This window comes from Antechinus flavipes, chromosome 3 (genome assembly GCF_016432865.1).
Source record: "Antechinus flavipes isolate AdamAnt ecotype Samford, QLD, Australia chromosome 3, AdamAnt_v2, whole genome shotgun sequence".
In the NCBI taxonomy this organism is placed as follows: domain Eukaryota; kingdom Metazoa; phylum Chordata; class Mammalia; order Dasyuromorphia; family Dasyuridae; genus Antechinus; species Antechinus flavipes.
Window position 1 is genome coordinate 620,709,593 of NC_067400.1, and position 144,179 is coordinate 620,853,771.

The following is a 144,179-nucleotide window of genomic DNA, read 5'->3' on the forward strand; positions in this document are numbered from 1 at the left end:
CACACAGTCCCCCACCCAGTTCATCTTGCCATCTTCCTGTTGTGATGTACATGCTTTCTCCCTGTCTATTTCTTGTTTTGGCTACAGTCATCACATCAAAATTAATATTTCATCTGGAAAGGCAATTGACTGATTTACTAGTCAACTCATTATTCCTGTTATTACCCAGACCAAAATTTCTTTCCCGAAATTGCTCCCCTATTTGTGTCATTTTTTTCTTGTTAGAATGGAAGCTGTGTTGTTTTCTCTTATTAGAATGGAAACTTCCTGACTTTTGTTTTGGGATGACAAGATTTTTGTTCAGTTCTTGTATGTGGCAAGCATTTAAAAATACATTTTCATTCATTCATTTATACATCTGCTCTCCACAAAGTCGCTGCCTATCTTGTTTTGCTTTCCCCTGCCTCACATTCACTCAGGCAGGCAGTCCCTTATGCCTCTGAGTACTCTCAGTGTTAACTTCTTGATTGAAATCTGTCTGTTTTCAAGTTTCTGCCGAAGGTACTCTACCTTATTGACCTTAATCCTCATTCTCTGCTGGAAGTGATCTCTCCCACATTCAATTTTCACATTAAATTTTAATTAATTAATTTAATTTAATTTAAATTTTTACCTTTGTCTTTAACGTGTTTTAATGGCATTTAAGGTTGACAGAGTTTTCCTCCCAATAGTTCTGGGAAATAGATAGTTCAAATGTTATTATTCCCATTTTCCAGATGAAGAAACAAAGTGAGGAAGAAAAAGTACTTCTCTAAGATCATTGAGATGGTAAGAATCAAGGCTATGACTTTGGCTCAATTCTCCTAATTGCAAATCCAGGTCTTTGCCCATTCCCCCACACCACTTCTTGTCTCCTTACCTTAATGTTGAGAGGATTGGTTTGTCCCTGGACCTCTTTTGTACTTCAGAGACTTGAGTCCAGTAGTCTGATCAGGAGATATTCTGGGAAATTGGCATTTAGTTCATTACTGGTACCTCCAGTGTGTTGAGCTGGACTTGAGAAAATAGCTATTAAGTTAATGAAAGGAAAAGGCTTTGCCCAAGAGAAGTGCGGCTACTTCCAATCTCATTAGCTTTGCCCCAGCCACTAGAGGGGTCTTGGGCAACCTTTTCTCTGTTCAGCTGCCTACGATGTGGGCAGTACCTCTGGAACTCCTGGACTCAGACTAGACTCAAGAGCTGAAAGCATTCCAAGAAATTATCTATACAATGAAGGCTTTTTACAATTGAAGAAACTGAAAGTAGAGAGAGGAAGTCATGGGCTCCAAGGATAAGTGGTGAACTAATCATAAGACGGGGTTGGAAGGGATCTGAGATATAATTTTTGTCCACCACTTTCCACTCAATTGATAGGGGAACCATCAAAGGCACAGATTAGTGAAAGAACTCATTCAAACTCTAGAACTCTTCCTCAGAAGAGCCAGAATTTGAACCCAGCCCATAAGATTTTAAGACCCATGAGCTTTCCATGATGGTTGGCTTCTGGAGGCTCATGGCTTCCCCAGTTAACAGAGAGATGTAGAGGGCAGCTTAAACTTGAATCTGCAACCCCAGAGGCTTCAAGTGAAGCCCTGGAGGATTGGCAGAGAGAGCTGGGGGCAAAGACTGCTTCAGAAGCTCCTGGGGTGTGTGCATCTGGAAAGAGAACAAGAAGCAGGGAGGAGAATACATACCAAGGTGGGCAGGTGGCTCCCAAAGGGCCCGAAGTCAGCGAGATCTAGCAGCAGGATGATGGTGCTACAGCATTTCAAGGATCCAGGATGCCATGAAATTGACATGATCTAGGAGTCAGGATACTTAAAGGCACATCAGGTTCCAACACTCATTGCTTATGTGGCCTCAGACAAATCCTTTGGGTGCAGGTTCCCCTTTTAAGATGGATAATACTTGCACTATGTACCTTGCAGGACTGCTTTAAGAAGGAGATGGTTTATGATGCCAGGTATAGTGGATAGAATGCAGGGAGCTGGCATCAGAAAGACTCATCTTCATGAATTCAAATCTAACCTCAGACACTTTCTGGCAATATGACCCTGGGCAAGTCACTCACCTTTGTTATCTTAGTTTCTTCACCAGTAAAATGGGTATAAAGTAGAATCTATCTCCCAAGGTGGTTGGGGAGATAATATTATAGATGTGTAAATAATTCTCATTATATACATACTATGGTCTTTCAGTTATTTCCCTAGTGTCCTACTGTTTAGGATCTCTTTTTTTCCTTTGCTTTCTTTTTTTTTTAAATTATTAAAGTTTTTTAATTTTCAAAATATATGCATGGATAATTTTTTCAACATTAACCATTGCAAAACCTGGTGTTCCAATTTTTCCCTGACTTCCCTGCACCACCTCCCGTAAATGGCAAGTAATCCAATATGTGTTAAACATGGCAAAAATATATGTTAAATCCAATATATGCAGACATATTTATGCAATTATCTTGCTGCACAAGAAAAATCAAATCAAAAAGGAAAAAAATGAAAAAAAAATAAAATGTAAGCAAACAACAATAAGAAGAGTGAAAATGGTAGTTGTGATCCACACTCAGTTCCCACAGTCCTCTCTCTGGATGTAGATGGCTCTCTTCATCACAAGATCTTTGGAACTAGCCTGGAACATCTCATTATTGAAAAGAGCCACATCTATTGGAATTGATCATTGTATAATCTTGTTGTTGCCGTGTGCAATGATCTCCTGGTTCTGATCATTTTACTTAGCATCAGTTCATGTAGGTTTCTCCAGGCCTCTCTGAAATCATCCTGCTGATTTTTTTTAATAGAACAATAATATTCCACAACATTCATATACCATAACTTATTCAACCATTCTCCATTTAATAAGCATCCATTCAGTTTCAGTTCCTTGTCACCACAGAAAGGGCTGCCACAAACATTTTTGCACACGTGGGCCTCTTTCCCTCCTTTACGATTTATTTGGGATATAAACCCAGTAGAAACACTGCTGGATCAAACGGTGTGTACAGTGTGATAACCCTTTGGGCATAGCTCCAAATTGCTCTCCAGAATGGTTAGATCAGTTCACAACTCCACCAAAAATGTATTAGTGTCCCAGTCTTCCCACATTCCCTCCAACATTTTTTAATTGTCATTTCCTGTCATCTTAGCCAGTCTTCTTTTTGCTTATTAATTCAATAGTTTTCCCATTTTTAATTTTATTAATCTTTTATTTTCAGAATTTCAAATTGAGGTTTTTAATTTGTTCTTTTTCTAGCTTGTTTAGTTGCAAGTCCAATTCATTGATCTTTCTCTATTTTATACAAGTAAGCATCTAGCGATATAAAATTTCTTCTAATAATTGCTTTGTCAGCAACCCACAAATTTTGGTATGTTGACTCATTATTGTCATTCTCCTGAATAAAATTATTGATTGTGTCTATGATATATTGTTTTACCCACTCATTCTTCAGGATTAGATTATTTAGTTTCCAATTAATTTTTGGTATATTTTCCCCTGGCCTTTTATTGCATGTAATTTTTATTATATCATGATATGAGAAAAATGCATTTATTATTTCTGCCTTTCTGCAGTTGATTTTGAGTTTTTTATGCCTGAATTCATGGTCAGTTTTTGTATAGGTTCCATCTACTGCTGAGAAAAAAGTCCTTTCTGTCTCCATTCAATTTTCTCCAAAGGTCCATCATCCCTAACTTTTCTCAGATTCTATTTACCTCCTTAACTTCTTTTAAAATTTATTTTGTGGTTAGATTTATCTAGTTCTGAGACAGCTAAGTTGAGATCCCCCACTGGTACAGTTTTGCTGTCTAGTTCTTCTTGTAGCTCTCTTAATTTCTCCTCTAAAAATTTGGATGCTGTATCACTTGGTGCATATATGTTTAATATTGATATTACTTCATTATCTAAAGTACCTTTAAGTAGGATGTAGTTTCCTTTCTTATCTCTTTTAATGAGATCTCTTTTTGTTTTTGTTTGATCTGATATCAGGATCGCTACCCTAGCTTTTTTTTTTTTTTTTTTACTTCAGATGAAGCATAATAGATTCTACTCTTTACTCTTTTTTTTTTTATCTTTAACTGTATCAGCCTTCTTTTAAAGAGTTTCTTGTAAACAACAAATTGTAAGATTCTGGCTTTTAATCCAGTGTGCTATCCCCTTCCTTTTTAATGGGAGTGTTCATCCCATTCACATTCGTAGATAAAGTTACTAACTCTGTATTTCTTGTTTACCCCTATTTATATTTTTCTGTTCCTCTCTTTCTTTATAAAAGGGGTATGTGGTCAGAGTTATTTTTGCTTTTTTGCTCATTTGTTTTTAAAAATTGAAGTCAGTTATTAAGGCAAAGGAGTGACAGCTGCTTTAGTTTTCCCTGGGGCAAGTATGCTGACTGACTTCTGGTGTTGGGTAAGCAGAGTCAGGTCCCATTTTTCTGGGGTTCTAAGGCTCAGAGGCTCACAATTTGCCTTTTGTATTTGCTTTGGATGTCTCAGAGCAAATCTGCTGAACTAGTGGTTTGTAACCAGGATAGAATAGCCTAAGAGCCTTGCAGTAGATTCCCTGGTGCAGGCACTCCATCACAGCTTGGGTCCCTGCCCTGGGTTTTTGCCCAGGGCTTCCTGTGCTGTGGTATGAACTCGACAGTTTCTCCTCCTGTCTGATTGAAACAGACTTTTTTCTGAAGTTTTTCCAAAGTAACTTCTGGAAATTTGTTGGACTCCAAATATTTGTGGGTTCTGTCACTCCAAAATCAGTTTAGAGGCTTAATCTGCTGTTGACTCGAGGGAAGTTTGGAGGAGGTCAGATAGAGCCATGTCTACTCTCTGCCATCTATGCTTCATCCTTCTGCCCCCCTGCCCCACTTTGATTTCTGGGCAAAGATATTGGAGTGGTGCCATTTCCTTCTCCTTCTTCCTCTCATTTTAGAGATAAGGAAACTGAGGCTCAAGGTCACACAGATAGTAAGTATCTGAGGTTTGATTTGAGCTCAGTCTTCCTGAGTGTAAGTCTGGCACTTTAATTACTGAGTCATTTGTCAAGGGAATAATATCAGCCTCTACATTTTGGGGTTGTTGTGAAGTTTAAATGGGATAATTGTAGAAAATACTTTACAGATCTTAAAAAGCTGTAGAAATACTTTTACTAATACTGCTGCTTCTGCTGCTCCTGCCCTGATCAACTATCTCATAGACTAGTCATGAAAATCAAAAATAAATGATCCTTTTAAAATCTTCAAGGCCTGCACAAATGTCTATTGTTAGACCTTTTTATAGGCTTCAATTTCTTCATCTATAAAATGAGAGGATTGTATTAATGACCCTTTCAGTCCCTCCCCGATTTAATCTCTATAGTCTATGATCTTGGCAGCTCTCTTCACTTCTTCCAATTTTTTAATGTCATTCCTAAGCTAAGGTGTAAACAATTATAATAAGACATGAAGAAAACTTCTAAAATCTGAGCCTTTCAGAGTTCAATGAAACTCTCACCTCCTTAACGTCCTTTAATACAGTTTAGTATAGCTCTGAGCATTCAGGCTCCCAAAACATATTGTTAACTGATATTAAACATTTCACTCAATTTGTCAGGTCTTTTCTAGATGACTTATAGTCAACTCTTCCTCATTTTGTATGTACAATGTGAGTTATTTAATCTAAATATATCTTTATCTCTATTAAATTCAATTTAATTAGATTTTAACACTTCGGATTAGGGGATCATGGTCTGACTGAGTTCTAACTGTGCCATCCTATGCGTGGCCATTCCCTTCTAATTCATATCATCTGATAGCCCTGCCATTTTGTCAAAGACTGTGATGGAAATGTGGGCAGCCATTCAGCTTTCTCTCTAAAGTGGCACTGACCCACTAATACCTATAAATAACTGCTCTTTGAGTTTGATCATTGAATATGTTCCCAAATCACTTAAATGTTTTACAATCTAATCCATATCATGCCATGTTGTTCCTCCTACTCCATAGCAACAGCTTAAAAGATTTTTCTTCCAAATATGTTACTGAAGCCTGGGGAAATGATATTTATATATTAGAATAAACTTCTAAATCAAGATGATATAGTCACTGAGATAAAATCTGTCTCTTTAAAATATTATTCTTCATAAAGATAAAATAGTCATTTTCATATGTAGTAGAACAGAAAAAATAATTATATATGAAACTGTATATACTTTATTATATACAGCTTAGATTTCTTTATAAGTTCAACTTGAACCTTTCAAAGCTGTCTTCCTTGTCTATGCTTCTTTCTGGCCTTCCTTCTGTTTTCTTTTATGAATTTTAGAAAAGATATCTTAATGATCAATCACCTTTCCTTTATTCTTCCTTGAGAGCTTAATGTATGCTTTCTGAAACACTGCTGACTTTTGGGGAGCAACATTTAATACATGTCTATTATTAATGATATATCATAATTAGCATATCATTATTAATAGTAAAGTATATCATATTGTTTTAAGATTTGAAAAATGATCTACAAACATTATTTCATTAATTCACATAACTCTGTGAAGTAGGTATTACAGGTATTATCTTATTTTTTTTGATAGATGAAACAAACTGAATTTCAGGACATGCCATTTGCCCAGGGATATATATCAATGAAAGACAGACTCATCTCCTCATGCACATCTCAACTTTACTTCTTCCAAAAAAGAAAAAAAAAACCTCATAATTTCTTTCATACAAATTGAGACTTCTTTCTACTATGAAAACAAATTATGTTTGTAGAGGAATCAATTCAATCCCTAATTGTTCCCCTCTCCATTGAGTCCCCTTTCAGATTAAAGGATAATTTGTTCCTCTCTGAACATCCCTTCCCCCAATCTTAGATGGATTTTGTATTTCCCTGAAACAACTACATCACTTAGTAGATAAGCACTAGTGATTTTTCAGATGTCCTCAAAGTGTGAAGAGTGCAATAGAAAATCAATTAGTGTGAAAGCATTGCTTTTTATAATATAAATGACTTGCCCAATGTTAAACTGCTGCTGTCAAAAGAGTTTGGAAGACACTTCTTCCTGATTCCTCTTACTATTTGCTTCAGTTAAAAGCAAGCTTGAAGTCTCTCCCCTAATTTTGACATTGCTCTTTGCAAAAGTTTCCTGATAAAATGTAGAAAATTCTGTCTATCCATGATCATGATTGAAACTTCCCTTTAGAAAAGAAAATTGCCCCTCATTCCTCTCTTCTCAAAATCATCAGTGGCTCAGCTGAGATCTCCATGTCTTTCTCAGTAAAGCTGCACAATTACAAAATCTATATTTTATGATTTATTCTACAGTGTGGTTTTTTTTTTTTTTTACCACCAAGACAAGTTTGAGCTCCACATGAACTTTTTCCCTCATTAATTACATCTTAGGTATTAAATATGTCATGCATAAGAAGCTGGGATTTCTTATGTAAGACTTTCTCACATATTACATTTGTAGACTCTCTCTCTAAATGTGAGGTAAATCATACTATTTCTTCATCAGAGAAGTCAAAGACACCCCCCCCCCGCAAAAACAAACAAACAAACAAAAAAACCTTGTAAGTATAACATTTGTAAAAATGTTAAGTAGGCCTTAGGCTTTGTTCAATGTTGAAGAAGCCACACTGAGCAGAAATAATGATGAAGGTAATGAGCAAAAGAGAATTTTCATCATGGATTTGACCTTTAACAAGTTTTAGGGAAAGTTTTCATATTATCATTTTCATAGGTTTCTCCCCCATATGTATTTTCCACTGTAAGCAGAAGACCAAGGCTCAAATTTGGAACTATGCTCAAAAGGTTATCAAACTGGGCATACCTTTTGATCCAGCAGTGACTCTTCTGGGCTTATGTCCCAAAGAGAACTTAAAAGAGGGAAAGGACCCACATGTGCAAAAATGTTTGTGGCAGCCCTCTTTGTAGTAGCTAGAAACTAGAAACTGAGTGGATGCCCATCAGTTGGGCTGAATAAGTGATGGTAAATGAATGTAATAGAATATTATTGTTCTATAAGAAGCGATCAGCAGATGATTTTTGAGAGGCCTGGAGAGACTTACATGAACTGATGCTGAGTAAAATGAGCAGAACCAGGATTTCATTGTACATGGCAATAAGAAGACTATATAACAATCAATTCTGATATATGTGGCTCTTTTTAAGAATGAGATGATTCAGACCAGTTCCAATGATCTTGTGATGAAGAGAATCATCTGCACCCAGAGAGAGGACTGTGGGAAATGAGTATGGATCACAACATAGCATTCTCACTTCTTTTGTTGTTTGCTTGAATTTTATTTTTTTCTGATTTTTTTTCCTTTTTGATCTGATTCTTTTTGTGCAGCAAGATAATTGTATAAATGCATATGCCTATATTGGATTTACATAAATTTTACTATGCTTAATATATATTGGATTACTTGCCATCTAGAAGAGTGGGTAGGGGAAGGAGGGACATTGGAACACAAGGTTTTGCAGAAATAAAAAGCTTTAATAAAAAAGACCAAGGCTCAGCTGAAGGACTACTCACATTTATTACATTTATAACATTTTTCTCAATTATGACTTTGTTGATAATAGATGTCTGGTATTCCTATCAAAAGTTTTGCCACCTTGCTGGTCTTAAGAGTTTCTCTCCACTCTGAATCTGGTGATCTGATCTGAATCTGATGATTGATTAGTCTGTCTTTTCTGCTGAAGACTTTGTCACATTCTTGACATTTATGTTTCATCCCATTGTGACTTCTCTGATGTTGAGTAAACTTTGACTTCCACCTGAGGGCTCTCCCACTGACTCTATGATCATAAGGCTATTTTCAGTGTGAAATTTCTAATATTTAATAAGTAATGACTTTTGAGAAAAATGTTTCCACATTGATTATATTCATAGTAATTCTTTGTCATGTAATTTTTTTCTGATGAACTTTAAAGTTATAAGTCCTTTCATGTACCCAAAGATATGGCTTACAACTGAAGGCTTTCTCATATTGACTGGACAATGAGGGTTCTACTCGTGAATTCTCTGATGATCAAAATAAATTCTCTTTGGAATGAAAGCTTTGCCACATTCATGACATGCGTAAGATTTCTTTTCAGTGTGGATTTTCTGGTGACAAATATTAAGTCTGTGATGAAAAATTCTGTTTTGTTCCTTATCTTTATTTTACTTCTCTTCAGCATGAGATGAACAATATTAAACAAATTCTAACCTCCACCTAAAGACTTTTCCATGAATGTTACATTTATAAAGTTTGCTTTGGTTATCAAAGAAGAAAAAGGTATTGACATGATTAAAGGCTTTATTTGCCATTTCCTACTCTGGCCTATTTTACAGATGTGGAAACTGAGGCAAACAGAATTAAGTGATTTGCCCTGGGTCAGTCAACTAGTAAATGTCCAAACTAGATTTGAACTCAGATCCTCCTAATTCCAGCTAAGTACATTATTTACTGAGCATCTAGCTGTCCAGTTTATTATATAACTCTGTGTTAACATTTATGCTTCAAGTATGTTTCTTACAAACAACATACTGGAATCTGCTTCCTAATTGCCTGGCATGCTTTTCATTTTAGGAAAGAGTTTATTTTATTCAAATTCATTATTATGACCATTAATTCTGTATTACTGTTATTCCTATTTTTAAAAATATGTTTCTTCTCTTTGCTTGATCATCTCTTTATAAGGAAGAGGGTAGTAGTAGGAAAATAATGTTCATCATTTGTGCTATATGCTTAATGTAGTCTCTTTCAGTTTCCCTATCCCCTCTATCCCCTTTATCCAGATTCATATCTCATATTCTTTCTCTTTCTGTCTTTTCTTTTAAATTGTTCTTCACAGTCTGTCTTATTAGGTTGGAATTTATTTGTTCATGATTACTACTTCTCTGAATCTACTCTCCCCTTCCTCCACCTCCTTGCAAGAGAAGGGCTCTGTCATATGTTTAGCTTGATTACTCTGTGATCTATCTTTTGTTTGTTCTGATGCAAAATTCATATGGTATAGCATTCTATCCACTATTGCAACTTAGATGTTTCATTTAAATTGTGTTCAGAAATGGCATAATATCAATAACAACAATTAACATGATTCATTCAGCATGAAAGAGAGATTGTAATGGATGATAATGAAACTTTACATTAAAAAAATTCACTTTGCTTAAAGGGAAGGAAACATATCTTAATTTTAACTATTTATTATAAAATTTGACCATTTAATTGGACCTATATTTTGCTTTTTAAAAATATAGTCTTCATTCTTCCCTTTAGTTATTACAAATGGTTTTCCAAAATAGTCATATCAACTTAAATTTTAACTGCATATTAATTTTATGAGTATTTGTCACCTCCTCACCAAAAAGTCAGATGACAATGTGATATGCATATTATATATATATATAAAGAATTTATAAATGTGAGTTATTTATAATGGCTGATTTTATTTCTTCACTGAAAAATACTATGATAATGACTCAGAATTACATCATCACACAGTGAGGATTAGAAGATATTATCAATATCCTTTCAAGAACATGATGTCCAGATTAAAATATAACTCATCCTGGCATCAAAGCAACCTTAGGCTCTTCAATGCCTCTAGAAGTCAAACTCTGGTAATTTGTAAGAAGCTGGAAAGGTTTTGAGTCTATTACTTGAGAAGAGCTGGCTATCTGTGGTTGAGGGCAAGCTTAACTAAGGATGGGTAATTTGGTTATCTAGAGATTTCTTCTTGTAACTTTTAACTTGAGACCTCTTCTAAGGTGAAGAAGATCTATTAATGAAGAGACATTTTAGACACAACATGAAATTCTAAATTTTTGAAATATGTTTGTGGCAAAGAACTATATGTTTTTCTTTGAAATCCTATGTTTCTTATTTTAAAACAATATTCTAAAAAGGGATATACATGCTTTACCAGACTTATTGCTAAATGTGTCCATGATACAAAAAAAAATTAAGAATAATTGATTTGGTATAACTTTAACTGTAGTTTTTTATTTTATATTATTTCAGAGATCATAAGTTCTTGAAATTATTTAGTTCAATTCCCTCATTTGATACACACAAAATAAGACACAGAAGGAAATATGAGTAGCATAAAATAACCCATCAATTAATCAATCAGCAATCCTTTATCTAGTACCTACTATGTGCCAGGCACTAGAAACAGAAAGATTAAAATGGGGGTCCCTGATCTCAAGGAGATGTTTTCTATAATGTAGTTATAGGAACACAAATGTCGATATGTAATTTAATTTATGTAAGGAACTTTTAGATAGGAAGAGTTACTTTCATAGCAGATCTACTTATTCTCTTCAATTATAAGTTTGGTGAATTGCCTAGGATCATACAGTTAGAATGGGTTAAAAATGAAACCTGAACCCAGATCCTCCTGGTTTCAAGACTAAATCTCTACCCTCTGAAGCTGGGTACCTGTCACACACACACACACACACACACACACACACACACACACACACACACACACACACGAGTCTATTAAATATATGCTAAGTAAGTAATAGGTAATTTGGGCTAAGGGCTAGAGGATCAAGAAAAATGTCATGGAGGAAGTGATGGACAAGTTTTGTTTTGAAGAAAATAAGGAATTCTAAGAAGTCAAATGAAATGCATTATTTTCATGGAAATAGGATATGGGACATTGAGTTTAAGGAAAGGAAAGTCAATATAATGAATTTTGTACAACCAAAGAGAGTGTGGAGAGAAATAATGTGTAATGAGGTTCAAAAGCTAAGTTGAAGCCCATTTGCAAAGGGCATTACATGCTAAACTGTTTGTGTTTGACTCCAGAGGCAGAAGGGAGCTCTTAGAATTTGTGAAGAAGACAGAGCAGTGGTCAGACTTGTGTTTTGGGAATATCATGTATTAGTATGAGTATTCGTATGAGATGTGACTCCTTGCTCTCACCCACCAGGTCCAGTAAGTTGCTAAGTCTTGCATGCGTCATTTTCTCTCCCTCTACACAGTCCCTCCATCATTTCAGGCAGTCATCACTTCTCACCTAGACTCTTGAAATGTCCTCTTAATTGATCTCCCTGCTTCAAATCTCCCTCTAATCCAATTCATCCTTTGCACAGCTGCCAAAGTGATTTACTTCAAGCATAGATCTGTTACTCTAATTTTAACATATAAATCACTATAGTTGACATTTAAGACCCTTTCAAATATGACCCCCACTACTTATCCAATCACATTATTTTCCTCCATGGATTGTAGCCAGATTAAAGTCTTCTTGCTATTCCTCATATAAGGTACTACATCTTCTATCTATAAGAAAATGTCTTTGCATTTTCTTTGCACGATCCTTAAAATTTACTTCCATCTCTGTTATTCTGCTCAAATCCCTACTTTCCTTCCAGTATCAGTGCAAATGCTACCTTCTTACATGAATACCTGCTGCTACAGGAATGATTTTGTTTCCCCCTTTTTCTTTTCGTCTTTCTTCAATTATTCACAAATAGCTTCCATATGATGGGAAGTATGAATTTCATTCTTTCCCATGAGATCCAGAAAGTCCTTACCATCAACCCTGTCACTGCCTCCTAATGTCCACCAGACATTACCATTCACACTGCCTTTACACTATTCAGGTCCATAGTACTGTCATTACCTTCTGATTTATTCTGACTAGCCTTCTGCCGATCACTATACCATTGGGGCTTCTGAGCCTTTCCATTCATCCTAGGTGAACTCTTTTTTTAATTAAAGTTTTTTATTTACAAGACATATGCATGGGTAATTTTTCAACATAGAACCTTGCAAAACTTTTTGTTCCAAATTTCCCCCTCCTTATCAATCATTCAATCCACAAATATTTATTAAAAGCCTATTATAAAACAGGTAGTTTTATATTTGGCACATGCACATCTATACACACATATGTATACATATGTGTGTGCATGAAGGACACATATGTCAATGTGTGTATGTAGAAAGATATGCATGTGTTTATATATATATACACACACACATACACACATACATATATGTATATATATTCCCAGTGCATGACACATAGCAGATACTTAATAATGAATTCATTGACAGATCTTACACTAATCATTTCTACGTGGACCTTGTTTTCTTCATATCAAATGAGAAAACTGAAGATGAAGAATTTATTTGAGCTTTTAAATGCCATATGAATGCACACATATAAACAAATATTTATTAAAAGCTTCCTACATGATAGTTACTTTATGTATGATATTAATTACTATGTAATTATAGTAAATTATAAAATTATATTATATATTATATGCTTATATGTGTATTATATTTATATAGGTATATATAATAAAATTATAATGAAATACTATATAATAAAATTATTATATAATACAATTACTATATGTATAATATGTGCACAAATATAATATATAACAAAGTAACTATTATATAGTAGGCTTTTAATAAATAGTTGTTGATTAAATTATTGATTGATAATCCAAATGAGAGGTGATAAGGGCCTGAATTTAGATGGTGGTCATTATGAGTGAAGTATGAGGATCTCACACTTTAAAAGAAAGAAGTGAGCAGAAATGAATGAATCTTAGTTGTCCATCTTCCTACACTGTCTTCACTTGGGAACTAAAGAGAGGGAAGGGTAATGATCTCATTTTCCCTCTTGGTTGGGTCCTATGGGGAGAACCTCTGGCATCTCAGTCCTAATGGCCACAGCCAAACATTGAAATTCCTTTCTCTTATGCATCCAGGCAGTTCCAAGTCTGGGTGAAACTTAAGGTAGGTCTGTTTCTTCCTCCTTTGGTGGGATAATTAGAATGAAAACATTTCTTTTCAAGCAGTGTAGTGCAGAGAAAGATCACTAGAACTAGTCTCAGGAAACCTGCATTCACATCATGAATCTGACATGGTTACATGGCCATGGGCCAATCATTTAACTCCAAGTGTCTTTCTTTCTACTTGAACAAATTAGAAATAATAATTACTATACTACCTAGTTCGTGGACTTGTGAAGAGACCCATATCTTTTGAACTTTTGAGTATTAATTGGGTATGGGGAATATATGAGTTACTATTCAGGAAGACAGGAAAATGAAATAGACTGATTGTCATTTTGCACCTATATGTATATGTCTCCTACTCCTACCTCACTGTTAGAGCTTGGAAAAAGTTTAGACCAATTTGTCCATTGGAAAGCTATATCTTGCCATCAATTGAGTATGAATGGGACTTCAGGAATAAGTCCTGAATCCTTACTGTTTGTCAGAACTTGGGGAAAATCATCTGATTTCCTCTGAACCTCAGTTTCTTATTTGTCAATTGGGAATAAATCCATCTCACCTTACTCTTTTGAGGAAAAGACTTGGTAAAACTTTAAAAGCCTTAGAAATGTTAGTTATTTTAATATTTTCTCATTGGTTGGAAGTAGAAATGGCACATGCTATTATCATTTGAGAGATGGATTCAAAATGATAGATGGAGGGATGGATGGGTAAGCAGATAGATGGATAAATAGATGAATAGCTGATAAGTGCACGTATGAAGAGATAGATGAAGAAAGATCAGTAGAACATTTACTGTATTAAGGATTTAGAATGTTTTGGATTCTATGCTAAGTGTTGGGGGATGTGTATAAAAAAGAAAACTAAACATTTCTTGTTGAGGTGATGAGAAAAGGAAGAGCAATGAATACTTACATAGAATTTTATGGTTTGCAAAGAGTTTTACATGTTTTATCTTATTTAATCATCACAACGACCTTGTAAGGTATGTACTTTCTCTTCATTTTACAGATCAGGAAATCAAGAGTAGGAATGATTTGTGGGTCCCATAGATACTAAGTGTCTAAGGTATGATTTGAACCCAGATCTTGCTAATTCTAAGTCTCATGTTCTAACCACTGCTCCACCAAGTGGCAACCTGCATCGAGAGTAAGGAGATTGATGATGGGGAGAAAGCTAGAAGTGGGATGGAATACTGGTTCCTAGTCAGGGAAGACAAAAGACTTCCCTTTTACAGGTGGGGGAAGCCAGGAGCAGAGCAACTCTTGTTCCATGGTGCCTGTAGATAAGGGTTATGCTTTTTCTCTTCATTATAAGGGTCAGGAACTGTGGCTCTGCCATTCACCAAGTGCCTTACTAACTGTATTTTGGTCACAAGTGGTAAGTGTGTAGAAAGGGTGTGGTGAGTGTATATAAAAGGTATGGTGAGTATGTAAGGAAGAGTGTGCTGAATATGTAAGAAAGTGTGTAGCTCAGAGCAATGGCACACATTTGGCCAAAAAAAAAAAAAAAGAGAGAGAAGTCTTGGGGGACCATGATCACTGTTTCTGAAATCTGGTGAATTGATCATCACTTAGAAGATGGATTAGGTTCATTCTGCATGGCCTCTTGTGGTGGTCGGGGGAAAAATAGTAAGGATGGTAGCAGTGGATTAAATGGAAAGAGCCACAGAGCTAGAGGCAGATACTGGGTGGTCAAATCTTAGTTGTGCTTTCTCTGACATCTCTAATGATTCTTTATCCTTATGAAGAGACTAGAAGAGAAAGTTTCTATCATTCTTTCCTGATTTATATTATACAGTTCTATATGATAAAGAAGCATATTTTCATTTTGTGTAAGGGAAAGGTTCCTAAAATTAGAGTTTTCCATCAATGGAAAGGATTCCAATGGGGAGTGAGTTCCATGTTATTGAAAATATTCAAGCAGCAAGGGATGAAGCATGTATTTATAAAGTGCCTATGAGGCAGCTAGGTGGTATGGTGGATAGAGCATTGATACTGAAATCAGAAAGCTCTTAATTCAAATTTGGCCTCGGACACTTACTGGCTCTATGACACTGGGCAAGTCATTTACTGTTTGCCTCAGTTTCCTCATCTGTAAAATGAGCTGGAGAAGGATATGGAAAGTCACTTTAATATCTTTGCCAAGAAAACCCCAAATGAGATTATAAAGATTTGAAGAGAAAGAAAATAATTCAATGGCAAATGTTCCAGGCACTGTGCTAAATACTTTACAAGTATTATCATCTCATTTGATCCTCATATCAAATATAAGGCAGGTATAATTATAAATTTCCATTTTACTGTTGAGGAAACTGAGGCAGATAAAAGTTAAATAGGAAGCAGTACAGACAGGCAAGCATGAAAGAAGGCAAGAAAGAAAGAAGGCATTTAGGCATTTATTAAGCACCTACTATATTCTGGGCACTGTGCTAAATGCTTTGCAAATATATTACTTAACAACAGTAATAGCTAAGATTTATATAGCTGAACTTTACAATTATTATTTCATTTGATTTTCACAGCAACATTGGTAAGAAGAAGCTATTATTATTCCCATTTTTATAGTTAAGGAAAGACTTTGTGATGTGCCTTAGATCATACAGCCAGCAAATGTCTAAGGTTGGATTTGAACTAAGGTATTCTTGACTCCATGTCAATTCTTTTATATTAAGTTATTATTATTAATATTCCCACTTTAGAATTGAGGAAACCGAGGCAGACAAAGTTTAAATGATTTTCTCAGGGTCACATAGTTGGTCATGGTCTGAGATAGATTTGAACTCAGATCTTTCTTCCTAATCTAGTCTTCTAGGTCATAGCACTTTCAGTCATCCCCTAATGGATAACAATAGAGAGGACTCTTGCTTCAAAGTAGAGGTTGAATTAGATGACCTCTGAGCACTCCTTCAGGTTCCAAGATTTATGAGATTTTTCAGAAAGTGTATATTGTTCCTTCGTGACCCCTGGGGAAACTGAGACAGACTGCACAAGACTCAGAGCTGCTAGATGAATCTTCATCTGCTTCCATCTTCCCTGTTTACATTTCATCATATGCTGTAAAAACCATTCCTTTGAACTTAGCTAAGATTCTTGTGACAGGATTGATATGTCAATGATGTTGAATTTACATCAATGAAGAAAGGAGTGATACTGAAGAAATCAGAGCTCTTGAGGATCAAAGTATGATGAGATTAGAAAATTCCCATGGTGAAAGCCATGCAATAATCCAGAGGTAGAGATACATAGAACATGGACAAGAGAGAACTTTTAGATGTTGGAATCAAGAAGATCACTAGGAATGGGAGAAAGCTATGAAAAATATTAATAATTTCATGCTGCTCCACAAGGGTGTCTTGAGATATTTCATGTATAAGGCACTGTGCTTGTGACTGGAGTTACAAAAAATGGCCATGAAATAATAATCCCCTCAAAAAGCTTATATTCTATTGGGATTGGGGATGTGTATATCGTTGTTACTGTCCAGTCATGTCTGATTCTTCTTAACTCCATGTGGATTTTTCTTGGCAAAAGTACTGGAGCAGTTTTCCATTTCCTTTTCTAGTGCGTTTTACAAATGAGGAAATAAAGGCAGAGTGAAGTGATTTGCCCAAGGGTATATAACTACTAAGTACCTCAGGCCAGTTTTGACTCCATTTTGCCAATTAGCTGCCTCTACATATTGAATGATTTCTGAGAAGGATATGTAGTAAATAGTATCATTAGATGACATTTGTACAGGTCTCTAAGATTTGCAAAGTACTTTAAATTCAACATGTCAAAAAAATTCAACATGTCATTTGATCTTTATGATAACCCTGTGAAGTAAGACATAATTGGTTCTTAGAATTAGGGTTAGAAGGAATCCTAGAGGTCATTAAATTCAATCCCCTCATTTTAAAAAAGAGTAAACTGAGGTGCAGGGAGGTTAAATGACTGGTTTAGAGTTAGCCTGTGTATGATGTGGTATTTGAACCCAGCACTGACTTCCTGACTCCATTGCTTGATTCTCCCTACCACACTGCCTATTTTACAAATGAGGAAACTGAGTCTTGGAAAGATTATGTAATTTTACCCTGATCGTCCACATAACAGCTTTCAGAAGCAGGATTGAAACTCTTTTTTCTGCTTTGGATTGTCAATATTGAAGGGCAAATATCTGATTCTTTCTTTCCACTGGTTTTTCTAATGTGCAGATACACACGCACATGCATGTATGCATATGTGCATATATGTATGTAGTTTTTTGCTTTTAGGCTCCTTTTGTATTCTTGAGCTCATTATTTCCCTTTCAGGTGGTGACTCCTCAAACATGTCTGGACTCTGGACATCGGTGCATCCCAAGGACCCCACTGAGAGTATGACTGGGAGGAATCAGACGTCTGTCATTGAATTTGTCCTCCTCGGTTTTTCCCATGTTCCCAGGTTGCAACCACTTCTCTTTGTGCTGTTTCTAGGGATGTTTCTAATCACGATGCTGGGAAATGGCCTCATTGTACTCTTGACTGTGGTTGACGCTGCCCTCCACACACCCATGTATTTTTTCCTCCGGAGCCTGGCTCTGGTGGAGATCTGTTTCTCATTGGACATTGTGCCCAGAATGCTAGAAATCTAGTGGCTGGAAGAGGCATCTCTTTGTTGGGCTGTGCCCTCCAGCTCTTTCTCATTCTGTCCTGTGTCACATCAGAGTGCTTCCTCCTGACAGTCATGGCCTATGACCGCTATGTGGCCATCTGCCACCCCTTGCACTATGGGATGCTCATGAACCAGAGGCTTTGTCTGCTTCTGGCAGTAGCATGCTGGGTGGCAGGCATCCCGGTCTCTCTGCTGTTCACTATTTGGCTCTTCCGCTTCCCATTTTGTGGGCCCCGAGGAGTTCGCCACTTCCTCTGTGACGTAGCCCCACTCCTGAGGCTGGTGTGTGCTGACACATCTGTCTTTGAGGCTTACATCCGGGTAGCCACAGTGCTTGTGCTCATGGTCCCCTTCTTTCTCATCACCGTATCCTATGGCCGTGTGCTGGTTGCTGTTGTGCGAATGCCCTCAGCCACTGGGCGCCAGAAGGCCCTCTCCACCTGCGCCTCCCATTTTGTGGTTGTGACCCTATTCTATGGCACAGCTTGTGTCATCCACCTCCAGCCCAAGTCCAGCTACTCTCCCGAGAGCAAGCAAGTTGTGTCCTTGTCCTATACCCTCGTCACTCCCATGCTCAACCCCATCATCTACAGTCTGCGGAACAAAGAGGTAAAAGCTGCCCTATGGAGAGTGTTGGGTAGGAAAAAAGGGCTGCCCAGATGACTTGAAATCCCTGTCTGTTATTGATTATAAGTAAGATGAAGGGAAGTGGAACTACCAATAATCAACATCAAAAGACCATCGGCAATGGGATTTCTTTCCAGGATTATCATTGAATCAGAGACTTCTAGAGCAAGGTGGAACCAAGGAGAATCTAGTCCAACCCCAGCCTGAAATAAGAATAGGTCACATATTTCCCAGTGGAAGATTTCTTGTGATTTGGAGCTCATTATTCCTTGAGTACAATATTAGACCCAACCCTAGTATCAGAAACCTTCCCAACATGAAGGGTCCAGAGTCACCTTGAAAGACATTTCATTTCAAACCTAGAAAGTTTGCAGAACTCATTATTTGAAAGCTCTCATCAAAGTAATTTCTAGTGGAAGTATAATTGCCGACTATGGAGAATATGCTTGTGCAGATTTCCACTAACCTTGAAAGCACATAGGCCACAAAAATTAGCACAGAAAACTTTTATTGAAAGGTTAATATTGGTAGCCAGGTGGCACCTTAATGGATAAATACCAGTTCTGGAGTCAGGAGGATCTCAGTTCAAATTTAGTCTCACTTGAAGCTTACTAGCTGACTCTTAACAAGTCAATTTCCTCATCCCCCCAAAAAAGAAAGGTTAATGAGCAAAAATTCACATCAGATCTTCCATATGAGCATTCATTCTAACAAAACATTTTATATAGTCACATTGGCCCAGTTGCTTTCTTTCCTTCTCAGATTTTTCTCCTATAATACATGTTGCTTCACACAGTTTGCCCACTAAGCAAGATTCCCACTACTCTCAAAAAAGACCCATTTACTCACATTAAGTTCAGATATAGTAGTCAAAAAAATTAATATTGTTTCTCTCTCAAGCTCCCAGAAGATCTGTGCTCCATGCCTCATTTGGGTTTGAATCGACAAAACACTTATTAATTATCTCTCAGATTCCAAGGACTTTCTGAAGCATATAGTTGAGATCTTTTTAATAAAAATAGAATGTATTCAGTTACATATAAAGAGGGAATGAGTCAGGGAAACTGGGTGTTCTCTTTCTCTGGAACTGGGATGGAAGAGAGAAGAAAGAATATTCTTGGTATTGGATACACATGAAATTCTAGAATTTCAAAATTTGAAATGAATGCAACAACCATTGAACTACATAAATTTTAAGTAGTCACACACTGTTTTAATAAACTGGTGAATTCTATGGACCCTTTCCTTAAAATAACTTTACTGAGATGAGCAGGCTGATTTCAGAAAAGCCTGGAAAGATTTATATGAACTGATGCTAAGTGAAATGAGCAGAACCATTGTATACAGTAACAACAAGATTATGTGATGTTCAACTGTGATGGACTTACTCTTTTCAACAACAAAGAGATATAAAACAATTCCAATAGACTTGTGAGGGAAAGCATTATCCACATTCAGAGAAAGAACTATGGTGACTGGATGTGGATCAAAATATAGTATTTTCACCTTTTTTGTTGTTTGCTTGTTTTTTCTCCTTTCTCATATTTTCCCTCGTGATCTGACTTTTCTTGTGCAGCATGATGAATATGGAAATATATTTCCAAGAATTGTACTTGTTTAAACTATATCAGTTTGTTTGCTGCCTTGGGGAGGCAAGAGAGGGGAGGAGAGAGAGAAAAATTTGAAACAGGTTTTGCAAAAGTGAATGAATACTTTGCACGTATTTATAAAAAAAGATACTATTACAAGTTTTTTTTTAATTAAAGTACTTAGCAAACCTTCAAGTACTATAGATAGATAGATAAATGTATAGAGAGAAATAGAGAGAGAGAGCGAGAGAGAGAATAATTGTAAAATGCTTAAAATCAAATATATAAGATTGCAATAGAAATCAAGAATGTTGAAATATGATTGTCAAATAATAAGAAAAAGCCCAAGTTTGATTAATCATTTCACATGACCACTACTCTGGCTCATCACCTATTACTTACACTATTATATCACCTTATTATTGGTGTTCTTGAATCCAGACTTCCCTTTATTGAATTCATTCTTCATACACCTGCAAAATTGATGTTCCAGGAGTATTATTCTGATCATTCTCTGGTCAGTCAGCTAATTAATCAATAAATATTTATTAAGGACCAGTAATGTAGGCACTGAGCTAAGCACTGGGGATACAAAAAGAGGCAAAAGACAGGTCCTGCTTTTAAGGAGCTCACAGACTAATGGGGATACAGCAAGCAAACATATATGTACAAACATGCTATGTACAGGATAAATAGGAAATAATTAACAGAGGAAAAGCACTAGAATTAAGAGGGGCTAGAATAGGCTTCCTATAAAAGACAAGATTTCAGTTGAGACTTAAAGGAACCCAAGGAAGTCAGTAGTTATAAGTGAGGAGGAGTATCCAGACTTAGGAGACATAGAAATGCCCAGATCTGAGAAATGATATGTCTTGTGCTTGGAACAGCCAGGAGGACAAAGTCACTAGATCAAAGAGTGTGGTGGAGATTAAGATACAAGAAGATGGAAAGGTGGGAAAAAAGGGCTGGGTGATGAGGTATTTGAATGACAAACAGCATTTTGAGTTTGAATTTGAATTTATTGAATATATGTCATTTTGCTCCAATAGACTGAAAGCTTCTTAAGAGTGAAGATCTATTTCACTTCTGGTACATGATCTAAGGGATAGAGAAATGGCCTAAAAACCAGATCTAGGTTCAAGGTTCATCTCAAACACATACTGATTGGGTGATCCTGATCAAGTCACTTAGAAACCTCTTTAAGATTTCAGTTTGCAGAATCTGTAAAAGTTCCTCTCTTGGAAAATCAAGAATTATTGATCTAGTGTAGATGCTGAAAAATGAAGTGATTGAAAAAAACAAAGATTTGAGCTTTTGAGTATTTTTGTTTATTAAGTAATTCATGTCAATTGATCCAGAAACACTGGATCCCACATATCAGAAGAGATAGACTTTTATACATTAAAAACAATCAAATAAGACCAATTGATTAAAAGGCAACAAAACAATGTTAGGTAATCTGGTTTCTAGTTAGATTAAAGATTAGGGACTTTTCAAGGCAGGAGGGAGAGAGTGAACAGGTACAATTCCCTGACTTCAGAAAATAAGTTGTTCCACTCCCCTAAAATGTCTGTACATGAAATCAATAACTGATTACCAGTATGGGGCCAGTTTTCAAATAAAACATATAGGTTGCTTGTGATGTACACTTGTGAGAAAAGTCCTTTCATCAATCTTTGGATCCGATAAAGTTTTTGATCAGCATAACCTATATCCATAATTAAGCATCTCTAAGCCATTGGTAGAGGTGGCCTAGCTTCCCATACATACAGGACTAGATTCATCTAAGGCAACAAAGTTGTTTCTCAGTGTTTATAATTGAATAATATTTTCCCAAGGGCAGAATTTGAACTAGATCCATAATTGAGTAAAAAGTACTGAATTTGCTCCAGAACTGAGTTACAAGTTAGTGGGATTCACTCAATTCCCACAATTAACTACTTGTTGTCCTAATCCTCTTAATTCCCTCAGTCCTGCTAGTATCTATGCTATTATACGTCTATAAAATCCTATTCCTACTCCTACCCCCAAACCTAGCACAGTAACTGGCACACCATAGTTATTTAATGAATGCTTATTAAGTGTTGTTAACTATGCCCTAAGAGCAGACACATGGCTAATCATCTAAGAAGCTGAGATTCACCCCTAATTCCAACTATTTTCCCACTTCACCACACTGTTTGAAGGGCAACTTTTTATTTATAGAGAACATGGGACTTAGAGTCTATACTTGCACTTGACTCTTTTTCATTTGCTCTGAATGTCACTTATCCACAACTGAACTTTTTTTCTCCTGCTCCCCAATATGAAATGGGGACTCATAGACTCATACATTTAGTGATATAAGGAACTTTAGGGGTTAGATACACATTTTGTAGATGAGAAAAATAAGACGTTGAGAAACTAAGATATTTCCAAACACTTAGCAAAGGACAAATCTAGCATTTGAAACCAATCATTGTTGAGTGAAGGGAACTTTGTAGACACTATTATGATCTAAAAATATAGATGATGATGATGATGATCTGGTTGAAATATAGAATATTCATGAGAATTGTTCTAATCAAGCCAAGGGGTTAACCTAAAAAATAAAGAAATTGGTTGAGAGATGTATAGGGCTGAAACTGAAAAAAAAGTGTGTTTAAATCAGACAACCGAGCACTTAAGGCTAATGATCTATTCGATGTGAGACAATGACTCTACTAGCATATGTTCTGGATAAATGGCTCTTCTCACTGTTTGGTGCTTATTGAATCGTTGGTGTTAAGATAATAGTAGACAAGGATTAGAGGGTGCGATAAGAGAGGGGTGAGAGAGTGACTTTGCGGCAGGATGAGGAGGAGAGAAGTTGGTGTCTTTGGACTCCAGAATCCAGGCTACATCTTTGGTGAGCCTTGTGCCAGTTTCCTGCTTCTTTCCCTTCTCCCCCTAAAGATCAAGGACTTTTACTTATCCTGACTCTGGCTGATCCTGAGGCCTCCAGGGAGCTAGCCGGGACTTCACAGAAATACATGATATATGTAGAAATAGGGATATAAAGATATATAGAGAGATACATACATACATACATAAATGCATTTGTATTATGAGTAATATATGCATTCACATATCTGTACACATGCATATGCATATACATATATTCACAAATGACCATTTTTCTTTACTTCCTAATAAATTATTTTTTGATTCTCTGCTGTTCACCTTATTTACTTTATTCTTCCCTTCCTACTCCCCAGCAACCTATATTTAAGAAAAGATATATTTATGTATACAAATATAGATATATAGATATGTACAAACACACACATTCACACCCACCCCACATACACACACGTCTTTCCTATCCTTGCTGACTCTTTAATTAAATTATCTCCATAACTTGCCTTGCTATTACTTAACTTCCTCCACCCAAGGATCCCTCCCTTGTCTTCTCCTCTCATCCTTTGCTTCCTCATTTGCTTATTCTTTCACCTATTTCTTTAGAGATTTTTGAGGGTGCTATATTCTTCAATGTATATATGTAGTGTTATCCTCAAACATAAAAAAATGTCAGCTGTTATTGTGTCTTAAAACCCATTCCTGATGTGAGTAGATTTTCAGAACTATAAGCCCTTCTTCCCCCTCTAATGCCTCTGTGTCTATTCTTCTTCTGCACCTCATTTGTATAACACGATTGTTATTTTTACCTTAACTCTGCCAAACTTTCTTTTGAGCTATCCTCCTATTGATGTGAATCATTTATACACACACACACACACACACACACACACACACACATACATACATATATACACACACACACACATGTAAAATAAATAATTTGTCCATGTTTAAACAATTTGTCCATGTTAAGTTTCTTAAAACTAATCATTGATATTGGCTCTTTTATGTTAAAATTTCTGTTAAGTTTAGATTTGGTTGATAGAAAGTCCTGAAAATTTGCAAGTTCATTGAATGACCATTTTTTTCTCATTCAGAATTATAGATAATTTTGCTGGATATGATATTTTTGGCCACAGGCCTAGTTCTTTTCATTGTCAGTAGATATGATTCCTGTGATCTTTTATTGTAGCTGCTGATAAGTCTTGTACAATTCTAATTGCAGCTCCACCATATGGAATTGGTTTTTTTCCCTTATTTCTTGCAAAATTTTCTTTCTGATCTGGGGGTTTTGAAATTTGGCAATAATATTCCTATGTGTTTTTCATATAGAATTCTTTGATGTGATGATCAGTGGATTTTGTTCTATTTCTACTTTACTCTCATGTTCTATCTTTCTAGGACAATTTTTTTTAGATTATTTCCTGCCTTATTATGTCAAGCTTCTCTTTTTGGTCAGAATTTTCTGGCCATGTAATTATTCTTATATTTTCTCTCCTTCATCTGTTCTCCAGATCTGTCATTTTTCTTATAAGATATTTCACATCTATTCTATTTTCTTATTTTTTACAATCTGTTTTGTTATTTCTTGGTCTCTCATAGTTTCACTGAATTCCTCTTACCCAATTGTAATTTTCAAAGAGTTATTTTCACCATCAAGCTCTAAAGTTTGATCTGATTTTGAAAATGTACTGGACTATCAGCAATTGTCCTTACTTTTATCTTGCCACCGAATTTCATGGACTTTGGAAGAGGGAGTGAGATTGATGACAGTTTCATGCAGTTCTGCCTCATTTAATTAATTCATTCACCAATCAAGATATTACCCCAACATGTCACTGGCTCTCTTTGAAAAAGGACAGGAAAGGACTCTGGGAAGATGGCAGATTAGGTTAGTAAATTTCAAGCTCTCCTAATTTCTCCACAAATAAAACAAATTTGTATCTGATGGCAGGAACACAGACTCTTGAAAAATCATGATACAACCTGAGAAGATCTGAAGAAAGGCCTTGGCCTGGGGATTAATCTGTCTGAAGAACAAATACTTCCAATCTAGCTCTACAGAAACATCTTGAAAAGACCCCTCAGGCTAGCTAAGTATAGCTGAAAGCCCAGAAGGAACCACAGAGACTTTCATTTCTCAGACTGACTGTGGAGTCCGGGTTTGAGTCCTAGAAGTCTGTGCAAAGCTTAACTGATTGGGAGCAATGGTCCAGCTGTACTGCTGAGACATAACCCTGGGTGAGAAGGAAACATCATCTGGTGAGTGCAGAAGCTGTAGGGAATGGGCAGTGCTGACTGTGGACACTTGTAGAAGGGTAGAGCTCTTGGTTTACAGTTTTTGGTCAGAGTGGAGAGCTGATTCAAAGCTTGAGGCACCTCCCCGCACACACACACACTCCACCATTAGAAGTACTTTCTTCTAAGCTTTCAAATAGCAAAATAATAATTCAAAAAGGAATCCCTAAGATGGGGTGACAATGCCTGGAGTAATTATTACCAAAAGTTATTTTGACAAGACATGGAAAGCCCCTTCTGTCAAATCCTTCAAACACAGAAAAATGTCAGCTGTTATTGTGCCTTAAAACACTCACTCAATGTCCTCTATTCTCTTAAAAGTTGCATGCATAAAACCATAACTTCAAGATGTTTTCATCACACATTTTATCTTTTTATTAAATTTTCTTTCCCCTTCACTTCTTCAATGGAAAAATAAAAATAAATGGAAAGAAGTCCCTTGTAAAAAATATTGTTAGTCAAAGCAAATTCCCACATTGATTATCCATGTACTAGGTAGCTACGAAGACTAAGAGTCTTCATAAAAATAAGTCAGATAGAAAGAAGGGAGAAATAAAGAGAGAAAAAGAGGGAGAGTGGGGACAGAGAAAGAAACAAAGAGGGAGAGTGGAGAGAGAGAGAGACAGAGACAGAGACATTCACACACACACACATAGAGGTTGCATCTTTTAGAATAGATGGTCATACACAGTTTAGTCCTATTTATTATCTTCAGTGTTGAGGATGTTGAGACCATAGTAAGAATATAACAGATGGGTCCTGATTTTCAGCCCACGATGGCCACAAGCAGCCACAAAATTCCTGAGCTACAGACAGTAGTAATTGGGAAATATTAAAAAAAAAGAAAAATACAATAAAACATAAGTGATGTTAATTTGTGTTTTTCTAAGACACTCTGTGTTCTGTAGGGATCTATTTCTATTTACGTTTCACAGTCCTGGAACTGAACATATAAAAACAAAAAGACAACTGGACAACAATGTGAAAGAAAGAGAGCATGTAATAATTTTATTTTGTGCAGGGAGAGAGAATCTATGTATTGAAGAACACATAGGATCACAGCTATAAAGCTGAAAGATCTTCTAGTTTTGCCTCTTTATTTTATAAATGAGGATAATGAAGTCCTCAAAAAATAAGTAACTTACCTAAATATGATGTGGCAGAACCAGGACTAGAAGATACATTTTTTTTTTTGACCTCACAACTAGAGTTCTTTTTTCTACAGTGAAATCATGTCTCATTTTTAGGATCAAGGAACTGAGAAGGCTTAACCAATGGCTGGGTGTGGGAAGCAAGAGAGATAGAGGTATCCAACATGCTAGTGTTGTCCTGAGCCTGGATGACTATATGAACAGAATGGGAAAGTCAGGAAGGAGGGGATGACTACTGAAATAAGCTTAGGGGACACTGTGATTAGCTGCACCTCTAGCTGGCAGAATTCTGACTGATCCTAATTTTGTAAAGTGTCTTGTGAAGAGCCCCTTGGACCTCCTTGTTCCTCAGGCAGTAGATGATTGGGTTGCACATGGGTGTGAGTACAGTGTAGATGACAGACAGAAGTTTGCTGAGGTTCATGTTTTCCATGCGCTTGGGCCGGGCATAGATGAAGATGGCGGCTGAGTAGAAGATGCCCACCACAATGAGGTGAGAAGCACAGGTAGAGAAGGCCTTGAGCCGGGCAGCAGCCGAGGGCATTCGTGCCACAGCTGCCCCAATGGCCACATAGGAGACCAGGGCAACCATCAGGGAGCCATAGAAAATGACAATGGCTGAAATGAAGTCCACCAGCTCAGTTAGTTCTACATGGGTACAGGAGAGATTAAGCAGAGGGGAAACATCACAAAAGAAGTGGTTAAGGACATTGGGACCACAATAGGAAAGTCCAGCAATAAAGGATGTCTTGATCACAGAGACAGTAAGGCTGCCCATCCAGGAGGCCATGGCCAATGTGAGGCAGACCTGGGGCCTCATGAGTATTGAATAGTGGAGAGGGCGACAGATGGCCACGTAGCGGTCGTAGGCCATGGAGGCCAGGAGAGTGCACTCAACACAGATAAGGGTGACGAAGAAGAAGAGCTGAGTCATACAGGATGTGAATGGGACTTGGCAAGGCCCTGACCACAGCCCGAGCAGCAGGGTGGGCACCGTGACTGAGACGTAGCACATCTCCAAGCAGCTCAGGTTCCCCAAGAAGAAGTACATGGGCTTGTGGAGTTCTGTGTGGCTCCAGATGAGCAAGATAATGATGGTGTTCTCCAAAAGAGTCAGCAGGTAGAGGGTGAGGAACACTGCAAAGAGGACTGCACGTAGACCTGGCCTTGTGGACAAGCCCAGAAGGATGAACTCCTGGACCCGGGTCACATTGGTCTCCCCCCAGAGTCTTCCAGGCTAGAGACAAAGAGCAAAGTCTTCATGACATTACATATCATCACAATGCTACATGGCTCATTTGGAGGAAGATTGGAATAGGACTAATCAAGCCTTTATTAAGTACATCCTGTGCATCAAAAACTATACTAAGGTCTGGGAATACAAAGAAAAAGTAAAACTATGTCCTTGCTCTCCAGGAAATTACATTCTAAAGGGGGAGATCCCTTGCTGCATAAACAGGAACCTTCAAAATACATACAAAGGGAATGTGGGGCTGGTGAGATGGGGGATGCTCTTTGCCAAAAATAGTATTTGAGTTGAGTCTTGAAAAAAGGTTTTAAAGAACTGGAGATGAAGAGTTAGTATATCCCAAACATAGCAGACCTATTCAAAGGCAGAGATTTGGGACATGGGTCAGTGTGTGAAATGAATGGAAAGTGCAAAAATGCAGCTGAACTCTAGAGTGCATGGGATGGAATAGGAAGGAAGGAGTCTAGAAACTTAGGTAGATATTGGCCAGCTGGGGAAGAGCTTTACATACTTAGAGGAGGTTATATTAGAAGCAGGCAATAAAAGGGACCCATTGGAGTTTATTGAGTAGGAAAAACAACATGCATTTTGAATTCTATAGAAATAGCATTAGCTACCATTTTTATAGCCCTATTAGATTAGGAAAATTTTATTGACAGGATCCTTACAGGTTGTGAGTGTAAATATGATTGTTTCTATTTCACTGGAGTGAAGTTAAAGTTTAAATTGGGCTAGATTTTTGTAATTTTGAAGTGCTGGAGCCGAGGATTTAAATTTAAGTAATGTAAATCTGAGTTCAGTTGCCTTTTATTATTTTATATATTAGAATATTATGTGCAATATTAATCTTTTATATATTATAAATTCTTTTTCTGCAACAATAAACTTAATATATTATTTTTACTATGGTTATTACTACTGAAAGACAATGATAATTCACATTTATATGGCAATATGAATATAAATATTAGAGGAAAGTATGAACAGACTGAATGAGCATATAGGAGCCTTATGAGAATGGGAGCAGACCCATTAGAATGGGTCTTTGTGGTGAAGACACGCCTCATCACTGGATTCTCCCCTTGTGGCCTCAGATGGCTATTAATTAAAAAAAAAAAGCTGGTGATAATTAACCTAAAGAATAAGGCACTTGAGTAGGTGAGTTGCTGGGTGCAAAACATGGTAGCTCTCTTCAAATATCTGAAGAACCGTCATATGGAAGAGGCTCAGATAGCTAAGGGACAAGGAATCTGGCATTAACCTGGCATTAGGAAGACTTGAGTTCAAATACTACCTCAGAAACATACTAGTCCTGTGAACCTGAGCAAATTCATTGAAATTGAACTAACTTTCTTCATCTATCGAATATCAAAACATCTACCTCCCGTAGTTGTTCTGAAGATAAAATTAGGTTATATTTGCTAAGTGTTTTGCCAGATCTAAAACATTACATTAATGTCAGCTACCCAAGATTATTATTATTAATTCCCTTCAGTTATGGAAAACAGAGCTAATATCATAACATCCATACACAGAGTTTATAGAGAGGGAAATTCTAGCTGCACATGTGGGAAAATTGTCCTCCAATACTTAAAAATGTAATAATCTGCCCAAGGAGAAAGTTCTCCATCAATAGAAGTCATTAGAGGTTCAATTGTAAATTGAGTGGATGCCTATCCTTTGGGATACGGCTGCATAAGTTATGGTTTATAAATGTAGTGGAATACTATTGTTCAATAAAAAAAATGATGAGCAGGATGATTTCAGAAAAGCCTGGAATTATTTATACACTGATGCTGAGTGAAGTGAGCAGAACCAAGGGAATATTGCACAAGGTTATGTGATGACATACTGTGATGGACGTCTCATCTCAATAAGGCAGTGAATCAAAGAAATTGTAATGGAATTGGGATGGAAAATATTATTTTCATCGAGAGAGAGAATTATAGAGACTGAATATGAATAAATTAATAGTTTTCGCTTTTTAAAATTTATTTTCTTTCTCATGTTTTTTCCCCTTTTGGTCAGATTTTTATTGCACTGCATGAAAGATATGGAATTATATTTAAAAGAATTACACACATTTAACCAATATCAGATTACTTGCTATCTAAGGGAAGAGGGAGATAGTGGAGACAGGGAGAAAAATTTGGAACAAAATGTCTTACAAAAGTTTATGTTGAAAACATTTACATGTATTTGGAAATTAAAATACTATTGAGAGGTAATTTCAAGGCAGTTGCAATAGACTTGTGATAGAAAGAGCTGTCCACATTCAGAGGGAGGACTATGGAAATTAAATGTGATTCACAATGTAGTATTTTCACCTTTGTTGTTGTTGTCATTGTTTGCTTGCTTTTTTCTCTTTCAAGATTTTTTCCTTTTAATCTGATTTTTCTTGCAAGTATAACATATGTCAAAATATATAGAAAAATTTGGAACCCAAGGTTTTGCAAGAGTGGATATTGAAGATTATTTTTGCATGCATTTTGAAAACTAAATAGCTATCATTATTAAAAATAAAATATGATTTAAAATTTGTTAAAAGATGTAATAGACAGAAAATTGGTCTGGGGGTCTGGAATACCTGTGTTCAAGTTTCACTTCTTTCTAACAGATGACTCAGAAATTTGCCCAATTAGAGGCATGCCAGTGGTTTGGTACACGGAATCTGAGTTTGGAGTTAGAAATTCCAGAATTGAAATCCAGCCTCAGACATTTCCTAGTTGGCTGTGACACTTCACTTTTTATTTTACCTCAGTTTCCTCATCTGTGAAAAGAGAATAAAACATCTGCCTCATGGGTTATTGAATTTCATGAGGTTCAAATGAGATTTCCTATAAATAAAATGAATTATAAACCTTAAAGTACAGTGTAAATGCTATTATTATTTTCAATTTTTTCTTCCTCCTGTGAATGTTAAGATTTTTTTCTGTTCTGTCCTTTACTATAGAAGTGTTGAAGAAGAAAGGGGAAATTCTAATCAATTTGGGAAGCATCATAGTTCACTGGAAAAAGTAATAGATTTCAAATCTGGGGTCCTAGGTACTAATCCTAATTCTACTACTTGTTGTTCATGTGACCTTGGGAAGTTACCACCTCAGTGTGGATCTCAGTTTTCCCATCTGTAAAGGGATTTGGACTAAATGGCTTCAAAATCCTTTTTAGTTCTGGGTCTATGATCTTATGATATATGAGCAATTGAGAAAGTATTTATTAAGCATTAACTATGTGCCAGTCATGGTGCTAGGTTGTGAGGCTGTGAAAGCAACAACAAAAATAAACTCAAGTAGTTCGTGGCTTGATAAGTGTATATCTGCTGTGATAGAAGAATGGAGTTAAGGATGAGAACACTGGGATAAACACAAATATAGGAGGCAGAAAGAAAAAAATTAATCAGTGAATAAGACTGAGAAGGATCAATCAGGAAGAAGACCAGGAGAGGAGACTATATTTTATTTCTTATACTACTTAAGAACTTCTAAGGAAATTATCTGGAGATAAAGATTGAACCTGTGATTACACTGGCGCAGGAAATACCCATATATCTCTGACAATGAATGTGCTATTTTCTCTACAACTTGTAAACTTAGAGAACAGCCCTGAGGTGTAAAGTTAAGTGGACAGCCAGAATGACACAGATGATAAGTGTCAGAGGTGAAATCAGAACCCAGGTGATCTTGATTCTGAGGTAAACTCTCAAATCACTGAAATCCTGCTTTTTATACTGACTGGAATCCCCTAGTCAGAGCTGGGCAAAGGCTGGTAGTATGAATTAGTCTTCATTAAACCAGTCCGAGCCAGTCTAGCCAGTCTTAAGACCCTGACAGTGTTATTACTGGCTTATATATTTGTGTGAGCATATATGTGTGCATGTGTATTTTATCAAGCAAGTAAAGTTTTAAATTTAAACCAAGAGGAAAATAGATATCTCAAATATTGCTACTGGGAGGGATAAAAATCCCCTTTATAAGAGATAGTTATCAAAACTCTGCTTCTAGACTGGCCCTAAGGGTCAGTACCTTGTACTTTTGGACTGATCTCATATCCCTTTACAGCCAAAAAATTTATTGAGGTTAATTAATCAAAAAATGATTAGGGGAATGAGAATTCCAAGAAAGGTTGTCCCAATATCATATTCAATATCATGTGTTTGTTGAAATACAATGATGCTAGTTCCTGGGGACAGTGGATAGGAAGTGGACAGATGGAATAGAATAACAAAGGGAAGTTCAGAGACAGGAAAATATCATTACAATGCAAGTGATTGTTCCTGTTGGGAGATTTTCATTACGGGGTCATTCTAAGCTCCTTTTATATAAACATTTACACGCACACACAATATATATATATACATATATATTGTGTGTGCGTGTAAATGTTTATATATATATATACATATATATATAAATATATATACATATATATATATATACATACACACACATACCTATATGTATATATGTACACACATATACACATATATACATACATATGAAAAAGCCCACAGAAGTGTCAGTGGTGCAACTTCTGTTCCTTCTAAGCTTCTTTTCTCACTAAAATGATTCTCAGGTGACCTCACACAGAGAGTTGGTGAGAACAGTATTTTGTAATCCCCATCTACCACAATAAAAGGGCAAAGTATTTTTATGATATTATTCAGTCCTTCCTATCTATTTCTCTCTCCTGCTTCAGCCCTTTCTTTATCCTGTCCTATTGTTCATGAGAAGCAAGAAATTATGTCCCTGCCAGGATGGTTCAATCACCTCTTCCTTCACAGCCTTTATGAGACTTACCTCCTCCATAGAGTGTTCTGTGATCAGCATTGCAAAGTCCAGTTACCCCAGGTCTTTCTGGGAATCTTATAGATTTTATTTTCCTTAGGTTGGCTCTATTCTCTCACTGAAAGAACAAAAGGACACATTAAAGTCATCACGACTTGACATCTCCTTGCTCTCCTAAGAGAATTCTTCCCATTCCTTCCAAAATCATTAGTCAGCTTTTTCCATAAACCTCCACCTGGATACCATCTTTTCCTGTGTCTTTCATAACACTGATCTCTGGTCATTTATCTACCTCTTGAATTGTTCCTTCTCTATCATTTTCTTAGATTTCTTTTCCTCATTCTGCTTCTTAAATGGGGGTATAAATAAGTTTCTCATTCTAAAATCTTTATCCATCTGTTTCTGGAGTTTCTCTTTGAGTAACATAGCTCCACGTGATCACTTGGTAGTGATTCTCCATCACTGAAGTTCTTAAATCAAATATGGGATAACCATATTTTTATTATTTTGTAGTTGGGCTTTCTAATTTTTTTTTTTAGAATAGAGGATTATTTTATTTTTTTTCCAAGTCTGGGCTTATATAATGTTTTTCAGGTGACTCTTAAATCTCTCCATCCAGTCCCAAACGCCTGATTTTCCTAAAGGATAGAGGGCTGATCCAAAGTTGGAATGACATGGATTCAAGTACTCTGATTCACATCAACGACAGACAAGTAACTTTATCTCAGTGAAGGCAATTACAAGACACAGATGGATTGTCAGTTTATATGAGTTAAAAAGCTTTCAAACATGGCCATTCTTTATACTTATAAAGTCATAGATCTATGACCATCCACCACCTCAAAAAATTCTTTGTAATGCTTTAATTGGGATTTTGCAGTTGTGTGCTGAAACTAACTGCCCCGGTTATGGTTCCATTAGCAATTAAAAGGCAACATCATCCCATTATTATCATCCTCCCCAAACTTACCTGTGCTCTGAGTTTTTCCATATACTTTGCAACATTACCCTTCTCCCAGGCTTGCTGCTTCAGGTTTTTTTTTTAAATATGCTCTCTCCCTCCCCACCTTAGTCCAGGCAGTTGATAAATTTTGTTGAGTCTACGTTTCCCATGTTGTACAATTAGTAAAATGTATTAAACTTGATATCAGGTCACTCAGATCCAAGTCCAACTGCTTCCCAAACTGGCTGACTTACCTTGATGTGGTAAGTCTAAATTAAGCTTAAGTCTCCTTTGTCTCTTCTGGATCACGTCTCAGTATCTTACTCTTAAGGAAAATCAGGCAAACAGATATAGTCCTGGATGGACAACCAGGTTGTAGAATCTTAAGAATTGAAAAGCAGGAGAGCCACAATGAGCTCTCAGGTCACAAAATCCAAATGAAAATCAGAGCCATCATCTCCAGATTCCTTGTTAAGTGGCACTGAAGAAGTCAGTGCCAGCCTTCCCTTGAATACTCATTTCTTATTAGAAATTTCTGACATTCCTAATGGTCTGAAAAGATCACAGACTCTAGGATGTGAGAGCTGGAAGGGCTCTGAGCAATGATCAAGTTTTAATCTTTTTACAGGGAAAATAAGTCTCAAAGAAATAAAGTCAGAGGAAACATGGTGGGCAGATAACAAGCTCAGAGGATTTAGAGCAGGGAAGGACTTCAAAGGTCATCTAGTTCAGGCTCCTAATTTACAGGCAAGAAAACTGAAGTCTACTTATGTTAAGTCTCATGTCACAGAACTAGGAAATTGCACTGGAGCTCCAACCTAGGTCTGCTGACTTGAAGGAACTGATTACTCTCTTCACTCTGACAAAATGCTGAAATATGACAGTTTCCATATCCAACAGGGAGATGAACAAGGAACCTCAAATTTGAGCTGTCAACCTCAGAGCTACTGTCAAACCCTTGGGGACTGGCAAGCTTATAGTTACCAAAACCTTTTTTTCCCTTTGCTTATTCTGAGATTTGAAAAGAGACAACTTATTTAATTCGAAAAGCACTTATTTGTCATAATCAGTAGATGAATTTAATTTCCAATTCACTGTCAATAATTTTAGAAAAATTGTGTAGAATGGGAAATGTACTGCATGATTGGAGAAGGGAATGTGTGGGAATTTTTTTTCCTAGAAAGAGAATGGATTTTTCAAGCTTTATGAAGCAGGGAGATGAGAGATTCATTGTTGTTGTTTGTTGTAGTTGTTGATTCTTCATTCTTGTTATTCTAATCCTCTTAATTCCCTCAATCCCTGCTAGTATCTATGATATTATATATCTATACAAATCTATTCCTACCCCCACCCCCAAACCTAGCACAGTGAATGGCACACCATAGTTATTTAATGAATGCTTGTTAAGTGTTGTTGACTATGCCCTAAGATCAGACATATGGCTAATCATCTAAGGAGCTGAGACTCAACCCCTAATACCAACTCTTTCCCCATTTCACCATGCTTTTTGAAGGTCAACTTTTTATTTATAAAGAACATGGGACTTAGAGTCTGTGCTTGCACCTTGACTCTTTTTCATTTGCTTTGAATGTCACTTATCCACAACTGAACTTTTTTCCTCCTGCTTCTCAATATGAAATGGGAATGTGGACTCATAGACTCATACATTTAGTGATACAAGGAACTTTAGGGGTTAGATACACATTTTGTAGATGAGAAAAATAAGACGTTGAGAAACTAAGATATTTCCAAACACTTAGCAAAGGACAAATCTAGGATTTGAAAACATTGTTGAATGAAGGGGACTTTGTAGACACTATTATGATATAAAAATATGGATGATGATGATGATGATGATCTGGTTGAAATATAGAATGTTCACTACAATTTTCTTAATATAGCCAAGGAGTTAATCTAAAATATAAAGAAATTGGTTGAGATATGTAAAGAGCTAAAACTCTGAAAAAAAGTGTGCTTGAATCAGACAACTGAGCACTTAAGGCTAATTATCTATTCGATATGAGACAATGACTCTATTAAACTATGTTTTGGATAAATGGCTCTTCTCACTGTTTGGTGCTTACTGAATAGTTGGTGTTAAGATTATAGTAGACAAGGATTTGAGGACGGGATGAGAGAAGGGTGAGAGAGTGACTTTGTGGCAGGACGAGGAGGAGAGAACTTGGTGACTTTGGACTCCAGAATCCAGGCTACATCTTTGGTGAGTCTCATGCCAGTTTGCCTGCTTCTTTCCCTTCCTCCCCTAAAGATCAAGGACTTTTACTTATCCTGACTGGCTGATCCTGAGGCCTCCAGGGAGCTAGCCTGGGCTTCACAGAAATACATGATATATATATATAGATATATATATATATAGATATAGATATAGATATAGATATATATATATAAATAGGGATATAAAGATATATAGAGATATATATATATATAAACCCATTTGTATTATGAGTAATAAATGCATTCACATGTCTGTATACATGCATATGCATATACATATATTCACAAATGACTATTTTTTCTTTACTTCCTAATACATTATTTTTTGGTTCTCTGCTGTTCACCTTATTTACTTTATTCTCCCCCCCACTCCCCATATTTATATTTAAGAAAAGATATATTTATGTATACAGATATAGATATATAGATGTGTACAAACACACACACTTACACCCACTCCATATACACACACGTCTTTCCTATCCTTGCTGACTCTTTAATTAAATAATGCCCTATAACTTGCCTTGCTATTACTTAACTTCTCTCCACCCAAGGATCTCTCCCTTGTCTTCTCCTCTCATCCTTTGCTTCCTCATTTGCTTATTCTTTCACCTCCTATTTCTTGAGAGATTTTGGAGGGTGCTGTATCCTTCAATGTATATATGTGGTGTTATCCTCAAACATAGAAAAATGTCAGCTGTTATTGTGTCTTAAAACCCATTCCTGATGTGAGTAGATTTTTCAGAACTATAAGCCCTCCTTTCCCCTCTAATGCCTCTATGTCTATTCTTCTTCTGCACTTCATTTGTATAACAAGATCGTTATTTTTACCTTAACTCTGCCAAACTTTCTTTTGAGCTATCCTCCTATTGATGTGAATCATTTATACACACACACACACACACACACACACACACACACACATATATATATATATATATATATATATATATATATATACACACACATATAAAATAAATAATTTGTCCATTTTTAAACAATTTGTCCATGTTAAGTTTCTTAAAACTAATCATTGATATTGGCTCTTTTATGTTAAAATTTCTGTTAAGTTTAGATTTGGTTGATAGAAAGTCCTGAAAATTTGCAAGTTCATTGAATGACCATTTTTTTCTCATTCAGAATTATAGATAATTTTGCTGGATATGATATTTTTGGCCACAGGCCTAGTTCTTTTCATTGTCAGTAGATATGATTCCAGGACTTGTGGTCTTTTATTGTAGCTGCTGATAAGTCTTGTACAATTCTAATTGCAGCTCCACCATATGGAATTGGTTTTTTTCCCTTATTTTCTGCAAAATTTTCTTTTTGATCTGGGGTTTTTGAAATTTGGCAATAATATTCCTGTGTGTTTTCCATATAGAATTCTTTGATGTGATGATCAGTGGATTTTTTTCTATTTCTACTTTACCCTCATGTTCTATCATTCCAGGACAATTTTCTTAGATTATTTCCTGCCTTATTATATCAAGCTTCTCTTTTTGGTCAGAATTTTCTGACCATCTAATTATTCTTATATTTTCTCTTCTTCATCTGTTCTCCAGACCTGTCATTTTTCTTATAAGATGTTTCACATCTGTTCTATTTTCTTATTTTTTATAATCTATTTTTTTATTTCTTGGTCTCTCATAGTTTCACTGGATTCCTCTTGCCCAATTCTAATTTTCAAAGAGTTATTTTCACCATTAAGCTCTAAACCTTGGTCTGATTTTGAAGATATACTGGACCATCAGCAATTGAACTTATTTTTGTCTTGCCACTGGATTTCATGGACTTTGGAAGAGGGAGTGAGATTGATGATAGTTTCATGCAGTTCTGCCTCATTTAATTTAATTCATTTACCAATCAAGATATTACCCCAAGATGTCACTGGCTCTCTTTGAAAAAGCATAGGGAAGGATCTGGGAAGATGGCAGAGTAGGTTGTAAATTTCAAGCTCTCCTAATTTCCCCCACAAATAAAACAAATTTGTATCTGATGGCAGGAATACAGACTCATCAAAAATCTGGATACAACCTGAGAAAATCTGATGAAAGGCCTTGGCCTGGGGATTACCCTGTCTGAAGAACAAATACTTCCAGTCTAGCTCACAGAAACACCTCAAGCTAGCTGGGTGTGGCTGAAACCCTAGCAGGAACCACAGAGACTTTCACCTCCCATACTGTCTTTGGAGTTGGGATTGAGTCCTGGAAGTCTGTGCAAACCTTAATTGATTGGGAGCAATGATCCAGCTGTACTGCTGAGATACAAGTCTGGGTGAGAAGGAACCAGCAACTGGTGAGTGCAGAAGCTGTAGGGAATGGGCATTGCTGACTATGGGCACTTGTAGAAGGTAGAGCTCTTGGTTTACAGTTTCTGGTCAGAGTGGAGAGCTGAATCAAAGCTTGAGGTCCTCCCCGCCCCACTCCACCATTAGAAGTACTTTCTCCCAAGCTTTCAAATAGCAAAATAATAATTCAAAATGGAATCTCTAAGATGGGGATGATAATGCCTGCAGTAATTATTTCCAAAAGTTGTTCTGACAAGACATGGAAAGCCCCTTCTGCCAAATACTTCAAACATAGAAAACTGTCAGCTGTTATTGTGTCTTAAAACCACTCACTCAATATCCTCTATTCTCTTAAAAGTTGCATGCATAAACCATAATTTCAAGATGTTTTCATCACACAGTTTATCTTTTTATTAAATTTTATTTCTTTTCAATTAATAGGTATTTGGTTTCTTTCCCCTTCACTTCTTCAATGGAAAAATAAAACTAAATGGAAAGAACTCCCTTGTCACAAATATAGTTAGTCAAAGCAAATTCCCACATTGGTTCTCCATGTACTAGGTAGCCATGAAGACTAAGTGTCTTCATAAAAGTAAGTCAGATAGAAGGAAAGGAGAAGTAAAGAGAGAAAAAGAGGGAGAATGGGGACAGAGAGAGATAGAGACAGAGACAGAGACATTGACACACACAGAGAGGCTGCATCTTTTAGAATAGATGGTCATACACAGTTTAGTCCTATTTAGTATCTTCAGTGTTGAGGATGCTGAGACCATAGTAAGAATATAGCAGATGGGTCCTGATTTGCAGCCTGCAATGTACACAAGCAGCCACAAAATTCCTGAGCCAGGGCAGAAGTAATTGGGAAACATTAAAAAAAAATAAAAATGCAATAAAACATAAGTGATTTAATTTGTGTTTTTCTTTTCTTTTTCTTTTTTCTTTTTTCTTTTCTTTTCTTTTCTTTCTTTTTTTAATTGTATCTTTTTATTGATAGAGCCCATGCCTGGGTATTTTTTTTTACAACATTATCCCTTGCACTCACTTCTGTTTCGACTTTTTCCCTCCCTCCTTTCACCCATTCCCCCAGATGGCAAGCAGTCCTATACAAGTAAAATATGTTACAGTGTGTCCTAGATACAATATATGTGTGCAGAACCAAACAGTTCTCTTGTTGCACAGGAAGAATTGGATTCAGAAGGTAAAAAATAACCTGGGAATAAAAACAAAAATGCAAGCAGTTCCCATTCATTTCCTGGTGTTCTTTCTTTGGGTGTAACTGCTTCTGTCCATCCTTGATCAACTGAAACTGAGTTAGATCTCTTTGTCGAAGAAATCCACTTCCATCAGAATACATCCTCATACAGTATCATTGTTGAGGTATATAATCTCCTGGTTCTGCTTATTTCACTTAGCATCAGTTCATGTAAATCTCGCCAATCCTCTCTGTATTCATCTTGCTGGTCATTTCTTACAGAACAATAATATTCTATAACGTTCATATATCACAGTTTGCTTAACCATTCTCCATTTGATGGGCATCCATTCATTTTCCAGGTTCTAACCACTACAAACAGGGCTGCCACAAACATTTTGGCACATACAGATACCTTTCCCTTCTTTAGTATCTCTTTGAGGTATAAGCCCAGTAGAAACACTGCTGGATCAAGGGGTATGCACAGTTTGATAACTTTTTGAGCATAGTTCCAAATTGCTCTCCAGAATAATCATTGTCCCTGTTTTCAAACATCCCCTCCAACATTCTGCATTATCTTTCCCTGTCATTCTTGCCAATCTGACAGGTGTGTAGTGGTATTTCAGAGTTGTCTTAATTTGCATTTCTCTGATCAATAGTGATTTGGAGCACTCTTTCATATGAGTGAAAATAGTTTCATCATCTGAAAACTGTCTGTTCATATCCTTTGACCATTTATCAATTGCAGAATGGCTTGATTTCTTATAAATTAGAGTCAATTCTCTATATATTTTGGAAATGAGGCCTTTATCAGAACCTTTGACTGTAAAAATGTTTTCCCAGTTTATTATTTCCCTTCTAATCTTGTCTGCATTAGTTTTGTTTGTACAAAAACTTTTCAATTTGATATAATAAAAAATTTGCTATTTTGTAGTCAATAGTGATCTCTAGTTCTTCTTTGGTCATAAATTCCTTCCTCTTCCACAGATCTGAGAGGTAAACTATCCTATGCTCTTCCAATTTATTTATAATCTCATTCTTTATATTAGGTCATGAACCCATTTTGACCTTATCTTGGTGTATGGTGGTAAGTATGGGTCAATGCCTAGTTTCTGCCATACTAATTTCCAATTTTCCCAGCAATTTTTGTCAAATAATGTGTTCTTATCCCAAAAACTGGGGTCTTTGGGTTTGTCAAACACTAGATTATTAAAGTTATTGGCTGTTTTGTCCTTTGAACCTAACCTATTCCATTGATCAACTAGTTTGTTTCTTAGCCAATACCAGATGGTTTTGGTAACCGCTGCTTTATAATATAATTTTAGATCTGGTACAGCTAGGCCCCCTTCATTTGATTTTTTTCATTAATTCCCTTGAAATTTTTGATCTTTTGTTTTTTCTATATGAACTTTGTTGTTATTTTTTCTAGGTCATTAAAATAGTTTTTTAGGAGTCTGATTGGTATAGCACTAAATATATAGATTAGTTTAGGTAGTATGGTCATCTTTATTATATTTGCTCGCCCAATCCAAGAGCATTTAATATTTTTCCAGTTGATTAGATCAGACTTAATTTGTGTGGAAAGTGTTTTGTAGTTTTGCTCGTAAAGTTTCTGATTTTCCCTTGGCAGATAGATTCCTAAATATTTTATACAATCAATAGTTACTTTAAGTGGAATTTCTCTTTGTAACTCTAAGTGTTGGGTTTTGTTAGTGATATATAAGAATGCTGATGACTTATGTGTGTTTATTTTGTATCCTGCAACTTTGCTGAAGGTATGGATTGTTTCTAATAACTTTTTAGTAGAATCTCTGGGGTTCTTTAAGTATACCATCATATCATCAGCAAAGAATGATAATTTGGTATCCTCATTGCCTATTCTTTTTCCTTTAATCTCTTTCTCAACTCTTATTGCCAAAGCTAGCATTTCTAATACAATATTAAATAGTAACAGTGATAGTGGGCAACCTTGTTTCACTTCTGATCTTATTGAGAATGGTTGCAGTTTGTCCCCATTACATATGATGTTTACTGATGGTTTTAAATAGATACTACTGTTTATTTTAAGGAAAAGTCCATTTATTGCTATACTCTCAAGTGTTTTTTAATAGGAATGGATGTTGGATTTTATCAAATCCTTTTTCTGCATTTACTGAGATGATCATATGGTTTTTGTTAATTTGGTTATTAATATGGCCAATTATACTGATAGTTTTCCTAATATTGAATCAGCCCTGCATTCCTGGTATAAATCCTACTTGATCATGGTGTATTATCCTGGGGATGATTTTCTGTAGTCTTTTTGTTTATATCTTGTTTGAGATTTTAGCATCAATATTCATTAGGGAGATTGGTCTATAATTTTCTTTCTCTGTTTTTAACCTATCTGGTTTAGGTATCAATACCATGTCTGTGTCATAAAAGGAATTTGGTAGGACTCCTTCATTCCCTATTTTTTCAAATAGTTTATAAAGCATTGGGGTTAATTGTTCTTTGAATGTTTGGTAGAATTCACATGTAAATCCATCTGGTCCTGGGGATTTTTTTTAGGGAGCTGATTAAGTTTGTTCTATTTCTTTTTCTGAAATGGGATTATTTAAGCAATTTATTTCCTCCTCTGTTTATCTGAGAAGCCTATATTTTTGGAGGTAGTCATCTATTTCGCTTAGGTTATCAAATTTATTGGCATAAAGTTGGGCAAAGTAACCCCTTATTATTTCTTTAATTTCCTCTTCATTGGTGGAACGTTCTCCCTTTTCATTTTTAAGACTACTAATTTTATTTTCCTCTCTCCTTTTTCTAATCAGATTTACCAAAAGTTTATCAATTTTATTGGTTTTTCATAAAACCAACTCTTAGTTTTATTTATTCGTTCAATAGTTTTTTTTTACTTTCAATATTATTAATTTCTCCTTTTAATTTTAGAATTTCAAGTTTAGTAATTGATTGGGAGTTTTTAATTTGGTCTTTTTCTAGCTTTTTAAGTTGCAAGCCCAATTCATTGATCTTCTCTTTTTCTATTTTATTCAAGTAAGCTGCTAAGGATATAATAATTTGTGTTTTTCTAAGATACTATGTGTTCTGTAGGGATCTATTTCTATTTATGTTTGACAATCCTGAAACTGAACATATAAAAACAAAAAGACAACTGGACAAGAATGTGAAAGAAAGCATGTAATAATTTTATTTTGTGCAGGGATAGAGAATCTATGTATTGAAGAACACATAGGAGCACAGCTATAAAGCTGAAAGATCTTCTAGTTTTACCTCCTTATTTTATAAATGAGGGATAATGAAGCCCTCAAAAAAAAAAACTTACCCAAATATGATGTGGCAGAACCAGGAATATAAGATACATTTTTTTGACCTCACAACTAGAGTTCTTTTTGCTACAGTGAAATCATATCTCATTTTTAGGATCAAGGAACTGAGAAGGCTTAACCAATGGCTGGGTGTGGGAAGCAAGAGAGATAGAGGTATCCAACATGCTAGTGTTGTCCTGAGCCTGGATGACTATATGAACAGAATGGGAAAGTCAGGAAGGAGGGATGGCTACTGAAATATGCTTAGGGGACACTGTGATTAGCTGCATCTCTAGCTGGCAGAACTCTGACTGATCCTAATTTTGTAAAGTGTCTTGTGAAGAGCCCCTTGAACCTCCTTGTTCCTTAGGCAGTAGATGATTGGGTTGCACATGGGTGTGAGCACGGTGTAGATGACAGACAACAATTTGCTGAGGTCCATGTTTTCCATGCGCTTGGGCCGGGCATAGATGAAGATGGCGGCTGAGTAGAAGATGCCCACCACAATGAGATGAGAAGCACAGGTAGAGAAGGCCTTGAGCCGGGCAGCAGCCGAGGGCATTCGTGCCACAGCTGCCCCAATGGCCACATAGGAGACCAGGGCAACCATCAGGGAACCATAGAAAATGACAATAGCTGAAATGAAGTCCACCAGCTCAGTTAGTGCTACATGGGTACAGGAGAGATTAAGCAGAGGGGAAACATCACAAAAGAAGTGGTTAAGGACATTGGGACCACAATAGGAAAGTCCAGCAATAAAGGATGTTTTGATCACAGAGACACTGAGGCTGCCCATCCAGGAGGCCATGGCCAACATGAGACAGACCTGGGGCCTCATGAGTATTGAATAGTGGAGAGGGCGACAGATGGCCACGTAGCGGTCATAGGCCATGGAGGCCAGGAGAGTGCACTCAGCACAGATAAGGGTGATGAAGAAGAAGAGCTGAGTCATACAGGATGTGAATGGGACATGGCAAGGGCCTGACCACAGCCCGAGCAGCAGGGTGGGCACTGTGACTGAGACATAGCACATCTCCAAGCAGCTCAGGTTCCCCAAGAAGAAGTACATGGGCTTGTGGAGTTCTGTGTGGCTCCAGATGAGCAAGATAATGATGGTGTTCTCCAAGAGAGTCAGCAGGTAGAGGGTGAGGAACACTGCAAAGAGGACTCCACGTAGACCTGGCCTTGTGGACAAGCCCAGAAGGATGAACTCTTGGACCCGGGTCATGTTGGTCTCCCCCCAGAGTCTTCCAGGCTAGAGACAAAGAACAAAGTCTTCATGACATTACATATGGTCACAATGCTACATGGCTCATTTGGAGGAATATTGGAATGGGACTTATCAAGCCTTTATTAAGTGCATCCTGTGCATCAAGAACTATACTAAGGTATGGGAATACAAAGAAAAAGTAAAAATATGTCCTTGATCTCCAGGAGATTACATTCTAAAGGGGGTGATCCCTTGGTCCATAAACAGGAATCTTCAAAATACAAAGGGAAAGGTGTGGGGTGGGGTGGGGGATGCTCTTTGCAAAAAAATAGTATTTGAGTTGTCTTGAAAAAAACAGGGTTTAAAGAATTGGAGATGAAGAGTTAGTATATCCCAAACACAGCAGACCAATTCAAAGGCAGAGACTTGGGACATGGGTCAGTGTGTGAAATGAATGGAAAGTACAAAAATGCAGCTGAACCCTAGAGTGCATGGGATGGAATAAGAAGTAAGGAGTCTAGAAAGATAGGTAGTTATTGGCCAGTTGGGGAAGAGCTTTACATATTTAGACGCGGTTATATTAGAAGCAGGCAATAAGAAGTACCCATTGGAGTTTTGAATGCTACCGAAATAGCAATAGCTACCATTTTTATAGTCCTATTAGATTGAGAAAATTTTAATGAGAAGATCCTTACAGGGTGTGAGTGTAAATATGATTGTTTCTATTTTACTGGAGGGAAGTTAAAGCATAAATTTGGCTAGATTTTTGTAATTTTGAAGTACTGGAGCCAAGGATTTAAATTTAAATCCTGTAAATCTGAGTTCAGTGACCTTTTATTATTTTATATATTAGTATATTATGTGCAACATTAATATTTTATGTTATATATTACTGATTTTTCTGTAACAATAAACTTAATATGTTATTTTTACTATGGTTATTACCACTGGAAGACAATGATACTTCACATTTGTATGGCAATATGAATAGAAATATTAGAGGAATGTATGAAGAGACTGAATGAGCATATAGGAGCCTTATGAGCATGGGAGCAGACCCATTAGAATGGTCTTTGTGGTGAAGACACGCCTCATCATTGGATTCTCCCCTTGTGGCCTCAGATGGCTATTAATTTAAAAAAAAAAGCTGGTGATAATTAACCTAGAGATAATTAACCTTGAGTAGGTGAGTTTCTGGGTGCAGAACATGGTAGCTCTCTTCAAATATCTGAAGAGCCGTCATATGGAAGAGGCTCAGATAGCTAAAGGACAAGGAACCTGGCATTCATCTAGCATTAGGAAGACGAGTTCAAATAGTACCTCAGAAACATACTTAGTCCTGTGAACCTGAGCAAGTTCATTGAAATTGATCTAATTTTCTTCATCTATCGAATATCAAAACATCTACCTCCCGTAGTTGTTCTGAAGATAAATTTAGGTTATATTTGCTAAGTGTTTTGCAAGATCTAAAACATTACATTAATGTCAGCTATCCAAGATTATTATCATTAGTTCCCTTCAGTTATGGAAAACAGAGCTAATATCATAAATCCATACAGAGTTTATAGGGAGGGAAATTCCAGCTGCACATGTGGGAAAATTGTCCTCCACTACTTAAAAAATGTAATAATCTGCCCAAGGAGAAAGTTCTCCATCAATAGAAGTCATTAGAGGTTGAATTGGAAATTGAGTGGATGCCCATCCATTAGGATACAGCTGTACAAGTTATGGTATATAAATGTAGTGGAATATTATTGTTCAATAAAAAAAATGATGAGCAGGATGATTTCAGAAAATTCTGGAACTTATTTATATGAACTGATGCTGAGTGAATTGAGCAGAAGCAAGAGAATATTGCACAAAGTAACAAGATTATGTGATGACATACTATGATGGATGTGACGTGTTGCAATAAGTCAGTGAATCAAGGAAATTCTAGTGGAATTAGGATGGAAAATATTATCTTCATCCAGAGAGAGAGAGAACTATAGAGATTGAATATGAATAGAATAATAGTTTTTGCTTTTTACTTGTTTGTTTCCTTTCTCATGTTTTTTCCCCTTTTGGTCAGATTTTTTTTGCCTTGCATGAAAAATATGGAATTATATTTAAAAGAATTACAGATATTTAACCAATATCAGATTACTTGCTATCTAGGAGAGGAGGGAGATAGTGGAGAAAGGGAGAAAAATTTGGAACAAAATGTCTTACAAAAGTTTATGTTAAAAACATTTACATGTATTTGGAAATTAAAATATGATTGAGAGGTAATTTCAAGGCAGTTGCAATAGACTTGTGATAGAAAGAGCTACCCACATTCAGAGGGAAGACTATGGAAATTAAATGTGGTTCATAGTATTTTCACCTTTGTTTGTGTTGTCATTGTTTGCTTGCTTTTTTCTCTTCCACAATTTTTTCTTTTAATCTGATTTTTCTTGCAAGCATAATATATGTCGAAATATATTTAAAAGAACTGCACATGTTTAACCTATATTGAATTACTTGCTGTCTAGGAGAGAGAGGAAGTGGAGAGGGAGGGAGAAAAATTTGGAACCCAAGGTTTTGCAAGAATGGATATTGAAAACTATCTTTGCATATATTTTGAAAACTTAAAAGCTATTATTATTAAAAATAAAATATGATTTAAAATTTGTTAAAAGATGTAAGACAGAAAATTGGTCTGGGGGTCTGGAATACCTGTGTTCAAGTTTCACTTCTTTCTAACAGATCACTCATGCCAGTGGTATAGTACACAGAGTCTGAGTTTGGAGTTAGAAAGACCAGAGTTGAAATCCAGCCTCAGACATTTCCTAACTGGCTGTGACATTTCACCTGTTATTTTACTTCAGTTTCCTCATCTGCAAAAAGAAAATGTAGCATCTGCCTTATGGTTTATTGAATCTCATGAGGTTTAAATGAGATATCCTATGAATAAAATGCATTATAAACTTCACAGTGTAAAAGCCATTATTACTTTCAAATATTTCTTCCTCCTGGGAATGTTAAGAAGACTTTTTTTCTGTTCTGTCCTTTACTATAGAAGTGGTGAAGAAGAAAAGGGAAATTCTAATCAATTGGGAAGCATCCTAGTTCACTGGAAAAAGGAATAGATTTCAAATCTGGGATCCTAGGTACTAATCCTAATTCTATCACTTGTTGTTCATGTGACCTTGGGAAGTTACCACCTCTGTGTGGATCTCATTTTTCCCATCTGTAAAGGGACTTGGACTAAATGGCCTCAGAATCCTTTTCATTTCTGGGTCTATGATCTTATGATATACGAGCAATTTAGAAAGTATTTATTAAGCACTAATGCCAGTCATGGTGCTAGGTTGTGAGGCTGTGAAAGCAACAGCAACAATAAACTCAAGCAGTTCATGGCTTGATAAGTTTATATCTGCTGTGATAGAAGAATGGAGTTAAAGATGAGAACATTGGGATAAACACAAATATAGGAGGCAGAAAGAAAAAAAATTAATCAGTGAATAAGACTGAGAAAGATCAATCAGGAAGAAGATAGGAGAGGAGACTATATTTTATTTCTTATAAATATTTAAGAATTTAAATTCTTCTAAGGAAATTATCTGAAGATAAAGATTGAACCTGCGATTTCACTGGTGCAGGAAACACCCATATAACTCTGACAATGAGGGTACTACTTTCTCTACAACTTATAAACTTAGAGAACTGTTTTGAGGTATAAAGTTAAGTGGACAGCCAGAATGACACAGATGGTAAGTGTCAGAGGTGAAACCAGAACCCAGGTGATCTTGATTCTGAGGTAAGCTCTCAAATCACTGAAATCCTGCTTTTTATACTGACTGGAATTCCCCAGTCAGAGCTGAGGCAAGGGCTGGTAGTATGAACTAGTCATCATTAAACCAGTCCGAGCCAGTCTAGCCAGTCTTAAGACCCTGATAGTTGTTATTACTGGCTTATATATTTGCATGTAAATATATGTCTACATGTATATTTTACTAAGCAAGTAAAGTTTCAAATTTAAACCAAGGGGAAAATAGATATCTCAAATCTTGCTATTGGGAGGAACCAAAATCCCCTTTACAAGAGATAGTTATCCAAACTCTGCTCCTAGTGGCCCTAAGGGCCAGTATCTTGTACTTTTGGACTGATCTCATATCCCTTTACAACCAAAAATATTTATTCAGGTTAATTAGTCAAAGAATGATTAGAGAAATGAGAATTTCAAGAAAGCTAGTCCCAATATAATATTCAATGTCATATGTTTGTTGAAATACAATGATGCTAGGTCCTGGGCACAGTGGATAGGATAGGAAGTGGAAAGATGGAATAGAATGACAAAGGGAAGTTCAGAGACAGGAAAATATCATTATAATGCAAGTGATCTTTCCTATTGGGAGATTTTCATTACAGGGTCATTCTAAGCTCCTTTTATATAAACATTTACATACACACTATATACATACATACATATATATATATACCTTTATGTATATATATATTTACACACATATACACATACATACATACGAAAAAGCCTACAGAAGATACTGCTCCTGTGTTAAGACTTCTCTCAATCTACCAAGTGTCAATGGTGCAACTTCTGCTCCTTCTCAGCTTGTTTTCTCACTAAAATAATCTCATGTGACACACAGAGAGTAGGGGAGAGCAGTATTTTGTAATCCCCATCTACCACAATAAAAGGGCAAAGTATTCTTTATAATATTATTCAGTCCTTCCTATGTATTTCCCACTCCTGCTTCAGCCCTTTCTTCATCCTGTCCTATTGTCCATGAGAAGAAACAAACTATGTCCCTGCCAGGATGGTTCAATCACCTCTTCCTTCACAGCTCCTTTATGAGACTTACCTCCTCCATAGAGTGTTCTGTGATCAGCTTTGCAAAGTCCGGTTACCCCAGGTCTTTCTGGGAGTCTTATAGATTTTATCCTCCTTAGGTTGGTTCTATTCTGTCACTGAAAGAACAAAAGGACACATTAAAGTCATCACAACTTGACATCTCCTTGATCTCCTCAGAGTATTCTTCCCATTCCTTCCAAAATCATTAGTGAACTTATTCCACAAATCTCCTCCTGGATACCATAGCTTCCAATGTCTTTCATAACACTGATATCTCCTGGTCATTTAGCTACCTCTTGAATTCTCTATCATTTTCTTAGATGTCTTTTCCTCATTCTGCTTCTTAAATGGGGGTATAAATAAGTTTCTCATTCTAAAATCTTTATCCATCTGTTTCTGGAGTTTCTCTTTGAGCAACATAGCTCCACGTGATTACTTTGTAATGATTCTCCATCACTGAAGTTCTTAAATCAAATATGGGATAACTATATTTTGACTATTTTGTAGTTGGGCTTTCTGTTCCTTTTAGAATAGAGGATTATTGGACTTTTTTCCAAGTCTGGGTTTATATAATGTTTTTCAGGTGACTCTTAAATCTCTCCATCCAGCCCCAATTGCCTGATTTTCCTAAAGGATAGAGGGCTGATCCAAAGTTGGAATGACCTGGATTCAAATACTCTGAGTCACACCAATGACAGATAAGCAACTTCATCTCAGTGAAGGCAATTACAAGACATAGATGGATTGTCAATTTATATGAGTTAAAATGCTTTCAAACATGGGCATTCTTTATATTTATAAAGTCATAGAACTATGACCATCCACCATCTCAAAAACTTCTTTGTAATACTTTGGTTGGGATTTTGCAGTTGTGTGCTGAAACGAACTGCCCCGTTATGGTTCCATCAGCAATTAAAAGGCAACATCATCCCATTATTATCATCCTCCCCAAACTTACCTGTGTTCTGAGTTTTTCCATATAGTTTGCAGCATTATACCCTTCTCCTAGGCTTGCTGCTTCAGGTTTTTTTTTAATATGCTCTCTCCCTCCCCAGCCTAATCTAGGCAGTTGATAAATTTTGTTGAGTCTACATTTCCCATGTTGTACAATTAGTAAAATGTATTAAACTTGATATCAGGTCACTCAGATTCAAGTCCAACTGCTTCCCAATCTGGCTTACTTACTGTGGTATGGTAAATCTGAATTAAGCCCAAGTCTCCTTTGTCTCTTCTGGATCACTTCTCAGTATCTTACCCTTAAGCAAAACCAGGCAAACAGTTATAGTCCTGGATGGACAACCAGGTTTGTAGAATCTTAAGAATTGAAAAGCAGGAGAGCCACAATGAGCTCTCAGGTCACAAAATCCAAGTGAAAATCAGAGCCATCATCTCCAGTTTCCTTGTTAAGTGGCACTGGAGAAGTCAGTGCCAGCCTTCCTTTGCATACTCATTTATTAGAAATTCCTAATGGTCTGAAAAGATCACAGACTCTAGTATGTTAGAGCTGGAAGGGCTCTTAGCAATGATCAAGTTTTGTTCTTTTTACAGGGAAAATAAGTCTCAAAGAAATAAAGTCAGAGGAAACATGATGAGCGGATAAAAAGCTCAGAGGATTTAGAACAGGGAAGAACTTCAAAGATCATCTAGCTCAGGCTCCTAATTTACAGGCAAGAAAACTGAATTCCATCTATGTTAATTCTCATTCCCAATGTTACAGAACTAGGAAATTGCACTGGAGCTCCAACCTAGGTCTGCTGACTTGAAGGAACTGATTGCTCTCTTCTCTCTGACAAAATGCTGAAATTTCACATCTTCCATATCCAACAGGTGGATGAACAAGGAACCTTAAATTTGCCAATCTCAGAGGCTACTGTGAAACCCTTGGGGATTAGCAAACGTATGGTTACCAAAACCTTTTTTTCCATTACTTATTCTGAGATTTGAAAAGAGAAAACTTAATACTTAGACCATGATTTAATTGGAAAAGCACTTATTTGTCATAATCAGTAGACAAATTTAATTTCCAATTCACTGTCAATAATTTTAGAAAAAATTGTGTAGAATGGGAAATGTACTACATGATTGGAGAAGGGAATGTGTGGGAATTTTTTTCCCTAGAAAGAGAATGGATTTTTCAAGCTTTATGAAGCAGGGAGATGAGAAATTCATTGTTGTTGTTTGTTGTAGTGTTGTTGTTTCTTCATTCTTGAATAGGAATAACGGCATCATGAAGGCTATGTCTTGATTTGTAAGTGTATTGGATTCAATGTAGAGGTGTGCAAAATAATCATTCTCACTCTCTTCTCCAGAGTCACTTGAGTGATAGACATAATTCAAGATGACTGAGAATGACCTTAGAAATTCTTGGTGAAGACCAATAAAAATAATTTGATACCATGAAGATTAAATATGACTCCTTCAATAATGGATCATGCAAATGAGCTTAAGCCTTCATTTCCTCTTACCTAGACTATTATAGCAACATTTTTTACATAAAAAGTAAAATTTTATTGCTGTCTTTGATTTTTTGCATGAACGTAGTTTCCCCCATTATTCTTCTTCCTACCTTCTCCAGAGATTATTGTTGTTCAGTTGTATTCAATCCTATCTGATTCTTTGTGACCCTATTTTTTGCACTTAATAATAATTTTTTTCCAATTACATGTAATTTCAACTTTCACTTTTATAAAATTTTGTGTTCCAAATTTACCTTAGTCCCTTTCTTTCTTTTACCCTCCCCCAAACAGCAATCAATCTGATATAGGTTACATTAGTACAATCATGCTAAACAGATATCCACGAATCATTTTCTGAAAAAAGAATTTAAAAAACACAAAAAAGAAAACAAACGAAAAAGTGAAAATAGCATTCTTTGATTATATTCAGACTCGAGTTGCTTTTCTGAATGTAGATAGCATTTTCCATCATGAGTCTTTTGAAATTGACTTGAATCATTGTACTGATAATAAGAGCTAAGTGTATCAATTATGATATCATAATTGATCATCACACAATGTTTCTGTTAGTGTGTAGAATGTTCTCCTAATTCTGTTAAGTTCACTCAGTTCATATAAGTCCATGCTTTTCTGAAATTGGCCTACTCATAGTTTCTTAATGAACAATATTATTCCCTTACATTCATATACCACTGTAATGGGCTGAGGTTTGAGTTGATGCACTGAGGTCCCAAGCACATGAGGCTAAATAGTAATTGGACCATACTCTATTTATATATAAGCTTGGAGAAAGAATGGCCCCCACCCACTCTTTGTACAAGTCCTGATGTGTTGTATAGGAAATGATGATTTTGGTGGGTGGAGGCAGGGGAGTGAAAAAGGAAGGGGAAGGAGAGGCTGCTAGCATTTGCGATTGACTGCGATGGTTTTTCAGCTCAGATCTCCCTCTGTTAGCTGGCTTCCTGTCGCAGCTGCCTATATTGCTATCACAATCCTTATTCACCTCTTCACTTCAATAAAAATTGAAGATTTTTCCCTTAACCTGAATTCCTGACTCCAGCTGATTTTAAATACGCCATCATTACATACCACAACTTGTTCAGTCATTCCTTAATTGATGGACATTCCCTCAGTTTCCAAATCTTTGCCACCACAAAAGAGTTACCATATATATTTTTGAACATGTCAGTTCTTTGGACATAAGGCTATAAAACTGTGCATACCTTTTGATCCAGCAATACAGTACCAGATTTGTAACCCAAAGTTATAAAAAAGAAGAAAAGGACAGATAGCTTTAATTTCTTCATCTGAAAACTACCTATTTGTAGTCTTTGATCATTTATCCATTGGGGAATGATTTGTATTCTTATAAGTTTGACTCAGTTCTCTACATATTTGAGACATGCGGTCATTATCAGAAACACTGGCTGTAAAATTTGTTTCCAAGCTTTCTGCTTTCCCTTTAATTCTGGTTGTATTAGTTTTGTTTGTGCAAAACATTTTTGATTTAATGTAATCAAAATTATCCATTCTGTATTTCATAATGTTCTCTATCTCTTAATTGGTCATAAATTCTTATCTTCTCCATAGATCTGCTCTCCTTGTTCTCCTAATTTGCTTATGATATCACCTTTAATGTATAAATCATGTATCCATTTCAATTTATCTTGAGATAGGGTATGAGATATTGATCTATGTCTAGTGTCTGCCATATTTGCCCATTTTCCGAGCAGTTTTTGTGAAATAGTGAGTTCTTTTCCCAGAAACTGGAGTCTTTGGGTTTATCAAACAGTAGATTATTATAGTCATTGATTATTGTGTTTTGTGTACCCCACCTATTCCACTGATCCACCATTCTATTCCTTAGCCAGTAACAAATAGTTGCTACTTACGACTATAGTTTTAGATCCAGTATGGCTCGACCTTTTTTTTTTCCATTAATATCTTTGATATTCTTGACTTTTGTTCTTTCAGATAAATTGTATTATTATCTTTTCCAGCTAATATAATATATATATATATAATATATGTGTGTGTGTGTGATATAGATATAGATAGATAGATATTAATTTGATATGGTACTGAATAAGTAAATTAATTTAGTTAGAATTGTCATTTTGATTATATTAGCTCAGCCTACCTGTGAGCAATTTATCTTTTTCCAATTCTTTAGATCTCACTTTATTTGTGTGAAAAACGTTTTATACTTGTGCTCATGTAGTTCCTGGGTTTGTCTTGGCAGGCAGTCTCATAAATATTTTATATTGTCTATAATTATTTTTAAGGGAATTACCTTTTCTATTTCTTGCTGCTGGATTTTGTGGGTAATATACAGAAATGCTGATGATTTATGTGAGCTTGTTTTATATCCTGCAACTTTGTTAAAATTGTTAATTGTTTCAAAGAGTATTTTAGTTGATTCTCTAAAATTTTCTAAGAACATCATCATATCCTCTGCAAAGGATATTAATTTTATTTCCTTCATGCCTATTCAAATTTCTTTAATTTCATTTTCTTCTCTTATTGCTATAGCTAAAATTTCTAGTACAATATTGAATAATAGTGGTGATAATGGGTATGCTCCCCCCTTTTTTTTATTCCTAATCTTATTGGAAAACCTTCTAGCTTATCCCCTTTACATATACTGCTTATTTATGGTTTTGAATAAATACAGAATGTCATTTTAAGAAAAAATCCATTCATCCTCTGCTCTCTAGTGTTTTTAATAGGAATGGTACTGTATTTTGTCAAAAGGTTTTTCAGCATTTATTGAGATGATCATATGGTTTCTATTAGTTTTGTTATTGATGTTGTTTGTTATGTTAATAGTTTTCATACTGATATTGAACTAGTCATGGATTCCAATCTTACCTGATCATAGTGTATTATCCTCGTCATAAATCAATACAATCTCTTTGTTAATATTTTATTTAAAGTTTAAGTATCAATATTGATTAGGGAAATTGATCTATAAATTTTCTTCTTTTAACTCTTCTTAGTTTATGTATCACCATCATTTTTTAATCATAAAAAGAATTTGGTAGAACTCCACTTACTTTTTTCCAATGGTTTAAATAGTTTTGGAATTTTGGAAATATTTGGTGAACTCACTTGTAAATCCATCTGGCCCTGGAGACTTTTTCTTAGAGAATTCCTTGTTCAATTTCTTTTTTCTAAAATTGGGTTATTTAAATATTTTATTTTGCTATCTGTTAATTGGGCCAATTTATGTTTTTGTAAATATTCATCCATTTCACTTAGATTGTCAGATTAGTTGTCATACAATTGGGAAAATGACTATTGTTTTAATTTTCTTTTCATTGATGATAAATTCACCTTTTTTATATTGGTAATTTGGTTTTCTTTCTTTAAAAAAAATAAATCAAATTTACCAAGGTTTACCTTTCTCATTTTTTAAAAAATAAAACTAGTTTTATTTATTAGCTGAATAGTTTTCTTACTTTCAGTTTTATTAATGTCTGAAAATTCAGAATGGTACTTAATTGAGGATTTTTAATTTGTTCTTTTTCTAGCTTTTTTAGTTGTATGTCCAATTTATTGATCTCCTCTTTTTCTATTTTATCCCTGTAATTATTTAGAGATATAAAATTTCCCCTGATGACTGCTTTGGTTGTATCCCATAAAATTTGGTATGCTGTGTCACTATTGTCATTTTCTCTGAAGAAATTGTGGATCAATTCTATGATATGTTGTTGGATCAAAATATTCTTTAGAATTAAACTATTTAGTTTTCTATTAATTTTTAGCTTATATTTCTATGCTACCGTGATTATGATCACTTCATTATCCAAAAAATATGTTTAAAAATTTCCCTTTTTGCATTTGATTGTGAGGTTTTATGCCTTAGTACATGGTCAATTCCTTTGTAGGTGCCAAGTACCATTGAGAAAATAGATATTCTTTTCAGTTTTCTCCAGAGGTCTTTCTTATCTAATTTTTCTAATATTTTATTTATTTCCTTAACTTTTTTCTTCTTTAATTTGTGATTTGATTTTTCTAGTTTTGAGAAGAGAATGTTGAAATTCCCCACTTGTAGTTTTTCTATTTCTTCCAATAATTCTCTTAACTTCTTCTCTAAGAACCTGGATCTTATACCACTTGGTATATATATGTTTAGTATAGATATGATTTCATTATCTATGGTACCTTTTTCATGATTTTGTTTCCTTGTCTATTTTAAACACATTGATTTTTATTTTGTTTTGTCTGAGATCATATTTGCTATATCTAGTTTTTATTACTTCAGCTAAACTATAATACATTCTACTCCAGCCTTTAACCTTTAGTTTGTATGTATTTCTCTGCTTCAAATGCTTTTTTTTTTTTTTTTTTTTTTTGGTAAACAACATATCGTAAGATTCTGGTTTTTAATCTACTCTACTATCTGCTTTTGTTTTATGGGAGAGTTATTCCATTCACATTCACAGTTATGATTAATAATTGCTTATTTCCTTCTGTCCTATTATCTATACTCCCATTTAATATTTTTCTTTCTTCTTCCACCCTGTTCCTTACCAATATTTTGCTTCTCACCCCTACTGTCCTCTTCCCTCCATTTTATATCCTTCTCTCCTATTTCCCCTTCTATTTCCCTATAATGTAAGATAAATTTCTATACCCAACTAAGTGCGTATGCTATTTCTTCTTTGAGCCATATCTAATGAGATTAAGGTTCAAACACTTCTTACCCCTTTCTTTCTTTGTAATATATCTGTTATGCCTTTTCATTTGCTCTGATTTACCCTATTCTGTCTCCTCTTTCTTCTTTTCATCCTTTCTGTGTTGGAGTTGGAGGCCTCACAGATGAGTAGCTTGCTGAACTAGCACTAAGGAACTTTGGCTGTTGAACTTTCTTATCACTAACACCTCTCATTGACTTGTCAGGACATCATCTATCCAGGGCTACAATTTTCTTTTACCCAAATGAGACAGAATTTTTCTGAAATCTTTCTAAGTTGTCTTAAGCTGGAAAATTGTTTCATTCCATTTTTGGGGAGTTTCTGTTGCCCCAGAATCTGTTTAGAGACTTTAATGTAGCTACTGAGGGAAACTAGGAAGAACTCATGTAACTTTGGCACCTCTCCACTATCTTTGGACCCCTGTGACCCTGATCTCTTTCTAAATCTCTTCTTTTAAACCATATTTGTTCTAAACAATTTTATATTTACTTTTAATCATGTTTGTGTTCTTTCTATTGTTGCCATCATTTTGTTTAGCTTTCTTGATCCTATTTATTCCAGTCTGTATGTTCAAGTGGATCCTTTTATTAATCAGACTTATGATTTCTTACAGCACAATAATTATTTATTATATTAACATAGCACAATTTGTTTAGTCATTCCTTAACTGATTGACATCTGCTTTTCTTTAATACATAATTAAGAGAGTTGTACCTTGTTAAAGGTTTTTTAAACAGATATTGAGCATAGAGTTTTTAAATGGTGTTTTCATTTTTAATATGATTAATGATGCTGATTGTTTTCCTAAAACCATACTTATAGCTCTTTTATAAATCCAATTTAGTCATGATGAAGGCTTTCTTGAAGAAATCACTATAGTATTGACAGGATTTATTTTCAATTTGTTGATTTATTATTCATTAATGCTATTTCTATAGCTTTCCCATTTGTCTTTCCTGATTTAGGATGACATTTGTCTCATAAAAAAATTGTGGTAGAGTCCTTTCTTTTTCATTTTTTGAAAGTAATTTTTAATGTTCAAATATTGCTTATTCTTTTAAAGTTTGGAAAAAAATACTTTGAATCCATCAGATTGGAAGTTTCCCATTCCCTTTTCTCCACTTAGATATTTCTTTTACAGGTAGTTCTATTTTCTTTTCTGAAAGTAGTTATTGAAGAGCTTTCTCTTTTCTTCTGACAACTTGGGTATTTTGTATTTTTAAAGATATTATCTCTCTTTTTAAAGATATTTCTCAGTTTTCTTAGTATATAACTATATAAAATAGACTAAGATCATATTTTTATATTATTTCTGATATTGTTGGGATTTCATTTTCCTGTTTGCTACTTTTTGTTTGATTTTTCTGAACTCTTTCTTTCAAAACTATTTTAAAAATGTTTTATTTTAATTTATGAAATAAAACAAACATTTCCACAACAGTACAATAAAAAATGATTGCACATGTAACTGCAAATCTACTATGTAGAACTTGCTATTTCTTTCAAATATGCAATACAACTATCATGCAATTTTCTTTTTGTCTTCTATCTCCCCTCCATCCCAGAGCTGGCTACTATTAGACATATGCACACACAGATGTGTGTGTGCACGTATATGTATGTATCTTTTTTCTCTAGATACAAATAATGTCTTTCATCATATGTTCTTTATAGTTAATCTGTATATTTATAATAAATATAGCTTATTCACTCAAAGTCATTCCCAAAACAATATTCTGAACAGATTTTCTGAGAGAATAGAATAAACAGGGAAATCTAGTTAGCAATAGTAATTGTGGAAACAATTTTTGAAGCAAGTGTCTCTGATGAAGGCCTCATTTCTCAAATGTATAGGGAACTGAATCAACTTTACAAAACATACGAGCCATTCCCTAATTGATAGATGATTAAAAGATATGAACTGTTCCGAAAGAGGTATAAAAATCATGCATATCCTTATACCTAACAATACCAATGTTTCCAGGAATTATTTGGGTCTGACTTATAACAAAGCATTCCAAGTTTGTATTGGTTTGATCAGCCACAGTTGGACACAATAACTTGACTTTAACATAGGATTGTCATTTGGTCTTCTTCAAGAATGCACAATAGAACCAAACCACTGCTGGGCAAAAATCCCAAAAGAAATTTTTTTAAAAAGGGAAAGGATCAAATATACAAAAATGTTCTGTACAGAAAAATGTAAAAAAAAAAAAACAAAACTACAAAATTCTTTTCTTAGGGAAAGAATTCAGGCAAAAAAATTGGAAATTGAGAGGATGCCTACTTATTGTGGAATGGCTGAATGAATTGTGGTATTTGATTATGATGGGATATTATTGTTCTATAAAAATGATGAATAGGATGCTCTCAGAAAAACGTGGAAAGTTTTCCATGAACTCAAACAATTTGCACTATATTGTGTACAATGGAATGGCAATATTGTGAGATAATAAACTATAAATATTTTTGCTATTATCAGAAATATAATGATCTAAGACTACTCTGAAGGACTTATGATGAAAAATATTATCCATACCCAGAAAAAGAATGATTCTCTCTGAATACAGAGTAAATCATACTTTTTTAAACTTTATTTTTCTTGAAGGTTTTTTTTTTTGGGGGGGGATTTATGTTTTCTTTTGCAACATGAATTTTCTGGAAATGATTTGCTTAACTTCACTTGTAAGTTCACTTTCTCAATGGGGAGGAGGGAGGGTAGAAGGGAGAGAATCCAGAACTCAATTTTTTTTAATGTAAACAAATGTTTTACATGAATCTGGGGAATCTAAAAATATTTTTAAAAACATAAAAATAAAATGCTGTTTGCTAAAAGTTTATCAATTTGGAAGTGGACCTCTTCGATAAAGAGAGCCTTAATTGATCAAAGATGGACAGAAGCAGCTACACCCAGAGAAAGAACACTGGGAAATGAATATAAACTGCTTGCATTTTTGTTTTTCTTCCCGGGTTATTTTTACCTTCTGAATTCAATTCTCCCTGTGCAACAAGAAAACTGTTCGGTTCTGCACACATATATTGTATCTAGGATATACTGCAACCCATTCAACATGTAAAGGACTCTTGCCATCTGGGGGAAGGGGTAGAGGGAGGGAGGGGAAAAATCGAAACAGAAGTGAATGCAAGGGATAATGCTGTAAAAAATTACCCTGGCATGCGTTCTATCAATAAAAAGTTATTTTAAAAAATTAAATTAAATTTAAAAAAAGAAAAGAAAAAGAAGCAAGAATCATATTGTGAAATAATACATTGAAAAAAAAATAAAAGTTTATCAATTGCTTTAGTCTTTTCAAGCAACCATTTTTTATTTTAATTATTTCTATTTTTTGACTTTCAAGTAATCTATTTCTTTCCTAATTTGTAGTAATTCCTCTTTGGTTATTATTTTAGATTTACTTGTTATTTTTTAAATATTTTCACTTCATTAATTCTCTCTCTTTTTAAAAATTTTTGTTAAGGAATGTAGGAAAGATTCCTCTAAGGAGTCTTTTAGCTGCAACCTAGGAATTTTAGCATATTGCTATTCTTTTTTTTTTCATCTATTTACTATTATTTTTATGATTTGTTCTTTGAATCCATAATTATTTAGGATTCTATTGTTGTTTCCACTTGGGTCTATATCTTTTGTTTGCAATCAACTGATGCAATAATTATTTTTGTTACATTATAATTTGTAAGGGAGGTATTTGCAATTTTTGACTTTATTTCTTTTCAATTTCATTGTGCCCTAATATATATCATTTTGGGTAAAAATTCTCAATATTGCTGAACTATATGGATATTATTGTGTTGTGCCACTTAGAAGATGCCATAAGCCTCAGTTCTAGTTTCTCCAAAAATTTGCTCAATTTTATATTTTCCTCTTTGTTTATCTGTCAGATAGACAGACAGACAAACAGATACACAAAACTTGGAGGGAAGCATTGGAATCATCTATCAATATTATTATTATTATTATTATTGTCTAAATCTTCTTGTAATTATACTATTGTATGCTTTATGAATTTAGAAACTGGGGCCTTTAGAAAATTATTATTTTTTGTCTATAGTTGCTTTCTGATCAATATAGTTTCCTTGTTTATCCCTTTTTATGTTTTGCTTTATTTTTGCTTTGTGATTTTAGCTCTTGCTTTCATGTACTATTTGATGTGTAATAATTTATGTCTACCTTCTTCCTTTTATCCTATATATGTCTTTTTAAAGAATGTCTTTCTTTCTTCCTTCATTCCTTCCTTCATCTTTCTTTCTTTCTTTCTTTCTTTCTTTCTTTCTTTCTTTCTTTCTTTCTTTCTTTCTTTCTTTCTTTCTTTCTACTGAGGCAATTGGGGTTAAGTGACTTACCGAGGGTAACGCAAATAGGAAATGTTAAGTGTCTGAGACCAGATTTGAACTTAGGTCCTCCTTACTTCAGGGCTGGGGCTGTATCCACTGTGCCACCTAACTGCCCCCAAATGTGTTTCTTATAAGCAAAACAAAAAACACATGAGATTGATTTTACTTTCTTATCCAATCTACCACTCTTTTTCATTTTATAGGATTATTTAAGCCACTTTTATTTAATATCATGAGAGTTAGGCTTCCATTTTTCTCTATTTGTCTCTATTTTCCCCAAATTAGGACTGATTCTTTCCTCTGAATATACAATACATTGCCCGTTCAGCTGTTTCAGCATAATCTGTTTTAATTCATCTCTATTACCATTGGCTCTTTCCTTCTTATCCTCAAGCCATCCTCCTGTTTTCTAAATCTTTCTTGGTTTTGAAATTTTGGCAATTAGTTCCTTTTTCTTTCTTGCTTTTACAAAATTATCTAATTTTCCTTCCCTTTCCAATTAAATAGTTGAATCAAATTCCTCTTTCTTTCCATCTCTTCAACTTCTTTTGTTTATTTTTTTTAAAATCACTTTTCTGGACTTTTTAAAAAATTGGATTTTATTTCCTAAATCCCTTTAATATTTGTCTTCCCTTTCTGTTGTACTTTTATTCTTTAATTGATGATCTTTATATATTTTTTATTTCTTTTTAATCTTTTATTATTTTTGTCCTTTATTCTCTGCATTGCTCATGAACTTAAAAATTCCAAAACACTTATGTTGGGTTTCCTCTTCTAAAGAGTTTCTGTTATTACTTTTTACATCTCAATCCCTTCCTTTTCTCTTTTTCTGTGTGCCTTATTCCTAAAAATGTCAATTCCTAGAGGTGGGAGTGAGGATAACACTCTATGGTAGGAATCTTCCTATGTCTCAGATTTTACAATGCATTATTACCTTTTCCTTTCCTTTGGTCACTCCTCTTCCCCCACTTCCCTAGGTCCACATCCTTCTGGGTGTCAATTGGTTGCAGGAATTTTGATTCTTTTTCTCCTGAAGCTGGAAGAATGGGCTTTCCAAGTATCAAATTCCAAAAGATCATGCTCATTGTAAGGTGCTCATCTCCCTTTATATTCTATATTCCATGATATGAACATTCATTATTGGTATCTAATTCTACCATTAAAGTTCCATTGTCAATTCCTCACTTTGTCTCTTCATCTATTTTATAAACTCTCTTCTTAGAAGACTACAAAAATTATTTTCCCCTTCATTGTTAACTTTTGTCTTTATTTGTGTACATTATCAATTCCTTTTTTCTTTCTCTCTTCCTACCACTTAAGTATACTTTTTTTGTACTTAATTTATCCACCCCCCAAAAAAAATAGATGATTCACCTTAAGTAAGCATTGTACAGTTGTTGTTGTTGTTGTTTCTGTTATGTTTGGGTCTTCATGATCTTTTTGAGGGGTTTTCTTGGCCGAAGTATTAGAGGGGTTTATCAGTTTAGTCCATTATTTCTCATCACCATCAAATTCTATTTGAATTTTTCTTTCACTTTTATCTTCCCACTTGGATTTAGATAGGAATTTTTTAACAGTTTTTTGGGGGGTATTTTAATTTTTTTCTTCTGAATTTGTTTACCTTTTTTTGTATTTCTGTTGGCTGAAGAATTTAAGAAGCACATATTTCTTTGGTCTAGTTTTCTTCTTAGAAATATTTCAAGAGTCTATTGATTTTTTTAAATGGACATTTACCTTTTAAATTTATGCTTAGGCTCAGATTTGCAAAATAAGTCACCTTAGGTTGCATATTAATTACTTTACGGTTTGGAAGATATTAGTCCATTCCCTTCTATGGATTCTTGTCAGTGCAGAATAATCTTTTCTTATGAGAATTTCCATCCTGCAGACAAGATTTGAAGAGAAGCAATAAACTTGGGAAAACATTTTTACATTCAAAGATTCTGATAAAGGCCTCATTTCTAAAATATATAGAGAATTGACTCAAATTTATAAGAATTCAAGCCATTCTCCAATTGATAAATGGTTAAAGGATATGAACAGACAATTTTCAGATGAAGAAATTGAAACTATTTCTACCCCTATGAAAAGGTGCTCCAAATCTTTATTAATGAGAGAAATGCGCTACAAACCTGTCAGATTGGCTAAAATGATAGGAAAAGATAATGACGAATGTTGGAGGGGATGTGGGAAAACTGGGACACTGATACATTGTTGGTGGAACTGTGAATGGATCCAACCATTCTAGAGAGCAATTTGGAACTATGCTCAAAAAGATACCAAACTGTGCATACCCTTTGATCCAGCAGTGTTTCTACTGAGCTTATAACCCAAAGAGATCTTAAAGGAGGGAAAGGGACCCACATGTGCCAAAATGTTTGTGGCAGCCCTTTTTCTAGTGGCTAGAAACTAGAAATTGAATGAATGCCCATCAATTGGAGAATGGCTGAATAAATTATGGTATAAGGATGCTATGGAATATTATTGTTCTGTAAAAAATGACCAACAGGATGATTTCAGAAAGGCCTGGAGAGACTCATATGAACTGATGCTAAATGAAATGAGTAGAACCAGGAGATCATTGTACATGGCAACAGCAGTATTATATGATGATCAATTCTGATGGTGGCTCTCTCCAACAATGAGATCATTCAAATCAATTCCAATTGTTTAGTGATGAAGAGAGCCATCTACACACAAAGAGAGGTATGGGAACTGAGTATGGACCACAGCATAGAATTCTCACTCTTTGTGTTGTTTACTTGCATTTTGTTTTCTTTCCCATTTTTATTTTATCTTCTTGATCCGATTTTTCTTGTGAAAGATAATTGTATAAATATGTATACATATATTGGATTTAACATATATTTTAACATTTTTTAAAAAGAGAATTTCCATCCTTCCATATTTGAAAATCTTTTTGTCTGGCCACTTGCAGAATTTATTGTTTATTAATGGGATTGTTAAATTTAATAACTATGGATTTTCAAAATTGCAATATTGTTGTTGTTTTGAAGCTAATATGTAGTTTCTTTATCTACTGGGTTCAGATATTTTGATCACTTTTCTTGTATTAAGTGAAAATAGAAGGAAAATGGGTCATCTAGGTGACTCATGAGAGAGTGCCAGACTTTATGTGAGAAAGTTTCATCTTCCTGAATTCAAATCTGATCTTAGACACTTACTAACCATGAGATAGTGAACAAGTCACACTTTGAATTTTACCCAAAATGGTCAAAAGAGGATAGTATATATATACTTCCACAAACAATTTGGTGCATGAATACATTAAACTCAATCTAGATACAAATAGAAAAAATGAGAGCGGAAGGAAAATATAAAAGGGCAAAATAAATCCTAAACTTAGGGAAAAAAAGAGTGAAACTAAGGTGACCAAAAAAGAAATAAGGAGTAATAGCTTGAAATAAATAGAAATTGTAGACTTTGGAGAAGAAATATGTAAGAGAATATGATGAAGAAAAATTAAATTAAAATGATGAAAAATGTAAATGTGAATGGGACAAATTCACTGATAAAACAGGAATGATTAGCAAGTTGGATTATAAAACTATAATATGTCTGTTTAATGGGCAGATAGGTGGTGCAGTGGATAGAACATCAGCCCTGAAGTCAGGAGGACCTGAGTTCAAGTTTGACCTCAGACACTTAATACTTCCTAGCTGTGGGACGCTGGGCAAGTCACTTAACCCCAACTGCCTCAGCAAATTTTATATATATATGTGTGTGTGTGTGTGTGTGTGTGTGTGTGTGTGTGTGTGTGTATGTGTTTAAAGAATATAAAACTTAACATTCTATTGAAATATAGAAAGAGAATGACGTTAAGGTTACTAGTAGACTAGTATAACAACTCTAATTACCACATATTATGCTAATTGGGATAAAAATAATACTAATTGGAATGAAATGATTGGGATAAAATAGGGTTTCAATTAATAATTTTTCACAGGTAATAAAGGTCTGTATCATAATGAAAAAAGTGCTGGTGGACACAAGTTCTAAGAAAAGCTCATTAGATTTGGTAGGGTGTTCTTTTATTTTTCTTTTTTGTTGTTGTTGTTTCTTCTCCACCCTCCAATGTGAGAAAGAAAAAAATAGATTTTTTTTGGTTGAAAAAAAATGCAGATATCAAAGGATATGAAAAATCAATTCTTTAATGAAGAATTTCAAACTATAATAACCATAGAAAAGACTGTGATAATGAGAAAACAAAATCAAAACAACTTTATGGTTTCATCTCACAACCATCAAACTAATCAAGAGGAAAAAAGAAAAAATCATATAAAATATTCAATGCATAGGGGATGGTGGAAGGATAGGCACTGTAATTAATTTGCTGGTGTACTTGCTTTCATCAAGATGAAGGCATTCTGGAAACCATTTGGAATTGTACAAAAAATGACTTATATGTCTGTGTCTTTTGTCCCACAGAAACTATCATGAGGCATATTTCCATAAGAGGTCATTGATTTAAAAAAAATAAAGGTTGCATGAGTTTCAAAATATTTATAGCAGCATCTTTAATGGTAGCAAAGCACTGGGAATAAGATATAGAGCTGTTGAATGGGAAAAGGCTAAACAAACTGTGGCATAAGAACATAATGAATATTAATGTGTTGTAAAAAATAATGAATGTGATGAAAATAGAGGAGTATGAAAAGACTAATGAATGGATGCAAAGTGAAGTCAGCAGAACCAGGACAACAGTTCATCAAAATTAATCTTCACATAATCTTATTGTTGCTGTGTATAATGTTTTCTTGGTTCTACTCACTTCACTTAGCATCACTTCATGTAAGTTTCTCCAGCACCCTCTGAAATCATCCTGCTGATAATTTCTTATAGAACAATAATATTCCATAACAATCTTAACCCATAACTTATTTATTCATTCCCAAACTGATGTGCATCCACTCAGTTTCCATGCTTAAGCATGATCCTCAAGGAGGATCCAAGGAGAGGTCCAAACACACCAGGTGAGCAGAAGCAGACAAAGCCCTTTCACTTCCCCAGTATTGTGTGCCTGGTGGTGAGCCAGAAATGTTGAATTGGTTAAATGGCAAAAGACTTGGGTTCATTGGATGGACTGAAAAGGAAGTAACCATTGACCAATGGTTAGCAATGCTGTCTACTTCCTGTGGGACATGTAACTTCCTAAAGCTTAGACCTAGAGTCTGGCCTTTTCTGCCCTACAGCCTTCTGAGAATAGGGATGATGGGACTTCCTGAAACTTAGACCTAGGGTCTGACCCATTCCATTTCATAAAATTTTTGAGAAATCTTTACCTGGTCCCATTCACTGACATCATAACTATTCTTGTACATATGAGCCCTCTTTCTCTTATTTTGATCTCTTTTTCTGAGGGATGAGTGGAGGGAAGGAAAAAGAGAAATACCTACTTCTTCCTATCACCAATCTTAACCCATTCTGTTTGGCATTAAAAGACCTAACTACTTTCTATCTTTCTAGTCTTCCTATATTGTAGACCTCCCCTTATTTTGAGAGATAATTGCTGCCTTGCCGATACTCAGAGAAGAACCTCTATCTCCAACTCTGGACATTTATATTGAATGTCTTCCATGTTTACTTCCTGGATATCCTGAATTCCTTCAAGTCTCAGATAAAATCCTACATTCTACAAGAAGTCTTTCTGAGTTCTTATTACTTCTTTTACCCCTCTGTTGATTACTTACAATTCATCCTGCATTGGCCTATATCCTTATCTGCCCATAGTGTTTTTTTAAATGCATCTCTTCCATTAACTCCTAAGTTCCTTGAAATAGACTATCTTTTGTCTTTCTTTGTAGCCTAGAATTTTACATGACTAGTAAACAGTGCTTAACAAATATTTGTTGACTACTGGCTAAATGTCAACTTTGATATTTTCTTCTAAATACTGTGTGCATGTGTTAGATTGAGATTGTTAGTAAAGAAACTTGTTGACAATATTTTCCCCAGTTTCCTGATTTCCTTTTGATTTTAGTTGCATTGATTTTGTTTCTGTAAAAACTTTTAAATTTGTATTTAATTAAAATTGTCCATTTTCTTCCATTATTATGATAAGATTGATGACAATGACTGAACATTTTTCTTGATATTTCCAGAGCTACAACTTCAAAACCAATTTAAATAAGGCAGAGTCTTGTATATAGTTGGTAGTCAATACATACTTATTGATTGGATCATGTTTGACTTTATGGTCTTGAATCCTGGCAGAGAAAATTGAAATTTATTCCACAGGAAACAGTGAGACATTGAAGGATTTTGAACAGAAGATGATTGATGTACTGGATCTCTGGGCAAGAAATAATTCTGGTAGTGGTTGTTCAGATGTGTTCAACTCTTTGTGACCCCATTTGGGCATTTTTCTCTTTGCAAGGATGGTAGAGTGAGTTTTCATTCCTTCTCCAGCCTATTTTACAGATGAAGAAACCCAGACAAATAGTGTTAGATGACTTGCCTAAGGTCACACAAATAATAAGTGTGTGAAACATTATATAAACTCAGAAAGATAAATCATCCTGACTCCAGACCCAGTGCTCTATTTGCTATATAACCTGATTGACTCTTGAACAATAACAAAAAGGATTAATTGGAGTGATATGAGTAGAAATGTAAATTATAGAATCAAAGATCAAAGAATATTCAAATCTATATGTGATTTCTGAGGTCATCCATCTCACCATGTCATCAAATGAAGTAATACTCCTAAAGTACTTGTCGCAATGCTTGGTGCATAATGTTAAATAAATACTTCTCTCATTCTATTTTCCTCCATCTATTTTATACTACACTTGAAAAAGAATCTCTTCCCTATCAAAATAATTAATATTTACATAGCATGTTGGAGTTTATAAAGCACTTTACTTCTATTATCAAATTTAGTCTTCATAACAATCTTGTGAATGAGGGAAATTGAGTCAAGAAGTAAACTGCTCTGTGTCAAGATAAGTTTTGGATTTCTGAATTATGGCATAAGTATTTTTCTTTTTTTGTAAGTATTTTTCAAAAGGAGACACTGGAATATGGTTATCCTATACTCCTAGTGGCAGTTATGATACTTCTCTAGAATTTGACTTACAGGATGAGCTCAGAAATCATAATTCTGGTCCTTTTGATTCATTATGAACAGGTTGTTGGCCTGCAGCACTGCCTTCTGATTAAATATCAGGACTCCATCCCAATGCAAAAAAATGCTGGGGGAGTATCAAACGCCCTCATTCTCCCAGATCATGAATAACTTGATATTCCCAAGTTCCAATTCTCTTTAGGGAACTGCATTTACTTTCCTTTTTTTTTTTTTTAAAGGTCATGCATTGCTGAAGTGAATATTTAATATCAAAGTTCATTTCTCTTCTTATCTTAAAGATATCTTACAGGTTTTTGTTTACTTAGTTAAGCTTGTAAGGGTATTCTTTTTTTAAATAACTTTTTATTGACAGAACCCATGCCATAATAATTTTTTACAACATTATCTCTTGCACTCACTTCTGTTCCAATTTTTCCCTTCCCTCTCTCCACCCCCTCCCCCAGATGGCAAGTGCATTTATTTTCTACACAAAGTAATATCTTTAAAGTGGATTTTACTTCTCCTAAATCAGCTGATCTATTGGAAGAACTCTTGCTTCTTTCCTAAGTGTGTAGTATTTCATTAAGTCATTATCTAACCATCTGCTTTACTGAAGGTCTAAATCCAATTTCAATTAGTTCCTGGATTATAATTCCTTTGCTCATTTATAGGAAGAACAGCTATGGAAAACTAAATGAAACAAGTTGTAAACTAAGTCTTCCCTCTGATTGGTAAGTCAAGTCTAAAGTAGACATGGTGAATATTTTATAACACAACATTTTATCACTTTTGCTCTTACTTTGTCAAATATAAAATAATTTTTACAGTTAATGTTCTGTGGAAAACAAAACTTGAGATTAAAATAATTCAGAAGGAAGTCTATTAAGTCTTTTAATAGAGGGAGAGAGTTGAAAAGAGTGGTGTCTGTAAGTTACACATTATAGCGTATTTGTCCTTTGTTTTTCAAAGAGCATCAATGACATCAGGGGTTAATGTCTTCACTTGTGCATTCACGATGGGGTAAAGAGAGGGAGTGCTGCACAAAGTCATCAGTTTCATTCTTGTCATGAGTTATTGAAGTCCTCTGGCAAGACAAAAGTCCTCTTTTGTGATGGTAGGGGATGGTAGGGAATGCAGTAAATGAACTGGTGTCTTCAAGCTCCAGTTTCTAATATTTTAAAGAGCATGTTTTAGCCACTCTTGTGGTGTGTGGGATAGTAGAGACCACTAATGCAATCAGGATTCAGAGTATGAATACAAGAGACAGCTGATTTTTTTCTCATGAGAAAAAGTGCATAGTCTCTGACACACAAAACATGGTTCTCATTTACCCATTCTTATGGGAAATATTTTCATACACTTTGGGTAGACATCTTGATGGGAGAGACCTGTACATTATATAAGATTCAAACCTTTGTTTGGGCAAGGATCAGTAACTGATTGAGCAGCACAGAGATAGTTTCTGTATAAGATATATAATTTGTTTAAGATGCAAAATGGGAGAAAACTTTCATACTTTTTATATTGATGAGGGGAGCCCCAAAACTCTCTTACTCTTTCTCTTGGACTTTGGGGGGAATGCTTGAGAAACTCCCTCAAAGAAACTCTCCCTTGAGAGACCCGCCCCAGAGAATCAAGATAAAGTGATTTCATTCTGATATCTGGGTGGGACTAGTTGAGTCCAGGACCACTCCTACTTAGCTCAAGCTGAAGATTTCTATCCAACTTTATTGAGTTGGAGATTAGTCCAAGGACATTCATTTAATTCAAAGATTCTCTATTCTGATTTCAACTCAAACTGCTCCCAGCCCTCACCAAGAGCTACCCATAAAACAAGCTTCCTTCAGTTCAATTCCTTGCGGAGAGGGCAAAAACAGGAATCATGCCAGATCAAGGGACCTCCCTTGGCATAGCTGCCTGTATTGGACTTCCTGCCCTCTGAAAAGAAATTCTCTTCTCAGCGTTAACCTCTCTTTGTCTCTCTCATGCATTTCCCTAACAGGACCTCACCCACCTTACCTCTCTTTACCTCTCTTTTGGGATTTCTCTGCTAGAAATTTTCTCTTTCTCTGCTAGACCTTTACTTCTCTGTCGGGGTCTTGCCACTTGGAAGTCAGTCTCCCTAGCAAAGGCTAACTTCCCATTGCCAAGTGCCAATAAACTTTTTTTGCCAGTCCAATTTTTCAGGTTTGTAAGTACATTGACAAAGGACCTGTGCCAACTAGAAGGGGGTTCCCACAACTCCCTGCCCTGCCCTGAACCTCATTAGTATCAGTCTTTAAACCTGACTGGGTTTCTGGTCATTGTAATGTAGGTCTTGAGTTAAACATTAAACAAATTTGAACTCTAAGTAATAGGTCTGTTTTCTCAGATACACAAAACTAATGCAATAAGTTTTCTCATATTAATCTTTTTTTAAAAAATTGGCTCTGCTTTGCCAAGGTTTTGTGATTGGATCTTAGTGAAATGGAATCACTATGTGGTATAGTGAATAGAGCACCAGTTCTAGAGTTAGGAAGATTCATGTTTCTGAGTTCAAATCTGGCCTCAGATATTTATTAACTGGATTATCCTGGGCAAGAAACAATTTTGTTTTTTCCCAGTTTCCTCATCTGTAAAATAATCTAGAAAAGGAAATTGAAACCACCCCAATATCTTTGCTAAGAAAGCTCCATATGGGATCATGAAAAGTCAGACACTACAAAACAACAGTATATTTCAGGCACTATACTAAGCCTTGGCAAAGAAAGATAAAAGATGATCAGAGCCATAGTTTAACAGGAGACAACATACAAACAACTATATACAAATAAGTTATCAACAGGATAGGTTATGGCTAGTCTCAGGGAAGGCACCGGCATTTTTTTAAATAATAGCTTTTTATTTTAAAAAATATGCAGATAGTTTTCAACATTCACTCTCATAAAACCTTGTGTTCCAAATTGTTCGCCTTCCCTTCACCTCACCCTCTATCCCAGAGAGTAAGTAATTTGATAAATGTTATTCTTTTATACATATTTCCACATTTCTCATGCTACACAAGAAAAATAAAATAAAAAAGAAGAAAAAATGAGACAGAAAAAAAGCAAGCAAACAACAACAACAAAAATGTAAAAATACTATATTGTGATCCATGTTCACTCCCATATCACTCTTTCTGGATGCAGATGGCTTTCTCCATCATAACTGTATTAGAATTGGCCCGAATCATCTTGAGGTAATATGAAATCCTAAAACTTTTGGTTTTGGAGTTTGCCTTAGGAAATCCAGTCTTTCTGATTCTGAATAGACTACTTTTCAGTTCATTGCTGACTGATCATCTGGTCAATGATAATCAAATTTTGGAGACTACCCACAAATCATCTGGAGATTACTCTTAGTCTTACCCTTGAGCAATAGAATTAGCATATCTATGGTAGAAGCTGGATAAAAGTATCTCCTTTGCTTATGTTTCTTTACTGAATTCCCTTACAATTCAGTCTGCTTTGTAATGGTATATCATTACTTTCTATAAAACTTTGAATCTTGACTAGGTTCAAGCCTGAAAATTCTTTTGAGATATTTCATGACACTAATCTAGAATTTTTTGGGTCCTCCCTTTCCAACCTCAAGTTTATTGTTGAAAAGAGCTACATCCATCAAAATTGATCATCACATAATCTTGTTGCTCTGTGTATTATTTTCTTGGTTCTACTCACTTCACTTAGCATCACTTCATGTAGGTCTCTCCAAGCCACTATGAAATCATTCTGCTGATAATTTCTTTCAGAACAATAATATTCCATAACAATCATAACCCATAATTTATTCTTCCATTCTCTGACTGATGGGCATCCTCAGTTTCCAGTTCTTTGCCACTATAAAAAGGATTGATTTTTGCACACATGGGTTCCTTTCCCTTTTTTATGATCTCTTTGGGATACACACCCAGTTAGAACCATTGCTAGAACAAAGGATTTGTATAGTTTGCTAGTCCTTTGAGCATAGGTCCAAATTTGTCTCCAGAATGGTTGGATCAATTCACAACTTCACCAACAATATAGTAGTGCTCCAATTTTCCCACATCCCCTCCAACATGTATCATTACCTTCCCCTGTCATCTTAGTTAATCTGAGAGGAGTATAGTGATACCCCAGGGTTGTCTTAATTTTCATTTATCTGATCAATAGTGATTTAGAGTATTTTTTCACATGACCATAAATGGTTTTAATTTCTTTGTCTGAAAATTGTCTATTCATATCCTTTGATCATTTAACAATTGGAGAATGGCTTGCATTCTTATAAATTTGAGTCAATTCTCTATAATATTTTAGAAATGAGGTCTTTATCAGAACTCTTGGATATAAATTTTTTCCCCAGTTTTCTGCTTTCCTCCTAATCTTGTCTTCATTGTTTTCTGGGTGCCAAAACCTTTTAATTTAATGTAATCAAAATTATCCATTTTGTATTTCATAACGTACTCTAGTTCTTCTTCAGCCATAAATTCCTTCCTTCTTCACAGATCTGAGAGGTAGACTATCCTTTGTTCTTCTGATTTGCTTAAAGTGTCACTCTTTATGTCTAAATTGTGAATCCATATCAAACTTATCTTGGCATAGTGTGGAGGGCTGGAACTTTGGATAAATATACCTTAATGAAGTATACTTGAAACAAGGTATTAACTCAGTGGAATTGATGAGATAATGGTTCTCTAGTATATATTTAGTATGATATAATGATATAATCACTAGTTTGATATAATGATATAATCACTCTAGATTGGCTTATACTCAGTATACTGTAATGATGTAATTGTAATAGGGTATTTAAGGGCTAAGAGAACTGGGGACAAAGTCAGACTCAGACTAAAATTGGTTGAGACTGGCAGACTGGCAGACTGCTAGAGGAGACTATGACAGACACAGACTGTGAAGGAGACAATAAAGACATTAGACTCTGTTCTTTTCCATCCCCATGGTGACTATCCTGCTGAGACTCGTCTGGAGGACCTCCAGAACGCTAGCTCAGACATTACATTATAGGGTATTAGGAATTGGTCAGTGTGAAGACTTTAACATTAAGGAAGATCAGAATAAACTTTTTGAAGAAGGCAAGACTTTAGGAAAGACTCATATATTACCCAAGGATCCAAGAAGCAGAAGGGAAGAGGAAGAGGTCAGAGATGAAATGCATTGTGCCACTGTTATAATAAAGGGAAATAGGATGGAAGAATACAGGAAATCTCAGAAGGGGTCAGATGAAGAAGTTTTCAAGCCCAAACAGAGAATTGTTAGAGTCAAGATTGCTGAAGTTATAATCAGAAGAATACAGACGCCATCACTGACTATGTGACTTTGTGCAAATCAATCAGTTGTGTCCATGAACTTCAGTTTTTTCATCAGTAAAATGCCACTAAAATACTTTGATGATTTTCCTTACACATTCATTAGTAGGGAAGTCCTTTGAAGATGTAAAGTCTAAAGGACATCTGCTGGGTCAGCTTATACTTAAATGATGTTTCCCAACGTATTTTTCAGTTATTTCTGAGTCATGTCTGACTCTTTAGTACCCCTTTTGGGGTTTCCTTGTCAAAGATACTGGGGTGGTTTGCCATTTCCTTCCCCAGCTCATTTTACAGATGAGGAAACTGAGGAAAATGGGGTTAAATGAATTGCTTATGGCCAGCTAGTAAGTGTTTGTGGCTGGATTTCAGCTCAGATCTTTCCAACTCCAGGCTTAGTGTACCATCTAGTTAGTCTTCCTAAATCAATACACACTTACACACACCCCATCTCATCTGCTGCTCACAACTCTCCTGACACATTCATATTCAGGCATTATCATCAATTGTTTTTCTTTTCTCTATCTCTCTCTCTTTTTTAAACAGATGAGGCAACTAAGGTCTGATAAGATTAAGTGAACATCTAGCAAGTATCAGAGTTGGGAATCAAACACCAATGTCCTGGTTTCAAATCTATCATAATCATTAGTATTTATTACTAATCTTTAAATGTCCAGAAGACTAATACTGAGAGGCCTAGATTGGGTATCACAGAATGTGCTGGGTTTTTTTTTCTCCTAGTTCTGTAACCTTGGAAAATTCATTTAATTTCTATGAAGTAGTTTCCTCAGCACTAAAAATGAGTGGAAGATACTTGCTCCCTGATGCCATTTTCTTCTACATCCAATATTCTAATGAGAAGTTGTAGTTAATAATTCCTATTTACTCAGAATCATAAGTTTGTGTAAACCCTTTCCTTACAGTAATGCTATAAAGTTAGTGATATAAAGAGTATTAACCTCATTAGGTGTTTGAGGAACATGCAGTCTATAAAGGGGAAATATATGGCACTGATGGTATTAAAACTCAGGTCTCCTCGCCATTCCCATTATACCACCCCAAATATGTCAAACATCACCTAGATATTTTTGAGTGAATTGAGACATTGAGAAGGACCATGTAACTGCCACTATTGCTTCCATTTTTCTAGGTATAGAATTCTTGGCTCACTGGACTGGGGGCTAAAATACCTGGTTTTGAATTATGATTCTATTATGAACTACTTGTATAATCTATGATGTCATAAATACTTTTTGCTGCTAGAAAAAATGGCCTAATCTATAAAATGGGCATCATAATATGCAGACTACCTATCTCATAGTGATGTATTATGAACAGGAGTATTAGTATTTCCATTTTTTGATGAAGGAACTTAAACTGAAAGTGACTAGTTAGGGGCAGATTATCAGTAAGTTTCTGAGGTAAGATTCACTCCTGATTCTTAGGCTGGCATTCCTGTTACTATATCATCTAGCTGCCTCAGATGCACCATGGATAGTGTTCCATAGCAATGTTTGGAATCAGGAAGATAAGTTCAAATTTTCTTAGTTTTTTGGTCCTGAGCAGGTTACTTAACTCCCAATTGTCTCAGTCTCCCCATCTGTAAAATGGGAATTATAGTATCATTTACTATGTAGAATTGTTATAAAGATTAAATGAAATAATAATTGTAAAGAATTTAGCATAGTGCCTGGCACATAGCAGGTGCTATGAAAATGTTAATTATTATTATTTTATAACACTTAAGGTGGCTTCCATCTCAAAATCCTGTAATTCCAATCATTTGTCATGATGACTGTTTTTATATCCTCTTCAAATTGTCAAAGTCTAGGAGGCAGTACAAAAGAGAGCATGGACTGACTGAATTTGATATCAGAAGTTGGTTTTGAAATCCAGATCAGAAATTATTATCTTTGTGAAAATATATAACTCATTTTATTTTTTGACTCAGTTTCCTTCTTAGTCAAATGAAGAGGATTATAGTTGCACTATTTTTCTTGAAGGTTATTGAGAAGGAAGCAATCTAGAAATGTGAGTAAGAATAAATGTAAAAAAATAGTTTGCCTGGTTAGGCCAAGGCAGCCATGGAGGCTGATCAATCATCCTGGTAAATAATACAGCTTTGTTTGGTCTGTTTTTGCCTCATCTGGCTTCTGAAAGGGTGTTTTCCCAGCTGGAAGTCACTTGCTTTACCAGAGGAGATAATAAGGGTTCCCAATGGAACTTCTCATTTAGTGACTTAGAGTAATTTAAATGCTTGTTGACTGGGCCAGAAAGTTCCTGCCCAATTCCCATTCTAATTTACCAACTTCTACTTTTAATAAGCACTTGGTCCCTAAAGGTACCCTTCCTTGTCAGAGGTAAAAGTAAGCAAAGATGAAGGCTAATTACTTAGTCACCTGCCTCCTCTCTACAATTTGTTTCCTCCTCTGACTTTTGCTCCAGGCTTTCAATTACCTGGGCATCATATTGGACTCATATGAGGGAATGGGGGAGATTATGGCCCTGGGGAATCCGATAATAAACTGAACTTTTTATTTTCTTCTTGACATTTCTGGAGATGAACTTCAAGATCAAAACCCTCTGGGTATTTCTAAAGTGAAATCTGCATACTAGTTGCAAGCAAATGGATATGGAGGCTTTCTCAGCTACTGGGGTATATTATGTGTATTGAGGTGCACAGAGTCCAGCTAAAGCTGGTGAGATGGGAGGGTTAGGTCATCAAATGATTTGTTTTGCTTTTAAGATGTCATTACCAATGTTGTTTGCTTGCCAAACTACTACCCATTTCTCCAAGCAGTTCTGGTTAATTACGTAAACCATTCCTTTCTCTGGAAGTTTATGTTCTCCTCAAACTTTTAAAATAGGGGGCCAATTCACTATACCTCAGACTGTTGGAGAGCCGGACTATAGTAAAAACAAAAACTTTGTTTTGTGGGCCTTTAAATAAAGAAACTTCATAGCACTGGGTGAGGGGGATAATCGTCATCAGGTGCTGCATCTGGCCTGCGGGCTGTAGTTTGAGGACCCCTGTTGGTTTTCAGACATTAGAAGACCACTATTCACATTTGTATCTAAGTTTAACCTATTTAATATATCCCATTGGTGAGTTAAAATCATTTATTTGCAATAATAGGTAGGTTTAATAATTATTACTTTGTAATATAATTGAAGATTTGGTTGCACTCTTTCCTTCATATTTCCTTTCTTTTTGGTTCCTTTGACATAATTTTTATCCCTCCACACGAATTTGTTTTTATTTATTTAATTATGCAGAGTACCTTCAGGAATTGTATTCATATAGCACTACATCTATAAATTAATTTAGGAATTAACTCACTTTTTGTAATAATTGATTTATTAGATGAAATCTTCTCTATCTTAGCCCAAGCCAATCATGGACACTGAATATACTTCCAATAATTTAGAACTTTATTTTCAGAATATTACATAGGCTATATAACTTTTGTGTATAAGAAGATTAACATATGTGTATATGTATATACATATGTATATGCACATATGTGCATGCATTTGTATATAAAAGTATAAATAAGTGTTAGATTTATTTTACATGTATAAATATTTATTTTTATTAGTAAATTTTTAATTTTGTCATACTCTACAAAATCTCAAAACAATCAATCTTCATATAGCACAGTCCCTCACAGGAATCAAGTAAAACAGTAAGAAAGAATGACTGTGACTAACAGTATGTAAACATTTATACTTCAATAAGTTTCCATTTTTAAAAAAAGATTTGTATTTTATAAATTAATATTAACTTTTTCTGTATTTTCACTCTGAGTTTTGTTGGAACCAAATACTGCATTTAGTTGAATGGTTGTAGTAATAATGCATATTTTTCTTTTGGTTCTTCTTTGTTTACTTCGCATCACTTCTTATAGTTTCCATAATTCTTTTGAATTCTTACCATTTGTAGTGTGATATTCCACTCATCCCATAATTTGTTGATGAATTCTTTTATTATAATTCCAAATTATTTAAGGCATTCTGTTATCATTTAAATCAACATTTCTCCTTCTTGCTCTCTTATTTTTCTTTTTGCTTTTGTAAAGAATATGCAGAAAAATATTTGGGAAATAAAAACAATTTCTGTGAATATATATCTTGGGGATCTGTGGAAGCTATTTGCTATTTCATTGTGTTTGTTGTTGATTCCATATGGTTTTCTAATAAAACTACCTTATCATTTACAAATAGATAATTTTTTTTCTTCTTGCTTGCCAATCAATATTTATTCTTTCATTTAATTTTTTTCTTATTTCTCTATTTGCTACATTTCTGGGACTATATTAAATTATAATAAATATAAAATAAATCATAAAATATAAATTATAATAAATAAATATATTAAATATTAAGGGAAACTTCAGTTCACCTCTCTTCCTACTTGGAGTTTCCATTATTTATTCATAACAAATTTTGTTAGCTTTTTATTGTAGATAAATGTCTTCAATTATAGAGAGCCTATTCACTCATGTTATTTGTGATTTTAGAATAATTCTAATTTATGTTATGTTAGAATGAACCAGCATTTTATTCCACTTTTTTTTGTTTTAATCTGCGTTGAAACCAGAAAACCTAATTCATCTCAAGTCTATTCTGGGACATACAGGGATGTAGAAGAAACTATCCATAATCTGATAAGAAAAATGTTTTGAAAACAGTGTAGCTTTCCTAGCCCTGACTTGTACTATACATGCAATGCATTTTAATAGAGGCTTTTTTTTTCTGAATGTGTTCATAGAATCATAGCTTTATTGTTTTTGCTATTACATTGATAATCAAGAATCAGTGATTTCATCAGTTTAACAATCGCCAATGGATAGACATTATTCAATGTTCCAAATTCTGAACTGAGGATAATCTGCCCATGATCCCATATTAGGTGTCAGAAGTGAAAATTAAACCAGATATTCTTTATTCCCATTCTTTCACACCATTCTGGCACCTGTTTTATTGGTATTATTTATTCTGCTATCTTTTCCTAATTTTGTACTATCCTTGCATTCCTAGTATTACTCAAATGAATTTACAATGAATATAATTTTGCATATATTATTATAGTAAGTTGGTCAGTATTTTATTTAGCATTGACACATATTTATGGTGTTTTACACATTAGCTAATGATTTATCAACTATAATTAACTTTTCTATCTGGTTTACTTTTGTGTGAATTTTTTGATATTTAAATTTTGTCCTTTTACCTTGGACTTCTAAAATTTTTTTCTGTTACCTTTTTAAAAAATTATTAATATGTTAACTTTATTATTTCAAGATTATTTTTTAAGTGTTGTCATTAATATGTTATGAATGTTTAATTAGCAACAATAATATAAGTATATAGCAATAATACAATAATTATGCTATTAATTAATAATGATGTTAAGATGTTCAAGGAAATAAACTTTATTGGATTTTTATAGGTATTTCACAAATTTTAGCATTTTGTCTATTGCCATTCTATTTATTAAAATAACAATATACTGATGACAAACAAGACAACAAGATACTGATGAAAGAGATGTGTTCATTTATGAAAGAGAAAATAACAGAGTGCCTTAATTTCTATGACTTTTTGCATTTTGTTTAATCATTTATTTAAGTACTAAGTTATAATTCTGCTCAGTACATATTTGCCAAATACTGGTTATTTATAAATCTGTTTCTCTTGATATTTTTATTGTTTCCTTTTTCAAAATCATGTTTGTAATGATGACTTTGGAAAAAATTCTGTTAAAGCATAATAAACTTGATTCCAATCCATTTCACCCCACTTTACATCTGTCCTCCAGATTTAGAGAGAGATATCTGTTAGAGATATCTAATAGAATATATATTGGATTCGAAGGGTCCTCAAACCGCTGGAAGCAGCATCTGAGGATGTTTATCCCCCTCACCCAGAACTATGAAGTTTCTTTATTTAAAGGCCCACAAAACAAAGTTTTTGTTTTTATTATAGTCTGACCCTCCAACTGTCTGAGGGACAGTGAACTGGCCTCCTATTTAAAAAGTTTGAGAACCCTCTATTATACTTCAATTCATTTCTTTTTTTTTTTAGATGAATTCAGTTCCTTGACATTCAATGTTACTGTTAATATGTTTTTACCTTCATCATAACTTGTTTATAATCCTTCAAAGATATTTGAAATATAGTAAAGTATTTCTTCTTGTTATTTTTTGTTAAAGTTTTTTATTTTCAAAACATATGCATTGAAAAGTATATCTTGATAACAGTATGGATTAAACAATTACCTTCAATCTCTACCCCTAACTTAAAAGCTTGAAATGGGTAAGTAGAAAATAATGCTTTATAATGGAAAGGGTGATAGGCTTAGAGTCAGGAAAACCTGTATTTAAATATCGTATCAGCTATTTATTGGTTACAAGACCGTGGTCAAGAAACATTATGCTTGACTGTTAATTTTCTCATTTGTAAAATAAAACAATAGGACACAGTGAACTCTACATTCCCTGTGAAATTATAATGACAAGCTTTAACAAAAATACAAATTGTCATATTTCTGAGGTACCAATTTTTATTATAGTCATGGAGAATAACAGTGGACTACAGATTGAGGATTGTTGTTGTTTATCCTTCCTTCTCAAAGAGGACCAATGATATCATGAAGGTGATGTCTTTACTTGTGCATGAATTGAATTTAATTTAGGCAGAAGTGTACAATCATAAGTGAAGGTGATAGGGTACCAGGTTACAGAAATGCTGAACCCTCCAAAGCATATTGAAGTTTCAGAACTCAGCCTGTACAATCTAGCAAATGTTAGAAGAGGCAGTTTTTGAACCTCAAAAGTATGTTGAGGTGTCGGGCTGATGTTGCAGGTTGTCTCAAAAGAATGTGTAGGTTTAGACATTCTTCAAATTAAGGAGCAAAGATTTTATTATTATGCAATTGATTGGCAGGCTTAAGTTCCAAAAGGAATTTTAAGCTATTAATAAGGGGAAAGACTAACTTCCCTAGCAGAACTCACAATTAGCCAGGGGTAGATACCATAAAGTAGGTAAAGTTAACTTGCTGCCGTAAGGCAGGCAGTTCCTATTGAACCTGCAAAGAAGTAGGGGATTACACCATTGACTGGCAGGCTAACTTTAAAAATAGAGATAATAGTCTTAATATTGGGAACCCAAAAGGTTGGGGTCACAGACTAGTGTTTTGAGGTGTCCCAAAAGAATTTGCAGGCTTGAACCCATCTCCAAATTAAGGAGAAAAATTTACTGTAATTATAATGCAAATTGAAGAACTGGATTACAAAGAAATTTAGCAAAGAATCTGGAGTAAGAAGATAAATTTATAGGAAAAAGAGAGATCAGCTGCTTCATGTCACTGAAATGCTAAATTTATGGCTTAGAGGTAGAACTGAGAAGTGGTCTTAGAGGTGGAGTTGAAAAGTGGTCTAATATGCACTTCATCATTAATCTCAGAAAGTTTTGTCATTATTGACCAACAAGTTGTTATCTGACAGCCATAATTATTTGTGGAACTACAGCACTTCCAAAGCCACGTAGCCTTAGGGTTGCTGCTGTATCTCTCCTAGAAACTTCACCTTATCCTTAATAGGAGTTAATTAATAATCTTAACTCATTAATAGTCTTAAAAGAAGTTAGCAAGGAAATGAGGTACAGGTAGTGTACCTTCTTTTTAAGCAAACAAATGACATGGGATAGGGGATTGATATAATAATTTGACCTTCTGATTGGATCCAGGAACTGGGAGATTTGGTCATTGCAAGGAATTTGACTAGAAACAGGAAGTTTACTTTAAAAAAAAACTTAATCCACTTAATCCTATTAATAATGCCTCTTCCTGATTGACTCCAGAAATAAGTTGGTTTCTTAATTGCTTGCATATAATAATTCATAATGACCTACCTAGCTTCCAAAGATCTAGTCTTAGTTGTTTTAAGTTGAGTTCCCCTTTGGCCCTATTATGAGCAAGGCACTAAAAATTCAAAGTAAAAATGAAATAGTTCTTGTCTTTCAGGAAATTAAAGTTTACTACTTTCAACTTACCAGACCTAGGCTACTAAAAAATAGGTGGATAAAGCTACTGAACTTGTCAGTGTTTTTTGTAATATTTTGTAATAAAAATCAAATTAAATAGGTGAGGTACTGTAAGACTGGACAAGAATACATTATCCAATTTCTCAAAAAATAAGTAAATAAAAGGAGGAAGAGTGTGGAGCTTGCAAAGTATAAAAATTGCTTTACTTCTACTACTAGGAAAAAATTCCTATTTATTAGTATTAATATATTAATATTAATTATTATTAATAGATATATTAATAGAGATAGTTATATATGGAAAAGGAAGCAATATACTCTCTAAAAGAATTCATGACTTTAACAGAACAGATCACGCATTTAGGTATGAACTATCTTCTTTGTAGCCTGAACACTTAGCATAGTTATGGATATTCAACAAGAACTTAATATTTGTTTAATAAATAATTAAAAGACCAACTTCTGGAAATATACCAAAGACCATATATTACCAAAAATTAATAGCACATACTTACAGCCAAAAAGGGGGGAATCTAGAAAAAGGTAATTGGAAAATTATTTTTTAAAGTAATATATTAATTTCATAGAAAGGGTACCTAAGTGGCACAATATATATTGTGTGTAATATATATTAATAAGTGTGTAATCAGGAAGACTCATCTTCTTGAGTTGAAATCTGGAGAAAAAAAGAAAGTGGGTCAAGGAAAAAGAGAGGGAGAGAGAGATGTGATGCTATGTAGATAGCAGGCCAAACAGAGAAGCATATTGGCTAGGTGGCACAGTAGGTAAAACACTGGGCCAAGAGTACAAAAAAGACAAATTCAAATCCAGCCTCAGATACTTACATGATATTGCATGACCCTGGGTAAATCATTTCACCTATATTTGCCTTTCCTTCCTTCCTTCCTTCCTTTCTTTTCTCCTTCCTTCCTCCCTCACTCCTTTCCTTGCTTCCTTCCTCTCGGAAATCTAACACAATAATTAATAGGGAAAAAATGAATTACTTTATCCATATACAGAGATATGAATAGGAAAAACAGATAATTGACTTTTTTGCAAATGCTGCAAAATATAGAATTCGAGCTAGAAAGGAAGAAAGTTCTTTATTTATGACCATCAAAGCCAACCACGTAGTTTTACAGATGAGAAAACTGAGGCACAAATAAGTTAAGCAGCTTACTGATGATCACAACAAGCTCCTAAGGCAGTATTTTAACCCAGGATTTACTGATTCCAAGTCCTGTTAAGGACCATGTCTAAGTGAAGGGGCAGGTCAATTTTCTGAGAGCATCCACAGCTGTGAATCATAACATCTGAAGAGTTGCAAAGCAGCCTTTGCTGCCACAGGTGTTGCTTGTGGATTGTGAATGAAATAAATTGGAGATAAAAGGAAGAGGAGAGAGGTCAGACAATGCAACTGCCTCACAGGAGAGAGGTCAGAGAACAACAACAACAACTGCCTTTTAGTCACCTTGTATCATCATCATCATCATCATCATCATCCATCATCCATCATCATCCTTTATCCTCCATCATTCATCCTCCATCCTCCACCTTCTATCATCTGTCATCATCCATCATCATCTGTCATCATCTGTCATCATCCATCATCATCCATCATCATCCATCATCATCCATCATCATCCATCATCATCCATCATCCTCTCAATGAAGGGATCCATTGTGCTGATCTGATTTGAATCCCCACCAGCTACTGGCAGGTGGCTCACATAACATTCAGCAGCCACTAGAAGGTGGCTCCTTTATCACAACAAATCCCTATGCCCTATCCACTGAATCACTCTATCTCCTTGAAAACCAGAACTTCAGGTAGGCCTCCTTCCCCAACTTACAATTAGTAATTGTATTTTCTTCCTTGAAACGTACATAGAAGTTGGCTTGGGCTTCTCTTATTTATGCATCTTAGTGAAGATTAGATCCTGGCTTATATTAAGAATATTAAGGAAGAAGAGAAGAAAAGATGTTTACTAGCATCACTTTACCTTATATTCTATAATATATGCTATAAACTAGAGGAACAAAATGAAATTCCATCTTTATCTATGACAATGGAAAATTCTCTACAGATTCTCCATCTGTTTGTGTAGTTTGACTATAGTATAATTAACCAAACACTGTGGACATGTGACTTTAAGGTCTGCTCCATCATTAAGTAGGTGACAGGACATCAGGCAAATCATTTCTGAGACTGGGTTAAAATGAGAGAGAGATTCTCACTAGGCTCCCTTCTGAGTCCGACATTCTAGTAATCTCTGGCTTTGAATCCAATATGATTTTGGCCAGAAGATACTCATTAAACCAGTATTGCCTTTCCTTAGGCCAAAAGATTGCTTGCACTCACAAGCTGAATTTTCCCCATCTTTTTGGTTCTAGCACCATTTTCTGCACATTTGCTAAGTCTAGCAGGGAGAAGGCACTGAAAGAGATCAGTTTAGATCCATTATCCCACCCTCTGGGGAGGTCATCCAGTCAGAAATCCAAGCTATGTCAACCCCCTGAGACCCATCCTCTGTAGGGGTCTTAGACAGTTTCACCTTGCCATGTCCTGTCAGAAATGCCAATCATATCCCATGGCCACAGCCTTCCTTTGGGTCAGTCTGCCATGGCACTTTACCTTGTGGTGTCTTTATCCTAATCCCTTTCCCATATCTCATGGTTTCTCCTAACCCACTAGGCTTTGTGGTATCTCTCTTGACCCCACTTCTCCTCCTTAAAGCTAACTAACTCTTGGGGGTGCTGTCTTTTTCAGGATTTAACCTGTCAGCTAAAGGCATGCCCCAACCTTATTAGGGAACTTGCCCTTTCCATCATTAATTATTAAAATCTCTTTCTCAACTCTATTTCATATTTACCATTTCTGGTATCTATTGTATCCCTTCATTTTTATCTGTAATCAATTCCCCTAAATAAATCTACCTTTTGCCAAAAAGAATGGCCATTATGAATTCTCACATGACCAAACCCCAACTTTTAGCGCATACAATCATCTGGTGTCTACATCAGCCACATCACATTGATGAAAAGCCTTATATCCAAATTCTTTTACTTGTACAGGATATATATTGGTACAGGTTGATAGGTATATAGCCATTGCCCTGGCCCTGAAGTTTATAGCCCTCACTTTTAGGCTTCTAGACCAGAACATCTCTGACTTCTGCATTTATTGTTTTGACTCTTTTTGTTTACTTTTTTTTGCCATATTTGGGAAGGCCATTTTGTTGGGTAGAGGATAGCTTGAAATGATTGACAGATAAAGACAAAAAGTCTAAACAAACGGTATTAAAAAGAATGATGTGGTCGGGGTAGCAATATCTAGTTCAAAATAAGTCACCACGGTCATTCTCTTTGGCAAAGAAAAAGACAAATTCCCAGGGGAACTCACAATTAACCAGGAGAAAGGAAGTACTCCATGAAATGGGAAAAAGCCACTGAATGAGGTAAGACTGACCAGTGTTAGCTAGGATAAGGAGAAGGGCACCATTAGAGAGAAAGCACTTTGAGGAGGGAAGAGAATAACCTCATAGTGGGCTTAGTCTTGAAAAGAACTTAGCAAAGATCTTCATCATAAGCAGATCCCTTATAGGGGAAATAAAGCATTGGAGTTTTTCAGATGAAAAGGGGTGAACTCAAGAGGGAAGGGTCAGGAGCCAGGTAGAAGCCCAGATCTGGGACCTTCTTAAAGATATGTCAATCCCAAGATATTCTGGGAAAACTAACTTCTAAAATTATGGTAATAAGACAAGTCTAGGAAAGCCAAGTTCCCATCAAGGTTGTCACAAAGGTAGTTGTTACTATCTCTAAAGATACTAACTGGACCGGAGAAAGGATGGGTGAATTAATAATAGACTCTAACTTCATATTATTCTATAGAACAAGATAATTTTATAGACAAGGATAATTTTGGAATCCCTTTGGACTTCTTCTTGATAAGAGAAGAGAATAAACCATATCAAGAAGATCTTTTGACTCACTGGATAGAACTGATGTAATGGAATTCTTTGGTTCCCTGATCTTTAGAGGGGGCCTGGATCAGGAAACCCTGAATTTTCTGGCTTTGGGATATGGCTCAGAAAACTCTCTTGATGCTGACCACTCCTTAGCTTCTAGCTTCTAGAAACTCCTAGGATAATCATCACCCTTAATTCACCTGGAGATTACCCCCTAAATTCCTTTAACATAAGCTAATTGCATCCTCTGGTGGACTATTGACAAGTACTCACAAGTAAACACATTAGTGGGAATACATGAATGATATTTTTAGGAAAATGGACCTACAGAGTAAGTTGACCATGGGATGGCAAAAGGCTGTGGAGACTCTTCCTATAAGCCATTCAGTAAATAAATATTCCTTGACCGCTATGTGCCAAGAACTATGCTTAGCTCTAGGGACACAAAAAGAGCCAAAAGACAGTCCCTGTTCTCAAGGAGCTCATAATGTAATGGGGGAAGACAACAAGCAACAAATATGTACAAACAAATCGAGAGGAGCTATCATCTCTATAGGGTCAAGGGATTTTAGAATTGGAAGGAACCAAGTTTCTTTTCTGTTTACATCTTGTATCCCCAGTAAAATGTAAATTAAAGAATATAGTTTGTTTTTGTTTTTTTGTCTTCACATTCTCAATGCTTACCGCCATGTCGGTATATAGGAGGTGCTTAATAAATGAATGTTAATTAAATTGTTCAAAAAGATGATACAACAACAACAATAATAATAGTATTTATATAGTGATTGGTATATATTATCTTATTTGATTTTCAGTACCACTTTGTGTTGTAGGTGATGTTATTATCCCTATATTACAGATGAAGAAACTGAGACAGACAGTGATTGTAACTTTCCTAGAGTCACACATTAGTGTGTCTGATGGAGGATTCAAACTTAGGTCTTCTTCACTTCAATTTTAGTAGTTCAAGACTGTAGCACCTCATGTTAATAAATATAAAAAAATGACCTGAAAAGGTAAGAGATTTTTCCAAGGTGTCTTGGATTGGGAAAGGCGGGATTTGAATTTTAAATTGAGTGTAATTTTGCATATCTTGCCCTGCTATTCTTAGGCCATTGAAATTGCTGATCCTTTAAGAACAGCCATATCCATGATCCTGAGGCTATCACTAGCATGGGTGATCAGAGTCATCTCTAAACTATCCCAAAGTCCACATGTTAAGTAGACATCTGAGTCTATCAGGATGGACCTTGAAGATACATCTGACATTCTAATAATCAAATGATTAATTCCTAGGAGTTGGATCCATTATGGAGTCAAAAGAACCATTTCCCAGAGGTGTGCTCAGGAGAATTCCCCATGAATCAGGTGGAAGAACATCACTGCAGGGATTCCGTGGGCTCAGATCCAGCAGCTAAACAGACCTTGGAGTCCTGACTCTGTATTTTTGACTGGTTTTCACCCCCTCCTCCCGTTCATTTCCCAAACCTTATAATATTCTCAATTTCCAGTATCTTAAAATAGTGACTTATTAAAAGAAAAAAAGACTGGCTCACTCTCTGACTTCTATTTCCATGACCTCTTTCCATTCAATTGGACTTATTGAAGACCCCCAGTCACAATTTCCATTCTTGGCAGACTGCACTCACAAACTGGCTTTCTGGTGATGAGGTAGGACACTGCCACCAGGTATGTATTTAGACGACTGTTCACAAGAGCTACCAAGAGACAGTGAGGCTACTGTTATACTTATGGTTCAGAGATCCATATATAACCTCATATCTAACATTTATGAGTAGTGAGACCATGGAAACATCACATAAGCTTTGAGAAATTCGAGATGGTAGGAGAATATATCTATACCATTTTTAACAAGTGTATTATGAGGACTAAAGTAATATGATAAGTACTCCACTCCATATACTACAAACTCCTTTGTGAACATCAGCTTTGTTATTATAATCTTCAGGACATTCTATGATGATTATGCTAATTGATACTAATAATTCATATTAGTATAATTATTGATAAAATGAGTTAGTATTTGTAAAATACTTCCCAAACTTCAAAATGTCATGTATTTACATTCATAATTAAATATTAAATGCTTTTTATTTATCTAACACTTTGAACTTTACAAAGTGTTTTTAAAATACTGATTTTATCCTGACAACAATCTTGTAGAACATTATTATCCCAGTTTTACAAATGAGGAAACTGAGGCAAAGAGAGGAAAAGTGAATTGCCTAATAGCTAATGTATGTCTGATGCTAGAAGTAAACTCAGGTCTTACTGACTCCAGATCCAGCTTTTTCAGTGTATTATTTAGCTGCCTACAATTCAAGACAGTAACTCAAGTCATGATGTGACTTCCTGGATGACAGATGGATTTAAAAAGCTGAAAATTCCTATTATATATTTTATATTCCAACCAGCTCTGTTTTCTGTCTCAAATTATTTGTGTGGATGGTACCATAGTTTCTTTCATTGCCACTAGCCTCACAGAGGAAGAAGACACCCAAACAACATTTTGGGAATATTACCAATGAACTAAAAACATTCTTCTCTCCAAAAAAAAAAATGAACAAACCCTTTTCTTGAATCACATGATTCATTCAGTTTAAATCACGATCTAGGAGTTGTCGTCTTTGACAACACTTGCCACCTTCTCTTCCTTTTTGCTTTTTCCTTCCCATCTTACTCTGATCATTGTTCTGCCCTTCTGTCCCCTTACTTCCTAACCTCTCCTCTCTTCCCCTTTTTTCTTCATATCTCCTTTCCCTTTCTCTTATTTCTTTCCTCTTATCCCTAGTTCTTATCTTTCTTTTGCTTCTTTTTTTTACCTTTCTACTTCCCCTACACCCCCTGTCTTCCATCTACTGCACTATACATGAGGCATGGTGGAGTGTAGTATTGACAAATTAACTACATTAACTACTTTTGACTCAAGTCTTCCTCTTTGGGCACTCCATATTCTACCAAATTCAGGTTTTCTCCTCCAGTTTCTCTGGCTTTGCATTGACAAGTCCCCACATGGACAAAATTCTTCACCTCTCCCCATTAGAGGTCTTTGCTTTCTTTTTCATTAAAAACAATTATCTTTGCATTGAGCAAATTAAAAACTAAAACAAAACAAAAATCCCTCAATTAAAATCTACACAATTCAGCAATAACAAACCCCTTTGTTATTCATTACTGATGATATGTTTTTTTTTTCTGCACCTTAAATTCATTACCTGTCAGGATGTGAATATTGAATCTTTATCTTCATGGTTTTCAATTGTACTGCTCAGTTCTAAAGTTTTTCAAAATTGATTTTCTCTATAACATTGATATCCTGTATAGAATTATTTCCATATAAATGTCTATATAAATGTAGACATACACATATCCTTTATTTATGTAATAGAAGTGTATATTTGTGTGTAATTATAGTTATACACACATATGCTTGATTTCCTTTGTCACACTATATGTTTTATTTTATTCATTTTTAAAATGCATTTTGAGGTCTCTATCATTTTCACCAGACCAGAAAAGGGTCAGCCACCCAAAGTGATTAAGAACCCAGGAGGAGATCATCTCTAGTTCCAGATTCATTCCAGATCTTACTGTAGCCTTTGAAGTAAAACCAGAGATACGGTGCAGGGGTCCAGCCTCTGCATGGGGTCCAGGGGTTGAGCAGGAGGAATAGGGTTGGCATCAAAGGAAGACAGGAATTGTGGGGTAGTTTGAGTGAGGAACTGATGGAAGTGATGCTCCCACTTCTCTCAGGCTCTTTCAGGCTTTATTTTATACTCTATCATGATCATATACTTTTCTTTAGGTCAACATAGTCTTTAGATATGTGTCTGACTTATTGACCTTTATATGTTACTCCATTTGACATTTAATATTTGAGTAAGTTTTTTATGGTTAAGTGTTAATTATTGATTACATTTCACGAAGCCAATAATGAAAGGTAAATGTTATACAAGGTTAAATGTCAGTGAATTTTGTTAGTTTACTTATGTCTCCTTTGTCAGTTCTATGGATTGTTTGATTCCTGACTTGAAACCATATACATAGGCATTTAGGGCAATTCCTAATTATACTTTAACCATCTTTTGGTTCCTAGACATACTGAGCTTTTTTGAGTCTAAGCTGGTAAATACCATTATTTCTTGGACCTTTGGATTCTCTCCCATAGTGACAATGCTTTCCATGGTGTTCTCTCCTTTATCATTTATCTCAATGAGAGATTAGTTTTATTAGGACAGAATATGCCTGTGGAATCGTTTCTAGTTAACTTGCCCAAATTCCCCTTGTCAACAGATTTTTTAGATAATGTTTTAGTGCCAATCAAGCCAATTACAAATAATATAGGAAATAGCAGTCCACTCATGAGAATCATAGAAGGAAATGGTGTTCCTGCATGAGTGCTATACACATCTGATCTCAGTGCTGGGCTTTGCCAATCAGCTTAGAGATTGCGGCTTCCAACAATACTGAATACTTGGGTTTCAGTAAGGCATTTAACACAGAATTTCACAGTAGAGATCCTCATCGAGAAGATTGGGAGATGGTACATTAAATGACAATATAATTATTAGATTCAGAACTAGCAGAAGAGAAATTAATGGAACGACCAACCTGCAATTGCAACTCTGTAGAAGTGTGTCTCAGAATCAGAGCTCACTTCTGTCCAGTTATGGATAGTTGTAAATGAGTGGGATTTTATCAGATTTGTGGGTGACAGATTACTAAATTGACTAGAGGATGGAATGTGATGAAAGTTTAAAGGTAACTTTTAACAAATCTAAATCAGAATATATTAAAGCCATCTAGAAATAAATTGTGTTATCTCATGAGAGATTTCCCCAAAAATATTTTTATTAGTATCTAATGAGCTAGATATTAGTTAAGATAAAAAAATTAGATAAGAGATACTGTATATGCTCAGAAAACTTAAAATATAGTGGATTCAGTTCAACTACATACAAATATATATATAATGCATACAAATGTAGATACAAGTATACACACATATATATAGTAAAAGACATATATATGTGTATTTCTATGTACACTCAAACCTACCCATATATGCATATAGTTAGCCTTCAAGAGAGTGATTCAACATATACATAGACATATTTGAATGTAAGCACATTAAAGGCAGAAACTCTTTTTATGCTCAGGACTTAATTTAAGTCTGACATATATTATTAAATGTGTGTTAATTGCTTGCTATAAGGTCATTCAAGGAGAAAAAAATAGTAATAACCAGCAAGATCAAGAAAAATTTCATGGTCTTAAAGGAGCAGAACATTATCTTTTCTCCAACCCCATTCCAACCCAAGCTCAGCCAATGTAATACAAATATATAGTTACATATGATGAGATCTGAGTGTGCAAAAAAGGTATGTTTAAATCTTGTTTTCATCATATATCTTCATCTTTTTATGAAATGGGAATTTATTTGAATCAAAAAGGGGACAGGTAATTGACCTAGCAAATAGGTTTCTGGAGGTTTTGAATGGCTAGACACAGTTCAACAAGTTGAGTTAGAGATCAATATCAAGAGTTCTTTCTTAAGGATTTTCTTCTCCATCTGTGACATACATAATGCTCCCCACCCCCAATTTAACACACACACACACACACACACACACACACACATACATACACACATACTGGTCATATTTTCAGTATCACTGGACCCTTAGAAGACAATGCATCCAGCCATGAGGAAATACATACATCAGAGGATAGATGTGGACACACTAGCCATATGAGGAAGTAAGAAGCTTCAAGAAGTTTGAATCTTTACAGCAGGAAAGATCACCGAATATGCACTTGTGAGATAAGGAGATCTTAGCAGTCCAGATATATGGACCACTCAGTAAGGACATTTCACCTATGGGGAATCTAGAGGCAGCTAGAAGACACAGTAGATAGAGCACTGAACTTAGAATCAGAAAGATCCCAGTTTAAATGCGGTTTCTGCTATTCACTGTATGATCCTGGGTAAATCAATTAACTTCTGTTTGCTCCAGTTTCCCCAGTGTCTGGTACAGAGGAAGCACTATATAAATGTTAGTTATTATCATTATTATCATTGTTATTATTGCTATTTTGGGGGTGTTGTACAAGGAGTCTATAAAAAAATAATGAACTTCTAGGTCATGTAGACCAAGAAGTTGTGAGTTGCTCTTTTTATTATGTATGTGTATGGGTGTGTGTGTGTGTGTGTGTTACTTTACATATTACTTCACTACCATATACAATAAATTTAAGATGATTCCTTTCACATGGGAAAGTGCACCGCACACTGTTAGAAGTATTTTCTATCAATTGTTCTTATTACATTTTCTTAATAAATGTCTTTGCTAAAAGCTGATTGTTATTAGAAACCACACTGGTGGGGGCTTATGGGCTAACACAATAGCATTAATCATTGAGTTACTCCTAGTACATAATGTGTCAGCTAATCCTCAAAAACCCCAAGTATTGAGTGAAAATACAAAATGGGGAAATAACTGTGAGGAAGTTTACAGAAGAGATGACATCTAAACTAAGCTTTAAAGAAAGGTAATGATTTAGGAAAGCAAAGGTTGGGTGGGAATGTTTTTTATAATGAGAAATTGGGAGCTGAAACTCAAAATTGGAGGAATGGGTCAGGTTTGACTAGAACAATAAGACTAAAAAAGTGAACTGAAAAAATATTGTTGGGTACTTGAAATTTAAGCCAAAGAGTTAACATTTTATCTGTGGAAAATATGATTGAACATATGCATGTCTTTTTTTTAAGCTTTTTATTTACAAAGCATATGCATGGGCAATTTTCCCAATATTGACCCTTGTATAACCTTTTGTTGCAAATTTTCTCCTTTTCCCCCCAACCCCCTTCCCCATCTGGCAGGTAGTCCAATACATGTTAAATATGTTGAAATACATGTTAGATCCAATATGTGTATACATATTCATACAGTTACTTGGTTGTGCAAGAAAAATCAGATCAAGAAGGAAGAAAAAGAAAAACTGAGAAAGAAAACAAAATGCCAGCAAATAACAACAGAGTGAGAATGCTATGTTGTGTTCCACACTCTGTTTCCATGGTTCTCTCTCTGAATGTAGATGACTCCCTTTGTCATTGCACCAGTGGAACTGGTTTGAATCTTCTCATTGTTGAAGAGAGCCACCTCCATCAGAATTGATCATCATATAGTTTTGTTGTTGCCATGTATAATGATCTCCTGGTTCTGCTCATCTCACTCAGCATCAGTTCATGTAAGTCTCTCCAGGCCTCTCTGAAATCATCCTGAGGATTATTTCTTACAAAACAATATTATTCCATAACATTCATAGACCATAACTTATTCAGCCATTCTCCAGCTGATGGGCGTCCATTCAGTTTCCAGTTTCTTGACACTACAAAGAGGGCTGCCCCAAACATTTTTGCACAAAACATGTGCATGTCTTAAGAAAATTATTTTGAAACTGTATGGAGGATGGGCTGGAGAAATCAAGTTTGGGACATGGAGACCAATTTAAGTCTTTGAGAGAGGTGATGAAAACCTGAATGAGGGTGGTATTCAATGAAGGTAAGAAGGGAGGGAGGGAAGGAATAACCAAGCAATAAAAAAAAAACACTATTTGCCAGACACTGTGTTAAATATGGGGGGGGGGGTGTTACAAAAGAGACAGTTCCTACATTTGAAGAGCTTATAATCAAATGGCAATAATAACATGTAAGCATATATATATTATTACATAATATATATGTATATATACACTATAAATAGAAAGTAATTAATAGGGGAAGGCACTGGAATAAAGAGGGTTAGGAAAGGCTTCTTGTAGAAGGTGGGATGATGATTAGGACTTTAAACAAATGACAGGAAAGCCAAGAGGTAGGGATGAGTTAGGAGAACATTCCAGGCATGGGAAAAGCCAGAGAAAATGCCTAGAACAGGAGATTTTTTTCATTTGAGGAAAACTAATTAGGCTAGAATCATTGGATTAAAGAGTACATTGGGGGAATAAGATGTAAGAAGGCTATAAATGTGTGTGTGTGTGTGTGTGTGTGTGTGTGTGTGTGTGTGTGTGGCGGCGCACATGCATATTAAGATTATGAAGGGTTTTAAACACCAAACAGAAGATTTTCTATTGAAAACTAGGAAACAATCTATACAGCAAATATAAAGGCCTCATTTTTCAAATATTGAGAACTGAATTATACTTATAAGAAACCAATCTATTCTCCAATTGCTAAAAGATTAAATGATATGAACAGGGAGTTTTCAAATGAAGAAATCAAAGCTGGGTATAGACATATGAAGAAATTCTCCAAATCCCTTTTGATTAGAGAAGTGCAAATTAAAAGAACTTTGTGATATCCTGTCATACCTATCTGACTGACAAAAAAGGAAAGTTTTAAATGCTGGAGAGGATGTGGGAAAATTGGGACACTAATGCACTGCTGATGGTATTTTGAAATGATCCAAGCATTCTAGAGAGCAAATTGGAATTATGCCCGAAAGGTAACCAAACTGTTTATACCCTTTGACTCCAGCAATCTCACTACCAGGTCTATATCCCAAAGAGATCATAAAAAAGGGGGAAAAACCTATATGTGCAAAAAAATTTATAACACTCCTTTTCATGGTACCAAAATAAGGAATGCTGGAGGATCATCAATTGGGGAATGGCTGAACAAAACTGTGGTGTATGAAAGTAATATAATACTGTTATATAATAAGACATGATAATTAGTCAGATTTCAGAAAATAACCTGGAAAAACTTGTACAAAACTGATGCAAAGTGAAATGATCAGAACCAGGAAAACATTGTATGCAGTATCAGTGACATTGTGTGATGATCAACTTTGTGATGATCACAACTTTCCTTAGCAGCACTATGACCCAAGACAAGTACAAAGGACTCACGAAGAAAAATGCTATCCATAACCAGATAAAAAACTGATGGACCCTGAATGCAGATTGAAGCATATTTTTTTCTCCAATTATCTTATTTTTTATTGTGTTTTTTTCTTTTTTTTGATCTGTTTCTTCTTTCACCACTATGACTAATATGGAAATATGTTTTACATGATAACACAAACTATATCAAATTGCCTACCACTTCTAGAAGAGGAGAGAGGGAAGGAAGAAAGTTTCAAATTCAAAATTCTATGAAAATGAATGTTAATTTTTTAAACAGAGGGCAAATAAAATAACACTTAAAAGGGATAGAGTATCACCTGAAATTGTCCTTAACAATGGGAATTTATAGACAATAGCTATCAGAATTTTGATTGGTGGTAGATGTGAATAACATGGACCTCAGAGTAGGAGGGATTACTAAGTAATGGAGGTAGTGGGTTATGAGTGGCAGTAAGAAGGAAGGAGCATTTCAATTCTTCCAAATCAATCAGTGAGCCAAGAAGAATGAGTCAAAGTGCAACCATTACTGGAAAGGGTGGCCACAGAGGCTGTCATATGAGGAAGTCAAATGTCAGAGATACCTAAAAGGTGTAAAGAGCAAAAGGGGAAAGATTCAAAGTGAATTTTAAATGAAATATATTGCCTATGGAATAGGCCTTCCACAAGAATGGTAGAAAGGGTGGAAGTATTTGGTTAGGAATTGGGTGGAGAATTGAAGGGAATGGTAATAAGAAATCAGAAGATGGGAGACTGGGAGACTGGGAATATGGTTTATATCATAATATACAGACATTTAAAATCAAGTGGTGTTCACAGAAATCATAGAGTTTGTATGAAATCACAGAAATCATAGAGTTATGTAGAAGAAAATAATAGATTCTGTTTTGGACAAATTTTGCCTTCCATAGGCCTTCCAGGTTGTGATTCCAGCAAGTATTTCGTGATTTAGGGGTTATAATTCAAGAGAAAAGTTAAGATGAATAAGCATTCTAGGCAGAAGTAATAGGGTTAGCAAAGAAAACTCTTTCTTGAGGTTGGGCAGTAAAGGGGACAGGAAATTGGCTTGAATAGGTAGCAATGTCAAGTGACAGTTTTTTCTTTGACTAGATTGAAAATAGATGATCTAGATGATTTAGTAGCTCCAGTATTCCACATTGATAAAAATCTGAGTTCCAATCCTATTTTGACTTATATGACTCACGCAATCACTTCACCTTTTACAATCTGTTTGTGCATCTACAAAATGGGGATAATAGTAAATATTAGTGTGTGTACCTCATAAGAGCAGTGTAACAACAGAAATCATATATGTAAAAAAATTGTAAGTTATAAAATACAAATATTATTATAATCATTACTGCTGCTGTAGCAACTACTGCTACTACTACTACTACCTGAGAATACTTGTGGGAGGCAGGAAAGGTGTAGATGGACAAGAAGGGCTAAGACATAATCACAACTCAACATGTGTATTTCTAATGAAGTAACATAAGGTGTAAGGTTCTTTGTGAACCTTAACATAAAGTACAAATATGAAGCATGCTGCTACTGCTGCTGGACAAGTCAATAAGCATATGTGTCAAGCACAATGCTAAAGGCTGGAGAACAAATATAATTACAAAAAACAGTGCTTGCTCTTAAAGGTCATACATTTTAATCAGGAAAAATACATATAAAAGATAGCTGTAGTGGGAAGTGAGGGGGAAGGTATCAATACAGAGCATAGTATCAATATTTGGAGAAACAGAGTCAGAAGAGGATTGAGTAGTGGCTGCCCTGGGCCTTCCTCAGAATAGTTGTTCCAGGAAGAACGCTTCAGGAGGTAAAAGAGGCTCAGGGTAAAAGGATGTTCTAGGATGACAAGACCACAGAGAATGAGGGAACTTCCAGACTGAGAAGGTAGTTGAAACACATAGTGTATCCAAGCAATATGGGAGAGGATGATGATTTCATCAAAGGGCTGAAAACAAAGTATGAAATGAAAGGGAAATGTTACCAACCAGGGGATCCTAGATATTATGTTTGAGTTAGACTTTAAAGGATGAGTATAAATTCAAAAGGTAAAAAAAGGAAAGGAGGGCAATCTAGATATAAGTGACAGAGTCATGAAAGTTCTGCTGGAGGTAACACATCAAGGTGATAGCAGATATACTTGCCTACTGAATGAATTATGGTTAGTAATCATCCATTTTCTTTTCTAGATGAGCACATTTTTGATTTTCCTTTAGTTTGAGTGTCACGGTCAAACCACACCTGGAATAAATCACATTGTACACTGAGTACAATATTCTAGGAAGCACATTGTCAAGCTGGAGAGCATCAAGAGCAGTGTAACAACGTGAGGGAGGGACTTCAAACTTTCCTACTAAAAAATTGGTTGAAGGAATCATGTTTTTTTAAGCTTATCAAAGAGATGTAATTGAAAAGGAAATAGCAAACATTCAAAGAGTTGTCATATAGAAGAAAGATTATAGGCTATAGATCTGAGAAGGGATTATTATTATTAATTAGATTCTTTAATTAAATCACTTTATTTTATAAAAAAGGAAACTGACCTCACAGGAGGTGAAATGACTGAACCATATTAATATGGATGGCCAAAATAAGATTTAAACTAAGATGTACAAATTCCAAATCTAATGTTTCCACTGTGCCATGTTACTTCATATTTCTTTTCTATGATCTCAGGGACATAATTGGATAGACTTTATAAGAGGAAAATTATTGGCTAAATATAAGGGAAAATTATGAAATCATTACAATTTCATGAAATGAAATGCGCTACACTATATTACTTCAGGAATCCAAACAGAAGACTACTTATTGGGGAAAACTACTCTGTGTGGGAGGGTAGGTGATATGACATAACCCTGAGCTCTTCACAATCTCAGATAGTTTACATATAGGAAGAACTCTGTTTAAAGGGAAGGGTGTAAACAAAAATAAATTATAGCTTATAAGATTTTGTGATGCTCTTCCTGGGCCCTCATTTTCTTCCCAGAATTCTTCTAATGAACCTGTTCCTGTGCATCCCCTATGGCTGATGGACTTTTCCAAGGACAGAAAATGACCAATTGCACTAGGGTTCCGGGATTCATTCTCCAGGGCTTCTCAGTCATTCCTGAGCTGCAAAGTTTTAGTGCTGCCATTTTCCTTTTCATCTACATATTCTCTGTGCTTGGAAACATCTCCATCATCAAAGCAGTGAATCTGGATTCTCATCTACACACACCCATGTACTTTTTCCTCAAGCATCTATCATTCATTGACATGTGTTCCACCACCACCACGCTGCCCCGGGCGCTCTTTGCTGCCCTGGCCGGCTCAGAATTCATCTCTCTCCCAGCATGTGCAGTTCAACTTTTTGGTTTTGTCTTCTGTGGGGCCACTGAGTGTTTTCTCATCACCTCCATGGCCTATGACCGCTGTCTGGCCATCTACCAGCCCCTGACCTATGGGACCACTATGACCCCAGAGTTCTGCTGTGTGCTGGTGGTTGTGGCCTGGGTGAGTGGACTCCTCTTTTCGTCCTTCCACACAGTCAACACCTTCACCCTGTCTTTCCGTGATTCCACAGTAGAACATTTCTTCTGTGACATCCCTCCACTCCTCCGATTGTCCTGCACTGATCCTCACAAACATGAGGCAGCTGGCTTTATCGTCAGTGGCTGTGTCATCATGAGCTGCTTTGCACTTACTGTCCTGTCCTACATCCGGATCCTAGCCACCGTGGCCCGTATCAAATCCACACAGGGTCGCCAGAAGGCCTTCTCCACTTGTTCCTCCCACCTCATCACAGTAGTACTCTTTTATGGGACTGGCAGTTCAGCTTACATGAGACCTGCGAATGGCTACTCCCCACTTCAAGGGCGCCTCGCTGCCATATTTTACTCCATCCTCACCCCTACCTTAAACCCTATTATTTATAGTATGAGGAACAGAGATATGAAGGCAGCCCTAAGGAAACTTTACATTCGTAGACCATGATGCAGCTCAGAGTCTTGAAAGAAAATAGGAAAAAAGGTCCCTAATAGCAGACCCTCATAATTCTTCCTATGCAATGGCCAATATTGTACTCTGAAAATTGCTACTAATATAAATTTGTGATCTTTCTTCTCACTGGACCTTACTTTCATCTGCCAAATGGAGATAAGAACGCTTGTTCTCTGGTTCATGGGATATAAGAATAAAACTTTAAAACATAAGGAATATATTTCCTAACTACAGTTATGTATTCCAGTTTGAGTAGGTGACCACTTCTTATTATAGTTGGCAATTTTTATAAAATTCCGTGACTTTATTTGACTTTTTTTTTATTTAGTTATTCTCAGAAATATAATAATCCAAGACAATTTCAAATGATTTATGATGAAAATTATTACCTACTAGTTGAGAACTGATCCAACCATTCTGGGAATTATGCCCAATGGACAATCAAAGTGTGCCTTTGATCCAGTAGTGGGGCTGTACCACAAAGAGATCATAAAAGGACCTACATGTGCAGAAATGTTTGTAGCCATCCTTTTTGTAGTCACAAGGAACTGGAAACTGAATGGATGCTCAATAGTTGGAGAATGACTGAGTAAGTTTTTGTATATGAATGTTATGGAATATTATTGTTCTATAAGAAAGGACCAGCAAGATGATTTCAGAGAGTCCTGGAGAGACTTACATGAACTGAAGCCAAGTGAAATGAGCAGAACCTAGAAAACATTGTACATGGCACCAAAAAGATTATGTGATGATCAACTCTGACAGACATGGCTCTTTTCAATAATGAGGTGATTTAAGCCAGTTCCAATAGACTTGGATTGGAAAAAACCATCTGCATCCAGAGAGAGAGGACTGTGGGAACTGAATATGGATCACAACATAGTTTTCTCACCTTTTTGTTGTTGTTTGCTTGTTGTTTGTTTTCTTTCTCTTTTTTTTCCCTTTTGTATCTGATTTTTCTTGTGCAGCATGATAAATGTGGAAATATGTATAGAAGAATTGTACAGGTTCAACACATATTGGATTACTTGCTGTCTAGTGGAGTGATGGGGAAGGGAAGGAGAAAAAAATTGGATCACAAGATTTTGCAAGGTGAATGTTGAAAACAATCTTTGCAGATATTTTGAAACTAAAAAGCTATTATAAAAAAAGTAAATTACTATCTATCACCAGAGAAATAACTTATGGAGTCCAAAGGCAGATTGAAGTATACTAAAACAAAATAAAACAAAAAAAAAAACTCCCTTTATGATTCCTAAGATTTTTGTTTGTGTTTTCTTTTGCAACATGGCTAATATTGAAATGTTTTGTATGATAGCACATGTATAATCTATTAAAATGTTTGCCTTCTCAAAGAGGGAGGAGATCATGGAGGAAAGAAGAAAATTTGGTACTCAAAATTTTTAAAAAGTAAGATTAATTTTTTTCTTCACAAGTAATTGAGAAAGAACAAAAGGAAAAATGGAATATTTATTAGGCATAATCACAGGCTAGTTACATGAACTAAAGAAAGGAACTGGATGAACTACATAAAGGAATGGCTGACAAGGTTACAATTCAAATGCTGTACATCTATACCCAGAACTATCATTAATTGATGACTACTTCTGAATTCTCATCCTTCTTCATCAATCCATAGTCTCTGACACTGTTAATCACCATTCTTTCCTGATTCTTATTCTACCTACCTTATAGCTCCTTCTCAGTCTGCTTTTTTGGATCCTCTTCCAAATCATGTCCATTTACTTTGGGTATCCCACAGAACTCTCTTGCTTGGATCTTCTCCTTTTTCTCTGTATTATTCTATTTGTTGATCTCATCACTCCAATGGATTTAATCATCAGCTCTATACTGATGATTCTCAAATATGAAAATCTAATCCTTAACTTTTCTGCTGAACTTTAGTCTTGGACCTTTAATTGCCTTTCAAACAACTCACACCTTAAAGTCAATATATCCAAAACTGAAATCAGTAATTTCCCAGTAAACCCTCTCTACTTCCTCTTTTCCCTATTAACTTTGAGTATGTCACTATCTTCTCAAGTTCACTCCTATGGTTGAACATCTCCAACTGATTTTCTAGTTTCTCCATTTCTCCAATTTCTCTGTTATCACTTTAATGGACAACTAAGGGTCCCCCCTTCCAGATATATTCATGTTTCATTACTGGAAACAGATTATATTCTCTTTTTTCTCTCATTAAGTAATGCTATTTTAATCCTATTTTGTATTTTTTTTAGGTTTTATAGTTAGATTCTATTTATTTTCCTTAGTTGCCATCTTAGAAATTTAAAAAATGTTCTACAGCCTCTGGTAATTTTAAAAAATAACATTTCTCAGTTTCAATTGATCAAGGATGGACAGAAGCAGCTACACCCAAAGAAAGAACACTGGGAAATGAATATAAACTGCTTGCATTTTTATTTTTCTTCCCGGGTTATTTATATCTTCTGAATCCGATTCTCCCTGTGCAACAAGAGAACTATTCGGTTCTGCACACATATATTGTATCTAGGATATACTGTAACCTATTTAACATGTATAGGACTGCTTGTTATCTGGGGGAGGGGGTGTAGGGGAGGGAAGGGAAAAATTGGAACAGAAGTGAATGCAAGGGATAATGTTGTAAAAAAATTACCCTGGCATGGGTTCTATCAATAAAAAGTTATTTTAAAAAATAATGTTTCATTTTTCTATATTACTTAACATATTTTGACTCTTCACTAGTTCTCATTCTTCATATCTAATCTGTTGTGAAAGCCTGTGGATTGTACTTTTGTAGTACCTCTCAAATATGCCCCATTATCTCCTTTTATACTTTTATTAATGAGGTGCAGGTCCTTATTCACTCATTCTTAGATAATTGTAATAGCCTGTGGTGATTCTGTCTACTTCAAGTCTCCCCTTAGTCTAGTCCAGCTTTCATTCAGTCACCAAAGTGATGTTACTAAAGCATGTCTGAACATCTCAATACACCTAATTTAGAAAATTCTGGTGGCTCTCTATCACATCTAGGAGCAAATATTAAAAATCATTTGGCATTCAAATACTTTCATGACCCATTTCCCTCTAATTTTTCAGTCTTCTTATACCGTGGGAATTTACATAGACATTTCTCTTCCCCTTAGATTCCTTTTTAAATGAAGTGATTATTGATTTAAAGGGCCTTAAAACTTCTTTTACATAAAGTATGAAATCTCTATTTATTGTCAAAAGATGGAAGACATTGCCAATGTTGTAATTATTATTTTTGTGTGCAATATTAAGGGGAAAGAACTTTGTTTCAATATCAAATGTTAATATATATGAAGAAATAGCATTTGAAATGGGATTTTGAACTATATATTTTATCTCAATAACTTATAATTTATATAAACTATTTATAATGTACATTATAAAATATGTAAGCAAAAGTAAATATCTCCATTCATAACTATGTAAATATATAAGTGTATAAATGTAATATATATACATGTATGCCATTATACCAGCAAATAGGCATCCAAATAAATAAATCAAATATAAAGCATATGAATACAAACACAGAAATAATAGAATAATATATAGCAACATTTTATAATCAGAAAACACAGCATTCAATAGACAGACAATATCAAAGTATAATAACATTATCAAAAGATTATGATTTACAACCATATTCTATATACTTGCTATTAGAGAATTGTATCTGACTACTTTACTAACTGGGCAGCTAGATGGCACCATAGCAGACAGTGGAGGATCCAGAATCAGGAAAACTTGAGGTCAAATTTGGGCTCTGACACTTAATAGTGGGGTGTCTATTATTATAGACTAGTTCCTTGGGCTAGTCACTTAAATCTATTTGCCTTGGTTTCCTCATCTATAAAATGAGCTGGAAAAAGAAATGATAAAAATTACTATCTTTACCAAGACAACCACAAATAGGGTTATGAAGAGGTGGATATAACTGAAATAATTGAAATAATTGAAATTAACATGCAAAATTACCCCACCTCCAAATGTTCTTATGCACAGTTTGTCAGTTTAACAATTGCTTTGCTATTTTTGACCTTTTTTACCCGATTTTCTAAATTTCTAAGTGTTTTATTATAACTTGTATATGGTAATAACTCTACATTCTTAGATAATATTAACTGCTTGTGATAATTGCCCATTGATATAATCTGCTTTATTTCTACAATTGGGTTGTCTGGGGGAATATGGAGTTTTCTGGGGTCAGACCTCCCCCACTATCTTTTTCACATTTAGTCCTCTTTCCTTTAAATGAAATGAAGATGGCAGAATTCTTTTTTTTTTTTTTTAATAACTTTTTATTGATAGAACACATGCCGGGGTAATTTTTTACAGCATTATCCCTTTCATTCACTTCTGTTCTGATTTTTCCCCTCCCTCCCTCCACCCCCTCCCCCAGATGGCAAGCAGTCCTTTACATGTTGAATAGGTTACAGTATATCCTAGATACAATATATGTGTGCAGAACCGAACAGTTTTCTTGTTGCTCAGGGAGAATTGAATTCAGAAGGTAGAAATAACCCGGGAAGAAAAACAAAAATGCAAGCAGTTTATATTCATTTCCCAACATTCTTTCTTTGGGTGTAGCTGCTTCTGTCCATCTTTGATCAATTAAAGCTCTCTTTATCGAAGAGATCCACTTCCATCAGAATACATCCTCAAACAGTATTGTTATTGAGGTATATAATGATCTCCTGGTTCTGCTCATTTCACTTAGCATCAGTTCATGTAAGTCTCGCCAGTCTTCTCTGTATTCATCTTGCTGGTCATTCCTTACAGAACAATAATATTCCATAACATTCATATACCACAATTTACTCAACCATTCTCCAATTGATGGGCATCTTTTCATTTTCCAGCTTCTAGCCACTACAAACAGGGCTGCCACAAAAGGCAAAAAAAAAAAAAATTGGAACAGAAGTGAATGCAAGGGATAATGCTGTAAAAAAAATTACCCCGGCATGTGTTCTATCAATAAAAAGTTATTAAAAAAAAAGAATTCTGCCATCTTCATTTTATTTAAAGGAAAGAAGACTAACTGTGAAAAAAAAAAAGGCTGTGTATTTTGGCACATACAGATCCCTTTCCTTTCTTTAGTATCTCTTTGGGGTATAAGCCCAGTAGAAACACTGCTGGATCAAAGGGTATGCACATTTTGATAACTTTTTGAGCATAGTTCCAAATTGCTCTCCAAAATGGCTGGATGTGTTCACAATTCCACCAACAATGTATCAGTGTCCCTGTTTTCCCACATCCCCTCCAACATTCCCCATTATCTTTCCCTGTCACTCTAACCAATTTGACAAGTGTGTAGTGGTATCTCAGAGTTGTCTTAATTTGCATTTCTCTGATTAATAATGATTTGGAGCATATTTTTATATGTCTATAAATAGTTTCAATTTCTTCGTCTGAGAATGGTCTGTTCATATCCTTTGACCATTTATCAATTGGAGAATGGTTTGATTTCTTATAGATTAGAGTCAATTCTCTATATATTTTGGAAATGAGGCCTTTATCAGAACCTTTGATTGTAAAAATGTTTTCCCAGTTTATTGTTTCCCTTCTAATCTTGTCTGCATTTGTTTTGTTTGTACAAAAACTTTTCAATTTGATATAATCAAAATTTTCTATTTTGTGGTCAATAGTGATCTCTAGTTCTTCTTTGGTCATAAATTCCTCCCTCTTCCACAGGTCTGCGAGGTAAACTATCCTATGCTTTTCCAATTTATTTATAATCTCATTCTTTATGCCTAGGTCATGAACCCATTTTGACCTTATCTTGGTGTACAGTGTTAAGTGTGGGTCAATGCCTAGTTTCTGGATGGCAGAATTCTTGACTTCTCTGGGTATTATCAAAGAATGAAATATACATCATTTGAACTGGAATCTTCCTCAGTTTAAGAAAGTTTGAGGGTTGTTTGTTTATATTTTCACAGTGATTTTTTTATAGTTCTTTTTATTGATTCTGAAACACACTACTTTTCAGTAGTTATTGAGCTATACTTCAATATAGGAGCCTGTTTTGATATATCTCTTGGTTTTCAGGTCAATGCAGAAACTTTTCCTGAGGTATCAGGAGGGGATTGTTGATTACATTAAGAGCTCTATTCACAAAATTTTCAGCTCTAAAAAATTCAGTTCAGATATCACATAGTTTGTTGTTGTTGGCCCACCTCTTTCATGTCTGATTTCATGACTTCATTTTTTGGGGAGTTTTGTGGCAAAGATACTAAAGTAGTTTGACATTTCTTTCTCTAGCTCCTTTTACAGATAAAGAAACTGAGGTAAACAGGATTAAATGACTTTCAGGGTCACATACCTAGCAAATGTGTTATCCTAGATTTGAAGTCATGAAGATGATTCTTTCTGATTCCAAGTCCAGGGTTCTATCCACTGAATTCCATCTTATGGTTGAGAATCTCCAACGGATTCTCTAGTTTCTCCAATTCTTGGCAAGATCCTATGTTAGGCATCAAAGATGGAAAAAAAAACTATCATTTATGATAGTCTTCCAAACATTCATTCTGTAGTTCCATATCCCTTTTCCATTCAATAGATTTATTCATTCTGTAGTTCTCAAATGTTACCAATAATTAAATTCAAGAGATTAATTTTTTTCATTTTATTTTATTTTTCAAATAAGCATATTTTCTCCTTCCCATACCTATCACCTATTGGAACAAATAAAAACAAAACTTTTACAGTAAATATTCATAGTTCAGGAAAATAAATTCCTATATCAGAAATGTCCACAATTATATGTCTCATTCTGCATATTAAATCTATCAAATATCTATCAGGAGAGAGAGGTAGTAGAATGCTTCACCACTGATTCTTTGAAGTCTTGGTTGGCCATTACTTTAATCGGTTATTAAGTTCTTCAAAATTATTTTTGTTTATGAATGTAATCCCAGTTTCAAAGCCCATTTCTCTGAGATGCTTTACATATTGGTAGAAATCAATCCCCATGCCTGCAACAGGGGCAAGATAGAATTGGTGAAAATTGGTGGTTGTTATTATCCAAATTATTCCCCTGGTTTTTCTGATTTCATTTTGTATCAATTCATACATATCATATGAGTTAATCATTCTTACAGTATGAGAGCATGCTATTTATGTGGCATAATTGATAGGACAATTGTATGACATCATATGACATAATTGGTTACCGGATAGCCCCTTAGTTTTTCTAGGCTTTTGCTATAATAAAATGAGCCAATGTTTGTGAACAAATATACACACACATGTATGCACACATATACACAAACATGTACAAAGATAAACACAGGTACATATATACATATATGTGATTCTTATAAGGATTATTATACTATTATATATTGTTAATTAATATTAATATGATGTATACATTTATTTATGTGTACATTTACACATACATTCTTCGCGGTATAAGCTTTTAAGTGGTATGCTGGAGCAAATGATAAGTATAATTTTTTAACTTTGGGGACATATTTCTGAATTGCTTTTCAGAATGGCTGTGTCAATTTCACAGCTCCATAAATATTAATTGTACCTGTTTTTACACATCTATCAACATTTGTCGTTTTTTAAATCAACTTAACCTAATGAATAAGATAAGCAAATGAGTTAGATATATAAAAGTTACTATGACAAAAAAAAATAAAGAAACAGAAGAAATTGCTTTCATATCTGTGGAAGTGAAAAGTTCATGATCAAACAATCAAAAAAGATTGTAGAAGATAAAATGGACAATTTTTATTATATAAAATTGAATCTTTTTCACAAACAAAATCAATGCAGCTAAAAACTGATGACAAAGAATTAACTGAGAAAAAGGAATGTTTCTTTGATTCATGTTTCATTTCCAACATCTGTAAAGATTTGATTCAAATATTTACAAATATGATACATTCCTTAATTGATAAATGGTCAAAAGATATAATCAGATAATTCTCAAAGGTGGGCATTCATACTAATAACAAACATTTTTTAAAGCACCAAATCACTAATATTAAGAGAACTTAAAATTAAAGCATCTTCTGCTTTAGTAGATCCCTAAGTGAATGAATAAATAAAGCACTTATTGAGTATTTATTATGTTTAAAATATTGTGTTAGGCATTAGAGACACAAATACAAAATTCAGACAAACCCTGCTCCCAAGTTACTTATCTTAATGGGGGAGCTAATACATAGGGAAGGTTTTAGCTGCTCTTCAGTTCCTTAGGGTATGGTGACAAAACAGGTAATTTAATGTTCTTTAGTGACTTTTAACTGCTAAAATAATTTTACTTGATAGTGTCAAGAACTTTCTTTTCTGGGTTTTCTAGTGGCTGTGGATATATGTAGTGCCTTCTGAAAAGTTCCCAGGTTGCATCTCCATAATGATGGGTTGCCAAGTTGATGGCTAGAAGAGAGGGTGAGGCTGATGATTTTGTGCAAGTCTGCTTCTTTTAAATTCAATTCACCTTAAGTCAAGATATCTAGGATGTCATTAACTTTTTTCAAAAACAAAGGATAAACAATATCTTCAATGTTTATACAGTATTTGGCATAGGGAAGGCACTTAAAAATGATGACTTGACTTGTTCAGATAGCAAAGATGTTACAACACTCCTCCCCTTTCCAATTTTTAAGCAGAAATCAAAGCTGGCCACAAATACAGTAATACAAGTTGAGCAAATGACATTTGCTCACTGTGGTCACTATATGTTTATGATTTTAAAATGGCTTATCCCAGCCTATACATAGTGAAATGACTTTAAAAATAAAATTAAAGGAGAGTAAAAAAAAAAAAGAATTAAGGAAAAAAAATGGAAAAAAATTAAAAAGCTGTTTTTCTTCATACAGAAACTGAAATTCCAATTTATTTCTTACAAGATATGGAGGTCTTTAGATGGTAATTTAAGACGTGGGGGACATCTACAAATAACCCTCACCTTCAGGTAAGAAAACATAGTGTTCTATGATTTTCCCTCAGCATATGAGCCCTTCAACCTGGGCTTTTTAATCATGTAAGGTATACCCAAATTCCTCCAGCCAAACCATCTAGGCTGAGGACCCAGGGACCAATTACCTTCACCATTCCCTGTCCTTTACTTGCCTTCAGAAGCTTGCCCTGGCTTCATTGCTCAGCCTTTCCATTAGGGGGAACTAGGCTTGTATTGCTCCAAAACTCCTCTGTTCTCCCAACCTCAATTTCCTGAGGAATAATACCATTTGGGGTTCTAGTCAAACTTGTGATTTTATAGATGAGCAAATAAAGGCCCAAGGAGGCTGTGGCTATTTTGTGTCCTTCTGTGTATGTTTCTGTCTGAAATCTGTTCATTTTTACTCTTGAGTACAGAAAAACTTCATTTTTGCCTTTGCATCCATAGCATTTTGCACAATGTCTGGCACACAATACACTTTTAATGAGTGTTTCTCAATTTCCCAATGCCCCATAGGTTGAAGGTGACACAGAACAGACTCAAAGCCAAGTACTCTGATCCTATATCCATCTTTCATAGGACCTGAAGTTAGGAGAGATCTACGTTCAGATGTCACCTTTGGCTCTACTCAGTTGTGTATACCAAATACACATACCCTCCAAAGGAAGACAGGTGACGTCAGTGAAGAGAGGAAGTGAGTCCAAGAGCAACCTCCAGTCTCCTCCTATAGGTCCAGCACTTTGGAGGGGGTAGGAGAGTTTCTTTACCCTGGATCTCACTAATAATGGGAATTCCTGCCCAAGGGAAAAGAGAGGCAATAGTTGAGCAGCTAGAATCAGTCTCATTAGATAATTTGAGAGCAAATTGATTCAATAAGGGCCCTGGAGATCTGGATCCCCTGAGAAAGAGCCTCAGACATATCCAAGGAGGTATTTGTTCTCTGGCTCTGGGAGTCAGGGGACATGTTAGAGAAGAGAGATGGGTGTGAGCAGGACCCAGCATTATTCTTGAAAATGGCAAGATTGGTTAGATGACCTTTAGAGCCCTTTCTGCAATGTTTTCTCTGCTGATTCTTTTTCTCTACTTATTCCTTTCTTAAATCCCATCTCTTCACTTTATCTATCACTACTTTTGCATTCTCTATGACTTGTGATCTTGACCAAATGAATTAACATCTTTGGACCTCAGTTTATTGTTGTTTTCCATTTATTTCCATTTGAGTGTATTACATGCTATGCTGGAAAGATCATTGCAATCAGGGACAGGGAAAGTGAGCAGACATCCCATCTCATTTGATCTTCACAACAATCCTGGGAGGTAGATGCTATTATTCCTATTGAAGGAACTAGGGTAGACAGAAGTTAAGGAATTTGCCTAGAATTAAATTGAGTGTAAGTTTCTGAGACTAGATTTGCACCCATATCTTCCAGACTCGAGAAACAGCTCTCTATCTATTGCATTCCACATTCTACAACTCAGAAGCATGAAAGTAGATGTGAACCCTATTCAACTGAGTCCAAGTTCAGCACTCTCCATTAGGCCACACTGCCTCTGGTCAAAAGTAGAAGGAAGCATAACACAGGGAGAAGGAGCCAAGAGTCAAAGGACCTAGATCTGAATATGGTTCTGGTGGTTAATACTTTGGGGATGACAGGCAAAGGAAGGATCTGGATTGAGTGACCTCTAAAACCCCTTTTCCTACAGTTGAGAACTTTTTGGGACAGGGCATTTACTTCAATGCTACTAAGCTGAAATTAGCTCCATTGCAGAGTCAGAGTAATCCAGTTTGATCCTAATGGTAACATGTATTATACATAGGAGTTTCGAGAAGTCATTTAAATTTTCTGGCTCTTAGTCTCCATTTGTAAAAAGAAGTGTCATCCAGCTGACATTTTATATTGCCTATACTTACTTTAAAGGGAATTTTCTTTTTCTGTCTTTCACTGCTGTTAAATATATATATATATATATATATATATATATATATATATATATATATATATATATATATATATATATTTATATGTATATTATATATATATATGGATATTTATATATATATATTTATATGTATATTATATATATATTTATATGTGTAATATAGATATAATATATAGAAATGATTTATATAAATATATAGATGATTTTTCTGGGTTTATTTTAAATCCTGCATCTTTGCTAAAGTTACTTATTTCAAATACCTTTTTAATAGATTCATTAGGCTTTTCTATGTATACTATCATATCATTTGCAAAGGACAATGATAATTTTCTTGGCTCATTACATATTTTAATACCCTCAATTTTTTTCTTCTTTTATTGCTAAAGATATCATTTCTAGAACAATATTTAATTATAGTGATAATGGGCATCCTTGTTTCACCCCTGATCTTATTGGTAAAGCTTATTAGTTTTTCCTCATTATATACAATACTTATTGATAATATTGGATAGATACTGCTTATCATTTTAAGAAAAACTCCATTTATTTGTATGCTCCCTAATGTTTTTTTTTTAATAGCAATGGGTATTTTGTCCAAAATTTTTTCAGTACCTATTGAGATAATAATATGATTTTTGTTACTTTTGTTATTGATATAGTCTATTATGCTGATGGTTTCCTAATATTGAGCCAGCCAAGCATTCCTGGTATAAATCTCGCTTGGGCATAGTGTACTAACTTGGAAATAAGTTGCTGTAATCTCTTTGCAAATATTTTGTTCAAAAATTTTGCATCAATATTAATTTAGGAAATTAGTCTATAATTTCTTTTTGGCTCTTCTTTGTTTATGTATCAGCATCATATTTTTGTTATAAAAAGAATTTGATAGGCCGCCATCTATTTTTCCAAATAGTTCATATAGTATTAAAATTATTGTTGCTTAAATATTTGGTAGAATTCAATTGTAAATCTATTTAGCTCTTGAAATTTTTTCATAAGTAGTTCATTGATGGCTTTGTTTCATTTTTCTTTCTAAAATGGGGTTAAGTCATTTATTTTCTCTTCTCCTACTCTGGGTAGTTTATATTTTTGTAAATATTCATCCATTTCACTTATATTGTCAGATTTATTGGCATATAATGGAACAAATAGGTCTTAATTCTTGTTTTAATTTCCTCTTCATTTGTGGTGAATTCACCCTTTTTATTTTTGATAATGATGTGATTTTCTTCTTTCTTTTTTTAAAAATCAAATTAATCAAAGTTCATCTATGTTATTGTTTTTTCATAAAACCAGTTCATATTTTTGTTTATTAGTTCAATAGTTTTCTTATTTTCAGTGGGATATTAAAAACTGATAAAGGACATAAACTTCAGCTAATTTAAATAAAAGACTCCAAAACTACCCAATATAAAAAAGAATTAATAATTCACAACAAGTTAAGAGAAATTAAAGAAACTATTTTGCTCAAGTATATGCCAAAATATCCTGACAAGTTCAATGAAATAAGTTGTTATTTAAAAATATTTAAAATCTCCATATTGACAGAATAGGAAAAAGAGGATGTAAATAACCTATTGTCAGAGACAGAAGTTGAAAAAGATATAAATAAACTTCCAAAGGGGGAAAAACACCTCTAGGACTAGATGGATTCACAAGTTAAATCTATCAGACATTCAAAGAGCAATGAATTCTAATATCAAACTGCAAAAATAGCCAAAAATATATCCTAGGATATTCCTTTCATGACACAGATGTGGTCTTTATATTGGAAAATTAAAACAGAAGAAGAAAATTAAAGACTAATATCCTAATAAATATTGATGTAAATTTTTTAAATTTTTTTTAAAAATTAAGATAAGATATTACAAATACTGTATACTATGACCAGACTGGATTTAAGTAAAGAATTTAAAATTAGTTTACTATTAAGAGAATTATAAACATAATAATAGATATTAAATAATCTGGTAATGCTAGTAGATGCAGAAAAATTTAACAAAGTACAATATCCATTTCTGTGAAATAAACATTTAATAATATGTGGTTCTTTCCTTAAAATTATCTATGGCATATATCTAATACTAGCAGCTACCACTATAACAGAGATTAACTTGAATCTTTTCCAAGAAAATCAGAGATGAAACAAAAATGGTCTATATCACTACTTCTATATGAGATAGTGTGACAAATGCTGTTTGTAGTGAGAAGATAAGATGAAGAAGTTGAGGGCATAATCAAAGGTAAAGAATTAGCACAATTGTCACTTTTTGAAAATCATATGATGGAGTACTTGAAAAACTTTAAAGAATGAGCTAAAATTAATTGAAGAATAAAATCAGCAATCATAAAGGATATATCTTTTTCAATATATTATGAGGTGAGAGGGAAACGAAATAGATTTCTGAACATTAAAAAAGGGAAAAATACAGAAGAGAGGATACTGCAGATGTAGACTATTATTTTCACTCTTAGATGAGTCATTGTATTATTAGTTGTAATGGGTTGAAGCTCGAGTTGATGCACTGAGGTCCCAAGCACATGAGGCTAAATAGTAATTGGACCATATTCTATTAATATATATGCTTGGAGAAAGAATGGCCCCCGTGCACTCTTTGTGCGAATACTGATGTGTTGTTTAGGAAATGACAATTTTGGTGGGTGGAGGCAAAAGGGAGGAAGAGAGGCGGGGAGAGACTGCTGGCTGGTGTCTTTCTTGGCAGAAAACACATTGCGATCGTGATCCTTCTTCATCTCCACAAAGAATAAAGATCGAAGATTTTCCCCTAACCTGAATTCCTGACTCCGGCTGGTTTTAAATACGTGGTTATCACAATTAGTTTTGCTTATTTCTTTTTTATAAGGCAACTTCACAGAGCAGAGACAAATGTAAATGCTTGCAATGTAAAAACAAAGTGCGAAGGATTTTGATTTCATATTTGATCCTGGAGGCAATACAGAGCCATTGGAATACATTGACTGGGAGGATGAGATGTCAAGATCTTCATTTTAGAAAAATTATTTTGTCAGCTGAGTACAATATAGATTAAATTTGAAAGAGAACTAAAGCAGGAAATCAAAGCAGAAAACTATTGTAATAGTCTAGGCATGCGCTGTATCCAATGTGTAATAAAAACCACTGAGGCAGAGGTCCCAGACAAAAAACATTTATTAAAAGGGGCCCACTTTCATGAATGGAACTTCAGATTTTCCTCACGATCTGAGATACTCCCTTACTTCAAGGCCTTAGTTTTATAAAGCTTGATAGCCAGATGAGACAGATAAGGCAGAATAAAACTAAGGACCTCATTAGTTGAAGAGTTATATTCTGACCCTGTAAGAGGGCTAAAGGTGATCAGTAGAAATGCATATAGACAGGGCTGACAAGGCAGCTATAAGGGCCAGTAGACAGACTGGTAGATGAGGTAATCCACTGGTCATGTGCTTGTTGACCTGTTAGCCAAGTGACTATAGGCCTATGGGCACCCCGAGTGAGATGATAAAAGATGAAAGGCTACAAAAATAGCTGGGGAATTTTCCACATAGTTAGGCCATCTCTGCCACATTGATCATGATTACCATGATGAGCACTTGCTTGCACATCAGGAAGCAAGGGTGAAGACCCTCTAGTTAGCTTGCTATGGTTAAGCAAATGAATTCTATAACAAACAAGTGAACTTATAACTTGTATATAAGTTTGGGGCCTAACACAAGAAAAAAGTGTAATTAACTGTGTCTAACTAATAGACTAATATAACATCTACTTACTACACAGCATAATATTCCTTGGAATAAAATAATTGGAATTGGATTAATTGGAATAAAATAGAGATTAAGTTAATAATTTTCCACAGTTGATAACATCTACATCATGGTGAAAATAGTGCTAGTAGACACAAGTCCTAAGATGTGCTCATTAGATTTGGTAGTTTTTTTCTTTACTTTTTTCTTCCAATGTGGAAAAAATAGATTTTTTTAGTTGAAAAAAATGTTTTTATTGTGATCAAATGACTGAGAAATCAGTTCTCTAGTGAGGAATTACAAACTATAAAGACCATAGGAAAGACTTCCAAATCATTGATGATAAAAAAAATTAAAACAACTTTATGGTTTTATGTTACTACCATACAACTAGCCAAGATGAAAAGAGAGGGAAAAAAAGAAATAATAATCCATGCTAGAGTGGTTTAAAAAAAAAAGGCTAAAATGTCCACATCTTTTGACCCACATATATTACTGTGAGGCATATTTCCAAAGGAAGTGATTGATAAAACGAAAGATTCCATTATACAACAAAATATTTAAAATATTACTTTTTATTGTAGCAAAGCACTGGGAATAAGGACCAGAGCTGTTGACTAGGAAATGGCTAAACAAATTGTGAGACATTAATATAACGAAATATTATTGTGCTATATCTAAGAAATGATGAACATGGTGAAAGTAGAGGAGTATGAAAAGGGAAATGAATAGATACAAAGTAAAGTTGAAGAACAAGGAAAACAGTATTAACTCAAGGCTACAATGATATAAAGGGAAAGTAAAACAATTGGAAACAAATGTTACAAAATTATAAAGAACAAATTTCTCCCAAAGAAGAGATTTATGAAAGTATTTCACCTTTATTCTTTACAGAGGTGTAGAGGATAGCAGCATGATCTATGAAAGCAAAACATTGTATCAGGTATGTTTTGTTTTTAGTTTTTTAAATAATAGCTTTTTATTTTCAAAATACATGCAAAGATAGTTTTCAATATTCAACTTTGCAAAATCTTGTGCTCCAGATTTTTCTCCCTCCCTTCTCCTACCTCCTTCCCTAAACGACAAGAAATTCAATATATGTTAACATATACAATTCTTCTATCAGGTTATTTTAAAAACATATTTATTAATTACTTTAAATTCTTCTTCAATTAAACCATATTCACTTTGAGGGATGGTTCTCTGGGAGGAGAAAAAAAAAAGGAGTTTTTATCAGGAGTAATCTATGCAATGTTAAAATAAAATACATCAATAAAAATCTATTCAAAATAGATTATTGGCAACTTTGGAGAGAGAAATTTCATTTGAATAATGATGATAAAAGCCACATTATAAAAGAATAAGTAGTGGAAGCAACAAATATCTCATTTTAGCCTCATAACACTGTGAGATGGGTGTTAACATTATCTCTGTTTTACAGATGAGGAAACTGAAACAGAGAGAGGTTCAACTGGTTATCTAAAATCACACACCTACTAAATGTCTGAAACAAAATTTGAAATCATGTCTTCCTCTTTCTACTTCCAGTACTCTGCCTGATAAAATTGCACAATAATATCATGTAGGTTTGTCATTGGGATGCACATCAATGTGCATCAAGAGCTGTGTGGGCATACTAGTAGAATGCAAGCTCCCTTGGGGCAGGAGCCATTGTCCTTTTTCATCATTGCATATATAATGCCTGCCTTAATTGCTTGATACATGTTTCAATGAATTACTGATTAAAAGGTTCTATATATTTAAAGCAATCTTGTCAATCATCACTCTTTACATTAAGCAACTTCCATATTTTTGTCAGTTTTAGACTTGACACTAAAATCATTAAATTATGTTTCCCCAGAACAAGTTCTTTATGATTATCTACATATTATGTTCACTGGGATGCAATATGATATATAAAAAGAACAGCCACTGAGAGCAATGGATAGAATTCTGGACCTGGATTCAGGAGGACCTGAATTCAAATTAAGCTTTAGAAATTTACTGTGTGTTCCTAGAGAAATCACTTAAACCCTGATTATTTCAGTTTTCTCATCTGTAAAATGAGTTGGAGAAGAAAATGGCAAATTATTCCAGTATGTTTGCCAAAAAAAACCACAAATGTGGTCAGAATTGGACATGACTGAACAATAATAACAACAAATAATAATATGTTAAAGAAAGTATTGTGCTTGGAAGCAGGATACCTGGGTTTAAGTTTTGACTCTGACATTTGTTGTGTGTCACTTAACTACTGGGTGCTTTCATTACTATCTTGTTACCCCTAAAATTAAATTAATCAGTTTCAATTAATAAAGATCTATTTTATTTCATCCATTTCCCAAACCCCATTGGGAGAGATAAACAAAACAAAACAAAATCTCTGTAACAATTATTTTTAAACAAGCAAAATTAATTTCTATATTAGTTATGTCTAAAATGCTATATGATTGCATCTTGAATATATCATCTTTTTATCAGAAGTTGGATTACATCTTTCATCACGGACACTCTGGAAACCTTGGGTAGTCATTGAGAAAGCTTAGTAGTGCAACAAATGGAAAGATGGACTTATAGTCAGACTCGTAGACTAAGTTCCAATCAAGCTTCATACATTAGTTCTGTTTCTTTCCAAGTCACTTGACCTTTCTCATTCTGAGCCTCCTCATGTGTATGGGGATAATAATAGCACCTAACTCCTAAGATTTTTGTGAAAACAAAAGATGTTGGTAAGGAACTTTGATTATATTTCTTTGATTGGTGAGTCTGTTCTGGGAACTTTGACCAGAGGAGGTACTCAAGCCAGATGTTGAAGTATAACACATGCCTCCCTGACTTAGTTATGCAAACATAAAGCTCTATATAAAGGCTTGCTATTTTTATGATTATGAGGATCAGAGTTTTTAAGTCTTTTAAAGTCATTTGTCAAACAATGATGTTCTTATGTAAATTGCTCCTTGTCTCTATTCCCTTCCCTCAACTTCAGTTCATACAAATCTGAGGTTTCTCTAAACTTAGGAGATGTCCTTAATCCTTTTAATTTGAAATTTCCAGCATTGTGATGTTTCATTAGATTTATATAAAATTATTTCTTCAGTCATTCCCATGAGTGTTTTTTTCAGTTTCCAGTTCTTTACCATCATAAATCAAGCTGGTATAATAACTATATAGGTACATATGATTCTTTTCCCTTTTATTTTGATGTTTTTTGGGATAGGGGGTGTGATAGGAGGAAGAAGAAGGGATGCATAAATAGCTGCATTGCTGTAGCAAAGGATATTGCCAGCTTAGTAACTCAGGGATCAAAGTTCTGAATTGCTTTCCAGAATGACTAGACCAATTCACAACTTCACCAAGCACACTTTAATGTACCTACTTTCTCACAGCTCCTCCACATTTGTTATTTTTATTTTTCTTCACCTTTGTTCATCTGATGAAGGTAAGGTAAAATCCTCAGTTGCTTTAATTTTAATTTCTTTGTTATTAGTGACTTTTTACTTTTTTCATATTCTTATTCAGTATTCTTTTGACTTTTACCATAACTCTTATATATGCTCCTTTCCTCTGAAATTGTCACCATCCTGATATGGGCTCTCATAAACTTATGCCTCAATTATTCCAATAGCACCTTAATTATCCTTCCTATCACAAGTCTCTACCCATTCTAGTTCATCCTCCATTCAACTACCAAAGTTCAGGACTGAGCATATTAAATCCTCTACTCCCACAATCAATATAGTTCTGTTGGGTCCCTATCATTCCCAAGAACAAATATAAAATCTCCTATATGGCATCTTTAGATGCCATTTCTATTTCTATCCAATTATTTCTGAAATAATTTAGAAAGAAGTCTATTAAGTCATCTAGCAGAGAGAAAGTACAAAAAAGGGGGTGGTAAGTGTCTGAAAATTATGCATTATGTTATTATTTGCTTTTCATTTTTCAAAAAAATACCACTGACATCGTGGGTTAATGTCTTCAGTTGTCCATGATGGGTTAAAATGAGGTAGAAAGTTGCACAAAATCATCAATTTCACTCTTGTCGTGAATCAGTGAAATCCACTGGCAAAATAAAAATCATCTACTTATGGCATGGGATGCAGTGGAAGAACTTGCTATATTCAAGCTCCATTTTCTAATCTCTCCAAAACACTTGCTTTATTCACTTTCAGAGCAATTGGAACAATGGTTCTCCTCTACCCTTTCTGATGGAGAAAGTTCTTACATACTTAGTCATTTTGGTGGGTGAGATCTACACATCAAATAAGCTTCAAAAAAAAAGATTAGTAATTGACTGGCCAGCATGGAAGCAGTTTCACATAATACATGTAATCCAGATAAGACACATAAGTTTGAATCTATATCTCAAATGGAAAAATGTTCCAGGGATAGAGATGAAGTGCCATGTTCAAGAAATAGCAAGGGGACTAGTGTTATAATAACCATAAAATATTTAAAGGAGAATAAGATATAAGACAGGAAAGATCAGAAGGGGCCAGATGAAGAAGCTTTCAAAGCTAAACAGAGAATCTTTTTAAGTTAGTTAAGTTAAGCTAATTTATATTCAGTCACTTACTCTGTGATCTTGGGCAAGTCAGTTAGTTGGATCTATGAATCTTAATTTTCTCATCAGCAAAATGCAACTAAAAATACTTCTCCTACATATTCATGATTAAGGAAGTCCTTTAAAGATGTAAAATTCTAAAGGACATCTGCTGCGTGAGCTTATATTTTGAATAATATTTTCCAAAGCTTTTTTCAGTCATTTTTGAGTCATATCTGACTCCTTAGAGTCCCTTTTTGGGCTTCTTTATCAGAGATATTGAATGGTTTGCCATTTCCTTCTCGAGTTCATTTTATAGATGAGGAAATTAAGACAAACAGGATGAACTCACTTCCCTAGTTGCACTAATAAGTTCTGTATCTGGATTTGAGTTCAAATCTTCCCTACTCCAGTTCCAATGTTTTATCCACTGAACCACCTAATTTCCCTTCCTGAATCACCACACACACACACACACACACACACACACACACACACACTCATACACATGAGTGTGCACACACACCCCATCTTATTTGATGCTTGCAACAACTCTATGAGATGTTTGAGTTCAAGTATTATCAGTTTTTTTCTTTTTTTAAAGTTGAAGAAACCAATCACAAAATAGTATTTTCACCTTTTTTGTTGTTTGCTTGTTTTTTTTTTTCTTTTTCATCTCCCCTTTGATCTGATTTTTCTTCTGCAGCATGAACAATTTGTAAATATGTTTAGAAGAATTGCACATATTTAATCTATATTGGATTACTTGCTGTCTGGGGAGGAAAGAGGTGAACAGAGAGGAGTAAAAATTGGAAAAACAAGGGTTAATGTTGAAAATTATTTTTTGCACTATTTAGGAAAAATGTTAGTATTTATTAAAAATAAATAAAAGATGAGGAAACAGGTCTGATAAAATTAAATGAATTGCTTAAAAACAAATATCTAGCAAGTATCAGAGATAGGAACCAAACATTTGTGTCCTGGCTCCAAATTTGGTGATGTCCCCTTATTATAATTTATCAGTATTTATTACTTAACTTTAAATAACCAGAAGACTAATAATAAGAGAAGCTATTGAGAAGAAAGCAATCTAGAAATGTGAGTAAGAATAAATGTGCAAAAATAGTTTGCCTGGTTAGGCCAAGGCAGCCATGGAGGCTGATCAATCATCGTGGTAAATAATACAGCTTTGTTTGGTCTGTTTTTGCCTCATCTGGCTTCTGACAGGGTGTTTTCCCAGCTGGAAGTCACTTGCTTTACCAGAGGAATAACAAGGACTCCCTGTGGAACTTCTCATTTAGTGACTTAGAATAACTTAAATGCTTGTTGACTGGGCCAGAAAGTTCCTGCCCAATTCCCATTCTAATTCTGCCAACTTCTACTTTTAATGAGCACTTGGTCCCTGAGGTACCCTTCTTTACCAGAGGCAACAGTAAGGAAAAGTAAAGCCTAATTGCATGGTCACCTGCCGCCTCCAAAATTTGTTTTCTCCTCTGATTTTTGCTCCAGGCTTTCAAACACCTGGGCATCACATTGGAGTCATATGAGAGACTGGAGAAGATTATGGTCTTGGGAAATCCATTAATCAACTGAACTTTTTGTTTTCTTCTTAGCATTTCAGGAGATAACTTTCAGGACAAAATCCTTTGGGTATTTCCAAAATGACATCTCCATACTAGCTGTAAACAAATGCATATGGAGAGTCTCCCAGCTATTGGAGTGTATTATGTATACTGGAGTATGCAGAGTCCAGCTGAATCTGGAGAGATGGGAGGGTGAGAGGGATGATACTAATTATGATGATCAAAAGATTTGTTTTCCTTTTAATTTGTCACCATCAATGTTGTCTGTTAGCTAAACTGCAACCAATTTCTCCAAATAGTTCTGATTGAGTAAAGAATTCCTTTCTCAGAAGTTTGTGTTCTTGGGTTTATCAAACATTAGAAGACCACTATTCACATTTGTGTCTACCTCATTTATTTAACATATTCCACTGATAAATTAAAATCAGTCATGTAATACTAGTTGCAATTACTTTGCAATATAATTGGTGATCTGGTTGCACTCTTTTCCTACTTTTTTTTTTCCCCTTTGGTTCCCCTGATAATCATAATTTGTTTTCATCAACATGAATTTTTAATGATTTATTAAGTATATAGAATACCTCCAGGAATTTGATTTATTTAGAACTTTCTTTTTTTCCAGAATATTTCATAGACTATATAAAGTTCTCTGTATTAGCATGTTAGCATAAGTATGCATACAACACATACATTCATGCACATTTATGTGTACATATGTTCATGCATGCATACATGTATGCAAAGTATATAAAATTAGATTCATCCTATATGTATAAATATTTATTTGTATTAGCAAATTTTTATTTTGTCACACTTTGCAAAACCTTAAAATAATCCATCTTCACATAGCAAAGTCTCTCACAGGAATCAAGTAAAAGAACAGAAAAGATTGACTGTGACTAACAGTGTACAAACATTTATACTTCAATAAGTTTCCAATTTAAAAAAGAAAAAGGTTTATGAATACCTTATAAATTAATAACAATGGTAATGTCCAGGCTAGCTTTCTAGAGGATCTCGGGACCAGCCCAAGTCCTTGGTCTTAATGGAGGAGGCAGCAGAGCCACAAGCATGATAAAAGATACAATGAATCATTTTCAGTCCTTCTTAGCCCTTATATATTTTAGTACAATTACATCATTATAGCACACTGTATATGTGTGAACTAGAGAATCATTAGATCACCATACTAAGTACTAAGTATATATGTCAACTATCATCTCATCAATTCCACTGAGTTAACACTTTGTTTCAAGTATATTTCTCCAGAGTTCCAGCCCTCTTCAACAATGTATTCTGTATTTTCACTCTAAGTTTTGTTCTGACCAAATATTATATTATTTATATGGTTATGGTAATAATGCATATTTTTCTTTTGCTTCTTCTTCATTTGTTTTGCATCACTTCATATAATTTCCAAAGTTCTTTTGAGTTCTTAACATTTACAATGTGATATTATATCATACTCATATCCCATAATTTGTTGATTATTCATTTATTATAACTCCAAATAATTTAATGCATTCTGTTTTCATTTAAAATGCCATTTTTCTTTCTATAACTTTTCTTTTGCTTTTATGAAGAATATATACAAATATGCTTTGGAAATAAAAATTATTTCTGTGGATACATATCCTACTAATCTGTTGAAACTATTTCCTATTGCATTACTTTTTTTTGTTGATTCTGTATGGTTTTCTAATAAAACAATCCTATCATTTGCCAGCAATGATTTTTTTCCTTTTTTCTTAAATGTTTATTTTATCTTTTTATTTTCAAATTACTGTACTTATTACATTTCTGGGACTATATTAAATTATATTTGGGATAGTGGACAACCTTAGTTCACTCCTTTTCATTTCTTGGAGTTTCCATTATTTATCAATTATAAATTTTTCTATCTCTCTGTTTTAGAAAAATGTTTTCAGTCATAGGAAACCCATTTACTCTTATCTTATTTGTTCTTTTAATATAAACCAGTATTTTCTCTTTATTTTGTTTGTTTTAATCTACATTGATACCAAAAAATGTAAATCAACTCATGTTCCCTCTGGGATATTAGGGAATGTAAAAGAAACTGTTCAGAGTCTAAGAAGAAAAATATTTTGAGATGAATTGCTAAATTTTGTTCTGAATGTATTGATAGAATCATAACTTCATTCTTTTTGCTATTATATTAATAATCAAAAATCTGTGGCTTCATGCCCAATGAAGGAATTCTATCAAGTGTTATAGACAATGAACATATTAATTATCTGCCCATAATCACATATTAAGCATCAGAGATGGAAACTCAACCACACTTTTTTTTCAAATTAATATTTTATCTATCACACTAAGATTCTGATTCCTGTATTATAAAACATTATAGTATAATTAAAAAACCAAAATATTATAAAATATTATAATATTAGCTTTATTTATTGAGCTATCTTTTCCTAATTTTCAACTATCTTTGTATTCTTAGTATTACTTAATGTAATTTACAATGAATATAATTTTGTATGTTTTGTTATACTAACTCTGCCAGTATTATTTAGCACTAATATGCTTTTGTGGTAATATTAGCTAATGACTTAACAATTGTATTTGACTTGTCTCTTTGTTTTGTTTTAGAAATAAGTTTATTTGGTGTTTAAATTTTATTTTTTTCACAATGGATTTTAAAAATTCCATATGTCGCACTTTTAGGAATTACTAACATGTTAACTATTATTTCAAGAGCATTTCTTAAGTGTTGTCATCAATATGTTGTGAATGTTTAATTAGCAGTAATAATATAATTACTGTATTAATGACAGTAATTACACTAGTAATTAATAATGATATTAATTAAGTGTTCGAGGAAATAAATTTTCTTTGTAAACTTTTTGCCATAAATGCCATAAATTTTGGCATTTTGTCTATTATCATTCTTTTTAGTAAAAATGTTTATTCAATTTTGTTTTTGACACATTCAGAAAACGACATGATACTGATGAAAGAGATTTGTCAGATTATAAAGGAGAAAATAACAGAGTGCTTACCGAGCTATGCCTTTTTGCATTTCATTTGACCTTTAATATTGCTCAATATATATTTCTCAAGTGCTGATTTAAAAAACAAATCTCTTTTTCTTAATGGTATCTGTTTTATTGTTTCCTTTTCCAAAAGCATGACTGTAATGATGGCTATAAAAATAATAAAGTGTAAGTTGTGAACAAGCATAACCCTATGAAAATATCTTTCTCAGTGGTGTGAACCACAGCATATAATGCTGGACTTATTGATTGATTGACTCGTTGCAATTGCCTCTTTTCTCTTTCTAAGGAAAGGTGGCTTTTATCATTCACCTTTGTTACATATAACATTGTCATCTTTCATTTCTCATTTTCCGTAATTAGTCTTGTGTCATCTAATTTGATGATTTTTTCATATCATGATTCTATATCATGATTATTTTCTCTTGGTATTTATGATATTCTTTCTTTGACATTAATATCACAGAGTTTTTTGGAAATATTTTTGGATGAGTTAAATTGGGTAAAATTCAGAGAAGATTATGATTATATCCTATAGATTCTTTTGAGTTGCCTGTTTCTCTACATTTCCATTACTTCAAGACAGTTTTAATGGGATTTTCTTGAATATGGTATGTATGATTTTTCTTTCTTCACAATTTTCTTGGAGACACATCTCTTTGAGCTCTAAAATATATTTCTTTTCTTTTATTTGTAGAGATACCAACTTAATTTCTTTTTATGTTATTTTTTCTTTTAATTCTATATGATTTCTATGTTCTTGCATTTTCCCTGGACCACTGTATCACTCAGAGAGCCCATTACTTTATCAGAAGTTTCCATTGAATGATAAGTAGTCATCCCCAGTTTTCTTTATGTGTTCATCTTTTAATGTTCTTATATTCGTTTTTATAAGTACTACACCTTTGTAAATCTTTTTAAGCACCTTGAAGGACAAAATGTTAGAATTCCCATAAAGAAGCATCTTTTGACTGTGAAAGACAATTAAAAATGTTGGTATGGGGGCAATTAGTTGGTGTAGTGGATAGAGCACCAACCCTGAAGTCAGGAAGATCTGAGTTCAAATTTGGCCTCAGACACTTAACTTTTCCTGGATGTGTAATCCTGGGCAAGTCACTTATCCCCAATTATCTCAATTTAAAAAAAGTTGGTACAGAGTGAAAATTTAAGATAAACGAGGAGGTGGTAGGAGAGGATCTGTTTTTCTTAGTTCAATTCACCTTGTCCCTACCATATTCAAGGCACAGAAAATTCAAAGTAAAAGTAAAATTGTTCTTAACTCCCAGTAATTAAAGTCTGCTAGTTTCAAGCTACCATATGTAGTTATACTGTACATTAGGCTACTGAAAATAGGAAGATAAAAATATTAAAAATGTCAGTGATTTTTGAAAAAAAATCCTATAAATGTATTGCAAAACTGGACTGGAGTAAATGAACCAATTCCCTACCCTCCCCCCCCCCCCAATAAATAAATAAAGGAAGGAGGGGAAAGTATGTATCTTGCAAACTATAGTACAATGTCCTTGACTTCTATTACCAGGAAAAGACTGAGATATTTACATAAAGAAATAGTTTATGAAAATCCAGAAAAGGAAACAGCATGATCTTAAAGAATTCATGTCTTTTCCAAAACAGATCACACATTAAGGTATGTTATTTTTTTTTTCTTTGCAGCCTAAACAATTAGCTTAGTTATGGAGGTATAATAAAATTTAATGAATATTTGTTTACTGAATGATTAAAAAACCTCACTTCTAAAAAAAGGCACCAAATACTACAGATTACCAAAAATTCATGGCAGCCCTCTGATAAAAAAAAAAAAAGACAAACCTGGTGTGGGGAGATTGGGGAATGATTAAAAATGTGTGATATACCTATGCTATAGAAAAGGCAACTAGGTAGCAGTGAATAGAATATAAAGCCTTGAGTCAGGAAGACTATCTTCCTGAGTTCAAATCTGGAGAGAGAGACAGAGACAGAGACACTGAGAGAGATACATACACACAGAGACAGCGAGAAAGACACAGACAGAGACAGAGAGACAGATAAATGGAGAGAGAGAGAGAGAGAGAGAGAGAGAGAGAGAGAGAGAGAGAGAGAGAGAGAGAGAGAGAGAGAGAGAGATGATGATGCTATGAGGAGAACAGGTCAAACAGAAAAGTATGATAATTGCTAAGTGGCACAGGGAAGTACAAGGGACTGAAGTCACAAAGGGATGATTTCAAATCCAGTCTCAGATACTTAGATGATAGTGCATGAGTCTGGGCAAGTCACTTAACCTTTAGTTGTCCCAGTTCCCTCCACAATTATAAAATGATGATTGTAAATTCCCAGAGCTTTCTAGAGCTGATGTAACAATCATATGAGATATCTGCAAAATACTTAGCACAGTGACTGTTACATAGTAGGTCCTTATGCTTAGTTTTTTCCTTCCTTATCAATATCTTTTTCTCCCTCCCTCCCTTCCTTCCTTCCTTCCTTCCTTCTTCCCTTTCCTTCTCTTTCATTCTTTCTTTCCTTTTCTTCTTCCTTATTCACTCAATTTCCAACAATAGGGCCACAGTTGAACATGATTTAAACCCTGATTGCTTCAGAGTGAATGTAAATAGTAATTTTTTTTCTGTTTTAGTTAAAAACCCTGAGGTCCTGATTTCTATCTTGCTGCTGGACCCAGATGGCTCTGGAGGAAAGAATGAAGCTGGGGATTTTGCATGGCTCTTAAATTTAATTTGCTTGTATGTCATAGCATCACCTTCTTGATGTTATGACAACTATATTGAGTTAGTTGTTGATCAAAATGACACTCATAATGTTTATTGTTCCTCTATGGAATTTAGTTAGTGGCTAATTAGTTATTCATGAAATCTTTTATCTTCATGTCCTCCATTTTTGAAATATCAAAAAAATCATTATATCTTTTTGACATACCACAAATTTCTGAATTTTGGACAGGTGCTTAATTGATCATATTTTTGCTATTGAAAAAAATTGTCCTTTTAATTTTCTCTTGGATAAGTGATTTTATAATAAAATTTAATTTCTTTTGATTTTAGAGAGAAGCTACCACCTCATTCTTTGCTTCAAGAAATATATTCTGAACAATTTGATTTTTTTAAATAAGTAATTTTCTTCTTGACTGTCAGTTACATATAAATCATATATTTTTGCACTTAGGAAGTTTGATGACAATGTGTGTGAATGAGATGCAATCATTCTTCCTCTAGTTTCCATCCATCCCCTGCCCATGGCATCCCATCATGGCATCTCCAGGTTATTACAAGCGTGCCTTTTACCTTCTCTAGCCAGGACTCTGTTAGATTATAAACCTCTTGAGGGTAGAGGCTGCCCTTCTTTTTATTTGTATTTGTGTATACAGTACTTAATCCAGTGGCTAATTCATAGTAGATATTGAATAAAATTTTATTGACTACTTACTACCCAGTTGTTTCTTCTTTCTGATGGACCAACTCCCACAATCCTTCCAAGATGATTTTTGTGTAAGTTTTAATTGTAAAACAAACATGCTTCTGTTGCTTGGGCAAATCCAGTCTCAATTTGAATGACTCCAGAGAGGGGAATTCATTCCCCAGTTTATCCCTATAATAAAATCTTAACATATCACAGTCAGGAAGGACTATGGAGGACATGTAACCCAGTCTGAATCTGATCAGGAGCATAGTATATGAAGCTCATTTCAATTCTTATATTATTTGTGTTTGAGGGTGCCAGGGAATTTCCCATCACGAAGTCTTTAAGAAATACAAGAAATGCAATGATACATAAGAAATCCAATATGTCTCCTGACAACCGATCCCTTCATTATTAAGGAAGATTTTCCTTCCATAAATCCAAAACCTGCATTTGTTTCATCAAATTGTTTCTGTTTTTTTTTCCCCCTGTGGGACAGAGAGGCTATTAGTTGTCACTTTAGATAGAGCACCGTGTCTCTAGTTAGGAAAATCTAACTTCAAATCAAACATTAGATACTTTCTAGCTGTGTGATCCTAGGCAAAGACACATAATAATCACTTAATAAATACTTATTTCTTTCCTTTATCTCAAGAGGCAAAAACAATTTTAAGCCATTTTTCAACATGACAACTCTTCTAATACTTGTGGCTATCCTGCCTTCTTAGAGACTTCTCTTTTCCCATAAATGCAAAGATTCCGTTAATTGATTTTCAAAGAACATACTCCCTAATCATCTCATTATCCTGGCCTCTCTCTCTTCTAAATGAACTAATTTGTCTTTGTTTTTCCTAATAAAGAAACCAAGACACTCTCTCGTATATGGGTTCATCAGATAAGTTGTCCTAAGTTCAAAATACTGAGTCCACATGTACTGAAGGGCATAGCACACAAATACATTAACCACAAGCCATAAGGTGCTATTAAATCAAACCAAAGGCATTAATGAAATAACACAATAACAAATCAGCAAATGAGCATCATCAAAGCAGGACTTTTAAAAGAAGAGATGAATAATTAAATTTGAGAAGAGAAATAAGGAAAGAGAGAAAGAAAGAAGATTCTGACCATGGATGTGATGGATGAAGAAGAAAAAAGAAAATTTAGGGAAGAGGGTAGAAAAGGATTGTAGATTCTGTCATTTAGCTAATCTAAAAATAAGGAGTAGGGAAAGGGAATTTTTAAAAGTAGTATTATTTAATAGCAAATAATATAGTAACTACAGATAATGGTGTGTGTGTGTGTGTGTGTGTGTGTGTGTGTGTGTGTGTACAAGCAAATGTGTTTTTTTTGTGTGTCTGCTTGGGTGAATGTGTGTCCAATTATTTGAATAAGATTAGTACTAGTCAAATAGAGTAGACTATTAAAAAAATAGAACATTAGAGTTGGGAGAAAAATTTCTTTAATACTATGGTGAATAAGTGATCCAATGGCCTGAAGTTATACCAGTGAATCATCAGCTCAAACAGATCCTTCTACACTGGACACCTTGTGTCCAGTCCCAACAATGAGCCATGTCTCTTCTTTGGTAAAAACCCTCTCATTCCCATTGCTGATAAGTCATTATTCAGCAACCATGTGAGAAAAAACTCCAATACGGATCAAGTCAAGTTATCTAGGATATATTAAGCTATTGTCATGTACCAGCCCTGCAATAAACACTGGAGATATGAAGAAATGGAAAAATCAGTCCCTAACCTCAAGAAGTTCCTGTCCTGATAAGAAAGACAACATGTAAATAGCTGGGGACATATGAGATACAGACAAGATAAATTGAGGCACTGAGATTAAGCAGGCTTGCCACTTCCCTTAAAAAGGCAGCCTAGTCTATCATATCTGAATACAGAAGAATAAGGCACCCAACTAATTTAGTTCGGCCTCTTTATTTTATTGTAAAGAAAATCCAGGGCCAGAAAGATCTGGATTGTCTTTCAGTCATATGGGTAGTGAGTAGCATATCTAAGATTGCAAGCCAGCTGCTTGAACTCTAGAACCTTTATTTTCCCAAGTACATCCTGCTGCCTTCACAAGCTTTGGATAACTTTACTCATGAGTAATTTTCCCCTTACCAAGTATCTTGACATATTTCTCTGGAACTTCTGCCTATTATTCATGATGCTGCCTGCTGGGTGAGGAAAAACAAGACTAATCCCCTTCTAAGTGGAAGCCTTTAGGTAATGGTGAAAACTGTCATGGCTCTCTTAAATTTTTTCCAAGCTAAATGTTGCTGTTTTTTAAAGTTGATCTTCAGATGGCACATTGAACGCCATTCCACCATCCCAGCTGTCAGAAGAGTTGATTTTTAGATAATACTTCCAAGTTTGAACAATTCTTTATATGTATTACCTCAAATTACCTCACAAAAACCCAGGAAGGTTGGCAACAAAAAGTATTTTCATTTTACATATAAGGAAACTGAGGTTCAAAATAGCAAGTCATTGTGGTAAATGTTAAAGATTCAAAAGCAAACAGGAAATTGCCTGGCCCCAATGAGCTTACATTCTATTGGAGAAGGGGAAATGTGTATATGTTTATATATGCATATATTCACACACATACATATAAATATAAGACTCAAGGTAATCTTGAAAGTATATCTATGAAATTCTATTACAAAAAGAATTTTAAAAAGGGAGTCTTAGACTTATTAAATATCAATAATTTACAACTCAAAAAAGTATTGGTTCCACAAAACAACTCAGATACCTAGACTCATATGAACCAAAATAATTTAATTTATTTATTAATTTATTATTTATAATAATTTATTCTGAAATAATTAAATTTAAAAATAACTCCATTTATGAAACAAGTAACCTCAAGAGATTTGTATTCAATTGGAGGGCATGTATACATACATGAATATATGTATATATGTATATGCAAAACAGGGCACTCTTGAACACAAATGTATTGAATTATGTTACTTAAAGAAGATGGGGAAAGGAAATTTAGGCTTAAAAAATTGTCTTGCATCTATAATCTAGCAATGTCTTAGTTACACAAAATACAATTCATATAGCTAAATACTATGAATTTAAATGTAAGATTTAAAATAATTCCAGCTGCTTTAGCTGACTTCAAAAAGTCAAGGATTGAATGCAATTAAATTTTGAAAGCAGAAAGTTAAAAGAATCATTTTTTACAATACTATATATAAGAAAATGAGATCCACTTTAAATATTTATATACCTAAGTTTATAATGCTGTAACATTACTGAGAAAGTCAGTAAAAATACAGTTAAGTATTAGAAAATATAAATAGTATGATATTGATACGTCCCACAATTTACATATAAAATTCCAACAAAATAATAATCAAGAAAAAAGTAATCATATGGAAGAAACTAGATTTTATTCATATACAGAGAAAATGAATAGGAAATGCAGATAATGGATTTATATACAAATGCTACAAATCAGTACAATTAGAGATGGAAAGGATAGAGCTCTGCATTTATCATCATCAAGTCCAACTGATGTTGAAGCCAAAATTCTAATCAGTGCATCTGGCTTCCGTTGTCAGAACTTTAATCCATTCATCCTGCCTCCAGATTATCTTGATTAGTATATCTTTAGATAAGTCAAGGGCCTAGTCAGTTTTTTTTTTTCTGGTTAAACATTTTTAAAAAATAAACGTATCCCTATAAATCATGTTGGGAGAGAAAATCAGAAAAAAAATGGAAAACTATAAGAGAGAAAAAAAACAAAAAGAGAAAAGTGACAATAGCATGTGTTTATTTACATTCAGTCTCCATAGTTCTTTGTCTGCATGCAGATGGCATTTTCCAATCAAAGTTTATTGGGATTGTCTTGAGTCACTGAACCTCTGAGAAGAACCTAGTCTTTTATGGTTGATCATCACACAATATTGCTGTTACTGTGTACAATGTATTCCTGGTTTTGCTTATTTCACTCAGCATCAGTTCATTAAATCTTTCCAGGGCATTCGAAAATCAGCTTATCATTTTTTATAGAACAATAATATTCCATTATTAGACCATAATTTATGCAGCCATTCTTCAATTTATGGGCATCTACTTATTTTCTAGTTCTTTAACACCACAAAAAGAGCTGCTTCAAATAGTTTTGCACGTGAGTACTTTTCTCTCTTTTATGATTTCCTTGGGACACAGATTCACTATCATTCTGCCTCTGACCAACAGAATACCTGTGGTATTTATTGTTTTGACTCTTTTTGCTTAGGATTTTTTTTTCTTTGCTACATTTGAGGAGGCCATTTTGGCTAAGGAGAGAACAGCTTGAAATGATTGGGAGATAAAGACAAAAGGTATGGATAAATGGTCTTAAAATCATAAGATCTTTTGTCACATTGGATAGAACCACTGTAGAGCAACTATACACAATGAGGACAGTTTTCTCTCTGCACCATCAACAAGATGCAAATTGATGAGACATAGATGCATCAAAGCTCCTTCTTTCCCAACTAGAATAATTGATTCTTTGATGCCTAAAGGTCAGAAGAGTAGAGAAGAAACAGCAGTAGAATTTGAATTAGGTGACCTAAATTGAATCCTTGTTTTGACATTGGCCATATGACCACATCTAATCTGGAAATGACATATCACCTCAGCCTCAGTTTTTTCTTCTTCTATAAAATTAGGATCATAGCAATAATAATTGTTGCATTGTTGTAGAAAAAAATTAAATATTGTATATGAATTGGGTAGTTGATCAAGATACTCCTCAACTGAAATAAAGAAATTACAAGGTTGTGAATTTTTATTGAATTTGTATTTTTTTAAGGGTAAAGGATGGGAGAAGTCCTTTCCTTTGACTGGGTCCAGTTGCAGTTAAAAACAGGGCAGTTAGGAACAACTAGTTAGTGCAGTGGATAGAGCACCAGCCCTGAAGTCAGAAGGACCTGAGTTAAAATTTGAGCTCAGACACTGAACACTTCCTAGCTGTATGACCATGGGGAAGTCACTTAACCCCAATTGCCTCAGAATAAAAAAAAAGAAAAGAAAAAGAAGAAACAAAGAAAGAAAGGGGCAATTAATAGACATAATAGATATTGTTAGTATTAAGGATTTCCTCCTTTTAACATTTGAATGGTCTTATTTGCCTATGAAAAAGTATCCCTCTCTTTTCTATGACTCAGTCATTCGTACCAAGTAAAACTGAAATTTTTACCAAGGGAGAAGAAACCTAGATGAGATTATTAAGAAGACCACGGATTTTTAGTACTGAGTTCTAGGGAGCAACTAGGGAGTTGCTTGAGGTTTTTCCTCTCCCCTACTGACAATGACATCTTGCAGCAGAAACACATTGATTAAAAAATACGAAAAGGTAATTTTAGACTGATGTTTCCTGAAATCCAACCATCTTTTTAGATAAGGAAATTCAAAAAGAACTAACTTTGATTCCTAAGCAGATATCAAGTAATAGACCTCAGAGCCAAGGTTATAAGGGAATAGAACTGAGGAAGTTTTCTATTGGTTCTAGTGTTCTCTATGTTTGTTCAATAATTTCAGTCATGTTTTTTTTTCATGATCTTATTTGGAGTTTTCTTGGCAAATGCACTGGAGTGATTTTTGTCATTTCCTCCTCTAGATTATTTTGCAGGTGAACAGGGTTAAGTAACTTGCCCATAGCTAATAAATATATATCTGATGCTGAATTTGAACTCAGCTCTTACTGACTCTGGGCCCATTTCTCTATCCATTGTACCACCTAATTACCAAGAGAATTCATTCCTTTTTTTTTCTGAAAAAGGTTCTGGCCAAGATTTTTAATTTAGCCAATAATTAAGACCAACCAATGTCTTTACACAGATCCCAGGAGAGTTTAGCTAACATGTCTCTCTCAAAGAGGAATAACACTGAGGGACATAAATGCTATTCACACATGGACTTTCTTTTTGGCCTTGCTGATTTTCCCTTTTTGTACTTCTTGACAGGACATCCTGTCCTAAGTTTAGAATATGGGTTGGGATGGTATTTCTATTGCAAATGTTTTGGTTATAACAGTTCAGTAAATGTCTTTAATATGAATAAATTGCATCCTCTGATGGACTACTGACAAGTACTGACAAGTAAACATACTAGTAGAAATACATGAATGATATTTTTAGTAAAGTGGACCTACAGGGTAAGTTGACCATGGGATGGCAGAAAGCTGTGGAGACTCCTCCTATGAGCCAGTAAGTAAATAGACATTTATTCACCATGTTCCAGGAACTATGCTTAGTTCTAGGGATATAAAAACAGCCAAAAGACTCTTTTCTCAAGGTGTTCACAATGTAATGGAGGAGACAACAAGCAAACAAATATGTACAAACAAGATGCAAATAAGGAAAAAATAGGAAAAGAGGGAAAACATAAGGATTTAAAATGAATTGGGAAAGGCTTCCACAGAAGACAGGGTTTTATCTTAAGGAATGAGTCCATAGATAGAGAGGAGGAAATGAATTTCAGGAATGGAGGAGAACCAGAGAAAATACCCAGAGTTGAGGGAGAAGAATGTCTTGTTCATAGAAAAGCCAAGAGGTCAGGGTCACTGGTTGGAAAAGTAGGTGGACATTAGATGTAAGATGATTAGAAAGCAAAGAAGGGGATGGAGAAGGACTTTGAAAGACAGAGTATTTTGTATTTGATCCTGGGGCAATAGGGATCCAGTAGAGTTTATTGAGTAGGGAATGACATGATAAGACATCTATTTTAAGAAAATTACTTGGGGAAAAAAAAAGGAAAATACTTTGGAAGAAAAAGGGAACTCACTTTGGGGGCTCAGGGAAGATCAGTTGGAGTGGTAAGAGATTTGAGTAGATAGACTCACCAGCAGCTATTGGAATAGTCAAGTTGTAGGATGAAAAGGGCCTGTACCAGGATGGTAACCATATCAGAGAAGAGAAGTGTATAAGTTTGAAAGATATTGTAAAGGTGAGATTGACAGGCCTTGGCAATAGACAATAGGTTGGATAATGGGGATGAGGATATGAGAGATAGTGAGGAGTTTAAGATAATTTTTAGGTTTCAGCCTGAGGGATTGAGAGGATAGTGTTGCTCTTGACAACTCTAAGGAAAGTAGGAGAATGATAATAAGTTTTGATTTTGAGTTTGTTTTTGTTCAGTGAATTTTCAGTCTTGCCTTATTTTTCATGACCTTATTTGGAATTTTCTTGGCAATGATACTGGAGCAGTTTGCAATTTTCTTCTCTAACTCATTTTAGAAATAGGGAAACAGAGGCAAAAGGATTTAAGTGCCTTCCCCAGAGTCACACAGCTAGTGTCTGAGGCCAGATTTGAATTCAGGTTTTCCTATTAGGTCTAATAGTTTAGCCACTGTACTATCTAGCTGCTGAGCTTAAGTTAAAGGTAATCCAAAAGCACATCACATATGCAAATTGCTATACAAAGCTCAAAGTGCCATATAAAAATGTCACTTTCTGTAGTTTTTACTTCATTTATGGAAAAACCATGAAATAAGAAAAAATATATAAAAAATTCAAGAAAACCCAAAGAATATCCCTAAACAGTAGTTTTCTTATGTATTGTTAAGAAATAATTAAAAGGTTCTCGCTCCCTACTAAATTCATCTAATATTTCTTCATCTTGATTATATGAGCTTGGCCTCTAAAAGGTTCTGCCAACAGAGTTCACACTTTGAAAACTCCAAAGTAGAAAGGCTCTGAATGCAGGATTCAAGGTTATGGTAGATCTGCCATTGATTAACTTCATTCACAGAAAGTCTTCATCAGAGAATTATTCATCAAGTGATGGTTGAGTTACTTTACAGCTAATTAAAAAAAGCCATCTCCTAAAATCTACAAGAGCTATTATCTCTATGGAGTCAACGCATCCAAAGATTTTAGAATTAAAAATGACCATGTATCTATGCCATTTACATTGTGTATCCTCAGTAGAAAGTAGATTAAAGAATCTATTTTGTGTGTGTGTGTGTGTGTTTGTGTTCCCAATGCTTACCGCAATATCTGGCATATAGTAGGTGCTTAATAAATGCATTTTAAATTGAATTAAGTCATCCAAACTGATGATACAACAATAAAAGTAGTAATAATAGCATTTACAAAGTGATTTGCACATATTATCTTATTTGATTTTCATTATCATTTTGTGTGGTAGGTGATGATATTATCCCTATTTTACAGATGAGAAAACAGAACAACAATGATTGTAATTTGCCTAGGCTACACAATTAGTAGTGTTTAAGGCATAATTCAAATTTAGGGCTTTCTTATTCCAAGTCCAGTGTTCCAACTATTGTACCACCTCTCATTTACAAATGGAGAAATTGGCTTGAAAAGGGAAGAGATTTTTCAAAAGTGTCACGGCTATTAATTAGGAAAGGCAGGATTTGAATTCTAAATTGAGTATAACTTCACATACTACACTTTGCTGTTTTTAAACCATTGAAATTTGTTGATCCTTTAAGAAATAAACTAAGGGTTGACCATGTATCCTGAGGCTATCACTAGGATGGGTAATCAGAGGCATCTGGAAACTAATGTGATGTATGTGTTCCCAATAGATATCTAAGATGGATGGACCCTGATATTCTAATTATCAAATGTTTAATTCCTAAGAGTTGTATCTATTATGGAGTCTAAAAAACCATTTCCCAGAGGTGTGCTCAGGAGAATTCCCCATGAATTCTTTTGAATTCATGAATCAGGTGGAAGAACATCACTGCAGGGATTCCATGGGCGCAGATCCAGCAGCTAACCAGACCCTTGGAGTCCTGACTCTGTGTTTATGCTGAATTCCACCCCCCCACCCCATTCATTCCTAATACCTTATAATATTCCCAATTCCCAATATCTTAAAATGGAGACTTTTTTAAATCTGCTTATTCTTGTTGATTTCCATTTCCATAATCTTTTAACATTCAACTGAACTTATTAGAGAAACTCAATCACGATTTCCATTCTTGGCAGTTAAATTCCCAGACTGTATTTCTTACAAATTGGATTTCTGATAATGAGGTAGGACAAGCCAAGAGGTATGTATTTAGATGACCTGTTCACAAGAGCCACCAACAGGCAGGGAGACAACGACACTACTTATGATTCAGAGATCCACATTCAAACCTTATAACTAATATTTATGAGCAATGAAACTATGGAAAGATCACGTAAGTTTTGAGAGACTCGGCTTTCTCTTTGGGCAGTGGGGAAATATTATCTATGCTATCTTACAAAGGGTATTGTAAGGAATATATAATATAATGTCTATAAAACAATGTGTATACCCAAAAGACCCTTGTTATTTTTAACTATCTGGAACATTCTATAGTGATCATGCTAAGAAGACTAATAATTGCTATTAGCACAATTATTGATAAAATGAGCTAAATATTTTATAAACTTCAAAGTGCTCATAATTATTCATATGATAATTAAATATAAAATTGTCATCTATATAGCACTTTGAAGTTTGCAAAGTGTTCTGTAAGCATTATTTGATTTTTTCCCCTCATAACAACCCTATAGGATAAATACTATTATTATCCTATTCTTATTACATGTGAGGAAACTGAGGCAGACATAAATAAAGTGAATTGTCTAGTCACACAGCTAGTGTATAACTGAGGTTGGAAGTGAACTCAGGTCTTCCTGACTCCAGATCTAAATTCTATTCAGTGTACTATCTATTAATTATTAACTACAATTCAAGAAGTTAGATCAATCATAGTGCAATTTTCTGGGTGATGGATGTAACCGGTAAGAAATCCTATTGGATTTGTTTTATATCCCCATCAACTCTGATTTCTATTTCAAATCATTTGTTTGAAAGATATTAATTGCTTTCTTTCCCACTAACCCCATGGTGAAGGAAAGTACCAAAACAACATTTTGGGTGCATTATTGATGAACTAAAAACAACCCTCCTAATAAAAAATCCTCTTTTTGAGTCATGTGATATGTTCACTCTAAATCATGATCTAGGAGTTGTTTCCTTTGACAACACTTGCCACCTTTTCTTCTGTTTTTCTCCTTGTCCTTCCCATCTTACTCTCTTCATTCCTCCATAATATTCCTTTCCACTTTTGTTCTTTCTCCCTGTCTCCTGTTCTCTTCTCTCTTCTTTCCTTTCTTATCTTCTTTCCCTTATCTTTTCTCCCTTATCTCTACTCTTTATCTTTCCATCTTTTTTTCCCCTTATCTCTCCTCTACTTCCCCTATATCTCCCCTGTTCTCTATCTACTACACTATACATAAAGGTTGATAAGAGTATAATACTGACAGCTAGACTAACTATATTAACTATTTTGGTTTGTTTCTTTTCTTCTTTGTCCACTCCATATTCTCTTCTAACTGGCCATCTTGCTATTTTCACAAACTCAGGATTTCCCTTCCAGGTTCTCTAATTTTGCATTTGCCATCCCCTACGTACAGGAAAACTGCTTCAATTCTGCCTCTTAGAGGTCTTTGCTTTCTCTTGCATTAAAAAAAAAATTAAGCTTTTGTATTAAGGAAATCTCCTTTAAGCCTTGCACTGAGCAAATTAAAAAACAAAACAAAACAAAACAAATAATGAACATTTACATAATCCAGAAACAACAAATCCCCATATCAGGGCTAGTTGAGGGCAGGTCTTGTTCTGCATCTTAAATACATCATCTCTCTGTCAGAATGTGAATTTTGTGTCTCCATTCCTTTCAACTGCACTGATCAGTTCAAAAGTCGTTCAAAGCTGATTTTCTCTAGAACATTAATATACTTTATAGAATCTTCTTCATATATATGTCCATATGCATAGATGAATGCATATTACATATGCATTTTATAGATATATAAAATTTACATCCTATATTTATTTAATAGAATTGTATATATAGTCACAGTTATAGTTATATAGTTATACAGACCCACATATTTATACTTGGTTTTCTTTGTCATAGTACATGTTTTATTTTTTTCATTTAAAAATTTATTTTGAGCTCTCTATAGGTTTCACCAGACTGGAAAAGGGTCAATCACACAAAAGGATTAAGCCAGAAGAAGATCATCTCTAAGGTTAGTTCCAGATCTTACTATAGTCCTTGGAGTAAAACCAGGGATACTAAATACCTGTGTTTAAATAAGCAAAGAACGTCATAGTAGAAATCCTCATTGAGAAGACTGGGTGATAGTAGGTTCAATAACAATGCATTTTTTGGATTCAGAATTAGCAGAATAGTAATTGATGAACTGATTTTAACCTGGATACAATTCTTTTTTTTTTTCAGGTCTTCAAAAGATTTATTAACTTCTTTTTTTTTTAAATTTTATTTAATAATTACTTTATATTGACAGAATCCATGCCAGGGTAGTTTTTTTTGTTTTTTTTTTTTTTTTACAACATTATCCCTTGCACTCATTTCTGTTCCGATTTTTCCCCTCCCTCCCTCCACCCCCTCCCCTAGATGGCAAGCAGTTTTATATATGTTAGATATGTTGCAGTATATCCTAGATACAATATATGTTTGCAGAACTGAACAGTTCTCTTGTTGCACAGGGAGAATTGGATTCAGAAGGTAAAAATAACCCGGGAAGAAAAACAAAAATGCAGATAGTTCACATTCGTTTCCCAGTGTTCTTTCTTTGGGTGTAGCTGCTTCTGTCCATCATTTATCCATTGAAACTCAGTTCGATCTCTTTGTCAAAGAAATCCATTTCCATCAAAATATGTCCTCATACAATATCGTTGTCGAAGTGTATAATGATCTCCTGGTTCTGCTCATTTCACTTAGCATCAGTTCATGTAAGTCTCGCCAAGCCTCTCTGTATTCATCCTGCTGGTCATTTCTTACAGAACAATAATATTCCATAACGTTCATATACCACAATTTACCCAGCCATTCTCCAATTGATGGGCATCCATTCAATTCTGGATACAATTCTTTAATGGTTTGCCCCAGACATCTATCCTCTCTTCTGTCCAGTTGTTGTTGTTGTTTGCTGTTAATGATTGGGGTTTTATTAGATTTGAGGGTGATAGAATGCTAGATTGACTAGAGGATGAAGTGTGATAAAAGTTTTAAGATAGCTTTTAATCAAGTACAGATACTAGTTAAGAAAAAAATTAGTTTAAAAAATACTCTATTCCCTCAAATAAATTTTAGTGGATTAAGTTCAACTATATACATATATACATGTATAGATACACATATGTATATGTATCTATACATATCTATATACACATAAATAGATAATGTATACGCTTATAAATACAAACATACATATACACATAATAAAAGACTCATATACATAAATCCATATGTAAAAACCTACTCATATATGCATATATGGGTGTACATGCATATTCACATATACACATTACATAGATGTTGTTATTGTTATTCAGTCATTAAGTCAGGTTTGACTCTTCATAACCCATAGCACACTAGACTCTCGATCCTCCACTATCTCTTGATGTCTTTCCAGGTTCATGTTGCTGCTAAGATATAAATCTATTCATCTCATCTTCTGCAGTTCCCTTTTCCTTTAAATTTTCCCAAACCACAATCTTTTCCAATGAGTCTTTTCTTCTCATGTGACCAAAATTTTTAAGCTTCAGCTTCAGTATTTGTCCTTTCAGTGAATAGTTTGAATTAATCTCTTTAAGTATTGATTGATTTGATCTCCTTTCTGTCCAAGAGACACTCAAATGTCTTCTCCAGTACCACAATTCAAGAGCACTGTTACTCTGTGTCTCTTACCTTTCCTTATATTCCAACTTTAACAACCATATATTGCTATTGGAAAAATAAAACCACTTTGACTATAATAGATATACTAAATATATGCTGGACATTGATCTCTGCACTATGGGTAGTAGTTAAAAACAAAATTGATGTCCCCCTGAGAAGGATTCAACATATACAAAGACACATTAGAATTTAAGTACCTTAAGGGTAGAGACTGGTGTTTTTTTTTTCCTTATATACTCAGTACTTAGCTTAATGCCTGACATATAGTATTAAATGTGTATTAATTGCTTGATACAATATAATTCAAGGAGAAAGAACACTAATAACTAGCAGGATCAAAGAAAGTTACATGGAGTATATAAAAGAGCAGGACATGATCCCTCCCTAGATTATCCAATGTAACAAAAAATATAGTTACACATGATAAGATCTGAATATATAAACAAAATGTCTTTATATATTGTGATCCTTTAAAGAAATGTGAACCTATATGAGTCAGAAGGGGAACAAAGAATTGACTTGTGTATATATGATACATATATCAGAGGATAGAATTGGATACATTAGTCATGAGGAAGAAAGAAGTTTCAAAAAGGTGTGACTCTTTGCAGCAAAGACCACCACATATACACTTTTGAGATAAGTAGATTTTAGCAGTCCAGATGTGTAGATCATCCCTACTTTATCTGTGGGGAACCTAGAGGCAGTTAGGAGACACTGGAATGAAGAGGGTTAGGAAAGGCTTCTTGTAGAAGGTGGGATGATGGTTGGAACTTTAAACAAATGACAGGAAAATCAGGAGGTAGGGATGAGTTAGGAGAACATTCCAGGCATGGGAAAAGCCAGAAAAAATGCCTAGAACAGAGATATATATATTTTTTTTGTCTAGAGTCACTGTATTAAAGAGTATATTGTGGGGAGGAAGATGTAAGAAGACTGTAAGTGTGTGTGTGTGTGTGTGTGTGTGTGTTTATGTGTGTGTGTGTGTGTGTGTGTGTGTGTGTGTGTGTGTGTGTAGATTGTGAAGGACTTTAAACACCAATCAGAAGGTTTTGTTTTTGATCCTGGGGTGAATAGGGATCCAGTAGAATTTATTCAGTAAGGGGGTGGTAGGGTTAGAAGTGTACTTTAGAAAAATCACTTTGGCAGCTGAACAGAAGATGAATTAGAGAAGGAAAATACTTGATTTAAGGAGAGCAACTAGGATCTATTGCAATAATCCAGACAAGAAGTGACAAGGTATTGAACCAAGTTGGAGACAATATCAGAAGTCCCACTTCTCTATTTTTCTCTCATGCTACATTTGGTGATCTTATCTCTCTTTTTTTTTTCATTTCTATTTTTGTGATTCTCAAGTCTACTTAACCTTCCCTAATCTTCATGTTGAACTCCTGTCTAACATTTCCAACTGCCTTTCAAACCTACTATTGTTTTTTTTTTAATTTAATCTGTCTAAAATTGAATTCAGCATCTTTCCCTCAAAACCTTCCCTGTCTCATAACGTCCCTATTGCACTCAAGGGCAACAATCCATCTTCTCAGTTTCTTGGACTTGCCACCTGGGTGTCATCCCTGTCTCTTTAGTATCTCTTCACACACCACATATATCTAATCTTTTGCCAAGACCTGCTGATTTCACCTTCACAACATCTCTTTTAAAAAAAAAAAAAAACTTTTTTTATTTTCAAAACTTGCATGGATAATTTTTCAACATTGACTCTTGCATAGCTTTGTGTTTCAAATTTTCCCCTCCTTCCCCCCACCCCCTCCCCTAGATGGCAAACAAATGTTATACATATCAATATATATGTTAAATCCAATATACATGAACATATTTATACAATTCTCTTGTTGCACAAGAAAAATCAGATCAAAATGGAAAGAAAATGAGTAAGAAAACAAAATGCAAGTTTAAAACATAAAAAAAGATTGAGAATGTTATATTGTGATCCACATTCAGTTCCCATAGTCCTCTCTCTGGGTGTAGATGTCTCTTTTCATCACAACATGATTGGAACTGGGATCAATCATCTCATTGCACAAAATCTCTTGAGTGGGGAATGGTGGTAGTCATTTAAGGCTCCAACTTCATAGGGTATAATTGAAATATAATAAAGTGGTCAGGCCCTCAATACTAAAATATAGTCTAGAGTTCTATTATTTCACCAAAGAATCAAAGTGGAGGGGGAAAGAGAAAGTGGCTAAGGCTGAAATGATAGGTTTGAGGGTTTGAATGTTGGGGTGTGGACAAAGAACATAGATTAGTAGTTAAAGACTAAGAGAAAGAAAAAAAATAAATTATGGTCAGATAAGGGGATTTCTGAATTTTTGAAAATGGAGGTGATACATATGTGGATGATGACAAGATTAAAGGTTTGGCTATCTTTATGTCTGGCTAAGATAGGGTGAGGGAGTAGGTTATGGAAAATGAAAAGGTTGAGAGCTGAGTTTTTCTGGTGTTTGAAGGAGCATCAACATGTTAAATATGGAATTCCTTTAATATGAGGTCAGGAGTAGAGGAAGGAAGAAAAAATGTGAGTTAGGTACCAAAAGCTTTGAGAAAAGAGAAGGACCAACAAAGCTCAACAGCAAGAGATAGAAAAAATAATTCCATTTAAACCAACTGTGAACAATATAAAGTATTTAGGAGTCTATCTGCCAAGACAAATCTACGCACTATTTAAACACAATTACAAAACACTTTTCACACAAAGTGAGAAAACTAAAAAATTGGAAAAATACCAACTGATCATGGATAGGCCTAGCCAATATAATAAAAATCACGATTCTCCCTAAGCTAACTTACTTATTCAGTGCCATAACAATTAAACTACCAAAAAACTACCTGATACAGTTAGAAAAAAATAACAACAGAATTCATATGGAAGAGCAATAGCTCAAGAATATCAAGGGAATTGATTTTAAAAATAGAAAGAAATACCAAATCTCAAGCTATATTATAAAGCAGTAATCATCAAAACTATCTGGTACTGACTAAGAAATAGCAGGTCAGATCAGTGGAATAGACTTGATACACAAGTCAATGACCATAGTAATCTAGTGTTTAATAAACCCAAAGATCCTAACTTTTAAGATGAAAACTCACTATTTGATGAAAACTGATGGAAAAATGGGAAAACAACAGGACACAAACTAGGTATAGACCAACATCTCACACTGAATATCAAGATAAGGTTAAAATAGGTACATAATTTAGACACAAGGAATGACACTATAAGCAAATTAGAAGAGAAAGGGATATTGCACCTGTTAAGAGCAGAAAAGGGGAAGAATTCATGACCAAACAAGAAAGAGAGAGTACATTACAAAATACATAGTAATTAAATCTGGTTATATTAAATTTTAAAGCAACAATGCAACAAAAATAGGAAGGAAAGCAGAAAGCTGAGAAATACAGCGTGCATGCAGCATACAGCTGAGAAATACAGAAGCTGAGAAATCTGTACAACAAATGACTTTGACAAAGGCCTCATTTCTCAAACACATAGATAAATGAGTCAAACTTATAAGAAACAAAGCTGTTGCTTAATTATGGTTAAAGAATATGAATAGAAACTTTTCAGATGAAGAAATCAAAACTATATGCATATGAAGAAGTACCCCAAATCACTTTTGATTAGAAAAATACAAACTAAAACTACTTTTAGATAATACTTTATACCTATTAGGTTGGCTAATATGACAAAAAAGAAAAGAGATAAATGTTGGAAAGTATATGGAAAAATTGTGACACTAATGCATTGCTGTTAGAGTGTGAAATGATCCAACCATTCAGGAGGGGAATTTGGAACTATACCCAAAGGGCAATGAAACTGTGCATGCTCGTTTATCAAGAAATACCATTGCTAGATCTGTATCCTAAAGACATCATAAAAAAGTGGAAAAGACCTATGTGTACAAATTTTTTTTTATAGCATTCCTTTTTGTGGTGGCAAAATATTAGAAATTGAAGGACTATCCATCAATTGGGGAATGCCTGAACAAATTGTAGTATGAATGTAATGAAATACTATTGTACAATAAGAAAAGATGAACAGGCAGATTTCAGAAAAACCTGGAAAGACTTGTATGGACTGATGCAAAGTGAAATAAAATGAAATAAGCAGAACCAGGAAAATGTAGTATCAGCAACATTGTGTGATGATCAACTATGACTGATTCATATCTTCTCAGCAACATAATGACCCAAGACAAGCACAAAAGATTCATGAAGGAAAATTTTATCCATAACCAGATAAAGAATAATGGACTCTGAATACAGATTGGAGTATATTTTAAACTTATTTTATTATTTCTTATATTTTTTCCCTTTTGATGTGTTTCTTTTTTCATAATTGTGATTAATATGGAAATACATTTTACATGATAGCTCATGTATAAATTATGTCAAACTGTTTACCTTCTTCAGAAGAGAGGAGAGCAGGGAAGAGGGAGAAAAAATTTGGAGCTCAAAATCCTGTAAAAATCAATGCTAAAATTTTCTTGACATATAACTGGGGAAAAAATAAAATAATATTTAGAATGAAAGGAAAGGATATGAACTGAAGGTTTGTAGACAATAGCTACCAGGAGTTTGATTGGATGGTAGATGTGAATAACATGAACCTCAAAGGAGCAGGGGTTAGTGAGTAATGGAAGTAGAACAATGAAAAGGAAGAAGTATTTCAACTTTCCCACCTCAAATCAGTGAGTAAAGGGAATAAAGCAATGCATTCATTACTGTAAGGGGTGACCATTGAGGCTGTCACCTGAGGGAGCCAGATTTCAGTGATACCTAGAAAGTATAAGGAGTAGAAGAAAAAAATTTAAAATAAATTCTAAATGAAATGTGGTGGTGGAATGGGCCTTTCACAGGGCATGGTAGAAAAGGTGAAAATATTTGCCTAAGATTTTGGAAGTAGAGGGTTAAAGGTAATGGTAATTGGGAATCAGAAAATGGAAAAGAGGGAATATAATCTATGGGCATTCAAAATCAAGTTGTGTATGATATGACTGTGCTACAGAAATTGTGAAATTTGAATGAAGAAGTTATGGGAGGAAAATAATGGATTCTGTTTTGGACACATTCAATTTAAAATGATAATAGGATTCCTGGGTTATGATTCCAATAGGTATTAGATGATTTAGGACTAGAATTTAAGAGAAGAATTAAGATGAATAAGCATCCTAGAGAGAGAAAACAGGGTTAGCAAAGGAAATTCTTTCTAGGGGTTTGGCAGTGAAAGGCAAAAACAAGATATAGGAAAGTAGCTTGAATAAATGGCAATGTTCAGCGACAAATGTTTTTAATGGAATGGAAACAGGAGATCTAGATGATTTAGTGATACAATTTAACAAAATCTGTTCTAATCATATATTGTACAACTCATGCATTTAACCTTTTACAACCCTAGTTTCCTCATTTTAAAATGAGATTATAGTATTATTACCTCATAAGGTAGTTATATTAATGGAAATCATATATGTAAAAATTTATAAGCTTTAAAATATAAATATTTATTAACATAATCATTACTACTACTACTACTGCTGCTGCTGCTGCTGCTACTACTATTACTACTACTACTACTACTACTACTACTACTACTACTACTACTACTATCTAACCATATTTGTAGGAGCAAGGAAGAAGTAAATGAATAAGAAGGGATAAGACATGATCACAGCTAGGTATATACATTCATGATGAAGTAACATAAGGTGTAAAGTTTTTGTTAACTTTAACTCACAGTATAAATGTGAGACATGTTGCTGGACAAGTTAATAAGCATTTATTGAGTGCTCACTGTGTATCAGACACCATGCTAAATTCTGGAGAACAAATATGATAAAAGACAGTGTCTTCCCTCAAAGAACATACTTTCTAACCAGGAAAAAATACATAAAAGGTAGCTAAAATGAAAAGAGGAGGGAAGGTAACAACCACAGGGCATATTATGAATATTTGGAGTGGCAGAAGTGGGGTCAGAAGGGGATTGAGTAATGGCTGACTTCCTCAGAAAGGCTTTTCCAGGAAGAACTCACCAATGAGGAAAAAAACCAGAGGAGTGGTGGAGGGATATCCTAGGGTAGTCTGAGAAGACATCTGAAGCATGTAATGAAGTCCAGACTCCAAAGGAAATATAGAAGAGAGCTGAAAAACAAAATATTAAATAAAAAGGAAACTACCAATCAGAGGAATCCTAGATATTGTAACATTTGAATTGGACTTTAAAAGATGAGGATAAATTCAAAAAGTAAGAAGGGGAAGGAGATAAACCAGATATGGATAACAGGGTCAACAAGGATATGGAGGTTCTGCTGGAGGTGACCCATGGGAGTGATAGTAGATTTATATGCCTACTGAATGAATTATGGTCAGTAATTATACACTATTCTACATAAGCACACTCTTTTCCTTTATTCTGTCATAGTGATACCATATTTGGAATAAATCATATTCCATCCTGAGAACAGCATAACTAGAAGACCCATTTTCAA

General features: G+C 34.5%; 4 protein-coding genes across 4 annotated transcripts; 2 read left to right on the forward strand and 2 right to left on the reverse strand.

Annotated features, from left to right (window-relative positions):
* The first annotated feature begins 18,072 nt into the window (after positions 1-18,072).
* LOC127558218 (olfactory receptor 10A7-like) lies at positions 18,073-19,010 on the forward strand. Its single transcript, XM_051991445.1, is given in 2 exon segments — positions 18,073-18,319; positions 18,322-19,010. Coding segments are annotated over 2 exon segments (936 nt in total).
* Positions 19,011-27,031: 8,021 nt separating this feature from the next.
* Positions 27,032-32,946, reverse strand: LOC127557582 (olfactory receptor 5-like). The gene is made up of 2 exons (XM_051990892.1): positions 32,938-32,946; positions 27,032-28,129 (listed from the first exon to the last, which is right to left on the reverse strand). Exons 1-2 carry the CDS (start codon positions 32,944-32,946, stop codon positions 27,167-27,169), a joined length of 972 nt encoding a protein of 323 aa, XP_051846852.1. The 3' UTR covers positions 27,032-27,166.
* A 10,230-nt stretch (positions 32,947-43,176) lies between these two features.
* LOC127557583 (olfactory receptor 5-like) lies at positions 43,177-85,551 on the reverse strand. The gene is made up of 2 exons (XM_051990893.1): positions 85,546-85,551; positions 43,177-44,139 (listed from the first exon to the last, which is right to left on the reverse strand). Exons 1-2 carry the CDS (start codon positions 85,549-85,551, stop codon positions 43,177-43,179), a joined length of 969 nt encoding a protein of 322 aa, XP_051846853.1.
* Positions 85,552-96,825: 11,274 nt separating this feature from the next.
* On the forward strand, positions 96,826-97,776 carry LOC127557584 (olfactory receptor 5B12-like). The gene has a single exon (XM_051990894.1). The coding sequence runs from the start codon at positions 96,826-96,828 to the stop codon at positions 97,774-97,776; it is 951 nt and encodes a 316-aa protein (XP_051846854.1).
* Positions 97,777-144,179: the final 46,403 nt, after the last annotated feature.

Excerpts from the sequence above, each read along its gene's own strand:
- LOC127557584 (XM_051990894.1), top strand. The coding sequence starts at position 96,826 with ATGGCTGATGGACTTTTCCAAGGACAGAAAATGACCAATTGCACTAGG.